The sequence below is a fragment of the Cibotium barometz genome, chromosome 11 (assembly GCF_041138505.1).
Source record: "Cibotium barometz isolate CiBa-2024 chromosome 11, ASM4113850v1, whole genome shotgun sequence".
Lineage (NCBI taxonomy): Eukaryota > Viridiplantae > Streptophyta > Polypodiopsida > Cyatheales > Cibotiaceae > Cibotium > Cibotium barometz.
The window spans coordinates 9,089,174-9,227,416 of NC_141056.1; the positions used below are offsets into that span (position 1 = coordinate 9,089,174).

General features: G+C 41.6%; 3 protein-coding genes across 4 annotated transcripts; all 3 read right to left on the reverse strand.

Moving 5' to 3' along the window:
- Positions 1-7,136: 7,136 nt before the first annotated feature.
- LOC147633723 (ADP/ATP translocase 1, mitochondrial-like) lies at positions 7,137-12,349 on the reverse strand. 2 transcript variants are annotated; one of them, XM_086804738.1, is made up of 4 exons: positions 12,197-12,349; positions 10,205-10,709; positions 9,637-10,008; positions 7,137-8,054 (listed from the first exon to the last, which is right to left on the reverse strand). In XM_086804738.1, exons 2-4 carry the CDS (start codon positions 10,697-10,699, stop codon positions 7,755-7,757), a joined length of 1,167 nt encoding a protein of 388 aa, XP_086660864.1. In that variant the 5' UTR covers positions 10,700-10,709; positions 12,197-12,349; the 3' UTR covers positions 7,137-7,754. The 2 variants fall into 2 exon arrangements, with proteins under 2 accessions (XP_086660864.1, XP_086660865.1); XM_086804739.1 differs by lacking the exon at positions 12,197-12,349 and adding an exon at positions 12,153-12,174.
- Positions 12,350-30,156: 17,807 nt separating this feature from the next.
- TIC110 (translocon at the inner envelope membrane of chloroplasts 110) lies at positions 30,157-104,965 on the reverse strand. Its single transcript, XM_086804740.1, has 15 exons — positions 104,262-104,965; positions 103,262-103,321; positions 48,981-49,104; positions 48,758-48,826; positions 48,502-48,600; positions 48,282-48,348; positions 48,095-48,159; positions 33,722-33,816; positions 33,415-33,539; positions 33,193-33,293; positions 32,758-32,977; positions 32,488-32,642; positions 32,269-32,394; positions 31,177-32,163; positions 30,157-30,891 (listed from the first exon to the last, which is right to left on the reverse strand). Exons 1-15 carry the CDS (start codon positions 104,759-104,761, stop codon positions 30,646-30,648), a joined length of 3,039 nt encoding a protein of 1,012 aa, XP_086660866.1. The 5' UTR covers positions 104,762-104,965; the 3' UTR covers positions 30,157-30,645.
- Positions 104,966-117,691: 12,726 nt separating this feature from the next.
- Positions 117,692-120,826, reverse strand: LOC147633725 (uncharacterized). The gene is made up of 4 exons (XM_086804741.1): positions 119,194-120,826; positions 118,734-119,079; positions 118,466-118,627; positions 117,692-118,342 (listed from the first exon to the last, which is right to left on the reverse strand). Exons 1-4 carry the CDS (start codon positions 120,705-120,707, stop codon positions 117,896-117,898), a joined length of 2,469 nt encoding a protein of 822 aa, XP_086660867.1. The 5' UTR covers positions 120,708-120,826; the 3' UTR covers positions 117,692-117,895.
- Between the last annotated feature and the right edge of the window lie 17,417 nt (positions 120,827-138,243).

The window sequence follows — 138,243 nt, forward strand, 5'->3', positions numbered from 1 at the left end:
TGATTTTCTTCCTCCACAATTCCACCTTAATACTCGTCGAGCATGGAATCTTCTCTGCATGACAGATCGTGATACTGTTTCTCAATACACGGAGAGATTTTGGCAATCACTTCTTATGCTTCATATGCTCGCGGATGTTCCTGAAGAGTCACTCCAAGAAAAGTATGAAGATGGTCTTGAGACAACTATTCAAGCGAATGTGAACATATTCAAGCCAACTTCTCTTGATGATGCAATCTCTCTTGCTCATGATTTTGAGTGCAAGAAAGATTTGCTCATGATCTCGAGCGCAAGAAAGGTTTGCCTCATCAATTACCTTACAATGGTCAGTATGCTTCTCCACCCAATCGACAATCTTCTTTTGTAAGGAATCAAGGTTTCATATCTTCTTTTCAACGCCCTCAATTTTATCAATCTCCTTCACAACAACAACGTCCATAGAAAGGTAATAATGGTAATGGTAGTAGCAATGCACGTACTTTTTCCGATTCAAATGTAAAGAACAATTTTAATACTACCAACCCAAGCAATGTACACCCCAAACCCAATTCTAGTCACAATAGTAATGCACCCACTCCTCGCCCTACCCAACCTCGTCAAGGAAATAATGTGCCTACATGCTTCAAGTGTCATCAAGTGCAATGTCGAGCCAACAAGTGTACTTTTCGTCCTACTCAAGTAGCACAACTTCACAATATCGAAGACGACACATACTACGATGGTGATGGTGATACAGCCGGATGAGACCGAGATCAACTCAACAATGAAGAAGTGGGTATGCAAAGTGAATCAACTGGTACTTCAATCACTCCTCATTCTTTACTTCGTCTGAATGGAAACGATATTACTATTTTGCATGATTATAGTAGTACACGTGATTTTATTTCTGAAAAGGCACTTCGTAGGTTGCATTTGGAGACTCGTCCTTCGTGTTATAAGGTTAAATCTGTATTTCAAGGCACACACGATACACGAGAACTCGTGAAGTACATGACCTTGAGATACAAATTGGACCTTATAAACAAAAATGAAACTTTCTCATTGCACCTTTGCATTCTAGTGACATCATACTTGGTATGCCATTTAGACATGAATTCAATCCACATATTGATTATTCCATGCATACTATGGATTTCACACATAATGGTACTCTCATGCAATTAGTTGGTGATCATTCTCTTGAGATGTATCCATTATTATCCCATACCCAATCTAAACGTGCACTTCGGAAGCAATCACGTGCATACATGATTTTAGTTCATAAAGTGCAAGCATATGAAAATAATCTCACTCCTTCTCAGCAAGCATTCATGGCTAAGTTTCACGATTGTTTTGTAGACGATTTACCTCCTACCTTACCTCTTTCACGTCCTGAAGACCATACTATAGAGATTATTCCGGGTAGCCAACCACCTCATAGAGCTCCTTATCATACAAATCCTCTTTAACAAAAAGAAATAGAGCGCAAAATTAGAGAATTAATAGACAAGAAACTTATTCGACCTAGTAGTTCTCCTTTTGGTGCACCTGTTCTTCTTGTTGAAAAGAAAAATAAGACTAACCGCATGTGTATTGATTATAGAGCTCTCAATAAGGTCACAATTAAGAATCGATATCCCATCCCTCGTGTTGATGATTTGCTAGACAAGTTTAAAGGTGCATCCTTAGTAAAATTGATTTGAAATCTAGATATCATCAAGTTTGAATGACTAGTTCTGACATTTATAAAATTGCTTTTCGTACTCAAACTGGTCATTATGAATTTTTGGTTATGCCTTTCGGTCTAACCAATGCACCTATTACCTTTGCATGCATGATGAATTGTATATTTCTTGACCATCAGAATTGCGTCATTGTTTTCTTTGATGATTTGCTTGTCTTTAGTAAGAATCATGTCGAACATAAATAGCATCTTGCATTAGTGTTTAATCTTCTTAAAGAAAATCAACTTTATGCTAATCCGGATAAAAGTCTCTTTTTCCAAGATGAAATTAAGTACTTAGGCAACATTGTTTCACGTGAAGGTATCAAAGTTGATCCAAAAAAGGTAAAGTCATCGAGACTTGGCCTACGTCAACATATGTTAAAGAAGTTAGATCTTCTCTTGGTTTGGCTGGTTATTATAGAAAGTTTGTTCATAATTTCTCATTGATATCACTTCCTTTGACAATGTTGCTTAAGAAAGGTCTAGTTTTTTGATGGAGTGAAAGCCAACAAAAATTTGTTAGACTCAAATATTTGTTGACTCATGCCCCTATCCTCCAACTTCCAAACTTTACTCAACCGTTCTTCCTCATAGTCACACTGATGCTAGTGGCTCAGGAATCGGTGTTATCCTCATGCAGGATGGGCATCTTTTGGCTTATGAGAGTAGAAAATTGACACCTTCTAAACTTTTGTATAGTACATATAACAAGGAGTTATTAGCCGTTGTGCATGCCTTACGCATGTGAAAACATTATCTTATGTGTTCTGAGTTTATGATTAAGACTGACCAGCAAAGTATTAGATATCTTCTTAATCAATCTCTTATCTCAGACCGCCATATTAAATGGGCATCTTTTATTCAGAGCTTTCATCCTCTTATCCAATATCAACCTAGTAAAGAGAATGTAGTGGCTGATGCACTTAGTCGACGATCTTCTATTTCTAATATTTCAGTGCTTGACATTTATTCTTTGCATGATATGCGCGACTCATATGTTACATATCCTTATTTTTTTGATGTTTGGCACAAGTTAGAAACTAATAATTGGTTGTTGCACTTCATGATTATGCATATAATGATGGTTTCATTTTCTTTCAAAAGCATTTATACACTTCCTTATAGATCTTTTATTGTTGAAGAGATGCATCGTCCCCCATATGTTGGTCATCGTGGCATTCTCACTACTCTTCGCACCATAGAAGAATATTTTTACTGGCCACAATTAAAACATGATGTTGCTTCTTTTGTGTTGGAATGTATGACATGTCAACGAGTTAAAAGATGCCAAGGAAAACAGTATGGACCTTTACCTATTCCCGTGGCACCATGGAAAGAAATTTCTATGGACTTTATAACTAGTTTACCTACCACATCTTCTTGAAATGATATGATATGGACAATTATGGATAGGTTTAGTAGCAAGCTTATTTCATTGCATGTCGTAAAACATTGAATGCTTCACATGCTACATAATTGTTTATCAAAACTGTCTTCACAAATCATTGTTTACCTAAAGTCATTATTTCATATCGTGATTCTCATTTTTGTAATCATTTTTGGATGGCATTATTTTCAAACTTAGACACAAAGATTGATTTTAGTTCTACATATCATCCAGAAAGTAATGGACAAACTGAGGCCACAAAAATCACTATTTTAGATCTTTTAAGGTCTTACACTATCTTATCTCCTGCAAATTGGGATCCGTATTTGCATCTTTTGCAATTTGCATATAATAACACACCGCATACAACCACTTGGTTGCAAAGCTCCTTTTGAAATTGTCTATGGTAAGAAACTTCCAACTCCAATTACTAGACTTTCTCATGAAGTTCCAGCCGGTTGATGGTTTTTCCGTGACTCATAATTGTATTTTGGCCGAAGCTCATGAGTCTATTCTTAAGACTCAACAAGCTTACACTAGAGAGGCTAACAAGCATAGAAGACCAAAGACTTTTGAAGAAAATGATTTAATTTGGCTTCGCATAGAAAAGCGCAGACTAAAGTCTGTTGAGAAATATCCAGCAATTAAATTATCTCCACGATTTTATGGGCCTTTTAGAATAATTGCTAAGATCAATGATAATGCTTATCGTTTGTTCCTTCCTGACCATTGGAATATTCATAATTCTTTTTACAGTAGTCTTCTTAGACCTTTTAAAGGTACACCACCTTCTACCCCTGTTTATGAGATGACCCACCTCTCCTAGAGGTTGATATAGAAATTTTAGTTCCTGAAGCAATTCTTAATCGTGAGCAAACTACAACTCGCAATGGCAATGTTTATGTCAGATATTTGGTTAAGTACAAGAACCATCCTGTAGAAGAATATCACACTCTACCTTGATCGACTTCTTTCACAGATAGTTGCAGTGAATTTTACACTTGGTATTGAGACCGGTGTCGTCGTGTAAAGGTCACCAATTTGAGGTATCACACGATTGGCAGTTTCTTTTAGTATTTCATATTGATATGTGTGAAGGTCACCGATTTGAGATATTACACATGGTTATTTTCCGTGCAAAGGTCACCAAATTGAGGTATTGCACGAGGTTTTCATATTATGGATTTCTGTGGTGGATATTTTGAATTTGCTATTTTCTTTCATGCAAAGGTCACCAAATTGAATTATTCCACGTAGTTGTTTAAATATGCAAAGGTACCGACTTTGAGGTATTGCATGTTTAGCAATACTGAGGACAGTTGCTTTTCACCAGGAAGGAATGCTGGAATTATTTAAATTATTTGGCATTTATGGATTTATTTGATGGATATTTATTTTATGTGCAAGTGAGACTGATCACCTCTAACTTGTTACATATTTTGAGCTTATATTGTGAATGTCAGTGCAGGTCAATGGTGGCAGGGTTAGTGTGTAGGATGTGCATGGATCCATTGGGCTTGCTTCGATGGAAATCTATTAACGCATGGTGCATGGCGATTATTTATTCGGCAGTGGGCAGTGATATTTTATGTGCACATTAGTGTGCAACATTTTGATTAATTCTATTTCATGAGTGAACCTTAGAATGTTCACATTTTTGTAATTAGGCTTATGCAAGCCCAATGTGGAGATCCATATTTTTGGCTACATGTAATTTTGGCTCTTGCTTTTTGTACAAGGAAATATATTTAAATACACCATGAAGAGGACGTGAGCCACTCTCATGGTGGGAGAGATTTAACCCATTCTTGTGTTGCCTTCATAAGCTTTTCTTCTATTTTGAGCTTGAGTATTACTTTCAAGTTGATTTTTATAGAGGACCAACCGTGAGCTTCTAATAAAGCATCTTTTTGTATTTTTGGAGGCTATGGCCTATTTAAAAATGAAGAATTACATAAATACATGTGTGGGGAGAGGCCATACACATGAGGGAGGATGATTGCACCCAATGCCTGAGCTGTTATCTTGAGCTAAGTATTTTATTTGTTATTCATTCAATTCTTAAATATGTTTACTATGTGGATTTGAAGAGTTATTTGGGTTGAATAATCTATTTTCTTGCAAGTTTCTATTTTCTCTATTTTCCTAGAAATGGATCCGTGTCATTGGATGGAGACAAGATTTAAAAGCTCAAAAGCTTAAATCAAAGGTACCACGCAACCACCCTTTTTCTTAGAAAATGGTTTTTCCAAATTCTTGGCCTCTCCATGATCTGACCGTATGGATAAATTCAGCTATAGAAGGAGTCAATTATGAAAAGAGTAAATTATTTCAAGAAGAAATTTAATATTTAGAATATGTTATTTCTATTGATAGTATTCGAGTAGACCCCAAAAAGATCGAAAGCATTGCAAGCCTAGACCGTGTGATATTAATTTTGATCTTTTCTTGGATTGTGTAACTACTATAGAAAGTTCATTCGAAATTTTACATGTATTGAACATCCTTTAACAACCGAACTCCTTAAGAAAGATAGACATTTTGATAGGAATAGCAGACAAGACCATTTTTTCGCTAATTGGAATAGTAGGTAAGACCATTTTGATTGGAATAGTAGACAAGACCATTTTTTATTAGAATAGCAAACAGGACCATTTTTTCGCTAATTGGAATAGTAGGTAAGACCATTTTGATTGGAATAGTAGACAAGACCATTTCTTCTTTGAGCTTAAGAAAGAATTGTCTAATGCACTAGTTCTTACACTACCAGATTTTCAACGATCATTCTTTGTGTAGTTACTGAAGCGGACATGGTTTTGGTACTGTTCTCACGTAAGATGGATATCCCATTTCTTTGTGTAGTTACTGATGCAAGCGGACATGGTTTTGGTACTGTTCTCACGTAAGATGGACATCCCATTTCTTATGAAAATCAAAAGCTTATGGTTTTGGTACTGTTCTCACGTAAGATGGACATCCCATTTCTTATGAAAATCAAAAGCTTAAACCAATAAAAAAATATAGTATATACAATAAAAAATTAGCTACTATTGTACATGCTTTAAGACTTTGGAAACATTATTTAATAGAATCTGAATTCTTAATCAAGACAGATCAACAAAGCATTCGTCATTTATTGATCCAACCATTGATTTTTGATCAACATATCAAATGGACTTCATTTATTCAACATATGATTCAATATCAACCAAACAAAGAAAACATTTGAAAAGAGCTAAAGATATTTGAAAAGTGACCAAAGCCCTTACACTCAATCTCCTTCTATAGAGGATTATCTTTTAGAAGCTTCTGCACACAACAAATAATGCAAATGAAAAGGTCTCCTCTCTTTTCCCTATATGCATAAAGAAAAAGGCCACCTATCACTTATTATTAGATATCCTCTAGCTAGAAGACTCTAGAGAACGGTTGGCCTACTGGCTACAACAAGTTAGAACTTAAGACATGTTCTAGTGGAAGAACACATCGTTGGGTGACATGAGGAAGCTTAACCTTAGGCTAGCACTGGATTAGAGCAACAATGATCTAAGAAAATGTGTAACAAAGTAGCGGTCTTTGCAAGGACCAGATGTGCTCACGTTGATAAGGTATATGTATCACAATTCGAGCCAAGTTTGGGCTCTTCACACAACCTTTCATGCCCTGGATGGTGTTCAACGTGTAAAAACATATTTTATGTGGAAAGAGACCAAATGTGAGACTAAAAAATGTCAATATCGTGCAATCATATTGGAATGAACGGTCGGTCAACTTTGATTTAGAGAAACACATTATTTGGATATTTTTAGTTCCATACGCTTCTAGCAACGCCTTGTTTCTTCCCTAGATTAACATAATACATTTTTTAAATTTTGATGTATAGTGTGGAGGTCATTTACAATCCTGATTGGTATTACACAACCTTAGTTTCTCTCTCCAACGCAAAAAAAAGGCGGCCAAATACAGCAGTGGCCTTCCACAGAAGGAAGATACAGTAATGACAAGTGAAGAACTACAACGAAAACAATAAGGGTGACATGACACAAGTAATTAAGAGGAAAGAAAGAAATAAGGCAAAGTAGATTCAAGAGAAGATCCTCAACAATAGAGAAACGTGCAAGCAAGCTTGCTTCACCTCACTTGTGCACTGTTCTCGTGACTTGCAGTGTCAACTGGGAGCCCTCTGTCATCAAGCTCAGGAATAATCAAGACGGGCAACGTGAAAATTCATGACCATTACAAACCTCCCTCCCAAAAAAACAAGAATATACCCATTGTCCCACATAACGATGCAACGCAAATCCATTCTCTAGGCTGCAAATTATATCCTCATAAGATACTGATTATCTTGGTAAGTTTGCATGATGAAACATACCAAAAATAAAATGACAAATGTTATTAAGTTGACAAAGTTTGCAGTACTCTTTCATTAGATCCCTTACATGCAATGCAACTCACAGGAACTTTCATAAACCTAGCATACATCACGCAAGCACAAATATTGATGACTCTCCTTGTGGACATAAAACCATTATTGCACTAACTCAAGTGCAGTAAAAATGTCAACCTTTCAAAATTGTAGATGTCCAAAAAAAAAAACAGCCTTTACCCTTTTGCTGTCTGCTCTCAAATTTCGTCATCATCTTCCTACAACGGCTCCAGTTAACCACCCCCACCAGAGCCATAGGTCTTGCCAAAGAAAATTAACTGCAGGCGATCATATCCGGCAAGCACACCGGCACCTGCTACGGCTCGAAGAATATTGGCACCGGCACCTTTGAACAGCGATTTGACTCCCTCCTTCTTGATGATCTGGTTGAAACAATCCATGGAGCCAGAGTACTTCACAGCTTCACCCGACGTCATCATCATGCGACGTCTAACAGTGTCAATAGGATATGAAGCCAGACCAGCACCAGTAGTAATGCTCCAACCAAGTAAGAAGCTGGCCAAAAAGTTGTCCTGCATGCATTCAAATGAAATGCTAAGCTTAAATAATAACATAAAAAACTAACCAGCTATGACCAACAATTGACAAATTGCCCATGTCTGCTACAGGGAGTGTTCAGGCATCCACATGGTACATAAAAGCTTAAATAATCCACAATTGACATGTAATCAAACACACAATTCACTGAGTTGCAATAATAAGAGATGCCTAGGTACTTCACAGTTCCCAGACTACACATCAGAGGGAAAGTGATTTCTGCCTTGGATGGTGCTTGGGCCGGCAATCTTGCCTGTCCAAGAGCCACATATCCACGTTTTTGGCACAGAAGTTCAAAAAGCCTTACGTGGTTTGAAAAACAAGGCCACCTCAGCAGGACCCATCTTGCCTGTGCCCGTTCGGGATGGAAAGGCGATCTCCATCCCATGTTGGGGAGGGGGGGGGATGTTCTACAACAAGCCTTGGAACCATAGTTGTCACGGTACGAAAATACAATACCGTACAAGGATTTTTGGTATGATATGAAATTTTCGGATACCGTATGATAAAATACGGGTTTTTTTTTTCACTTACAACCTATGGAGCTTCAAGCTTGAATGTGAGGGAAAGTTGGGAGGGGAGGAGTCTACAGTGCTTGAGGAACCAGAACATGGATAGGTCTCTCCATGTTGGATCTTCCCGATTGTCTCCAAAAAAGAACCTGGATGGGTAATGCAATACCAAAGGTCTCCCAGTGTAGCGTTTATGACTAAGGGACTGTCCTTGCACAAATACGAGCAGTGCATCTAGGGTGATAGGTTTAGGGACTCCTCTTTAGATCAAAATGGCCATGTCCAAATCTTCTCCCTTATACATAACTTGAGAATCTAAATGTCTAGCCTACCTATACCAAAGATCTTCAAGTGATGTAGCAAGATTCTCTCATCCTACCAAAGTGTACACTACCAGTCTACCTTGCCAGATTTTTTAGGTCTCCCAATCCCATATGGAATTCTGAGTGGACACGAAAGTTACAGAGTATTGCGAGCATTTGGGATCTTCGTTAAGCAGGGTTTCTATATTTTTTTAAAGCATTTGGAATTTTTTTTCCAAAAAAAAACATTCGGGGAGGGGTGAACTCGTACCGTACGAACCGTACGGTACGAATGGGTTCGTACCGATACAAACAACTATGCTTAGAACAAAGGCCTAAAAATAGACAATGGCTGGCAATCATGGACTCACAAACAGTGCAAGAACAAGCAGAAGAGATAAGTGAAAGACCATCCTCTTCAAACACAAATATCTCCCATTTTGCACCGCAGCCCATTGACAACGTATGGAGCCTCCAAGACAAAAATATGTGAGCAGGGAATCCCATCCATATCCTGCCCACAGCTACCATGGGCCATCATAACATAAGCAAGACATCCCACACATATCCTGCCCACAGGCTACCATGGGTGTCCCCTGAGATGGGCAGGAATGAGATGTGTGCCGGATAGCAAACTTCAATAAACCAAAATGCCCTAAGCAAACATTTGCATTGCAGACATGAAAACACATGAAACACTAGCAGACCAGACAAAATATATCTCAAGGCCATTGATAGCTTACCTGGAGGCTACCAATCAAAACTACTGGCTTCAAAGAGTCATACATTCCAAAATACAATCCTCTGTATACAATAATCCCAACGCAAGAAATGGTGAAGCCTCGATATAGTCCAGCAATGCCATCAGATGCCATGGTCTTCTTGTAAACATCCAAGAGTCCATTGAACTGGCGTTCTCCTCCTTTCTTTGCAGCTTTGGCATCATTGGCAAGACGAGTTCTGGCATAATCAAGTGAGTAAACAAACAGAAGAGAGGAAGCCCCAGCTGCACCACCAGAAGCTAAATTGCCAGCAAACCAAGCCCAATAGCCATCCTTGTCTTTCTTACGGTTGAAGAGTTTCTTGAAATAATCCTTAAAGGCAAAATTGAGAGCCTACAAGAGAGCAAGAACGAAGTATCACAATGCTGTTATGACAGAAGAAGAAAAACAGAAAACCACTATTCAGGCTGCATTTCAAACCGAATCTCAACAGCAGATACATAACTAATCTCCACCATAACATGGCAACAAGCCACAGTTCTAGATGCACATAGACAAGCATGATCTTATAAAAATGAGGCTGTCTAACCTGGGTAGGGAAATATCTGATGACATTTGCCGTGTTGCCACGCCACAAAGACATAACCCCCTCCTCCTGAATAGTGCGAGAGAAGCAGTTCCCAATGCCTTTGTAAGGCTCCTGGAGCCTTCCTGCCTTGATCATCTCATCCTGATTTTGGATGAGCAATTTCACACGCTCAATAGGTGCAGCTGCGGTTTTGGAGACAGCTGCAGACACTCCACCCATAAGAAAATCAACTGCGAATGCATATGGGCCTTTCTTCTCCATTGGAGCAGCCACAAAAACTGGGTTAGCCAAGACAGAGTCCTTGGAGAATCCTCCAAGGTCCATAGCGCCTATGGCGGATGGCCAGGGACTTGCTGCTCTCCTGAACTGGTTGGGATAGCAAGTTGCTGGCAAGGCTTGGTATTGGATTGTCTGATTGTCATACAGTCTTGCTCCAATTCCTGCATAGCCTGACAGCTTCTGCATCACTGTTGGTGCCAGAGGTTTCTCAGCCATTGTGACCTCACTGCAAAAGCACACACAAATATGAATGATGATAAGCCACATAACTTAACAAGGACAGAAGCTCCGTCTTTACAAAGGACACAAAACACCTACCTACAATGCATGCAACCTGCACTTCTATCATGCATACCTACTCATAACATCAGCAGACATGAATTGGGCTATAATCATGTTCGAAAGGCACCCTTTATCCATACTTAAAGCACCCTTTGTCACACAATCATCTCTACTAGAAAGTGTCAGACCATCAAAGGCAACCTCAATACATACACAATCCATCATTCATCACATAACCATCTTGCATAACATAGACTACCAGCTATAAATCACATTTTTTGAGCCTAAGAGTAAACTTAGGTTTACATAATAGACATAAATTCACATTTTTCATACAATTCAGAAGCATTTTGTATGCTTCACACCTTTTACAAAAAATTTCGTGAAAGGGCCGTAGAAACACAGCAGGACACTTGCAACATGTTAAAACTTAAAACTATGCCCATTCTCTCATTCAAAGCGTTGAAAGATTTTAAACATGGCAAATCCCCCAGAAAGCAGCAATATTTCAGCTCAGCTGCTCATGCAAGACTCTGTACAAAATTTGAAGAGGCAAGGATGTGATGTGGAGGAACGTTGTGTCGAAATCAGCATGTCAGGCACATACAGAGGGGGGCACAATGCATACATGTGATTGGCTCCAAAAATGCACCAAAAAAATGGGTATGGAATATTCCGATGAAGCTATGCACCAGCACACAAGGAATAAAAACACCCAATAAAGATCGTTGCCACCAAGAAGATTCCAGATATTAGACTTCCACAATTCAATACAGTCACAAATGCAAGTTGCAATGCCATGCCTAACATCGGCGATCTTACTGAGGAGTTGCAATGCAATTCATTACAGACTTCACAAATGCAAGTTGCAATGCCGTGGAACTTGTAAATAATTACAAGTTCCACGGCATACATAGGCAGCCAGGCTTGGACAAGCATCTAGAATGCAAACTGAACGGATCTAGCTAGAATACAACTCAAAACTGAAAATAGCAGAACGCAAATGCAGCCTTGCAAACCTGCTCCCAAGAAAGTGCTTGAAATGCTATCTTGGTGCCAAATGCAAAGCTAACCGAGCATGAGTGCACTGATCTCAGAAGCCATATTCCAGGATCTCGTAAGATCCTTCGACATCAGACATCGAAAACTCTGATTGACCTAAAGCTGAACCTAACATAGCTCTAATCCTACCTTTAGCATAGCCTAAATCTAATCGAGCCTTAACCCTAACCAAGCAGTACCTTGAATCTACCTTTCCTGGCCTAATCTGATCCAACCATAACCCTGATCCTAACCCTACAGCATCTAACCCTGACCCTAACGTTCCTCATGCATTAAAACAATCAAATAGCTTCAAGATCTGCAATAACTACAGCACGCAGGTTACCTTCTTACACTTCGAAGAACAGAGATGGAGAATAGGAGGAGTACCTGGCTGAGAATGCGAAAAGAAGATGAGCTGCGAAACGAAAATCTTGCAGTGAAAATAAGTTGATTCGTAGGCTTTTTTTAAGTGTTTAGTTTAGGGCCAAGCCGTTAATTTTGATTTGAAATATTCCCCCAAAATATGGAGAGGCATTACATCAATGATGACCTATGTATGGTGGAAAACGTCCTTCAGCATTCACACCTGCTCTTGGAAAGGAGACCATGGTCAATTTACACATGCTTCTAGATCTGCCTCAAGGGGACCAATGCTAGAAAAACCATTTTCCCAAAAGGTCACGACTAGGTGGACACCTCCGGTAGTGAAGGCTCCAGAGCTCCCAATCAATGACAAATACGTGACCAAAATCTAATCTTTTCTCATTAATTAATTAATTGTTGCCACTCTGTGATCAAAATGAAGGTTTTTTTAAACACTCATTGACCTTAGCACTAAGGTTGTTGGACTTGTCTTTTTTAGCAAAAGATCGTGTGAATCTACCCCTCCTACACGGCATGTCTGACATATAATACCTCTCTTTAACATAAATCGATTAAAATATCTTTTTTATATGGCTAATGGCACTTCTCTCTCAGTGTTTCAGAGATCTCCTAGGGCCGCGCCCCAAGCAACTCTTCCTTCGATGTGCACACATGCAAGCGACTAATCTCTCTCTCTCTCTCTCTCTCTCTCTCTCTCTCTCTCTCTCTCTATTAAGCAAAAGTCCTTGCCAAATCATAAACTTTGCAGCACACGCTTGGGTTTGAATTCATGGCTATTTGAAGAAATCTTAAATAGTGTAGGAAAAGTGAAGGCTCAAAGAGAAATCTAAAATCTATTGGTTTGGATTCATCTAAGTGTTCCATTACTCGACCCCACTCCCTTTTCTCTTCTTCTATTTCCCTTTCATCCAACACAACATAGCCTCCTCCTTTCAAACTTTCGATTACCTACTAAAGGATTATCCTTGTAAAAATACATGTATGAGAAGGATGTGCCTCTTCATTTCTAACTTTTCAAGCCCTATTTAAGAAGGCCTCGTGTCTCAATGCAACACAACACAACTTACAAAGATTCATCTATGTGGTCCATTACTCTACCCCACTCCCTTTTCTCTTCTCCTCTTTCCCTTTCATCCAACAGAACACAACCTCCTCCTTTCAGACTTTTGATTGCCTAAAGCATTATCATTTGTGACAATACATGTATAAGAAACCTAGCATGAAGATTAAAGTGTGGAATTGAGGAAAACATAGTAGCTTTAGATAGGGCTTCTCCTCTCTCTTAGCGCTATTTTAATAGCCTTGAGAGTGCTATATTTAGGGACCATCATGCTATTATTTAGGCCTTCTTTTTTCAAAGAAAGAGACAATAATTCTAAATAGCCACACCTTTGATTACCATCATTGGCTTTAACTAACCACGTAGTTGCTTTCATTATCTTCTAGTTTTTATCCATTTCCTTGCCTTTTATTAGCACTTATTACAACCTTTGAACAAAAAACCCCAAAATAGTTGCTTTTCTTCATTCTTCTTATTTTGTTGCTAAGTTGTAAGAGGTAGACACTGCCAGTACTCGGTAAGATCCCTCATTAAGCATGTAGCATGTAGAAGTTGTCACTAAATTTAATGGGGATGGGTTTTTTACATGGCAAATCACTACCATGTACTTGCTTATGTATAAGGAGCTTTGGAACCTAAATGAGGATGAAAAAGCAATGGTTGAGTCACTAGGCATTGGGACTTATCACTTAAAACCTCAATGACGATGAGATTAGTCACATTGTTGGCATCAAGGATGCCAAATTTGCATGGCAGGAGCTTAACAAGTTTATCGACACCGATTTAAAGAGCTCCAAGATTAACCTCCTCATAAAATTCTACAAGCTTGAGGGGAAGGACACCGAGAGCATGGCGTAACACATCAGCAAGTTCAAAGGTATCAACCAACAACAAAGTGCCTTAAAGAAGATGAGTCTATTGTTATATTGTTAAAGAGTGTTGAGAAAGAACCATATGAATCAATTATGTGGCTACACTTAAAAATGTGCCTAACACTAAGCTTCAAGACATAGAATCATCTTTGCTTGAGCATGAATCAAAATTCAAGGACAAAGAACCATTCACCTCATAGTCAAGTGCACAAGCACTCTATGCAAAGGGTGAGGAATTTCAAAAGGAACAATCAATCAACCTCTTCACTTCCATGATGCTATCATTGTGGGAAACTTGGTCACACAAAGAAGGAATGTAACAACAAACACAAACCAAAGCTTATGTGTGTTTTTTGTAGAAAAGTTGGTTACCTAGAAGAAGATTGCTACCATGAATAGAATTAAGCAAACTACGTTGAGGCTAAAGGTGTTACAGATGAGGACAACATACACAAAGAAAGACTCTTCTAGAGAAAGAACCATTGTATTCTTCACCCCTCTTATCTCTACAAAAAGTGTTGTAATGAGCCTCTAAGGCCATATGATGCAATCAAGCTGAAATTTATAGCCAAAGTGGCACAAGGGCGAAAGTAGCCTAGCACAAGGGAAGAGAGAGAAAGCCTAAAAATTATACCCAATACGGCACCAAGGGGGGGTGTTGAGAAATGTGGTTCCATGAAAGGAAAGGAGCGAGTAGAAGAGCAAGCCGAGCATCAAGCCATGTGGCAAAGCCTAGAATTATCTCATATGCATGTAAATCAAGAGCTCAAAAGTTGTATCTAACTCTTATATAATGAGAGCCATTTGAAGCAAATGAATCAAGCGTATTCCTCATGCTTCTCTATGAGTGCAAGCTAATCTATCTTGTAACCTAATTAACTTGAGTCAAGATAATTAGCATCATCTTGGTGTGACAAATGCCACTCACACACACTCACCATATCTATGCATAATAAGCTAGCACTACATCTATGCTCAACTTTGACATGGGTCATACCATGGAACATTTAGTTTTCGCCCACCATGGGCCCCCCATCTAGAGATGTTCTTGCATGGCTATTAATGATGAGGCTTGGTGCAGGTGCTAGATACTATGAGCACCTATGTATGGAATATGTACTCATGAAGTGTAAAGTCCTTTGTGAGTGATGCAGATGTCATGCATATGGGCTATGAAGTTGTGCCCATGTGTGTGTTCTGCATGTGAAAACTCAATCCTCTATATTTTTAAACCCTTATTTTCACTTTTTGACATTCACCTTTTATCTTGGTTTTGGGGAATCGAGGTCATGAAGCTTTTGAGGGAATCGAGGTCATGAAGCTTTTGAGGGTTAAAGTTATGCCCATGTGTGTGTTCTACTGCATGTGAAAACTCAACTCTCTATATTTTTCTCTTATTTTCACTTTCTTTGACGTTTACCTTTAGCTCAGTTTTGGGGAATCAAGGTCATGAAACTTTTGCGGTACCCCTCTTTAAGTTGATGAGGGACTTTTACTAGCTCCATGCCTATAAAAAAAAGGGAAGTGGTAGACTAGGTCATGAGACTTATTAAACCCCATTAGTGCCAAAGATACTGGCGATCTCCTTGAAGGAAGTAATGAAGGTGGGAAAGCCATCAACTTGACTATCACACATGTATTAGCTTTGATGGAAGCAAAGCTACAAACACTCACTCACTTAATGTTCACAAATTAAAGAAAACAAAAGGGGGAGAGAGTGTAGAAGGTTAGTTCACTCGGAGAGAGAGAGAGTGTGTGTGTGTAGAAGGCTAGTTTACTTGGAGCAATAGCTCAAGGTACAATAAAGTACAAAAAATGAATCGACAACCCTAAATTAATGATGAGGTCGCATATATACTAGCTAACACTAAGGTGCCCGTTCACACCTGGATGGCCATGGGAAAAAACCCAGTGGGATAAAAGTACCCATGGCAAAAATGCATGTACTCACAGTGTAGTACTACCAAATATCTAACAAACCCCCCTATAGTACAAATGTAAGGTTCACAGAGTTTACAGATTAGTATTTGAAAAAGGAAAGATGCCCAAAGCTTTGTGGAAGGCGCCTTAAATTTATCACGTGATAAGACTTTAGTAAAAAGATCTGCCACAATATCATGTGTACTAAAATGGATCAAATTGATCTCTTCTACATGGAGTCTCGCTCTGACATAGTGGTAATGCACTTTAATGTGCTTAGTCCTGGCATGAAAGATCTGATTCTTAGCAACTGTAATTATGCTCTAACTATTATTAGTGACACAAAGATCCTCCATTAATCTTCTCAACCATACACATTCAACCGTCACACTAAATGCTGCTTTGTATTTAACTTGACAGGATAATGTTGCCACAGTTGGTTATTGTATAAATTTCAAAGAAAGAAATAGTTTCCATATGTGGACTATCGTGTATCATAATCTGTATTCACTTCACATGATGATGTTGCCATGGTTAGTTATTTCTTGCTTAGCCAAGATATGCATGAATTACCAAGAACAAAACCCAGATGTAGACTGTCGTGTATCATAATCGCCTACCCAATAGAAATCATTGAAGGCATATAGTTGTAAATCACCCCAATTGGCATAGAATAATCCAAGATCTTGAGTACCAAGATACGTTTAACTACCTACTAATGCTTAGTGCCTCGACAATGCATGAACTTTGAAAGTTGTGACACTATATTGGATGTATGGCTGTTTAGGCATCCAATAGCTTGATCATAGTGGTTATGTCAAATGATTCACTGGCATCCTGCAAACTAAGTGTTACACCAAGTTCCATTGGTGTAGGAGTCAGTTTGCAACTTTCCCCTTGAGCAGTGCCTTGATGTACTTTGATTGCTTAATGACTGCTTGATGTACTCTAACTACTTAATGACTATACCATCATCTTGCTGTATAAATTGAATACCCAAATAGTAGTGCAAAAGACCGAGATCTGACATCTCAAAATTAAAGACAAAATCAACCTTGAAGGCTGTAATGAAATCCTAATTGGTACCTATCACTAGCATGTCAATCTATATAGAGAATGATAAAATAAGCAAATCTTGTTTGTCCTTATTCACATATAAAGTGCTTTCTATAGGATTGTTTTGAACTCCCTATCCAGTCAAATAGACATGAATTTTATGGTACCAAGCTCTGGGAGCTTGTTTTAAATCATTTAAAGCTTTATTAAGCCTACATAACTTCTGTTCTTGACCAGGTTGGGCATAACTAACTCACATAAACTTCTTCTTGCAAGTCACCAGGCATAACCTTTTGTAATAAGTCTAGCCTTGAATATGCCAATAGATCCATCTACCTTTCTCTTGACTTTGAAAATACACTTAGTACCAATAGCTTTCTTGCCAAGTGGTAGATCCACTAAATCCTAAGTACCATTTTTTTAATGGAATAACTTTTATCTTGCATGGCTTTCATCCAATTTGGATCTTCTTTAACCTCTTCAAAAGATTTAGGGTCATGTAGAGAATGAAGAAATGTAAACTCGGCAATATCTACTGAAGAAGTGGTTTGAGCATCGGATTTGGTTCTACTTTATAAAGGAGAAGATAATTTGTTATCATGTAAGGTTCTTCTTGCCCATCTAGGCATAACACCGTATTGATTGCTAATCTTTCAGCATTTAATACATATTCTAGCGATCTAAAGTTAGTGCATCAATTCCTTAAGCATTTCCCCCTTATGCAACAGACAAGGATCAGAAAGCAAAATCTATTGGGAATTAGTAGATATTGGCATGGTTAATAAATCATCAAACATCTCCAAAGAATTTGCATAGGCATGCTTATTGAATTCCATCAATGGCGGATTGCAAAATCCTTTGCAAGAATAACAATCCTATTGACCATAATCTTCTTAGTGAGAGGATTGTAGAACCTTTGCTTTCCGCACTATAGCCAATAAAACACATTTTATTGCCTTGTTATCAAGCTTAGTTTGAGTTTGTGCTAGCATATACGTGCTTTTCATTGTTTGCACAGGTCCATTTGTCGAACAACCAAAAACATGTATGTGTTCAACCTTAGGTTTCCGATTGAACCAAGCCTCATAAAGAGTTAGAGTCTTCAAAGCTTTAGTGGGCAGCACTTAAAACTATTTCTATCCAAAACTTATGTGCAATTTGTTACCCTTGAACCATGTATCTAACCATATCCATGAGAGTCATGTTGTGTCTCACCAACATCATTTTGCTATGGTGTATAAAGAGTTGTACACTTATGCTTAATGTCTTTTTATACCAAAAAATCTTTGAGTGCATTAGACATGTATTCACCTCTTTGTTAGAATGGAGAGTTTGATTTTTAAAGCCAGTTTCATTTTCAACCATAGCAACAAAATGTTAAAAAAATGAGAAAAAACCTAACTTTTCTTTCATGGGGTAAGACCAATCGAATTTGCTATAATCATCAATGAATGTAACACGATATAAATTTCCTCCCAACAAAGTAATCTTCAATGGACCACACACATCAGTGTGCATGAGCTACAATTTGTGATCAACTCAATCTGTTACATTCTTTGGGAAAGGTTGGCGAGTAAATTTGCCAAGGATGCATCCTTCACAAACATACTTGGTGGTGGATCAAGGTAAGGAAGATTCTCTAACATCCCATGTTGTAAAAGCATCAAACCACCAATAGAAATGTGGCCAAACCTAGCATGCCACAATTGGGCATCTTTCATTGCATTAGAAGTGTCTGCCAAGTAAGCAACATCACACTTGTCATACATGTCCAATCTCTACAAACTACATGTGGTTAACGATCTAGTAATGTTCTCTATTAGAGATAATGTATTTATCACTTGTAAATTCAACAGTAAGAACCCCCCCTACTAGAGCGGGTGTAGAAAGCATATTTTTGTGAATTCCTGGAACAAAAAGTATATTTTCAATATAAAGGTCCTCACCACTTATAGTAGTGAGAACTATTTCACCAATAACTTTGATCGGATAAGAGGTATTATTGGCACACGTGACAGTATTAGCCCCCACAAGTGAGAAGTCTCAATGGACAATGACATTAAGTGAGTCCTTTTTCTTAGAAATCTTATCATTGGAGGTAGAACTGCTAGAACCCTTATTAGATTCCTTCTCCTTCTTTTCTTTGTTTTGAAGTTTTAAAGCAATTTTCAATTATGTGGGTAGGTTTTTTGCAATATCGGTAAGTCACCTTCTTTGGCTTTTCAGAATCACCCTTAGTCTCAGAATTTTTGTTAAAATTGGTCCTTTGGCTGAAATTTCTTACCCTTATCCTTGGTTGTTACTAATGCTTGATCACTTCTAGAAATCCGTCTACCCACATACAAGTGTCACTTTGTGGGGGGGCCTACATAAACTAACTCACAAGTCTAACAACATAGCTTGAGTCATCTTAGAAACATCTTTTCTCGACTGTTTCTCCTCTTGTAGTAGTAAACTTACAAGCTTAAGTGATAGGTAAGAGGGGCTGTAGTAATGACTCCTTTGAGGGGTAGTAGGAGTAATGACACCAAGGTGGGGGTCCGCCCACTGACATGTCCCCATAGCCCTTTTTTAACTTGGTCATTTTTTGTAATTTTCCTATTCAATTTATCTTCTTTGGAAAGAATACCAAATAAATCATTTGTAAAGTTGTTGGCCATACTTGAGTGCAAAGTTACAACACAACTGATGATGAACTCTTTGAAAAGTTGTTGAAAAATCTTAGTCAAACTGCCAATTGGATTCTCTGATCAGATGATTAGAGATGAAGAATTGCCAATTGGAGAATGTGAAATCATACATTTGGATCAAACAATTGAACAAGGGAATCCCAATCAAACTATACAATTGGACAATCGATGGAGGGGTGAGATTGGGTGATTAAAAATCACTAATTGGACGATTGGAGAATATTGAGAGACGATTGAAAAATACCACTGTTAACTTTGATGGAAGCAAAGCTCCAAACACGAACTCACTCAATGTTTACAGATTAAAGAGAACACAAGGGGGAGAGAGAGTGTAGAAGGTTAGTTCACTTGGAGCAATAGCTTAAGGTTCAATGAAATACAAAAATGAATAGTAACCCTAAACTAAGGATGAGGTTGCTTATATACTAGCTAACCCTAAGGGGCCCATTCATACCTTGATGTGCCATGGGAAAAAACCCTATAGAACAAAAGTGTCCATTGCATAAGTGCATGTCTTTATAATGTAGTACTACCAAATATCTAAGAACATGACGTCAAAGCCTAGTATCTAGCATATCCTCAAAGGTGCTTGTGGTTGTGAAAGTATTTAACCATGCTATAGAGGTCTAGCTATTGGCAAAAATTTGGGCCTTTATTGAGGTTGAAGACCAAGCATTCTTTACTCATCCATTGGTCCTTTGGCACCTCCTTGAGGATAAGGATAATGAGCTTAAAGAAGCGACATGTTGCAATTATGACTAGATTAGAGGCAAACCTTTGAGTAGTAAAGATCATTAAATTTTTTCATGCGGAGCTGCATCTCCATGGTGGTGAGTGGCATGGGTCCATCAATGTGAGGAAAGTTATAGGTGACTAGGATGGGTCAATCAGTGTGATGAAAGTATGGACGGTAGGCCTTTTACCTTCCATTTTCAAGAACTTATGCTAGGAAAACCTTCTTTTTATTGGCATGAACCTTGAATCGATGTAGACTTCTCTTGTCATGGACATGTATATAGATGGTGATTGTTTAGATAATAGGGCTTGCACCACCCAAGTTGTAGCCCTAAATGATGTAGGGGGAAGCGGTTGTGTAGTAATGTGGATCAATAAATTGCCATTCTCTTGTTGCATGTCAGGGGAGGTCAAACTTCTCCTAATTGGGTAATCGGGTCGTCTATTTATTGGTTTACCATGCCAAACTTAATGATATCAAAGCTTCTCCTTGCTTTCTCTTCTTCCTTTACTCCTCCCTACCTTCTCTTCTTCTCCTTCCCTTCCTCTCCTTCTCTTCTTCCTCCCCACCTTCTCTTCTTCCTCCCACATTCTCTTCTTCCTCCTCGCCTTCTTTTCTTCTCCTTCCCTTTATTTCCTTCTCTACGTGCTCCTTCTCCCCTCTTCTTCACCCTCTGCTTTCCCATGCTCTTCTTCCTTGGTTTTCCCCTACTCGTGCTACTTTGTCATGCCGCCTACCACATGCTCCAGCTCTTCCCACACCTACTCGATGATTCATGCCTATGCACGCCTTTTACTACCTCGTGAAGCTCTACGTGCATTGGCTTAAGTCATGCTTGTTGTGCGACCCTACATGTTGGAGCCATTTGTCGCCTAAGCTGCATGCGACGTGGGTGCCTAAGCCGCTTGCACCACGGGAGCCTAAGCCCACTGCTTATTAGTAGCCTTGTGCCCCCTAGCCTTACATGTGTAAGGCCACAGTGAGGCTTGCATGGCCATGTGGGTAGCCTAGTCTCGTGACTATGTGACACACCATGTTTTAGGAGGGATCTATGGTTGGAAAGAGGCATCACGATCGCGAAAATTTTGGACCGTTGATTTGTTGTGGGAAGTGAACTAGGGGAAGCGATCTTGTGTGGTGGGCGGGTGAACTAGGGGAAGCGATCTTGTGGTAGGCAGGTGAACTAGGGGTGAACTAGGGAAGAAGCAGGATGGGTTCAGGACTTAGAATTTTTTTTGAGAAAGATCAAAAGAGGATTTGAACTCAGAACTTGCATTTTGGAAGTGAAATGTCTAGCCACTATGCTATAATTTCTAGCAAGAACTTAGGATTGCCAAAAAAATCTTATTCTGATAAGAAATTAATCTTTCAATCCCCTAGTTCACCCCCCCTAGTTCACCTCAAGTTTATTCCTCTAGTTCACTCTAAGTTCATTCCTAGTTCATTTTTTTTTGGTAATTTTCGTCTTAGTTCACTTTAGAATTGGATGGTTTAGATTCAATATCGATCGCGACACCTCTTTCCAACCATAGATCCCTCCTGAAACATGGTGTGTCACATAGTCACAAGGCCTAGCCTCGTGATGACTATGGCTCATATTGTTTAATTAAACTTTTCAATTTATTTTTTAATTAGTATTTTTAAAACCTCCCAATAAAAAGGTAAAAAATAAGAAATAAAACTAAAATTAAAATTAAAAGAGAAAAACCAAAATTAAAAAATAAATTAAAAAAGAAATAGAACCAAGGGGGGGGGGGTTGGATCTCTATAATGGTTTGAGGGGTTGAGATCTACGTTGCTAAGTAAGAGAAGTGTTAGGGGTTACCTAAGGTGATGATTTGTAATTATAATAAGACGAGGTCTGGCATGTTGAAAGATTTAGGGTTTTCTCAATTACCAAGGGTACCATAACCATTCCTTGGGGAAGCTTGAGGGTTGTGTTCTTCTTTGCTAACTAACTATGCAATTAGTGGCTACAATCTATCCCCATGGTGAAGAAAAAAAGCCTTTAAATATCCAAAAGGATAATCAAGAAGAGCACGAGAAGATGGATAGTGTGCCAAAGCAAATGAAGTACCATTTCTCATGCATGATAGCACATGTAACAATGTGGTGAGGCAATGTCTCTTACCCAGTAGTATACCCACAGGAAGAACCCTAACCACGCATCTCCATAGAAAGACTCTTTATTTCAAAGGGAGTTTATTTTTTTAAATTCTATTAAGGCATGTATTCCACCAAGCAATGGTTTAGATATCTGCCAAAGCTGCTTAGCATGCTCGCCAATCCATGGGGGAGAAATAGTCTGCTTATATGCTCTGGCTACATATGTAGCTGCACATCCATAAACTAATCAAATGAGATATAACCTCTTTTGGGACAAAGGTTCACCTTGATGACTATTTATCTAATTTCCAATCCATCGGCCTTTTCTGTGCATTAAGTGGCATAATAGGTTGTATAGATTGTATAATCTCTTGCCATATTAGTTTGTGATGCATGCCCAAATCATATTGACGATTTTGGTTGATGAAAGCTAAGACCCTATCCATTCGTATCTATAACATCCTGTACATATTGAATACATTTGGTGGATAAAAAAATAAACCTTTCAAGGTTCCATTAGTGCTAGTGGTTTCTCAACGACTCTGTCCAATGTATACGTTCCAAAGCTATAGTTTCCAATGTCAACATTCTTGCCAAACCAATGCAAGTGTGAGAGGATCTATTTCCAATCCTACACCTAGTGGAATATGGATAACTAGGTATTTTACCATCAAAAAGTCCAAGAACAATGTCCCAATGTGTGGGGATGCAATTGCCAAATGCCAAGGTTTTCATATTTGCACATAAGGTGGCTAGCATAATTGCCCATGGCTATTTTTATGATAGGAAATCAGCAATCATAATGGCTTTTTTGGTTAACACATGATAATGTATGTTGAGAATATTCAAACCACCATGCCTCTTAGGCATAAAAACAAGTTCATATTTCAATAGCTTGAGCGCCTTTTTATCAATTATGGTTCTCCATAGATATTCCAAAGCTCTTAACATGAAACTGTCAATACCTTTTTTGGTCCAAACTAACAGAGGCAAGTAGAACTGAACATAGGCCATAAGAATGGATTGAACAATCCAAATTTGAACATAAAGAGGCCATGTGGAAAGCTTCCAATAATCCAAGTTGTGTTTCATTTTTTGTAAAACCCAGCATGTCTTGGCCTTAAGGGAAACCGACATGTCTTAGCTTCTAATAATCCAATTTGTGTTTCATTTTTTGTAAAACCCAGCATGTCTTAGCCTTGAGGTAGGGATGCCCCTTAGCTCCACTACTTTATCTCATATTAGCAGAGGCTATGAGTAGGTTTCTCATGGTTACCCTAGGGGTTTTGGGCCTTAAGCTGCCTCTTCATACAGAGTAAAAGTTACTAGACTCAGAGTTAGCAGATAATACTGCCTATGAGTCTAGTAAAAGTTACTAGACTTAAGAGTTAGCAGATAATACTGCCTGTGAGTCTAGTAAAAGTTAATAGACTCAGAGTTAGCAGATAATACTGCTATGTTTTTTGGAGGCCTCACACAGGCAGGCCTCTGTGCTTTCCACACTGCCTTGGAGATGTTTTTTTTGGTAGCATGCGTCCCCATCAATTGATACAAATCAATAGAATTCTAGATAAGTTACTATCCACAGACAGGTTTGGATGTGGGGTTTACTTGGGTTACGAGAGGATGCATTGCCAGATACCTTAGCTATCAAGTTGGCATTGATATCTCACCTACACAATAGTTTGCTCTTGCTCATGAGCATTAAAACAAGCTTCAGCATTAGACTAGCAGGAAGCTTGATTTGGCCTATAGAGCCTTGGAAGCTAACCAAAAGTTGCTAGCGAGCTACTTGGTTTGTCACATAATGCTTGGTTTTCCATAAGGGATACATTGGTCAAATTTGTTAGCTTATTCAAAACTTCCTTTGTTCATGATTAGATGTCACTGTAGACACCAGGGGGAAAGTAGGTTGGGATACCATTATTATGCCTAAGAAAAAGGGAGGATTAAACATCAATTACCTTGAGGTGTAGTGTAAGGCTTTACTTTGTAAGCTGGTAGTCAAAGGATTTCTTCCTACTAGCACTGAGCCTTGTAAGGACTTTCTTTTTGTAGTAAATCACGAGGTGCAGTCCAATTAGGGAAGGTGATTGGATTTACAGCCCATGTTTTATCTTCTCAAATACAGAGCATTGACCACCTTCTTCGCCCTTCGTGAGATCTTTTCTGTGAGCCTGGGATTGCATGAGGAACTTCTTGGTCATATTCCTCCGTGTGGTCAGTTGGGAAGGCTAATAGTTAGCTCATTGTGTGGAATGACCTGATCTTGGATGAATATGGTAGACCTCTTGCATCAGCCATGCATATCCAATGGGTTTCCTGGGCGACTCTTCTCCCCTCAGAGTTAGATTGGAAGAGGCTCATGTGAATCTCATGGAGGATGGGAGAATGCTTTGCACCTAGCACTTGAGAGGCACTAGTCAGAGGATTATGCAGATGAACGTAGCCATACCTAACCACTGGATCATACGAAACTTCATGGAAGGACCTCATCACTTATGGTTTGGGGTATTTTTAGGGATAAGCGTACCTCTTCAAGTCATGTGCCTTCCTAATACAGATGAGGATGATGTCTCGGTTTTTTTCATCAATGAGGATAAAAGGTTCTTGGAGAGAAGCCTTGGGTAGGATCATTGAGGAGAGATTGCTCTTGGAGAGAAGTCTTGGATTGAGGGTCCAATGGTTTGGCTAGTGAGGAGTGGTGGGCAGGGTAGGAGGGAAGCACATTTATATTTATTCCCCTCAAGGGATGATTATGGACCCTTGGAGCCTCTGGTTATATGATGTGTTTCCTATCAAATACCTGCACTAGGACCCCTGTGATGAGTGGGAGTGGAGGGATGCTTTTAACCCCATGAAAATTTTAAGTTGCACTCTGTGTGGAATGTGAGACACGGTTCTAGGATAAATCCAAAGAGTCCCTACTTTTAGACCACATTGTGAGAATCATGGGATCACCCTTGACATTTAGAGAGATTTTTGGCGGAGGTTGTGGCACTCATACAAGGAAACAAATATTTGCTCTTTTATTTGGCTTTCTCTACATGGTGGCATTGGCACCAACCAAAGGAGGTCGGTCATTGGTGCTAGCCTAGCTTGTCGGAGATGTGCAAGAGCTTTAAAGACATTCTCCCATTTCTTATGGGAGTGCAAGGAGGCACAAAGGATTTTGATTACAATAGCATACCTTTTTGGAAGGATGAGGAGGGATGCCTACATCTATTTTGGTGTGCTATTGTTTGGTTGACACAATCGGGCCCGCAAATTAGGTTTGAAGGGAAAAACAAAGATATGGTCATGTGGGTTACCTAGGGAGTGGGTCGGAGGTGCCGTCTTCAAGACATGCCAAAGTCAAGCTACGTACCTTGTAACATAGAGATTGAACACTGCATGGGGGATCATTGCTAGCACCATAGCCTAGCACATCTAGAAGGCTAGATGCATTGAGGCCATGGAGGGGACTTTGGTTTATGATACACATTGCATTTGCAGGATCCGGTGTGATATTATCTACATGCTCATGGCCATGCGGGCTAGGATTCAAGGATCTTCGAGGGCTGCACAGAGAGAAAACATGGCAATTCATGAGAGAACGGGATCATGGCATCTTTTTCACTCTCTCTCATATAGGACCTTCCTGGGCAGCACAAGGAACCAGATTGGTTGAGATTTCCCCCTTGCGTGGTTTGAAATCTCTGTCATAAAACTTTTTCATATTGAATAGAAGTCTCCTCTTCGGGGGGGGGGGGGGAGAGAGAGAGAGAGAGAGAGAGAGAGAGAGAGAGAGAGAGAGAGAGAGAGAGAGTAGATTTGGATTTTCCTTTATTAGGATCTCTTCTTTTATCCACATCCACTCCTTTCAACCAGTTTAGTCCTTTTGCACATAGACTCATCTGACTGATTGTTGTAACACTTCTCTTGATCCCACTATTACTCGAGCTTTCTTCTTTTTATCATCTTAAACTCTATACGATCAACAATAACCCAAAGATTGGTTAATTGAATTTGTAGGTCATGGAAAGAAAAGTAATCCATATACGATAGTGTAAAAGCATTGATAACAAAATCCATTCATACACAGAAGGATCTTCATCAACAATAACCTAATGACCTTAGTATCTTTGTTCCCTATTAAGTGCTCCCAAAATGAAATCCCCACATTCCAAGGAATGCTTGATCTTAAGTTTGATTTGATAAAAGATATGATCAATTGTATCATCCTAGGTGGGATGACCTTTTCATTGCTTGCCAATGTAATACAAATCCCTCACTTCAAGTTTGACCCTTTTGCTGATAAGAACACCATGAGAAAATGGTCACATTTGTGGGGCTTAGGGTTTGTAGACCAACAACTATGGAGGATCATGGACCTCCATGGTGCATGTACATAAGAGAGAGTGAGTGTAAGATGTAACGAATTGAAATGAGATGATTGCACAATATAATGCAATGCTTGTATTGATAATTTTGAAGTTCACAAGATACAATGCTTTTATAAGTTAAATGCCTTATCTTTCTCGACGCTTTGCAGTAACACTTGGCTAAACAAATGATATCACTGCTTACACACACACACACACACTCTAATGGCTATAAGTCCCTATTCACACACACTTACATACTTTCACCTCTAAGAGGTGTTTACACACACTAACACTCAGAGTGTTCACACACAAGAAACTACGAATACCCAACAATCCCCTCTAATGGCTATAAGCCCCTATTCACACACACTTACATACTTTCACCTCTAAGAGGTGTTTACACACACTAACACTCATAGGGAGTGTTCACACACAAGAAACTACGAATACCCAACAATCCCCTCTTAGGAGTTAGGGTGGTGTTATGAGGAATAGCCTTCATACTTCAGGTGATTTAGGATCATTGATACTACATGATGCAAAGGAATACAACGGCCATACCTGACATGATACAACAAATCATAGTCAAACTTGCAAATGGATCTTGTTCACACATACGCTTCTTGAACTTCCAAAACTATCCCCCCAATAACATAGGAATGGAGCCTTTTATAAAATCAAGTGTTACAAACATATAGGAGAGAGCACACACAAGGTTTATTTAATTCAAATTTCAGGAAACACCCTGAGCAAAGAATCCTTGACTCAAAACATAAAGATTCTTAAAAAATCCCATCCGTCATCTACCTCTGAGAGAGAAATTAGAGAATGTCACAATGAAAGCTTTTTCAAGTAGAGGTTTTTGGAGCATCTCCAAACTCTTCCATCTTCCTCTTTTGACATAATTTTGTTGTTCTTGCTCTTTTTCCATCCGCTTGTAGCATCTTTCTTTGATGTGTCGTCCCAAATTCTTGTAGAGTGTGCACTTAATTGCTTTCCCCTTAGATCTACCCTTCATTTTGGACATGTAGCCCCTTAGATCTACCCTTCATTACTAACAAAAGCTTGCTCTCAAAGTCAACGATCTTCATCAATGAGGATAACCACCATGTCTTCATATGGCACCTCTCTAGACACCCGAAGTGAAGACAACACCTCCTTGTATCTCTCCATCTCTTCCAAGCTCTGGAGAAAAGTACTGCTTTCTTATTATCATCATCAATGTTGGCTTTTAAAGTATCTAGTTGTTGGAGGAGAGAACGTATGGAGTTAAGGTGCTCTTGCAATGTGTGATGTTCTTTCATTTTTAAAACATAATACTTCTTGAGGAACACTTTTGAATTGTTGATCTCATTCTTTAACAGATTTTCAAAGTTATCCCATACATGATTAGCGATTTTGTTAAAGTCAACATGGTGAATGAGATTATCAACGAGTCCTAGACCAATGTGAGCCAATGCTCGATCATTCCTCTTTAACCACACACTTGCAATTGCACCTTCAAGATTCTCTTTTGTGCCATCGACAACACTCCAGACTCCCACCTTGCATGAGCAAGAACCTTATTTTTGTCCACCATGCCGAGAAGTTCGTGCCAAAGAACCTTTCAAAATAGGTATTGCTTCTATGGAGATCCATGGTATATGCGAAGGCTAGTGACAGCTCTGAATGCTACCTATATGCTACATAGTAGCAATAAGCAAGATAAGCTAGAGGATGACCATTTGTTAGAAAGCAAGGGAATTGACTTGCTCTGTGCAAGCAGCAACAAGCTCGAGAAGTGCCGTAGTGACCGTGGAGGAGGAGGCCACAAAGAGGAGCAACAAGAGGAGACTTAGTTCAAAGTATTATGGGCGACAACAATAAGGAGCAATACAAGCATTACATTGTACAATGCAAGCATTTGCTTTCAGTTTGTTACAACTTACACTCCCTCTCTCTTTTGTACATATACCATGGAGACCCATGATAGCTACTGGTTTACTAACTCGAAGTCCCACAAATGATATCAAAGTAGGGTCGCCTAGAGCCGGTTATCGTCAATTTTATCGCCTTTTTGGGTGATAGCAATGTTGGGTGCACCATGGCATCAACATCACCACCATTTTCGGGCGGTGCAAATGCTGAGAGAACTGTTGCCATTGTTGCTGCATCGCCTCGCTTGGTCGTTGCTCATCTCCACTCCTCATTACCCGGCCTGCAGCTACAGTTGCCTCTACTTGCTTCCACATGCCTCAGGTGAATGCTTTGCACCTTGCTAATTTTAAAGTTTATAAGGTATAATGCTTTTATAGACTGAATGCTTTATCTTTCTCAACACTCTACTCATGGGGCAAAAACACTTGGCTAAACTAATGACATCACTGCTTACACACACTCTAGTGGCTATAGTATAAGGCCCTGTTCACACACACATACTTCCATGTCTAGGAGGGGTTCTTACACACAACACTCATAGGGAGTGTTCAGATACAAGAAACTCTGAAAGCCCAACATCATCATCTCAAGATAGCAAATCTTCATAATACAGGGGAGAGTAAAACTAGAGGAAAATGAACTTTTTGGGTTAGTAGATATACAGGGGTAAGCCATAGCACCATTAGCAGCAAACCAACGTTAATGTCTCAGCTTCCTGGACATGCTTTAACTATCACAAGCTATAGGAATCCACTGCATTGTCCAGCATACCAAAGGTGCTAATCTTTATGAAAGTGTCCAGAGCCACAAGGTATACATGTTTGGCCAGTGGAAAATACACAACTCCCACTTACACTTCATCAGACAAAACTCAGAAATCAGTAAGCTATTTAAAAAAAAACCCCAACAAATTGCACTGGATAGGTCATTTACAAAATCACAATCACTTTGCTGCAAAGGCATTGCCGATCATTAAGGTGATGAGTCCTTGTGGTAGAGTTCCCCACATGCTCTATCAGAGAAACTCAAGGATCTATGAGAAAAAAATAATGTGGAGGAATCCACTTCATTGTCCAGCATACCAAAGGTGCTAATCTTTATGAAAGTGTCCAGAGCTACAAGGTATACATGTTTGGCCAATGGAAAATACACGACTCCCACTTACACTTCATCAAACAAAACTCAGAAACCAGTAAGCTATATAAAAAAAAAACCCAACAAATTGCACTGGATAGGTCATTTACAAAATCACAATCACTTTGCTGCAAAGGCATTGCCGATCATAAGGTGATGAGTCCTTGTGGTAAAGTTCCCCACATGCTCTATCAGAGAAACTCACGGATCTATGAAAAAAAAATAATGTGGCGCAATGGTGCACTTCACATGTCACCTACAATCCTTCGAATTAATTTTGCTTTACACTCCACAGGTCATTGCTTGCCTATAAATGACATGCAATACCTACAGTGGAAACTGTGAAGCTGCTTTTTAAACCCCTCTCAAATGCTGAACTATGTGTGCCATCTCAACACAAATATGACATCTGCATATTAGATATAGGCAGATGTCCAGAACTACAATACCATAACCTAAAATAAAAGCCGCCTCTCATGCAACCCTTGCCTCTTCTCTTGCCTAAGTGATATCTGGGTCCAAATAAGGTGTCCTTCGAGTACAGCTTTATAAGGTGGGCTTTATAAATTTTGAAAAACAAAAGCTCCTTTCCTCCTAAAACTCAAACTCATCGCGTTCTTCTTCCAAGGAGAACTTTCCAGAACCTACTAACTCCGACAATGAAGATATGGTGCTATCATTCAGTCCAAGGAGATACTGCAGACGAGAGAGCTTTTCTGGTGTCGGGGAGCTTTTATAGAACAGGCAGAAAAGGTCAGAAAGCTCTTCTTGCACAGACCAAGACAAAGGCTCTGATGGAGAAGCTTTGTCACAAGCTATCAGGTCATTGAGGGACGACACCTGTTTAACACAACATACTCGGCTATTAGTTGAATCTTCAACAACATAAACTCGATGCATTACGAGCATTAGAAATAAATGCAAAGGACTCTTTTCGAAGCACTATTGGAGCTTATTTCAGTGGTAGGGATGCAAGATGTGTTAGTATACGGAGTAGATCCCCACTCGGCTAACCTAAAGACATCAAAATGGTATGTGTGGCTGCAGCCTTTCAATGTATGAAAATATAAAGAAAATCATTTTTTGATTGAAAAAAAAACACCAATTGCAATTTGTAGAGCTTACCACTCCATCCTGATTTTTCTGTCTTAAAAGTGACACCGCCTGCACCAATGTACTGCCCAGCCTCTCTTTTGCCACCTGTTGGACCAAAGCTTTTGCTTTACTCGCATCTAGGCCAAGTTCTGAGGGAAACTTCTCGTAGACGTCTTCTTCAGTGAAGTCACCAGTGCCAGAGGAGAATACACCATCAAGAATCTTCTTAAACAGCCTTTGTCGGACATCAATTGATATCATGGTATCGATATCTACACCTGCTTCTCTGAGCTCTCTGACTTCCTCAACGCTCAACTTCCCTGAGTTAATTGCAGTCTCTATAGCACCCCGCATCTTTGTGTTCACAATGTTGCTGATGACCTTTTGAGCAGATTCTGATGGTAGGCCAAGCTGTTTCTGTAGTTCATTCAGCTGCTGGACTCTAGCTTTAGAAAGTTGACCATCAGCAAGAATCACCTGGGCTTGCTGGCGGAAAGCTTGCTCTGCAAGGCCTTTATGTACATCTGCAACCTCTTTTGAAGTGAGACCTAAGAGATTGCCAAGCTGTCCAAGCCTAACAAACTCATTGGTGTCCTTCTTGACCACAATCTGAGTACCCATGGGCATGCCACTGCTCTCACCAGATATACAGAAGAGCAGGTAAATACGATACAAATCCATTCTTTCTCGAAGCTCCAGATCATCTCTGAGTGTGACATCAGTCTGTGGCTTTCTTCCTGGAAGATCAAGGTCACTTTTTGGCCTTGTTTTCCTTAGTGTTTGCAGCTCCTGCCACTCATCATCTTCCTCTTCCTCCTTTCTCTCTGGTTCTTCCACCTTTGGAGCATCATCTGTTTTTTCAATGGTAGTTTCACCAAATGCACCCTTGATGTCTGCTAGTAACTCTGTTACTACAAGAACATTAAAGATCACCATTTTCCTCAGTTCCTTCGCAGACTCCACACGACTTCCAGCACCTCTAGCCCTCTTAATATAAGTTAAAAACACTGCCCTTACCTGCAAAACAGAATGGTCTCACCATAAATCACAAAATGAGCTATAGTACTTCCCACTCGTCCCTTACAAGTGGATAACTACATAAAACCCATGAAGGAAACCTACAGCTTTGCCAGCAATGGCCATGGCTGACTCTTTGCTCAACCTCAAGCCTTTGACACTCCTTTGTACAGCAGCTTTCATATCCGCATCGTAACCATCAACACCAGCTGCGATAGCATCATCAACAGTCTGCAATTGGAACATCACCATCAGAGTATTAGATGCCGCCACACAGAAATATACAATGAAAGTAAAATGTTACTAGAATAAGTGCATCCCCACCTTTTCAAAGAGTCTACCACAAATGGTTGCATGTGCAGCATCCACTGTCGATTGAGGAAGGCACAACAACACATGTAACCGTCTAAGCGCCTTTACATCATCCTCACCTAGGTCTCCGTCTGAGAGGCATTGCTGGAGTTTTTGCCTATAGATATCTGTCAAAGCATAAGGATGGTTAAACTACATTTCATACAACCAGTGGACCAACACTAATCTTCAAATTCTCGTGCAACCATGAAGATCACTTGTCATATCATGCCATGCACCAACCTTCATGGACCTCCTTGGCCTTTTCAGGATCAAAATGGAGGCTATCACAAAGGCTCTGTAGAAAAGAGGCCTTGCTGGGTGCCTGGTCCAAGTCACCTCCAACAGCTGCAGCCTGAGCAAGCCTTTTCCGATAAACCTTGACAGTTATGTCTTGCATAATGTCTTCAGCCTCACGATTTCCCAATGCAAACACATTTTTGAGCTTCCCAAGAGCAGTAACCTGTAGTGGGTATGGGCAAAGACAACTTGTATTTCACTTGGTAGGACAAGATGAAGGGCTTACAAAAGCATAGATTAGGCAAGCATAGATTAGACAACTTGTATTTCACTTGGTAGGACAAGATGAAGGGCTTACAAAAGCATAGATTAGACAACTTTCTCACTGAACATAGGGGTATAATATGTGATTCCTTAGTTGAAGAGCACAGAAATCACCTTATTTTCTTCCAGCTGACCACTGGCAAAGGCTTCGGACAGATAAGTGCGATAAAGTTGCTTCAACTCATCCATCTTTCTCTCTTCATCAAATTGCCCGCCTGTTCACACACAAGCGAACTGATGACTCCAGCATACTTACCCTAACAACAGGTAGTGCATCTAAGCATAGCACCATGCTGCAACTTTGATGGCTCTTGCTGTTTGACAGTAAACAGTTACCTAGGACAGATACAGGTCCAATTCCACAAGGAAGACTTGACACATCTGCCTTCGTAGCAACCGCAGCAAGGGAATCATTGTAAGCAAGCACCTTCTCAAGCTCCTCCACCACTTTCCTAGCATCCCTGGCAGTCCCACAATGCACATAAAAAAGCCAACTCAAGACATCACATCAAAGGGATAGCATGTTCTCTCCCCAGATGTTTATCAATTTCAATAAAGGCTAATTCAGACGCTTCTTGAAACCAGGCATACTATTTGAAGCAAAGGGTCTTAAAAAACGAGAGAATCTCTTTAGAAAACTAACCGCGTCCTTGTACGAGACTTGAGTGTCTCCACCGCAGATGAAAGACGCTCTTCTATCTGCTCCCGCAAATAAGACCTTAGCAAGTCTGCTGCAATCTGCTTCGACAGCAAAGATTATTACTTTGACACACCCACATAAAAAAGACTATTTGTTGATAATGATGGTCAAGTTCAAGCTCCAATCTGTGTGTTTTTTAAACAGCTTTTCGGACTTGATTCACAGTAACATTAGCAAGGACAAAATTCACAATAGCATAGTATTATGCAGTACAACCCTGATATATAAGGCCTTGCCAGTGATGGTGGAGTTGGCTTTGCATCCTTAAAGAGCCTCACACCCTGACAAGAACTCCATTTAGTCCTTTTACTTATTAAGATCCTCTACAGGCCATGCAAGTAGGCCAAGACGCACAAAAGATAGGAATAGACACAGCAGCTTTGAGGGCTGGATATGCTTACTCTCTTTGGACTGAAATTCAAATTTGGTTCGCTACTTGAAGATTGTGTGGAATGGAGAGAGACAAGAAATCTAGCTTTAGGCCTCAAAAAAGCTGGAAAATGTGCCTAATTGCAACCAAATCAATATTGGGAAAGGTTACTGTTGGCATACCCCGGTAGTTTGTTAGTTGCATGGGTACCTTTCGTGGCTATGGACTAGCACATGAAGAGTTTTTAAAAGCCCAATTGGTGAGCCTTTATGTTAGGCAGGGAGGAGGCTATGTGAGTAATGTAAAAAGTGACAAGGGTACTCGTAGGATGGAATATGCACAAACGCTCCTCTACAGCTTCCATGCGTTGTCAACACACTCCCACTTGTACTTGCAAATTTTGACGACAACAAAAAAGGGAAAGGTTACTGTTGGCATACCCCGGTAGTTTGTTAGTTGCATGGGTACCTTTCGTGGCTATGGACTAGCACATGAAGAGGTTTTAAAAGCCCAATTGGTGAGCCTTTATGTTAGGCAGGGAGGAGGCTATGTGAGTAATGTAAAAAGTGACAAGGGTACTTGTAGGATGGAATATGCACAAACGCTCCTCTACAGCTTCCATGCGTTGTCAACACACTCCCACTTGTACTTGCAAATTTTGACGACAGCAAAAAAATATAGGACTTTTTTCAAAAATCAAGTAAAAAAGGTCCAATTAATGCTTTTGCAATCGTAACAATTTAGGGGCTTTTCTTAAATTTGGGAAAAATCATCTAATTGAAGCCCCTGCAACTACAAAAAATTGGGGCATTTTTTATTTTCAACAAAATCAATAAAATTGGTAAAAATCTAAGCTCCTACAAAATTGGGGGTCTCTCTAAAAATCAACCCTCTGTAACAACATTGAAGCCCCTGCAACAACATAAATTTGGGGATTTTACCCAAATCAGCCAAAATTGAGAAAATCATATCTACATTCAACAAATTGAAGTTCACATAAGGTCATGGAAGGGGTTGTGCCATGGAAGAGATGTCGGAAAAGGTAACATCACCGGCATCCTGCGGGGGAGGGGGCGATCTCCTAAAATCATTTTCATGTTTATATATGTGTTGAGAGTCCCCCGAAATTGATTTGTAATAAATGTTCGTCATGTGTGCCAGTGTTTGTCTGTGTTTTGTGCTGCCTTATTTTATAGAAGGCTTCATCTCTCCAGTTTATCCGAGTTAGGAGCCAAAGGGGTGACTGAAGTACTAGCCTTGTTGTTGCATTGTGTGATTGGTGGACTATCATGACACGAGAGGTGTGCATTATGAGACGGCTTTGATACAGCATAAGTTGGGGTTAGAAGGTAGTATCCTTATTTTGCGTTCCGGTCTCACCAACTTCACTCCAAAGGGGGGATTGTTGGGATAAGTCGGAGCTTGTAAACCATGTGTGAACAGCCCCGGAAAAGGCTGTTAGTGTGTTTGTGTGTAGTTGTGTCTGAACCACCTCTTAGAGAGTGGATAAGCATGCATTAAATACAGTCAAATGGTTTGGTACTGGGAAAGGCCTCTATAACTAAAGGCTTGTACTTCATTTTATCATCAATTAATCAAATCAAGCATTATGTGAGCTTGTATACACCTAGGTGAATCCAAGAACATGTCCAAATTCACCTTATAAGAAAGTACAATTTATAACCTCATGGTAGTCATCCACAAGGCGACAAACCATCAACTCCATCATGCATAGAATGGACTAGATATGACAACATCCCCACTAACATCATCAATATGCCCAATAGTGGGTGTAGAACTTGGTATCAATGTATACTCCCACACACACACACACAACCATGCACACACACACATAAGAGCATACATTCATACAAAGGTCCGTGTACTGAGTTTCTGTCAAAGCTCTGGAGATGCAGGGCAAACTCAGCCATAATGAAGCCTAGCACTAAGGGATCATAACAAATAGAAAGAATTATTAGTAGTTGATAGGACATATGCACCACTAAAGATAGAAAGAATTAACACAATATCAACTGGCCGCAACTTGGACGAAAACTTCACAATGTGAAATTTGCATGTCCACTAATACAACATAAAGATATACCTACAAATTCACCTTATAAGAAAGTGCAATTTATAACCTCATGGTAGTCATCCACAAGACAATAAACCATCAACTCCATCATGCATAGTATGGACTAGATACTACAACATCCCCACTAACGTCATCAGTGCCCAATAGTTTGTGCCCAACACTCGTCTCTCTCTCTCTCTCTCTCTCCACGCTATGGAGTTTCAGCCCCCATAGCTGCTGAAGCCATTGCCTAACCCTAGAACTTCCTGGTCCTTCAAGGAATAGGAGGTGCGAAGGTAGTATACACATCAGCCAGTTATCAGAAAGGGCAACCAGCAAAAGAATGTCAAAGCATTATGTGAGTTTGTGCCCAACACTCGTCTCTCTCTCGCTCTCCACACTATAGAGTTTCAGCCCCCATAGCTTCTGAAGCCACTGCCTAACCCTAGGACCTGCTGGTCCTTCAGGGAATAGGAGGGGCGAAGGTAGCATACACATCAGCCAGTTATCGGAAAGGGCAACCAGCAAAAGAATGTCAAAGTCATGGGAAATGGACTGTCTGAGGAAGACCAACATAGCAATGTAGATGGCACTGAGTTTTAGCAAAAAGAAACAGTCCAAACAAGCCATCCAAGCATAGTCCCATTATACGTGGGAATCGAGCAAGCAAAGGTAGTAAATAAAGAGCAGGCAGGTATTGAAAAGAGCAACCAGCAGAAAAACATAGGTGGTTTACTGCAGATTAGAAGACTAAGGTATATAGCATCAAGTTTCAGCAAATGAATGTTCAATCAAGCTGCCCGAAATAGGGCAATTTAAGATGGATCATGGAACCACCCAGAATGATGCAGTGTGAGTTCGGAACCCTTTCTCAATATTTGGTACATAAGAAACAATTATTTCTATAATTACAAATCAGAGTCATGAATAAACATTACATAACAAAGAATTCTAATATTACACTGATGTATAGGCTTGATGCATGCATGCATGCAAGCATACATACATGCAAGTACAGAACTTATGCATGTCAATCAATTAGACTCATACTACATCTCGAATGTGAATCTGGAAAATACATGTGTTGGTTATACCATTTTGTACTATCTATAATCTTATGATCTTCACATTGCATAACACCCAATGCATGAAAGATGCTATATATGCAAAAAAATTAAACGACTACACTGTGCAGTATTGCAATGATTTTTGTTATATTATATGTGCAACATACTAAGAGAACATATGATGAAGCAACTCCAGCATTGAAAATGTAATGCCATGGATTAATGAGCCCTAATCTTGTGATTAAATAACCGTTAATGAGAATAACTTTAGACAACAAATCAACTCTCTCAACACATAAATGACACGGTACTCCACACTAGGACCGGAATTGGGCCTCAAGCAGTGGCCAGTGCCCAGCTTTAATGAATGTGAATTGCAAAGGTTATAAAACCTTTCTAATAATACTTACCATCTGTTCACATGCCACAAACCATGTGGGCGTCCCCTGCTTGTGAACTGGACACATCATAGCGGACAGTCAGACGAAAAGTCGCATGAAACCAATTTCAAGCAAGGAGAGATGGTGCACGTGCATTATGCAATGGATATACCTCAGTTCCTAGATCCTGTAAATAGCAAGTCTTCCTGAGCATGAAATTGGCCCAGTGGGAAGCCTAAATTGGGATCCTTAATAGTGGGTTCCATGTCCTGGCCTCCTGTAGGTGATGTGAATCTTGACCCCAGTACGGATGACACGAAGCTCCCTGGCCTCCCATACCTGACATGAAACAGAGAAAGTCCACTTGCGTAGCCAAATGGTAACCCCCCCCCCCCCCCCCACCTCCCCCATGAATAACTACCTCCCCTTTAGAAGTAACTATATTCCAAAAGTGTGATACAAGGTACAAGCTAGCAGTGCCACCGCCAAAGCCCAAGGCAAGGGAAGATTGTAGCTTCACACTAGGATTACAGCAACATGGCTCTACAGGGTTAGACGCTCACAAGGCTTTTGGCCAAGCCAAACACTTGTGAAACGTGCTCTAAACCCTTCTAGCTATGCTCATAACCCTAGATGCACCCATGGAACTATCCATGGTCTTCAAATAGAACAATTTTATGCATGAAAATCTGAAATTTCAGCAAAAGAGTTGTTTGTCAGGTATACTGCTGGCAATGAAGGAGTGGTTTATTTGGGTGATAACCATGCATGCAAGATACTTGGCAGAGGTGATGTGAGGCTTGTGTTTTCAGATGGCTCACAGCTTATGCTCCATGATGTCAGGCATGTGCCTGAGATCAAGAAGAATCTGCTTTCTACTGGACAGCTTGATGATGCTGATTATGTTACCACATTTGGTAGTGGAAAGTGGAAAATTAGTAAGGGCTCACTGGTTGTTGCCAGAGGCTCTAAGGTGGACACTCTTTATTTCATGCATGCAGGTGTTTGTCACCATGCTAATGTAAATGCAACCGAGCTGCCGGAAATTTCTATGTGGCATAGCCGGTTGGGACACATGAGTGTCAAGGGAATGGAGCAATTGTCTCGTTTGGGTTACTTGCCTTCTCTAAAGTTTTCAAGTTTTCAGTTTTGTGAGCATTGTATATATGGTAGGCAACTACAGTGCCCCCACAAGAAAGCTCTTGGACAGAAAGATGCTCAGTTAGAGCTTGTGCATACAGATGTATGTGAGATGCCTCAGCTTTCTTTGGGAGGGGCAAAATACTTTGTGTCTTTTATTGATGATGCCACACGCAAGGTGTGGGTTTATCCTCTTCGCTTGAAGAGTGATACATTCTCAGTGTTTCAGAAGTTTGTTGCTCATGTTGAGAATCAAACTCGCAAAACACTGAAGGCTTTGCGTTCCGACAATGGTGGAGAGTACATGTCCAAACAGTTTCAGGACTTTTGTGATGCTAAAGGCATCAAGAGGGAGCTCTCTACTCCTTATGATCCTCCACAAAACGGGACAGCAGAGAGGATGAACAGGACCATTCAGGAGAAGGTCCGTTCTATGTTGTCACATGCTGCACTACCTCATGGTTTTTGGGCTGAAGCTGTTATGACAGCCGTTCACCTTATAAACAGGTCACCTAACACGAGGCTTGGTGGGAAAGTGCCAGAAGAAGTATGGACAGGGAAGCCTCCGTCATACAAGCACTTGAGAGTGTTTGGTTGCGTTGCGTACGTGCACATACGCAGGGAAATGCGCACCAAACTTGATCCTAAGTCTCACAAATGCATATTCCTAGGATATGGTGACAGAGGTGAAATGGGGTATAGACTTTGGGATCCCATGAATAGAAAGATTATACGCAGCAATGATGTCATTTTTGATGAAACATGCATGTACAAGGAGCCTGCAAGGCAACAGGAGCCTGGCAGAGTCATCTTTGATGATGATGGACATCATGGACAACAACAAAGGGCTGTAAATCAGCCATTACAGCAGGAAAACCAGCCCTTAAATGGTGCTGAAAATGGTCCAAATGAACAGCCAGAGATGGCAGAAGATATCCCTATGGATATACCACAGTTAGAGGAGATACCGGGCATGATTTTTCAGCCTTATGGCATGGAACAGGAGCCACCAATGGGTGATATGCAGGCTGGACAGCAACCTGCAAATGATGGTCATTGGGTACGGAGGTCCACTAGACCCTCCAGAGCCCCTGACAGGTTTGTTCCAGGGGTTGACTACTTGATGCTTACTGACTGTGGGGAGCCCTCATGTTATAAGGAGGCTTTACAGAGGGCAGACAAAGCTCTATGGGAGCGTGCCATGAAGTCAGAGATGGATTCTCTGCATAAAAATGAAACATGGAAGTTGGTGCATTTGCCTGCAGGCAAGAAGGTTTGGCCATGCAAGTGGGTATACAGGCTCAAAGTTGCACCAGATGCAAAGCCAAGATACAAAGCCAGGTTAGTGGCTAAGGGCTTCAAGCAAGAATATGGTATGGACTTTGAGGAGATCTTCTCTCCAGTGGTCAAAATGACCACACTTAGAGCTGTGTTGGCTTTGGTTGCGCATGATGGAGAAGCTTGTATGCAAGCTGAAAAAGAGTCTTTATGGGCTCAAACAGGCACCAAGAGAATGGTATCATAAATTTGATACATTCATGAAATCACAGAAATTCAGGAGAAGTGACATAGATCACTGCTTGTACACCAAGAAAGCTTTGGATGGTAGTCTATTGATTCTCATTTTCTATGTTGATGATATGTTGATTGCCGGAAAATCTCGTAAGGAGATGGATGCCTTGAAGCAGTGGCTGCATCAAACCTTTGATATGAAGGATTTGAATGATGCAAATCACATTTTGGGTATGCGGATACTTCGGGACAGAAATTAGCATGTGTTGTATTTGTCTCAGAAGGAATACATTGGCAAAGTCTTGCAGAGGTTCAATATGGACGGGGGGAAGAAGACTAGTACTCCTTTGCCTCCATATGTGAAACTCAGTGCTATGGACAGCCCACAGTCAGATAGAGACAGGGCTGATATGGCCAAGATTCCGTATGCTTCAGCTTGTGGCAGTCTCATGTATGCCATGGTTGCTACTAGGCCGGACATTGCATTTGCAGTGGGAGTGGTTTCTAGATACATGGCCAACCCTGGCACGAAGCATTGGGAAGCAGTGAAAGGTGTCATGAGATACCTGAAGGGCACACAGGATATGTGCATTTGCTTTGGCAAACAGGATGCATTAGTGCATGGTTACACGGATTCGGATTATGCCGGTCATCCAGATAACCGGAAGTCTACTACCGGTTATGTGTTTACATTCACAGGAGGTGCTGTGTCATATTGCAGCCACAGAGGCTTGCAAGGAGGCATTATGGCTATCTCGGTTAGTGGTTGATTTGGGTTATACAGGGGATATTCCATTGTTGCATTGTGACAGTCAGAGTGCCATTCAGTTGGCAAAGAACCCTGTTTTTCATGCAAAGACGAAGCATGTGGATGTGAAGTATCACTTCATCAGAGAGGTGATAGAGAACAAGCAAATTCACCTTGTTAAGATTCACACGGATGACAACCCGGCTGATCTGTTGACAAAGAGTTTGCCTCCGGAGCGGTTTGCTCATTGCAGACACTTGATGGGCATTGGATGAGGCCAGTTTCAGCCTTGATATGGCCTTGTATATTATCATGTACATGCTGATTTTTTCTTTTCCTTCATTTAAGGGCACTTTGCCTTTAAGTGGGAGGTTGTTGGGGTAAAGGCACTATGCCCACCGTTATAGTGTGTACAAGTCCATAAGTTATAGTACATAGTACACTTAGTACTTTTAATGTACTAAGTGCACTATGTGTACTAGTGCAATATACATGTGTGATAGGGGAGTCACACACTCATGCCTCATGAGTTGACTTATCCCCACAACTCTCTCTCTCTCTCTCTCTTGCTTCTCTGTGTATGTCTCCCACATAACCTAACCCTAATTCCTCATACTCCCACACAACAGAGCCATCAACTGGAGCACACAGTCGAGCTAGCAATCGTGAAGGCAAGCTTGTAGCGAAGACCAGGAGCAGAGGCTGTGGTGGCAAAATTTGGAGCGAGTAAGAAGCTCCTGTGAGCGTTCGTAGAAAGCTTGTTGCGCTTTGTGGCCACCAGCGGCTGCTGCTGTAGGCGGGTGGCGCTCATAAGCGAGCGAACATAGCCAAGGCAGCATAAGCGGGCAATTCTAGGCCAGCTTGGCGCTAGGCGAAACAGTCTCATCCACAAGGCGAGCGAAGAAGTAAGTCGTCGGCTGGCGTTAGACAAGTAAGCGAAGGCGGCGCTGGCTACTATAGCGCTACACGGTCGTCGGCTGGTCCACAAAGCTCTGCTGGCGGAGACGGCGAAGTGATCGTTGGCGAACAAATGCCAGTCGTAAAGTAGGCGAAGGCGTGCGTTGAATCAAGCGCACAGGCGGACGTCAACAGCGCGAATAGTTCCAGGCTGCGTACAAGAAAGCTCTCATACGCGTGTGGGTTTCGCTCATCTCCTTTGCGCTCTTTTTTTGCTCGCTTTTAACAGTAGCGAAGCTGGGGTTTTGGAATCTCTCGCGGCTCTTTGCAGCACAGAAGGCAGAAGAAGCCTTTAATCAGGTTCTCGAGCTCAAGTGAAGCACTGTCTTGGCAGGCAGTGAAGCAGCATCTCTCTTTGCCCATGTCTTGGGCTGCTCTCTTTGAGGATACTCATGCCTGAGGAGTCCCTCATCTGCATCAGATTTCTGTAGCAGCACCAAAAATGCAACAACAAAATTTAGCCTGCAAATTGAAGAAAAAATCAAAAATTACAAGGTATTTTTCTCATTTTTTTTGGGATTTGCAATTGAGCAAGTACAATCAACAATTGAGCAGATACAGGTGCCCAATTGCTCAATTTTTGAGCAAAATTGGCAAAATTGGGTGACATTGGTCACAATCAGGATCAATTTGCAAGAAATTGGTCACAATCAGGATCAATTTGCAGGAAATTGAATGTCGAAATTTGGGGCTTTTGATGTAATTGTGCAATTAAGCACTCATACATGCTGTATGATGTGAGAAATCGCACATTTGGGCAAAATTGCAGCAAATTGCAGTGCAAATCAAGGGGCTTTTGTGCCGATTTGGTTGATTTGCATGCAGGCAATCGCATTTGATGCTGTGGATAATGTGCTGATGCCTTACAAGCACTCAATGTGCCTTAAATCAAAGGGGTTTCATGTATTTGATGTATATGTGGCCAGGGGAAAGCATCGTGAACACTCTGGATGCCTTCATGTGCGTCAATGTACCATGTATGATCAGAAATTGATCTCAAATCAAGGGGCTTTTCAAGTTTGTATGCTTGTTGAGCTTGGCAAAGCAGCAGGCTTTGCCCAATTTCTGTTCGGGACTGTTTTATGCAGTGTACGGGACTGTAAAAGTCTGATTTTCACTCATTTGGACAGCCAGGAGAGCATTTATTGCTATTGTACCTGCTGGTACAGATTTGGCACAGCTTTGTGCATGTTTTGGCATGGCTGTACACTGTTTTGAGTGACCAAAAGGTTCAATTTCAGCTGTTGTACTTGCCGGTACAGGTTTGGTACATCATTGGTGAGCACTTGGTACTGCTGTACAGTACTTTGGAAGGGCAACAGAGCACATTTAAGGTGCTGTCCAAAATCTGCAGCAACCAGATTTTGGTGATTTCATCACATAAAGTGGGAGGAAAGTTGCATTCTTGCTTCCGCAGTGGGAGATAAAGCTTGGGAGAATAACTGTGAGCACTGTGTGTGCTTTTGGTGCAGTGTTTGCACATTTTGCAGGGAGTCAGGCATTGACAGGTTGCATTTTGCTATGGCAACCACAGGTGAGAGCTCTTCATTGCTTCACATCAAGAAGCTTGAAGGCTCGCATAATTATGATATTTGGCAAACCCAGTGCTACAATGTGTTGCTCCAGAAAAAGCAGCACAAGCCTATCAAAGAAAGGGGTGTGATGCCCGCTTCTCTTACTGCTGAAGAGTGGGAAGATATGGATGAGCTGGCAAGATCTACTATCATGTTGTCTGTGTTAGACTCATTACTTTTCAGCATTCGTGAAGAGAAGACAGCTTGGGAAATGTGGCAAAGATTGCAGGACTTGTATGCCCAACAAAGTGCCTCAAGCAAAGTGTATTGGTTGAAGAGACTCATAGGCCTTCAGATGAAGGAAGGGGCTTCTATGACAGCCCATCTCAATGAGTTTAATGGTATTGTCAGCCAGGTCATTACCACGACCGTGCACAAACGCCATACTAACGCAGGCAACAGTGTACATTGCAGAGGGAACGTTTCCCGGTTCTCCCAATTAAGCTTTATACTTGGTTTTTCCTCATACCCTCTTGACCTTCACTGGCTCCTCTATAAATGAGGGCACGGTCAGGGCCGTCATGGGAGAAACCTCTTTCCAATGATTCTCCAGAGTGTATGCAACTGGAGAAGAACTTAGCTACACAAAGCTTGGAATAACAGCATTTAACTTGAATTATTATCTGAATTTGAGATAAAATATTGAAATAAATACTTGGCATGGATTTTAATTCAAATCTCAGTAGTGAAGACCATTTCCCTTGTAATGTACTCCAAAATGGAAGCTTCCACAAAACAACCAGCAGGTACACAAGACAGGTACAACAGGTACTGTCAAGTACACGTGGGCAGCCAACAGGTGGTACTGTCAGGTATACGTGGACAGCCAGTAGGTACTAGGTACTGAAGATGGTACAGCAAGTACACACAAGGCAGAAACAATACATGGGCTGTAGCAATCTGTAGGTGGTACAACAGGTACACGTGGGCAGCCAGCAGTTGCAGGTACTGCAGGTCCTTGTCAGATACAGCCAGATACAGCAAGGAAAGCAAGTACAGCCAGTACTGTAGGCAGGTTCAGCCAGGTACAACTGGGCAGTAGGTACAACCAGGCGTGGAGAAGATAGGTACAGCCAGGCGTGGCTGGGCAACAGGTACACCAAGCGTGGAGATGATAGGTACAGCCAGGCGTGGAGAGAAAACGAGTGAAAAAAACCAAGCGTGGAGAGGCAGGCGGGTACAACAAGTGATGAAGATGGCAAGTTAATCCACCAACCCACACGTCGGAATCTCCATGCAAGCTAAGGTTATAAACCTTAGTTCATCTTATTACTTTGGGCCCTTCTCACATAAACAAGAGTCCAGCCCTTATTTAAATTGAGTGTGAACACAATACCTTATAAATATTAAGGTTCACTCTAGTTTATGAATTTTACCATTTTAAAAGGCCAAAACAAAAATACTTACCACCTATTCACATGCCACACCACCAAGTCAGCAAACAGCACTCTACGGTACACTGGGGGTGTCCCCGTCCAGTGTACTGGCACGGCATAACAGGTGCAAAAACAAATTTATGCATGCACGCATAAATGCATGTGCACAAATAATGGACGAAATCTCCCTTTCATGAAACTTGTATAAGAGGTTCCTGTCGGGCACAAAACTGGCGCGACAGATATAAATAAATATGTCTTGGTCTTCCTATGGAGTGACAATCCCATAGGTAAGACACCATCCTAGCCATACACGGGTGGCACCAACAGGCTCCTATCCATCCAGCACGAAACAAATCACACAGGGGTGGCACGAAACTGGTTCCCGTCCATGTGACGCAGCATTGGTCGCTCACGGGTGGCACTGATCTGGCTCCCGTCCATGTGACACCATAAAACTGGCCCTTTCACATGGGACACTGGCCTGGCCCCATGTGAACATGGCACAAATCTGGCTGCTCTATGGAGTGACAGTCCCATAGAAGTGGCTCCAGAAATGGAGATGGACCAAATGGTGACACGATACGTTTCCCATATGCTTTTCTACTCCGCCACATAGCACTTAAGCAAATCGAACACGGCTGAATTTGCAACCTCACTTTGACCATCTATCTCGGGGTGATATGAGGACAAAAAGCTGAGTTGTGTGTCCATATTCTCAAACAATGCCCTCCAGGACAAGCTAGTGGTCTGAGGGTCCCTACCCCCCACGATAGATGTGGGCATTCCATGATGTTTGAACACTTGAAACAAAACGATTTTCACCATATGATCTAGCTTTATGGTCTTCCTCATCGGCAAGGAATGAGCATGTTTGCTAAATCTATCCACGATAGTCCATATGGCATCATGGCCATTCTACGTGCGATGCAAATTCATTCTACGTGCCATTCTACGTGGAGGCAAATCCATGGTAATGCTCTCCCAAGGTTCATGAGGCACGGGCAATGGTTGCAACAAGCCCGGTTGTCTTCTATTTGTTAAACTTCACCTTTTGACAGCCCAGCAAAGGCATCAATATCCTTTTGCATGGAACGCCAATAGAAGTATTTCTCAATCATTTGTGAGGTAGGTATAATCGCTCTATGGCCTGCATACGGTGGTGCATGGGATTCTTCCATAACTTTGTCCCTTTACCATACATAGCTTGTTATGATACATAAGGAGCCCATCTGTACATGTGACAAGCACTCGTGGAGTTTCCACCTGCAAATCAGCCCATATGGTTGCAAAATCATCATCGGTAGCATACTTCTCTTGCATCATAGACAAGTCTAATAGAGTGTGCATACATCGGAAACAAAGAAAGCACTAGATTGTGCTGAACTGAGAGTGCGAGACACAAAGAGAGAGATATGAAGCCAAAAGGATGAATAGATTGCAAGAAATACAATCCCGAGCAAAGAAAGCACTAGATTGTGCTGAACTGAGAGTGCAAGACACAAAGAGAGAGAGATGAAGCCAAAAGGATCAATATATTGCAAGAAATACAATCCCGAGCAAGAGACCTAATAGGCTCATAAGTGAAGGATACAAAAGGGGGCAAGTGTGTCAACACATGAACCACACACAACAACTAATGAACATGTGAATGAGAGAGGCCAGCCCAACTTTATATAGGCATGGCCTGGCTGACTGGTCATGGAGGACCCAACCTGGGAAAAATGCCAAAAAATAGGGGTGGCCAGCCCACAATCAAGGGCCATGAAAAGGGAACAAATATGGGTAGAGCATAGGATGAAATGCTAACAAAGTCCTCCTATGAGGCCACTATCACGGCACCAACATAAGGCCTATGGGAAAGGGCATCGGCCACGACATTCTTCTTTCTAGCATATGCAAAATCTGAAAATGAAATAAGGGTAGAAAATTTGCCATTCGCATATGATTTTCCAAAAGGTTTATCTGCGTGAGAAAAAATTGCAAACTTTGATGATCCATCTTAACTATAAATTCAGCCCTTAAAAGATAGTGTTACCACATTGTTAAACCGTGAATTACGGCCATGAGTTCTTTCTCATAAATGCCCAAGTGCATGTCCCTCTTGATTTAGGATGGCACTTGTACAATCCCCGGATGCATCACATTCTACGGAGAATGGCTTGTAAAAGTCAGGCAACGGACACAATGGGCACGGGCCTCCCAAGAACGCATCATTTTCAACTTTAGACCATTTATACATGGCCCTCTTCTTTGTCAAAGCATGTAAAGGCGATGCCACATGAGCAAAATGCCACATTAACCTCCTTTAGTATAAGCATAGACCCACGAAGTTGCGTATCTCATGCACATTCTTAGGTTGTGGCCAATCTTTCACCACATGCACCTTTGCGAGTTCCATGCATACCCCATCTTTGGAGACAATATGTCCAAGGTAATGAATTTTGGATAAGAGCAATTCACTTTCCTTGCCATTGATGAGCAGTATATTTCTGAACTCTTCAAACACTATGGCAAGGTGTTTTTGAGTTCTTCCTCATTCTTGGAGAACACAAGAATATCATTCAAAGAAAGTTCTTGTGAGCCTCTAGTGTTCTCTAAAGATCCTATCCATTGACCTATTAAAAAAGGTGGGGGCATTTGTCAATCCGAAAGGCATCACAAGATACTCATACAATCCGAAAGATGTGCAAAAAGCTGTCTTATGTACATCATGCGGTGGTACCCTAACTTGATGGTATGTCACAACTGTAGCTAGAAATGCATGCAACCATCAAGATCACAAAGCCAATGTAGTGTGATCTCGTGCCTCAAGCTAGGGCTTCATGCCAACCAAACTGGACTTCGTTCCAGCTAAGCCGGACTTTCTGTGCCAGCCAAGCTGGACTTTAATGTTAACCCGTCCATAGGCAAACTGAATACACATCATGTGACCACCTCTGTGCCTGCCTGTACATAAGCAAACTAGATATACATCTTGTGATCATCTCTGTGCTGAAACATGCATTTCATTATGCACCAGGGGAAAAGTTATAACAGAAAGGTCCTTTTGATCCAAAAGAATCCCAAAGAAAAAGCATGCACTCAAGACAAGAAAATGCTTCAGAAGTCACCATACCTCATCAGACAGCTTCAACTTCAGCTGTACCTTCCTTAAGCTCATCAGCTTATCCAAATCAACATCTGCATCGATGTTAAAAAACATCAGCGGAAGCTAACGTTTGATGAAACATGTGAAGCTGCAAACACACCAATAGAAGAGACTGCATTGATCAAAACGCAACTCAACACTCCAGTGCACTCACCAGCACCAATAGTCCTTAATTGAGCTTGAAACAGCCTCTGGGCATTGTCCCGCATTGCTATTTCCACCTTGAAACATGACATAAACACAAAACCCACACAAGAATCAGCTTAATCTATGACAGCGAAAGATGAAAACAAAACCGATTAGAATCACAAGTACAAGTTACAAGTGTAACCACATACAGCCATCAACAGGTCCAACAGACTCAGGCACCTTACCTGAGCATCTGTCAACTGGAATACACGCTTCCACGGCAGCAAAAACTTTGACGCATTGCCAAAAACAAGATTTGACACATAGACCAATTTTTGGAAAGCCTGCACCAGAACACCAAGAACAGTTCACAATGCGGGTGCAAGAAAAACCAACACCATGCAGCTGAGACAAGAGGGTACAAATGCACGCAGATGACAAGAGAAGGTGCCCAGGAACTTGGCCACATTCTATAGATTCCAGAAAAGAAACCTTTCATACCCGGCGCTCTTGAACTGCAGTATCCTTATCCCCAGTCTCCAAGCGTTGTCTGAATATCCGCCTTCCAATCTGCAATCACAGTCATGAAATTAAGACACCTGGGAGATTGCAGTTACACATACACTCCTATTGATGGACTCAGAAACCCCATACTTCAATGTGCACAGCTCTGCAATACAGGGATCTTCACACTTCTAGAAAGAGACTGCAAAAAAGATCATACTTCAATGTGTACAGCTGCAGCATCCGGATCCTCAAGCCCCAGCGCATTTTTGAACATGAGGATTGTATCAGCTTCGTCTCCCTTCAAATCATCATTGCCTGAAGGTATCACACCAGTTACAAACCTGTAAAAAATCAACACGTGCAGTATCAGAACACAAAGTATGCTCCATGGGAGGAAGAGACGTACCTAGCCTAAAAAAGAGAGGAGGATAGGCATAGCTTGTTTACAAGCTAATATGTCACCCTTTCTGAATGCACTAGTGACTACACAGAATCCAATCTCCAAGTTTCTTTGACAAGATTTTCCATGTGGCATGCCTTTCAAATGTCCAAGGTGGTTGACCTCCAGAAGAATCACCTCTAAAATTAAGACATGTGGTATCTAGAATGAGACAAGTGTCCCCACATGGAATGTCATGTGCGCAGTGTGTATCTACCGTGTGCTACACGCACGCAAGACTAGTTTCGAGGCTTGGGGAAGCTTGGAGCTAGGCAGGCTAATTGACGAGCTGAGTTAGGGATAGACTAACGGGCGGGCACCCAAGTATGGACGGGCGGGCGTCCAAGTGTGGACGCCCGATGACCAGCCAAGAGCCTATAAAAGGGTGGCCAAGGTTAGTTATTGGGATATAGAGAGTCTCGTGAGTTTGTGAGAGCTCTATGGTCTTGGAGCCTGGATCTAGTGCAGACTTGCACCTGCTTTACGCAGCCGAGGCCGGCAGCAATCTCGAGGCTCGTGAGGGCAACTTTGTGGTGGTATGGGACGTCGCGAGGAGGAGATTGGTCGGTACGTCAACCTAGTTAGCTCAGCTCGTGGCTCGGTGGGGACAGCCAAGACTGTGGGCTTGCCCATGGCTATCATGGTTGGGAGGTGAGTCAGGCCTGCACCCCCTTGTTTGTTTGTTTGTTTGTTTGCTTGCAGGATTCGAGTCTCGTACCAGGATCGATCACGAGGAGATCCGTGGGGATTTGATAGTGGTATAAGAGCATACCTCATGAACGAGCAAGTCGGTAGGTAGAGAAGATGAGGTCGAAGAAAGGTATGTGTTAAAAAGCTTGCTGTTTTTCTGTGCATACTGTTGTTTTCAGAAATAGTATGTGTTTTTCTTCATCAAAGAAACCCATGTTGATGGGAGGTGGTAGTCTAAGTAGGGTCGTTTGCTTTGCAAAGAAGAGAAGAGATTCGTTTGTGCAGTCACATGAACTACAGAGAGAAAACAGAAAAAGCACGTTGCTTTTGGCCCGAACGAGAGAGAGCGAGAGAAAGCGAGCCAAGCGCACGCTGCAGTGTTGATCGTGAGGAGCTGCTGGTCGTAAAGAGCTGTACGTGTAGGCAAAGGCGGCAGCTACAGGCAGCCAGGCGCCTAAGGCTCATGTAGCCAGGCGGCCAGGCCTGCATAGCCAGTCCAGGCAGCGCCCAAGCCAGGCCAAGCCAGGCGGGCGCCCAGGCCCACGTGGCCTTGTGGCCACGCCTACACGGGCTGGTGCAGGCGCAGGCTGGCGCAAAGGTACCGGCGACACACAGCTGACGACAGCAGCCGACGCAGCAGGCACTCGGGCGCCGGCCGGAAACCATGCACCGGCAGTAGTGGACGACGGCAACGCAGGTTGACGTCAGTAGACAGCAGCACGCCGGCGGCTCTAATCCAGGAGGAAAGAGAGAAAAAAAAACAAGGAAAGCATACGTCTTTTTTGGGGCTTTCGTTTTTTTTAAGTTTATTTTTTTTTTAAAGTTTACAAATCCCTTCTCCAAGGTTTAAAAGTGTTTTTTTTAAGAATATATATATATATATATATATATATATATATATATAAAACACAAAACAAAAGCCAAAGATAGCTTTTGGGAGCTTTTAGTTTTTGTGGAAACCTTTATAAACCCCCTTAAGTGGGCTTCTTGCCACACATCTCTCAAGTTTTCAAGCTCTCAAGTTCCCTCGCACTTTTATTGTGCAAAGATCGAATTTTCTCTCCCCTTACCCTCTTCACGATGTCGACCCAAGAATCGGAGTTGGAGCCCCTTGTGGAACGCGAAGGCTTGCCGGCTACAGAAGGTACCGATGCCGATCTTTTTGACAATTTTGTGTCAAAATCAGCTTTCCAAGAGTTCAAAGTAGCTCTTGAAGCTTCTTCATCGGAACGTCTGGCACAAATCGCAGCCCAGATGCAAGCTTTGCAGAACTCCATCGCTCTATTGACCACTACCCTCTCTACTTTCTCGGGTATGGATACCGTGGTTTCAGCTTTAGGCCCCAACATTACTCCGGAACCGTTCGGGGGCAAGTAAAAGCAGCGCACCAAGGAGATCGTGGACACTTGGCTACATAAGTGGCAAGTTCACTTTCAGTTTCATCCATATGATGGCAAAGCTTTGCTTTGGTGGAAGGAACTCAACCCTACGCCAACGACTGGGGCACAATTCGAAGACGTCTTCAAGAAAGAATTCCTCACGAAAGAGGATGATTATGATGTTGTTGCTCCGTTTTCAGCTTTGACCATGACCTCACAGCACCTCACTTATGAGGTCTACTTCCAGAAGTTTAGGGACTTGCAGATGAAAGCTACAAAGATGGATCCCACTACTCTTTTGGGGTTCTTTGTAGCTGGTTTACCAGACTCATAGTTAAAAATAACAAATGCAAAACATTGGACGAAGTCATTCATTCAGCTCGTATCTATGATGATACAATGGTCTCTTCCAAGTCGAAACCCGTTACCGAGCAAGGGAACAAGCATAAACGAAAGTTCTCCGCACATATGGCTAACACGACAGAAGGAAAGTCTTCGGACCAACCTTCGAAGAATTCCAGTTCGACACCAGCGAAGAAGAAACGACTCCTTAGGGCTTTAAAGCTCAAGAAGGAAGGACGTTGTTTTATCTGCGAAGAAAAAGGACACATGCGTAACGAGTGCCCAAAGCAAAAGGGTGCCAAGACGAACGCAAGACCCAAGCCAAAGGCAGCTAATCAGTTGTCTTTGACAGGTACGTCAATTACTGTACTTTCTCGCCCTAGTACTTGTTCTGATTGTCTGTTCAATTCTAAAGTATTTGGCTTGAATGATCTTCTCCCAGTTTATGGAGAAGTGAATGGCCATAAGATTCACATTCTTTTAGACCCTGGCAGCTCACACAATTTTGTTAACTACAAACTTGTGCAGAAATTGAGTCTTGATACGACACCCAGCGATCATACCTATGAGGTACGCCTACCTGCGGGAAGGCAAGTTTGGGACCGAAAGGTGGAGATGCTTCCAATCCAGATTCAGGACTACAAAGACACTCTGGAATGCTATGTAATGCATCTAGAAAATGTAGACTTGTTATTAGGGATTGAGTGGTTTAAGACTCTTCAAGTCCAGATAGATTGGTCTAGTCATATTTTTTCTTTTCAACATAGGAACACCAAGTATAGTATTTTAGGTGATTGTATTCATCCCTCTCAGGGACCTCTTGTAAATACAATTGCTTTTGGAAATATAATGAATTCTTCTTTGTATACCGCTTTCCATTGTGTATTGATTCCACTTTCTTCATTTCTCATATCTTCCATAGATGTCAATGAATTAAGTGTGTTTGAAAGCAAAGAATTACAGAAGATACTTGATTCATTTCAAGATGTATTTCCTAAGGAACTGCCATCGGGTTTACCACCTGAACGGGCAGTAGATCATCGTATTGACTTGATCCCTGGTGCTCATCCTGTCAGTATTCCACCTTACAGGATGAGCCAAGCTGAGGAAGATGAGTTGGCTAAACAACTCGAAGATTATTTGAGGATGGGCCAGATCCGTCCAAGTAAATCACCTTGGGGTGCACATGTGTTGCTTTGGAGAAAGAAGGACAATACCTGGAGAATGTGTATAGATTACAAGAGATTGAACAAGCTGACCATTAAGAACCGTTATCCTCTCCCTAGATCAGATGACCTGATTGACCGGTTAGCAGGAGCGAAATATTTCACGAAGATAGATTTACGTACTGGCTACCACCAAATACGTATTCATGAAAGACATGTCGAAAGAACTGCCTTTCGGACTAGGTATGGCCATTACGAGTTTCTCGTACTATCTTTTGGGTTAACCAATGCTCCAGCCACTTTCCAGGAAATGATGAACAATCTTTTTCGTGAACATTTGGAAAAATTTGTGGTGGTGTTCCTGGATGATATTTTGATATATAGTCGTACTCTTGAGGATCATGTCAGACACCTTACGATTGTCTTATCTATTTTAAGACAGAATCGACTATATGCTAAGTTAAGTAAATGTGAGTTCTTTATGACCGCCATCATTTACTTGGGACACAAGATCACTCGAGATGGATTGAGCATTGACTATGACCGAGTTCAGAAGGTTCTGGACTGGCCTATACCGCGAACAGTGAAACAACTTCGTTCTTTTCTCGGTTTTGTTGTTTCTCTTCGAAAATCTGTACGGAGTACTCTCAGCTCACACTACCGATGACCGACTTATTGAAAGGTCGTGGACGTAAGTCAAATCAACCTATCGCTTGGAATAACGATTTGGAAATGGCCTTCAGACTTTTGAAAGATAAAGTCAAGGAAGCACCCATCTTAGCATTGCCTGATCCTAGTAAGCCTTATGTTCTTGAAACTGATGCTAGTGACTGCTATCGGGGCTGCTCTATTTCAAGATGGTAGACCGGTTGCTTTTGAAAGTAAAAAGCTAGACGACACTCAATCTCGTTGGCCAATCCTTGAGAAGGAGCTTTATGCTGTGATTCATGCTCTCAAGGTTTGGAGACATTATTTATATGGCTCCAAGTTTGTGGTATTGACTGATCAGTCAATCAAGTATGTATGTGATGCGGATGATTTGAGAGGAAGGAAAGCTCGTTGGACTGAGTTAATGTAAGATTTTGATTTTGAGATCCGTTATCAGAAAGGGTCCATGAATAGTGTTGCAGATGCGCTTAGTCGAATTCGAGAGGTGAATACTTTGTGGTTCACCGAGATTTCTACTGACTTATTTCAGTCATTGAGAGGGCTTTGCAGGACTGATAGAGCTGCAGAAGGACAGTGGATGATTTGGAATGGTTTACTATTCCGTAATGACAAAATTTGTGTACCACTTATCCCGGACATTAGGTCCAAGATTCTTAAGGAGTGTCACGACGCCCCTTCTGCTGGACACCCTAGGGTACACAGGACACTATCGTTAGTGAAACACACTTTTTATTGGCCAAAGATGAAAGTGTCAAATTTGTCAAGCAAATAAAGCTGAACGCTTTGGGTTGTTGCATCCTTTGCAAATCCCAGGTAATAAATGGGAGAGTATTTCCATGGATTTTATTACCGGATTGCCAAGAACGCATCAAGGCCACGATTCTATTTGGGTTGTGGTAGATCGCTTGACAAAAATGGCTAGATTTTTACCGACCCGGAAGACTATTACAGCTACGCAATTAGCACGGCAGTTTATCGAGCAATTGTTTAGACGGTACGGGTTACCGCAAGACATAGTCAGTGATAGGGACTCTAGGTTTACGAGTGATTTTTGGAAACTTGTTTTTGAGAAGTTGGAAACAACTTTCAATTTGAGTTCCTCTGATCATCCTCAATCCGATGGCCAGACTGAAGAGTGAATCAGATTTTGGAGGATATGCTTCGAGCATATGTATCCAAAAGACAGAGTTCATGGAAGGATTATCTTCCTATGTTAGAATTTGCATATAACAGTACTAAGCATACGAGTACAGGGTTTAGTCCTTTCATGCTTATGTATGGTTTTCAACCTAGATCACCTGTTACAGTAGGATTCTCAGGACTTCAGCATGATGCAGTACGCAATTTTTTGCAAGATATGTAGGAAATGTTACAAGTTGCGAAGGAATCTATTAGAATTGCTCAAGACCGAGACAGGTTTTATTCTAATAGACATCGTTCACCCAGAGAGTTCTCTGAAGGAACGATGGTGTATTTGCGAGTTCCAAAAGATTCCGAGACTTTATGGACAAGTCGATCTCCGAAATTATCCCCTAGATACTATGGCCCATTTCGTGTTACATGACAGATTGGTTCAGTTGCATATGAATTGGATTTGCCTTCTCATGTGAAAGTTCATCCTGTATTTCATGTTAGTAGACTTAAGGAAGTACTGGGTGGAGCACATCAGTTAGTTACTCCTCAAGAAATTATAGATATCGAGGACATGACATTTGTTCCGCATGAACCTGAAAGGATTCTTGGATTTCGTGAAAGAAGATTGCGTAATACGCTTATCACGGAATACAAGATCAAGTGGAAGGATCGTGTTGAGGAGGACGCTACATGGGAGACATTGACTACTCTTCAGATCTACCGTGTGCTACACGCACGCAAGACTAGTTTCAAGGCTTGGGGAAGCTTGGAGCTAGGCAGGCTGATTGACGAGCTGAGTTAGGGATAGACTAACGGGCGGGCACCCAAGTATGGACGGGCGGTCGCCCAAGTGTGGACGCCCGATGACCGACCAAGAGCCTATAAAAGGGTGGCCAAGGTTAGTTATTGAGATATAGAGAGTCTCGCGAGTTTGTGAGAGCTCTATGGTCTTGGTGCCTAGATCTAGTGCAGACGTACACCTACTTTACGCAACCGAGACAGGCAGCAATCTCGAGGCTCGCGAGGGCAACTTCGTGGCGGTATGGGACGTCGCGAGGAGGAGATTGGTCGGTACGTCAACCTAGTTAGCTCAGCTCGTGGCTCAGTGGGGACAGCCAAGACTGTGGGCTTGCCCACGGCTGTCATGGTTGGGAGGTGAGTCAGGCCTGCACCCCCTTGTTGTTTGTTTGTTTGTTTGTTTGCTTGCAGGATTCGAGTCTTGTACCAAGATCGATCACATGGAAGGACTTCATGGAGATGCTAGTAAGCCAAAGAAGCAAAATCAGCCGCAAAAATCACCTGAGGTGAATGCTCTCCCTGAAGAACTCACGCAACTGGATGATACTCCTTCAGAGAAGAGGAAGCTGTTTATGGCTTGGGGCAAAGGTTCCCACCCAGCCTATTCTTATCCACTTTGATATTGGTGCGCTATTTACCATTATATCCATTCTTGGATCATTAAAGCTCTCAAACTACGTAAGGAGAGGTTTGGCACTCCGGAAATGTCAAGTGTTGCCTTTGAAGGGATGCAATCTCAAATCACCCCAATCCTTGGGAAACTTAGGATTGAGATAGGGGAATATGTAGATCATGAGAATTTTGTTATGGGAAAACTAAGCCATTGTGATGTTGTACTTGGTATGCCTTGGCATAGGAGAGTTGATCTAGCCATTTATAGGGACCGAAGCAAGTTTAGGTTCCCTTTCAAAGGCAAGAATGTATCTTTTGATGTGGGAGTTGAAACTCTATTCCCATAATATCCCATGTACAAGTTTCCAAAGCAATGAAATCGTCTATTTCCTCGTACTTGCTTTTTGTAAAAGACTATAAAATAAAGAGTCTAAGCCTGAAGAGTCCCTCTCTAGTTTCGATACAGAGAGGATTGATTTCTTAAAGAGGTATAATGAAACTCGCGCCAGGTGCCCGGGGGACTAGGGTCTTTGACACACTTGTTGATACCATCAATGCATATTAAAACACTTAAACATGGCCATAGCCTTAACACATCCATCATCACTTTGCATAAAACATAAACGCTGGACAAAAGATCCACAAATGCTGAAAATGGATCTTGCACATGTGACACCACACAGAGGCCGGAATGGGCCGACCCCCCCTTGGAGTATTTTATTACCCAAGGAGAATAATATCATGTACAAGCTTTGAGGGCCTTACTCTCCCCACGGGAGATGCCGGATTATCCATATACAAATGCCATAACACGGCCCAACACGAGGCAACCAAGCCGGAACATAGGCTGTAGAAATGCCGAGCCAACAACATAATCCATATACCTCCGTGTGGGTACTGATTCTTTCCCAAAAACCACGGGTCTTCATGCAATAGAGCTGGTACAACAAGTACAACTCTCCATTCAGCCGGTACAGTAGGTACAATGGCTGGTACAGCTCTTACAGTGGCTGGTACAGCTCGTACTGTGGCTGGTACAACCGATACAATGGTTGGTACAACCGGTACAATGGTTGGTATAGCAGGTACAACAAGTACAAATGCTGGTACATATACAGTGACTAGTACAGTAAGTACAATGGTTGGTACAGCAAGTATAGAAGCTGGTACAATCGGTACAATGGGTGGTGCAGCAAGTACAACAAGTACAAGGACTGGTATAGCCAGTACAATGGCTGGTACAGCAGGTACAAAGGTTGGTACAACAAGTACAATGGCTAGAAATCATAATAAATGATTAAATACCCTTGCCTTCAATATTTCTTCGCGATGGAAGCCTCCAAAACAGTCCCCAACAGTCGGTATTCTTCATGGGCACCCTTCAAGTGAGAGAGAAAGAGAGTAGCCATCAATAGGGCAGCCTGTAGCGGTGATAGAGGCTAGTGTGCAGCAAGAGAGCCTCTCTTAATAAAGAGAGAGGGCTCCAATTTATAGATTTGGGCCTCCCATGAGCTAAAATGGCAAGAGAAGGCTACAATGACAAGTGGAGAGATAGCTGAAGTGACAAGTGTGAGGCCACTTGTCTCACTTTGATCCACTTTCTAACAAGTGTCAGGCCACTTGTCTCACTTTGGTCCACTTTCTTGCCACATGTCCCAATCTAAGAGATGGGTCCTTCCACAAACTTTATCCCTAAAAATATCCCAACTGGTAGACATTCTGTCATAGGCACTTTGCCAACTCTTGGTATCTGCTCATTTCCAGATGTAATGACGCGAACAAAATTTCCATCGGAATTGGGCCAAAAATAGCAACTCTCCTAAATTTCAGGAGTGTGGTCCTTTGTATTCTAGGATAATCCCCCATTCCCAAAGCTTGTACTTTCCAAATATTTAGACATCTTGGAGTCCACCAGACTCCTTTCATACTGGGGAAATGTCCAGGCTGGTGACATATAAGATTGTTTTGCACATTCTTTACCAGATGAACTACCACCAAAGAGGCCAGAAGATCATCAAATCGACCTCATTCCTGAGAGTTCACCTCCAGACCAGCCACCCTACCACGTAAGCCTAACCCAGAAAGAGGAGATTATGAAGCAAGTAAATGAGTTATTGGAAAAGGGTTTGGATAGGCCTAGTTCTTCACCCTTTGGTCTCTAGTATTGTTAGGCCAGAAGGAGGATGGATCTTGGCACCATAGTAGCAACAGAACGGGAACAAGAACAAGCCACAAGGGGAACGAGAACGAGGGGAATTGGTAAGGGGGAACGAGAGAGAAAGAGAGAGGGGAAAGTAAGTAGCCTTGCTGCCTTGCCTTGGAAAGTAGGAGTCGAAGTCTAAAGAGACTCGAGAGAGGAGCCCACTCGTGACTCACAGCTATCACGTACGCACGCCGCACGGGCCTAAGAAGTATGCGGGTAGGCAACAATAGGGTACGTCTTTCAAGGATATCCACAAGCGGCTCGCAACAACAGGTACACTTTTTCTCCTTTTTTTTTTCTTGGCCAAACATAAAAAACGTTCCCGAAAGGGGGAACGACAACCAAACATTCCATGTAACCGTTCCCCCACGTTCCCCTGGCCGTTCCCATGCCAAATCGTTCCCCCATGCACGCTACATCCGGTTTAGGCATCTCAACCTTGGGGGAACGCATTCCACTCTTCCCAAGGGGTGGAAACGGCATTCCCGTGCTACTGTGCTTGGCACATGAGCGTCGATTATAGAGCCCTCAACAAGATTACTATAAAGATTAGGTTCCCCATACCTAGGACTAATGATACCCTAGACAGGTTGGATGGATCCAAAGTGTTCAGCAGGATATACTTGAAGAGTGGCTATCATCAAATAAGGATTGCTCCTGAGGATGTGCACAAAACAATGTTCAAGACTACCTTTGGGCTATACAAATTTCTTATGTTACCCTTTGGTCTACCTGTTGCCCCTGCCACATTTCACTGGATGATAGAGAATCTTCAGGGCCCATCGAAAATTCACACGTACTTTCTTTGATGATATTTTAGTACACTCTAATAATGAGAAAGAGCATAAAAAGCATTTGGATATTGTTTTCCAAGAATTGAGAAAGCACAAGCTTTATGCAAATGGCAAGAAGAGTGAGTTCTTCTTGTCAGAAATTCACTATTTGGGCCATGTAGTGTTTAGAGATGGGAAATAGATGGATCTAGACAAGGTCAAGGCTATTATGAAATGGCCAAAGTTGACCAGTGTGCATGAAGTTAGAAGCTTTTTGGGACTATGCTCTTACTACAAAAGGTTCATCAAGTGGTTTGCAATGGTTGCCGGACCATTGCATGATCCGGACAAAGAAAACAGTCGAGTTTAGGTGGGCCAAGATGGAGAAAGAAGCTTTTGAGTGTTATGCCAGTAAAGCACCAGTATTGATGTTAGGTTAGGGTTGCACAGAAAACAGACACGCACAGAGATTAATGCTCAAAGAAGATAGGATACAAAAAGTGTGGACCAAGGGGGTTGACTCCACAATATCAAAATACATAATAAATGTGGTCCTTTCACACCTAATATCCAAGAGGAAAACCCCAAAGGGACAAAAGTGCCCTTGGTTAGTCCATGTTCACATGTGGCACTACTCAATAGTATATGTGGCATAACTCATAGGATATATGCCAATAAATCCCCCCTATAGTGGCAATGTGAACCTGTACAAGGTCTGAGCACCTCACTCTCTGTAGGAGAGTAAGCCTAAAGCTTTGCGAAAAGCTTCAAACTTCTCTCGAGGCAACATCTTCGTGAACAGATCTTGCAACATTGTCCTGTGTAGAGCAATAAGATAATGAGATCTCCCCTCCATGAATCCTCTCCCTGACATAGTGATAATGAATCTCTATGTGCTTAGTACGTGCATGAAACACTAGGTTTCGTGCCATAGTTATAGCACTCTGACTGTCAGTGAGTATGGTGGTGAGTGTATGCTAACTCTCACGAATATCAGTCATCAATCTCCTCGGCCGTACACAATCTATCGTGGCAGTAAAGGCTGCCCTGTACTCAGCCTCACAAATAGATGTGGCAACAATGGGCTGCTTTTTGCTCAGCCATGATATGCATGAATGCCCAAAAAAAAAATTTCCCGCTGGTGGATTACCGTGTATCATAGTCACCAGTCCAATCGAAATCACTGTAAGCATGTAACTGCAAGCTGCCCCCAGGGATATACCAACACAAGATCCGAGGAGCCCTAAAGATAATGGAAGATCCACTTCACTGCTTGCCAATGCTTTTTACTTGGGTTGTGCATAAATTTGCTATACTGGAAAACCCCAAACTGAATATCCGAGCATGTGTTGCATAAGTATATAAGGCAACCCACTGCTTGGCTGTAAACACTCATATCAAAAGGCTCTCCAAAATCATACATGCTCAATTTCAGCCCTAGCTCCATAGAAGTAGAGATGGGCTTATAATCTTGAAACCCAAATTTGTGCAACAGCTTTTGAATGTACTTTGATTGGTGTACATAAATGCCAACATCTGTCTGCACAAATTGTATGCCCAAATAATAATGCAACAATCCCAATCTGTCATCTCAAATGACGTTTGAAATTCGGCTTTGAATGCTGAAATTTTATCCATATCATTCTCAGTTAGCAACATGTCATCCACATAAAGAATGAGCATAATCAAAGTGCCATAATCCTCTTTGTTGGGGTAAAGGCATTATGCCCACCCTTATAGTGTGTACTAGCCCATAAGTTTTATAGTACATAGTACACTTAGTACTTTTAATGTACTAAGTGCACTATGTGTACTAGAGCAAATATACATGTGTGATAGGGGAGTCACACACTCATACTTGGTGAGTTGACTTATCTCCACATGTCTCTCTCTCTCTCTCTCCCTTCTTCTCTGTGTGTGTCTCCCACATGAAACCCTAACTCTCTCCCTTCAACTGATATCAGAGCAGGCTGTGTTTTAGGGTTTCAGGATTCCTCTAATTTGAGTGTGCGCTGCTGTCCAGTGCTGCCCTTGTGACAACCGCCCAGTTGCGCCTAGGACAAGAACTCTGCAACTAGCGCTCACCTGGCCGCCCTAATCTGAGCAACGTCGCCATTGTGCACGCACGAGCCACCTGTCTACAGCGGCGATGACACGAGATTGTTGACGTCAGTCGCCGCTTCAATGTTGTACCTGCCATGCCCAGTTGAGCGCTGTTGAGCTGCCTCCTGTTGAGCGCTGTTGAGCCATAGTAGCCTACGAGCGAGCCGTCGAGCTAGGCAGGTGGGCGGATATGTGCATGCAGGCAGGCGGGTATGCACACTCAGGCGGACACGTAAAAGCAGCTCCAGTTTGTGATCGCCGTTTTCAAAGAAAGCGTGGCAGCAGTATCCGTCGCTACTATAGTCAACATCACCTGCACAAATACACTGTACGCTGAGAAGCGAGCAAGTCCAGCAGCAGCTCCCTTCAACATCCGCACAGCAGCAGCACGCAAGTCAGCAAATACGACGCCCCCCCCCCCCCTTTTCTGCAACAGAAATCAGAAATTTCAGAGGTATTTGCTTCAATTTTTTTGGGATTTGCATGTCCATTTTCATCAATTGAGCAAGTATAGGTCCTAATGGCTCAGATTTGAGCACAATTGGCAACAATTGGGTGACATTGGTCACATTCCGGGTCAATTGGCAGGATATTGAGTGTCATTATTTGGGGCTTTTGATGTAATTGTGCCATTGGGCATTCATACATGCTGTATGATGTGAGCAATCTCACATTCGGGGCAAAATTGCAGGAAATTGGAGTGCAAATCAAAGGGCTTTTGTGCCAATTGGGTTGTTTTGCATGCAGGCACTGGCATTTGATGCTTTGGGCAATGTGTTGATGTCCGTCAAGTACTCAATGTGCCAGTAAAACAAGGGGCTTTTATGTATTGGATGTATATGTGGCCAGGGGGAAGCATTGTGAAGACTCTGGATGCCTTCATGTGCATTAATGTACCATTCATGATCAGAAATTGATCCTGAATCAAGGGGCTTTTCAAGATTTTGTGCTTGTTGAGCTTGGCAAAGCAGCAGGGAAGACTTTTATGCCTTGAACCCTCAGTAATCCACTTGCAATCAAGGGGCTTTTGCACAATTTCTGTCCGGGACTGTTGTATGCAGTGGTGAGGACTGTCAAGGTCTGATTTTCACTCATTTGGACAGCCAGGAGAGCATTTATTGCTGCTGTACTTGCTGGTACAGATTTGGTACAACTTTGTACAAGTTTTGGCATGGCTGTACATTGATTTGAGTGAGGAAAAGGCTCATTTTCAGCTGCTGTACTTGCCGGTACAGATTTGGTACATCATTGGTGAGCACTTAGTACTGTTGTACAGTATTTTGGAAGGGGAACAGAGCACATCTAAGGTGCTGTCATAAATCTGTAGTAACCAGATTTTGGTGATTTTATCACATTCAGTGGGTGGAGAGTTGCATTCGTGCTTCCGCAGTGGGAGATAAACTTTGGGAGAACAACTGTGAGCATTTTGTGTGCTTTGGTGCAGTGTTTGCACATCTTGCAGGGAGTCAGGCATTGACTGTGTCAAAGGTTGCATATTGCTATGGCAACCACAGGTGAGAGCTCTTCATTGCTTCATATCAAAAAGCTTGAAGGCTCACATAATTATGACATTTGGCAAACCCTGCTCCAGAAGAAGCAGCACAAGCCCATCAAAGAAAGGGGTGTAATGCCCACTTCTCTTACTGCTGAAGAATGGGAAGATATGGATGAGCTGGCAAGATCCACCATCATGTTGTCTGTGTCAGACTCTTTAATTTTCAGCATACGTGAAGAGAAGACAACTTGGGGAATGTGGCAAAGATTGCAGGACTTGTATGCCCAGCAAAGTGCCTCAAGCAAAGTGTATTGCTTGAAGAAACTCATAGGTCTTCAAATGAAGGAAGTGGCGTCTATGACAGCCCATCTAAATGAGTTTAATGGTGTTGTCAGCCAGGTCATCAATCAAAAGTTGGCAATGGACGATAAGCCACCTTTCTCTTATGCACTTTGCCAGAGAGTTGGGACACATTCAGGACAGCCACTAGCAATTCAAATGCTATGCTGTCATATGCAGATGTGGAGGGTGCTCTCCTTCAAGAGGAGATGAACAGGAAGAACAACTCTGTTGGAAAGTCCAATGCAATGAATGCACGTGGGAGATCCCAGCAAAGGGGTAAAAGCCAAAAACGGGGAAGGAGCAAGTCCCGCTCCAAAAAAGACTTGGAATGCCATTATTGTGGCAAGAAGGGACATTTCAAAAAGCAATGCTACAAATGGAAGAATGATCAAAAGGAAAAGGGCAAAGGAAAAGACAAAGACAAAGATGAAGCCAAAGATGCAAAGCCAAAGGGCAAAAGTGGAGTCAAAATTGAAGAAGTCAATGTGTCACATGCAGGTGACAGTGAGGATGAAGTCCTATTCATGTCTTCACTTGATGCCCATTCACTCCATGCAGGAGATGGTCATGGTATGCACTCATGGATCATTGATTCAGGTGCCTCCTTTCATGTCACAGGTTACAGAGACTTGTTTGTCAGGTATACTGCTGGCAATGAAGGAGTAGTTTATTTGGGTGACAACCATGCATGCCAGATTCTTGGCAGAGGTGATGTGAGGCTTGTGTTTTCAGATGGCTCACAGCTTATGCTCCATGATGTCAAGTATGTGCCTGAGATCAAGAAGAACCTATTTTCTACTGGACAGCTTGATGATGCTGGTTATGTTACCACATTTGGTAATGGAAAGTGGAAGATTAGTAAGGGCTCACTGGTTGTTGCCAGAGGCTCTAAGGTGGACACTCTTTACTTCATGCATGCTGGTGTTTGTTACCATGCTAATGTAAATACAACCGAACTGTCGGAAATCTCTGTGGCATAGCCGGTTGGGACACATGAGTGTCAAAGGAATGGAGCAATTGTCTCGTTTTGGTTACTTGCCTTCTCTAAAGTTCTCAAGTTTTCAATTTCGTGAGCATTGTATATATGGCACGCAACCCCAGTGCCCCCACAAGAAAGCTCTTGGACAGAAAGATGCTCAGTTAGAGCTTGTGCATACAGATGTATGTGAGATGCCTCAGCTTTCTTTGGGAGAGGCAAAATATTTTGTGTCTTTTATTGATGATGCCACACGCAAGGTGTGGGTTTATCCTCTTCGTTTGAAGAGTGATACATTCTCAGTGTTTGAGAAGTTTGTTGCTCATGTTGAGAATCGAACTCGCAAAACACTGAAGGCTTTGCGTTCCGACAATGGTGGAGAGTATATGTCCAAACAGTTTCAGGACTTTTGTGATGCTAAAGGCATCAAGAGGGAGATCTCTGCTCCTTATGATCCTCCACAAAACGGGACAGCAGGGAGGATGAACAGGACCATTCAGGAGAAGGTCCGTTCTATGTTGTCACATGCTGCATTACCTCATGGTTTTTGGGCTGAAGCTGTTATGACAGCTGTTCATCTTATAAACAGGTCACCTAACACGAGGCTTGGTGGAAAAGTGCCAGAGGAAGTATGGACAGGGAAGCCTCCGTCCTACAAGCACTTGAGAGTGTTTGGTTGCATTGCGTACGTGCACATACGCAGGGAAATACGCAGCAAACTTGATCCTAAGTCTCACAAATGCATATTCCTAGGATATGGTGACAGAGGTGAAATGGGGTATAGACTTTGGGATCCAGTGAATAGAAAGATTATACGCAGCAATGATGTCATTTTTGATGAAACATGCATGTATAAGGAGCCTGCAAGGCAACAGGAGCCTGGCAGAGTCATCTTTGATGATGATGGACATCATGGACAACAACCGAGGGCTGTAAATCAGCCATTACAGCAACAAAACCAACCCTTAAATGGCGCTGAAAATGCTCCAAATGGACAGCCAGAGATGGCAGAAGATATCCCTATGGATATCCCATAGTTAGAGGAGATACCGGGCATGATCTTTCAACCTTATGGCATGGAACAGGAGCCACCAATAGGTGATATGCAGGCTGGACAGCAACCTGCAAATGATGATCATTGGGTACGGAGGTCCACAAGACCCTCCAGACCCCCTGACAGGTTTGTTCCAGGGGTTGACTACTTGATGCTCATTGACTGTGGGGAGCCCTCTTGTTATAAGGAGGCTTTACAGAGGGCAGACAAGGCTCTTTGGGAGCGTGCTATGAAGTCAGAGATGGATTCTCTGCACAAAAATGGAACATGGAAGTTGGTGCATTTGCCTACAGGCAAGAAGGTTTTGCCATGCAAGTGGGTTTACAGGCTCAAAGTTGCACCTGATGCAAAGCCAAGATACAAAGCCAGGTTAGTGGCTAAGGGCTTCAAGCAGGAATATGGTGTGGACTTTGATGAGATCTTCTCTCCAGTGGTCAAAATGACCACACTTAGAGCTGTATTAGCTTTGGTTGCTCATGATGATCTAGATTTGATTCAGATGGATGTGAAGACTGCTTTTCTTCACGGTGATCTCCATGAGGAGATATATATGCAACAGCCAGAGGGTTATGCAGTGAATGGAAAGGAGAAGCTTGTATGCAAAGCTGAAAAAGAGTCTTTATGGGCTCAAACAGGCACCAAGGGAATGGTATCATAAATTTGATACATTCATGAAATCCCAGGATTTCAGGAGGAGTGACATAGATCACTGCTTATACACCAAGAAAGCTTTGGATGGCAGTCTATTGATCCTCATCTTGTATGTTGATGATATGTTGATTGCCGGGAAATCTCGTAAAGAGATGGATGCCTTGAAGAATAGGTTGCATCAGACCTTTGATATGAAGGATTTGGGTGATGCAAATCACATTTTGGGTATACGGATACTTCGGGACAGAAATCAGCATGTGTTGTATTTGTCTCGGAAGGAATACATTGGCAAAGTATTGCAGAGGTTCAATATGGAAGGGGGAAAGAAGACTAGTACTCCTTTGCCTCCATATGTGAAACTCAGTGCTATGGACAGTCCACTGTCGGATAGCGACTGTTGGGGTAAAGGCACTATGCCCACCCTTATAGTGTGTACAAGCCCATAAGTTATAGCACATAGGACACTTAGTACTTTTAATGTACTAAGTGCACACTGTGTACTAGTGCAATATACATGTGTGATAGGGGAGTCACACACTCGTATATCATGAGTTGACTTATCCCCACAACTCTCTCTCTCTCCCTTGTTCTTCTCTGTGTATGTCTCCCACATGAATTAACCTAACCCTAATTCCATCTCTCCCACACAACTGGTATCAGAGCAAGAAGCGCCTCCCTCCCCTTTTCTGTATCAGATTTCTGTAAGGCGTGGAGTGAGTGAGTGAGGCCGATCTTGTGAGAAACGGAGACAGCACTTACTGCTGAGGCAGAATGAGGTAGTGGGCGCCCAATTTGCTTGCGCAGATGCTGTAGCGCTGCTACTCGGCGAAGGCGAGAACCTACCATAAGGCAGCGAAGTGCAGGCGAAGGCGACACACCATGGTACGGTGAGCGTGGAGCGAAGAAGCAGGCGGGCGTCAATATAACAGGCCAGCCCAAGTCGCGTGTAGCGCCAGCGCTAGGCGAAGGCAGGCGGACACGCCCAGCAGGCGCACTTCAGCGCACCAACAACTGGGCGTGAGTGAGCGTAAGCGAAGGCAGCTAGGCGAAGTCGTCCATCGAACACGCCTACGAGCGATTGTGAAGAGCGAAAGGCAGGACACGTTCTCTGGCGAGCAGCCCACATGCACTTCACTCATCACTTGCAAGGCGTAACAAAGCTTACGCGTGGAGCAACTCGTCACCCAACGTCTTCTGCGCCCGTGGAGGTCCTGTCGCCCACTAGGAAAGCTACGCGTGTCACAGCTTGTGGTCGTCTACTGTGTTGAACACAACCAGGAGAGCTACGCACCAACAGTTCCCCGTTCATTGCTTCTCCCCCGATTGCATCAGCTACAGCTGCAGAAGCATCAGCATCAGCATCAATAGCAGCACCAAATTCATCAACCTTTTTTTCCCCTGCAACAAAAAGAAAAATCAGAAATTACAAGGTATTCTGCTTCATTTTTTTTTGGGATTTGCAATTGAGCAGGTACAATAATCAATTGAGCAGGTACAGGTGCCCAATTGCTCAATTTTGAGCAAAATTGGCAAAATCGGGTGACATTGGTCACAATCAGGATTAATTTGCAGGAAATTGGATGTCGAAATTTGGGGCTTTTGATGTAATTGTACAATTAAGCACTCATACATGCTGTATGATGTGAGAAATCGCACATTTGGGCAAAATTGCAGCAAATTGCAGTGCAAATCAAGGGGCTTTTGTGCCGATTGTATTGATTTTCAAAATTTGCAGCAAATTGCAGTGCAAATCAAGGGGCTTTTGTGCCGATTGGATTGATTTGCATGCAGGCAATCGCATTTGATGCTGTGGATAATGTGTTGATGCCTTACAAGCACTCAATGTGCCTGTAAATCAAGGGGCTTTCATTATTTGGATGTATATGTGGCCAGGGGGAAGCATCGTGAACACTCTGGATGCCTTCATGTGCGTCAATGTACCATGTATGATCAGAAATTGATCTTAAATCAAGGGGCTTTTCAAGTTCGTATGCTTGTTGAGCTTGGCAAAGCAGCAGGCAAGACTTTTATGCCTTGAATCCTCAGAAATCAGCTTGCAGTCAAGGGGCTTTTGCCCAATTTTTGTTCGGAACTGTTATATGCAGTGTTCGGGACTGTAAAAGTCTGATTTTCACTCATTTGGACAGCCAGGAGAGCATTTATTGCTACTGTACCTGCTGGTACAGATTTGGCACAGCTTTGTGCAAGTTTTGGCATGGCTGTACACTGAATTGAGTGAGGAAAAGGTTCAATTTCAGCTGCTGTACTTGCCGGTACAGGTTTGGTACATCATTGGTGAGCACTTAGTACTGCTGTACAGTACTTTGGAAGGGCAACAGAGCACATTTAAGGTGCTGTCCTAAATCTGCAGCAACCAGATTTTGGTGTTTTCATCACATAAAGTGGGAGAAAAGTTGCATTCTTGCTTCCGCAGTGGGAGATAAAGCTTGGGAGAACAACTGTGAGCACTTTGTGCGCTTTTGGTGCAGTGTTTGCACATTTTGCAGGGAGTCAAGCATTGACAGGTTGCATATTGCTATGGCAACCACAGGTGAGAGCTCTTCATTGCTTCACATCAAGAAGCTTGAAGGCTCACATAACTATGATATTTGGCAAACCCAGTGCTATAATGTGTTGCTCCAGAAGAAGCAGCACAAGCCTATCAAAGAAAGGGGTGTAATGCCCGCTTCTCTTACTGCTGAAGAGTGGGAAGATATGGATGAGCTGGCAAGATCTACTATCATGTTGTCTGTGTCAGACTCTTTACTTTTCAGCATTCGTGACGAGAAGACAGCTTGGGGAATGTGGCAGAGATTGCAGGACTTGTATGCCCAGCAAAGTGCCTCAAGCAAAGTGTATTGGTTGAAGAAACTCATAGGTCTTCAGATGAAGGAAGGGGCGTCTATGACAGCCCATCTAAATGAGTTTAATGGTATTGTCAGCCATGTTATAAATCAAAAGTTGGCAATGGACGATGAGTTCAAAGCCACTTTTCTGTTATGCACTTTGCCAGAGAGTTGAGACACATTCAGGACAGCCACTAGCAATTCGCATGCTATGCTGTCATATGCAGATGTTGAGGGTGCTCTTCTTCAAGAAGAGATGAACAGGAAAAACAACTCTGTTGGAAAGTCCAATGCAATGAATGCACGTGGGAGATCCCAGCAAAGGGGAAAAAGCCAAGAACGGGGAAGGAGCAAGTCTCGCTCCAAAAAGGATTTGGAATGCCATTATTGTGGCAAGAAGGGACACATTAAAAAGCAATGCTACAAATGGAAAAATGATCAAAAGGAAAAGGGAAAAGGCAAAGACAAAGAGAAAGATGAAGCCAAAGATGTAAAGCCAAAGGGCAAAAGTGGAGTCAAGATTGAAGAAATCAATGTGTCACATGCAGGTGGCAGTGAGGATGAGGTCCTATTCACGTCTTCACTTGATGCCCATTCACTTCTTGCAGGAGATGGTCATGGTATGCACTCCTGGATCATTGATTCAGGTGCCTCCTTTCATGTCACAGGTTGCAGAGACTTGTTTGTCAGGTATACTGCTGGCAATGAAGGAGTGGTTTATTTGGGTGATAACCATGCATGCAAGATTCTTGGCAGAGGTGATGTGAGGCTTGTGTTTTCAGATGGCTCACAGCTTATGCTCCATGATGTCAGGCATGTGCCTGAGATCAAAAAGAACCTGCTTTCTACTGGACAGCTTGATGATGCTGATTATGTTACCACATTTGGTCGTGGAAAGTGGAAGATTAGTAAGGGCTCACTGGTTGTTGCCAGAGGCTCTAAGGTGGACACTCTTTATTTCATGCATGCAGGTGTTTGTCACCATGCTAATGTAAATGTAACCGAGCTGCCGAAAATCTCTATGTGGCATAGCCGGTTGGGACACATGAGTGTCAAAGGAATGGAGCAATTGTCTCGTTTGGGTTACTTGCCTTCTCTAAAGTTTTCAAGTTTTCAGTTTTGTGAGCATTGTATATATGGTAGGCAGCTACAGTGCCCCCACAAGAAAGCTCTTGGACAGAAAGATGCTCAATTAGAGCTTGTGCATACAGATGTATGTGAGATGCCTCAGCTTTCTTTGGGAGGGGCAAAATATTTTGTGTCTTTTATTGATGATGCCACACACAAGGTGTGGGTTTATCCTCTTCGTTTGAAGAGTGATACATTCTCAGTGTTTGAGAAGTTTGTTGCTCTTGTTGAGAATCAAACTGGCAAAACACTGAAAGCTTTGCGTTCCGACAATGGTGGAGAGTATATGTCCAAACAGTTTCAGGACTTTTGTGATGCTAAAGGCATCAAGAGGGAGCTCTCTACCCCTTATGATCCTCCACAAAACGGGACAGCAGAGAGGATGAACAGGACCATACAGGAGAAGGTCCGTTCTATGTTGCCACATGCTGCATTACCTCATGGTTTTTGGGTTGAAGCTGTTATGACAGCCGTTCACCTTATAAACAGGTCACCTAACACGAGGCTTGGTGGGAAAGTGCCAGAGGAAGTATGGACAGGGAAGCCTCCGTCATACAAGCACTTGAGAGTGTTTGGTTGCGTTGCGTACGTGCACATACGCAGGGAAATGCGCACCAAACTTGATCCTAAGTCGCACAAATGCATATTCCTAGGATATGGTGACAAAGGTGAAATGGGGTATAGACTTTGGGATCCCGTGAATAGAAAGATTATACGCAGCAATGATGTCATTTTTGATGAAACATGCATGTATAAGGAGCCTGCAAGGCAACAGGAGCCTAGCAGAGTCATCTTTGATGATGATGGACATCATGGACAACAACAAAGGGCTGTAAATCAGCCATTACAGCAAGAAAACCAGCCCTTAAATGGTGCTGAAAATGGTCCAAATGGACAGCCAGAGATGGCAGAAGATATCCCTATGGATATACCACAGTTAGAGGAGATACCGGGCATGATTTTTCAGCCTTATGGCATGGAACAGGAGCCACCAATGGGTGATATGCAGGCTGGACAGCAACCTGCAAATGATGGTCATTGGGTACGGAGGTCCACAAGACCCTCCAGAGCCCCTGACAGGTTTGTTCCAGGGGTTGACTACTTGATGCTTACTGACTGTGGGGAGCCCTCATGTTACAAGGAGGCTTTACAGAGGGCAGACAAAGCTCTATGGGAGCGTGCCATGAAGTCAGAGATGGATTCTCTGCACAAAAATGGAACATGGAAGTTGGTGCATTTGCCTGCAGGCAAGAAGGTTTTGCCATGCAAGTGGGTATACAGGCTCAAAGTTGCACCTGATGCAAAGCCAAGATACAAAGCCAGGTTAGTGGCTAAGGGCTTCAAGCAGGAATATGGTGTGGACTTTGAGGAGATCTTCTCTCCAGTGGTCAAAATGACCACACTTACAGCTGTGTTAGCTTTGGTTGCACATGATGATCTGAACTTGATTCAGATGGATGTGAAGACTGCTTTTCTTCACGGTGATCTCCATGAGGAGATATATATGCAGCAGCCAGAGGGTTATGCAGTGAGTGGAAAGGAGAAGCTTGTATGCAAGCTGAAAAAGAGTCTTTATGGGCTCAAACAGGCACCAAGGGAATGGTATCATAAATTTGATACATTCATGAAATCCCAGAAATTCAGGAGAAGTGACATAGATCACTGCTTGTACACCAAGAAAGCTTTGGATGGCAGTCTATTGATCCTCATCTTGTATGTTGATGATATGTTGATTGCCGGGAAATCTCGTAAAGAGATGGATGCCTTGAAGAAGAGGCTGCATGAAACCTTTGATATGAAGGATTTGGGTGATGCAAATCACATTTTGGGTATGCGGATACTTCGGGACAGAAATCAGCATGTGTTGTATTTGTCTCAGAAGGAATATATTGGCAAAGTTTTGCAGAGGTTCAATATGGACGGGGGGAAGAAGACTAGTACTCCTTTGCCTCCATATGTGAAACTCAGTGCTATGGACAGCCCACAGTCAGATAGTGGCAGGGCTAATATGGCCAAGATTCCGTATGCTTCAGCTTGTGGCAGTCTCATGTATGCCATGGTTGCTACTAGGCCGGACATTGCATTTGCAGTGGGAGTGGTTTCTAGATACATGGCCAACCCTGGCAAGAAGCATTGGGAAGCAGTGAAAGGTGTCATGAGATACCTGAAGGGCACACAGGATATGTGCATTTGCTTTGGCAAACACTATGCATTAGTGCATGGTTACACGGATTCGGATTATGCCGGTCATCCAGATAACCGGAAGTCTACTACCGGTTATGTGTTTACATTCACAGGAGGTGCTGTGTCATGGATATCCAGGATGCAGAAGTGCACTGCCTTATCTACTACAGAGGCCGAGTATATTGCAGCCACAGAGGCTTGCAAGGAGGCATTATGGCTATCTCGGTTAGTGGTTGATTTGGGTTATACAGGGGATATTCCATTGTTGCATTGTGACAGTCAGAGTACTATCCAGTTGGCAAAGAACCCTGTCTTTCATGCAAAGACGAAGCATGTGGATGTGAAGTATCATTTCATCAGAGAGGTGATAGAGAACAAGCAAATTCAGCTTGTTAAGATTCACACGGATGACAACCCGACTGATCTGTTGACAAAGAGTTTGCCTCCGGAGCGGTTTGCTCATTGCAGACACTTGATGGGCATTGGATGAGGCCATTTTCAGCCTTGATATGGCCTTGTATATTATCATGTACATGCTGATTTTTCTTTTCCTTCATTTAAGGGCACTTTGCCTTTAAGTGGGAGGTTGTTGGGATAAAGGCACTATGCCCACCCTTATAGTGTGTACAAGCCCATAAGTTATAGTACATAGGACACTTAGTACTTTTAATGTACTAAGTGCACTATGTGTACTAGTGCAATATACATGTGTGATAGGGGAGTCACACACTCATATATCATGAGTTGACTTATCCCCACAACTCTCTCTCTCTCCCTTGTTCTTCTCTGTGTATGTCTCCCACATGAATTAACCTAACCCTAATTCCATCTCTCCCACACAGTGACAAGGCTGATATGGCCAAGATTCCGTATGCTTCAGCTTGTGGCAGTCTCATGTATGCCATGGTTGCTACCAGGCCGGACATTGCATTTGCAATGGGAGTGGTTACTAGATACATGGCCAAACCTGGCAAGAAGCATTGGGAAGCAGTGAAAGGTGCCATGAGATACCTGAAGGGCACACAGGATATGTGCATGTGCTTTGGCAAACAGGATGCATTAGTGCATGGTTACACGGATTCGGATTATGCCGGTCATCCAGATAACCGGAAGTCTACTACCGCTTATGTGTTTACATTCACAGGAGGTGCTGTGTCATGGATATCCAGGATGCAGAAGTGCACTGTCTTATCTACTACAGAGGCCGAGTATATTGCAACCACAGAGGCTTGCAAGGAGGCATTATGGCTATCTCGGTTAGTGGTTGATTTGGGTTATACAGGGGATATTCCATTGTTGCATTGTGACAGTCAAAGTGCCATCCAGTTGGCAAAGAACCCTGCCTTTCATGCAAAGACGAAGCATGTGGATGTGAAGTATCACTTCATCAGAGAGGTGATAGAGAACAAGCTGATTCAGCTTGTCAAGGTTCATACGGATGACAACCCGGCTGATCTGTTGACAAAGAGTTTGCCTCCAGAGCGGTTTGCTCATTGCAGACACTTGATGGGCATTGGATGAGGCCAGTTTCAGCCTTGATATGGCCTTGTATATTATCACGTACATGCTGATTTTTTTCTTTTCCTTCACTTAAGGGCACTTTGCCTTTAAGTGGGAGGTTGTTGGGGTAAAGGCATTATGCCCACCGTTATAGTGTGTACTAGCCCATAAGTTTTATAGTACATAGTACACTTAGTACTTTTAATGTACTAAGTACACTATGTGTACTAGAGCAAATATACATGTGTGATAGGGGAGTCACACACTCATACTTGATGAGTTGACTTATCCCCACATGCCTCTCTCTCTCTCTCTCTCTCCCTTCTTCTCTGTGTGTGTCTCCCACATGAAACCCTAACTCTCTCCCTTCACTCTTTTTCACATAGAGGGTGCTCTCCGTTGGACTATTGTGAAATCCCTGCGTGGTCAAATAAGTATGTATCTGCTCATACCAAGCTCGAGGAGCTTGTTTGAGACCATAAAGTGCTTTTCGAAGCTTGCATACTTTGTTTTCATGACCATGCATCACAAAACCAATAGACTGATTTACATACACTTCTTCTTGCAAATCCCCATTGAGAAAAGCTGATTTTATGTCCAACTGATGCACATCCCATCCACGATGGACAGCCAATGCAACAACACATCTAACTGTGGCCATACGAGAAGTAGGTGCGAAAGTCTCATCATAATCAATGCCTTTTTGTTGGGCATATCCTTTCGCCACTAGCCTGGCCTTGTACCTGTCAATCGTACTATCAGACTTTCTTTTTAACTTGTAAACTTACTTTGTGCCAATGGGCTTCTTGCCAGCAAACAAGTCTACCAAATCCCAAGTGCTGTTTTTATGGATAGAATCCATCTAATTTTGCATGGCTTGCATCAAATGCTCATCCTCATGAGCCTCTTCACATGCGTCTGGCTTATCTGCATCACAAAGTGTATCATGCAAGCAACATCTGCGTGTTTTCTTGCATTACGTGAACCAGCCCTAGTCCTACTACCACGTGGAGCTGAAAGTTTGCTCTCTTGTAAAGTATGGAGCAGCCAATGAGGCAGAGCTCTAGCCTCTTTTATTGCTGTCCGTTCTTGCTCTACTACTTCCTCCACATTTTGAGGTGTAATGAGCTCATTCATGGGCTGATTTTGAGTACCCAAATGCTGTCCATTGGGCAAAGTTGATGGCTGATCTGTTGAGCCATCAATTCCCACCCAGAGAAGTCCTTCAAACATGTTAAGTGGGCCCGTAAGTAGCTATCCAAAAAATTTAACCAAAAGCTGGGCTGAATTTTCAATAAATACATCTCTGCTGTCCAAAATCCTTTGTGTGGAAGAAGAGACGGTAGCCTTTACTGCCACTACTATAACCCACAAATATGCACTCAACTACTTTGTCATCAAGCTTACCTCTCAACTCCTGAGGTACATGTGCATATGCTATGCACATGTACATATGCTATGCATCCAAAAAGTCTAAAGTGATCAACTTTAGGTTTCCTTTCGTGCCATGCCTCATATGGCGTTATGGTTTTCAATGCTTTGGTAGGGCATCTATTCAGCACGTGTAGCACACATTATTGCCTCCATCCAGAATTTGTGAGGCAAGCCTTTGCCTTTAACCATGCATCTAGCCATTCCATCAAAGACATGTTCTTTCTCTCAACAACACCATTTTGCTGAGGAGAATATGGCATCGTGCATTGATGCTTTATGCCTTTTTCTGCCATAAATGCTTTGAAAGCAATGGACATGTATTCCCCCCCTCGATCTTTACAGAGGGTCTGCACTTTGCAACCTGTTTGATTTTCAACTTGTGCCACAAAATGCTGAAAACATGCAAATACATCAGATTTTGCCTTCAAGGGATACACCCAAGCAAATCTGAAGTAGTCATCAATAAAGGTTACAAAGTATAGATACTTTCCAAAAGATGGTGTCTGCATAGGACCACACACATCACTGTGCACAAGCTGTAATTTCCAGACAGCCCTTGTTGATCCATCTTTTGGGAATGCATTTCTGTGCATCTTACCCAATATGCACCCTTCACATACATGTTTTATGAGGCATATCCTATACCATTTTATGCCTTTGCAATAGCATCAAACTGCCATAATTCACATGTCCAAACCTGGCATGCCACAATTCAGCCTCATGTATGGTAGGTGTAAGAGTGGTAACCACATGAGCATCATGTTCTCTCCTGTCAAACCTATCACGCTGATATAACCCATGGTACAATGTAACGGAAGTGACCAATGCATAGCCACCTTCACGGTCTTTCACTGTGCATCTGTCATCTTCAAAGTTCACTACATATCCTCTTTTTGCAAAAGAGGGACAGACGGCAAGTTCTTATCCCCTGGCACATACAATACATCTAGAAGACATAATTCTGCACCATCTACTGTTGTGAGGATCACCGCGCCAACACCCAAACTCGATAAGAAGAATTGTTTGCACATGTTACCAGCTTGCCTTCAAGGGAAGCCATAAGCCTCGTAAACAAATCCCTCCGTGAGGTAATGTGTTAAGAAGCACCACTGTCAAAGTACCATGTGTCATGTCTTTCATTGACACTGAGAGACATATGCTCCAATGATGCATCATAACTGCAAGGAAAGTCCACTCATCCTACACAAGATTTACTGATGCATCATCTTTCCCTGCAGGAGATGAAGAAGAATCTACAGCCATGCCCCTTTCCTTTTTCTTCTCTTTTGCAAGCCTCTCTCTGCACTCATTCATGTAATGACCTGGCTTCTTGCAGTAGTGACATTTGCCCTTTTTCTTGGGCTTGCCTACATCATTTTTAGCCTTTTGTGAAGACTGTCCCGAATCATCCTTTAGCTAAAAATTTTCTTTGCCCTTATCTTGGGCAACAAAAGCCCCATCACTACCACGCATGCTGGAAGATTTGTTCTTCCGATTCTGCTCCTCCTTTAGTAACAAACCAACTAACTCTTCAAACAAGATTGGTTAAGGGTTTCCCCGCACAGATAGAGTGAGCGATGCGTGGAAGTTCAAGTAGGTTTCTGGCAAAGAGGATAGTGTCCTGGAAACCAACTCCTTTTCGGAAATGACCTCATCGATATTAAGCAGCTGTTCCCAAAGATCCTCGATCTTCGTAAGATGATCGGCCATACTATCACCTTCATTCATGTCCAAGTTCTCAAGATCTTTCTTGAGAAATGCAACCCTAGTCTCATTCTTTGCCTGATACATGGTTTCAAGTACATCCCAAGCTCGCCGTGAGGTCCTCCAAGCATAGTCACAAGAAACAACCGTTTCAACCCCTAGAAACATGTTTCTCCGTTTCAGGACCCCATCCGTTTCCATGGCAATTTCTCATTTCGCAATTGATATTGTCACAAGAAACGGCCGTTTCTACCCCTAAAAACTCATTTTCCCGTTTCCATTCCACGAACGTTTCCGTACGCATTTCTCGTTTCTAGTGACCATGCCTCCAAGACTGAATATGCGGTATGATTGATTGCTTTACTAACAAAGCAATCAAAGCCATCGCTTGGGCATCTCGAGTATCCCATCTCTTCTACTCCTATGAGGGAGGAGTGGGTACTGCTACTTGTTGAGCACCACGGCCAAGCGTGTTAGGTGCTATGTCAACAGGGCGCACATCTTCACCTCACACATAACCCCATAATCCTTTGGCCACAAGTAGATTTCGGACCATGAAACTCCATAGGAAGTAATTACTGCCATCCAATTTGTCCTCTTGGGACAAAACCCCCAATATATCGGTCGTATTTCCAGCCATGTGATCTTGCAAGAGGGATGCAAACACGTGCAACCAAACATGCTATTAAAAGCACCTGCAGGCAAAATCCCAAATGCACCGGAGTGGAATGCCAAGCAACCACAAAGTCCTGTGCAAATGTTTTGCTCCGAATACCAAGTTCCAGATAAGCAATGCTAAAAATCTCCAAATTTATGAGCATAAATTGTCACCAGCCTGGACATTTCCCAGTATGAAAGGGGTCTGGTGGACTCCAGGATGTCTAAATATTTAGAAAGTACAAGCTTTGGGAATGGGGGATTATCCTAGAATACAAAGGACCACACTCCTAAACTTTAGGAGAGTTGCTATTTTTAGCCCGACTCCGATGGAAATTCTGTTCGCATCATTACATCTGGAATTGAGCAGATACCAAGAGTTGGCAAAGTGCCTATGACAGAATGTCTACCAGTTGGGATATTTTTAGAGATAAAATTTATGGAAGGACCCATCTCTTAGATTGGGACGTGTGGCAAGAAAGTGGACCAAAGTGAGACAAGTGGCCTGACACTTGTTAGAAAGTGGGATCAAAGTGAGACATGTGGCCTCACACTTGTCACTTCAGCTATTGTGTGGCTCTCCACTCGTCATTGTAGCCTTCTCTTGTCATTTTAGCTCATGGGAGGCCCAAATCTATAAATTGGAGCCCTCTCTCTTCATTAATAGAGGCTCTCTTGCTGCACACTAGCCTCTACCACTGTTACAGACTGTCCTAATGATGGCTACTCTCTCTTCATTAATAGAGGCTCTCTTGCTGCACACTAGCCTCTACCACCGTTACAGGCTACCCTAATGATGGCTACTCTCTTTCTCTCCCTCTTGAAGGCTATTGGGGACTGTTTTGGAGGCTTCCATCGTGAAGAAATACTGAAGGCAAGGGTATTTAATCATTTATTATGATTTCCAGCTTTTGTACTTGTTGTACCAGCCATTGTACTGGCTGTACAAGCCCTTGTACCTGCTTTACCAGACACTGTAAAGGCTGTACCAACCCTTGTACTTGTTGTACTTACTATACCACCCATTGTACCGACTGTACCAGCTTCTATACTTGTTGTGCCAGCCACTATACCTGCTGTACTAGTCACTGTACATGCTGTACCAGCATTTGTACTTGTTAAACTTGTTGTACCAACAACCACCGTACCTACTGTACCAACCACCGTACCTGTTGTACCAACCACGGTACCGATTGTACCAACCATTGCACTTGCTGTACCGGCTGAATCGAGAGTTGTACTTGTCGTACTAGCTCTATTGCATGAAAACCCGTGGTTTCTGGGCAAGAATCAATACCCACACGGAGGTATATGGATTATATTAATGGCTCGGCATTTCTACAGCCTATGTTCCGGCTCGGTTGCCTCGTATTGGGCTATGTTATGGCATTTGTAGATGGATAATCCGGCATCTCCCGTGGGGAGAGTAAGGCCCTCAAAGCTTGTACATGATATTATTCTCCTTGGGTAATAAAATACTCCAAGGGGGGATCGGCCCATTCCGGCCTCTATGTGGTGTCACATGTGCAAGCTCCATTTTCAGCATTTGTGGATGTTTTGTCCAGCTTTATGTTTTATGCAAAGTGATGATGGATATGTGTTACGGCTGTGGCCATGTTTAAATGTTTTAATATGCATTGATGATATCAACAAGTGTGTCAGGCCCTAGTCCCCCAGGCACCCGCCGCGAGTTACATTGGTATCAAAGCATAGGCTTTATTGGAAGCGGAGGCTTTCTTCTATCAATAAGGAAGAGAAAAGATCTCAAGTGGGGACAACACTTACCATCATTGCTATTAAGCATGGCCAGCTGCTTCATAGCTTATGAAGCAAGAGCAAGAGCATGAGCAATAGACAGCTTGTTGATCTAATGATTTATGAATTCACAGAATTTATCTTGGAAGTATGGAGTTGGCTTTATGTGCACACGTTTAGCACTCTTTCCATGTGGATATTGTGAATTATATTATCAAGCTTACAAGCAAGCTATATGGAGATATATCTCGGGATATCTTAAGGATATGGTGAGGAGATATTTCTTTTGGATTCATGACCAACCTGGCAAAGAAAAGCTAAGTATACTTTGAGTTTGCAAAGTTGGTGCTTTGGCTATTTACTATGAAGTATTTTTTGTTCACTAACCCTTGTATAGCCATGCAAGGAGAAAGGTGGTGTTGTTTGCCTTGAGAAGGTTTCAGGGAAAAATTGTTTATGGCTCCCTTTATTGGGATGGATTATATCTATGGAGATTTCTTTCTTGGACGAGATTTATATAGATATTGGGCTTCACAAGCAATTTCTATGGACGAATCTGTCCGAGTTTATAGAGAAGAAATCTTTGGATATCTCATGGATATGCTGCTTTTATGGATAAAGTCCACCTCTACTCCAAGGTGTGTGGTTAGTATGGAGTATGTGGTAAGAGGTGTGGTATAAAGGTCTATGGATTCCTGGACTTCTTTTCTAGGGATTTGGATCTATCCTCAGGTTTATGGATTATTCTTTTTGGCTCCCTTTATTTGGGATGCATTGGACTTATGAAACTCATTGTTCACATACCCTGTGTAGTGTTCTCTTGTCCTACGTGCTCTCTTGAAGATTGTTTCTACCATGTGTGGGTGGAACAATAGAGAGTAGATGGAAGGGAACATGGGCACTTTAGAGGGTAGTGTCGAGCACAACATACCGTGTGTAGTGTTCTCTTGTCCTACGTGCTCTCTTGAAGATTGTTTCTACCATATCTGGGTGGAACAATAGAGAGCAGATGGAACGGAACATGGGCACTGGAGAGGGTAGTGTGCGTTGGTGGCCGAAATGCCTACAAACTATTGGTGGCCGAAATGCCTATAAACTATGTGTAGCAGAAATGCTTATGGAACACCAGGTTATTTATACCTGCGAGTGATTATTTTATCGTGTTACTTGAGCCCACCTCTCATCCAAGGTGTGTGGTCAGAGTACCAACATGGAGTGCAAGTGGTAAAGTGGACATGACGCGTGGTTGGCACGAGACTTATGTCTATGCCAAGGGTCATGTGGACCGATGCCTTGTTGGCAGGAGACTTATTCTGTCTCGCTCATTTATTTGGGACATGGATTTTTTTAATTTTTTTTAAAGCCATATTAGAATCACTATCTCCACATACAGAGGCCAAGAGGTTCATTGTTCATCTCACCATGCATGTGGATTCATGTTGGGATTGTGAGAGGGCATTTCAATGAACACTCCACCATACACGTGGATTCGTGTTGCGATTGTGGAGTGAGTGTTTCATTGTTCCAACACCATGCTTATTGATCAGAGTTGGGATTGTATGGGAGAACATGGGAACTATTGGGATTGGGAGAAAGGATTGCCAAAACTATGGAGAACCAGCTTTTCTGTCACCATGGTTTGTGCTCTTGAATGGCACCAGTTTGTGTGCATAGCACATGTTTCTGTGCGAGGCACTACTTTCTTGTGCATGGCACTTATTTAAGTGTCTTAGCACCTGGTTGGTGATTAAGACACAATTGGCTCTTGTGCCTGTGTCTAGTATATCTTCCATGGAATTCTCGCCCATATTTTTTGGGACATGATTTTGATATTGGTATTATGGAGACTTATTTAGTCTCATCCATTTCTTTGGGACATGGATTCTTCAGTTATATTGGATTTTTGAGACTGTCTCGTCTCGCAAACTCGATGGGACATGATTATATCTTGAATATATGGCTTGAAGCTTAAAGTTACGGAGAACTTTTAAGAAGTTGGGGAGGACGTCACTAGCCTGGACATTTCCCAGTATGAAAGGGGTCTGGTGGACTCTAGGATGTCTAAATATTTGGAAAGTACAAGCTTTGGGAATGGAAGATGATCCTAGAATACAAAGGACCACACTACTAAAATTTAGGAGAGTTGCTATTTTTGGCCCGACTCCGATGGAAATTCTGTTTGCGTCATTACATCTAGAATTGAGCAGATACCAAGAGTTGGCAAAGTGCCTATGACAGAATGTCTACCAGTTGGGATATTTCTAGAGATAAAGTTTATAGAAGGAAACATCTCTTAGATTGGGACATGTGGCAAGAAAGTGGACCAAAGTGAGACAAGTGGCCTGACACTTGTTAGAAAGTACAAGCTTTGGGAATGGGAGATGATCCTAGAATACAAAGGACCACACTCCAAGCTATATGGAGATATATCTCGGGATATCTTAAAGATATGGTGAGAAGATATTTCTTTTGGCTTCATGACCAACCTGGCAAAGAAAAGCTAAGTATACTTTGAGTTTGCAAAGTTGGTGCTTTGGCAATTTACTATGAAGTATTTTTTGTTCACTAACCCTTGTATAGCCATGCAAGGAGAAAGGTGGTGTTGTTTGCCTTGAGAAGGTTTCAGGGAAACATTGTTTATGGCTCCCTTTATTGGGATGGATTATATCTATGGAGATTTCTTTCTTGGACGAGATTTATATAGATATTGGGCTTCACAAGCAATTTCTATGGACGAATCTGTCCGAGTTTATAGAGAAGAAATCTTTGGATATCTCATGGATATGATGCTTTTATGGATAAAGTCCACCTCTACTCCAAGGTGTGTGGTTAGCACGGAGTATGTGGTAAGAGGTATGGTATACAGGTCTATGAATTCCTGAACTTCTTTTCTAGGTATTTGGATCTATCCTCAGGTTTATGGATTATTCTTTTTGGCTCCCTTTATTTGGGATGCATTGGACTTATGAAACTCATTGTTCACATACCCTGTGTAGTGTTCTCTTGTCCTACATGCTCTCTTGAAGATTGTTTCTCCCATGTGTGGATGGAACAATAGAGTGCAGATGGAAGGGAACATGGGCACTTTAGAGGGTAGTGTCGAGCACAACATACCGTGTGTAGTGTTCTCTTGTTCTACGTGCTCTCTTGAAGATTGTTTCTACCATACCTAGGTGGAAGAATAGAGAGCAAATGGAACGGAACATGGACACTTGAGAGGGTAGCGCGAGTTGGTGGCCGAAATGCCTACAAACTATTGGTGGCCGAAATGCCTATAAACTATGTGTAGCAGAAATGCTTATGGAACACCAAGTTATCTGTGCCTGCGAGTGATTGTTTTATCTTGTTACTTGAGCCCACCTCTCATCCAAGGTGTGTGGTCAGAGTACCAACACGGAGTGCAAGTGGTAAAGTGGACATGATGCCTGGTTGGCACGAGACTTATGTCTATGCCAAAGGTCATGTGGACCCATGCCTTGTTGGCAAGAGACTTATTTTGTCTCGCCCATTTATTTGGGACATGGTTTATTTATTTTTTTTAAAGCCATATTAGAATCACCATCTCCCCATACAGAGGCCAATAGGTTCATTGTTCATCTCACCATGCATGTGGATTCATGTTGGGATTGTGAGAGGGCAATTCAATGAACACTCCACCATACACATGGATTCGTGTTGCAATTGTGGAGTGAGTGTTTCATTGTTTCCACACCATGTTTATTGATCAGAGTTGGGATTGTATGGGAGAACATGGGAACTACTGGGATTGGGAGAAAGGATTGCCAAAACTATGGAGAACCAGCTTTTCTGTCACCATGGTTTGTGCTCTTGAATGGCACTAGTTTGTGTGCATAGCACATGTTTCTATGCAAGGCACTAGTTTCTTGTGCATGGCACTTATTTAAGTGTCTTAGCACCTGGTTGGTGATTGAGACACAATTGGCTCTTGTGCCTGTGTCTAGCATATCTTCCATGGAATTCTCGCCCATTTATTTTGGGACATGATTTTGATATTGGTATTATGGAGACTTATTTAGTCTCATCCATTTCTTTGGGACATGGATTCTTCAGTTATATTGGATTTTTAAGACTGTCTCGTCTCGCAAACTCGATGGGACATGATTATATCTTGAATATATGGCTTGAAGCTTAAAGTTCCAGACAAGCTTTGGGAATGGGGGATTATCCTAGAATACAAAGGACCACACTCCTAAAATTTAGGAGAGTTGCTATTTTTGACCCGACTCCGATGGAAATTCTGTTCGTGTCATTACATCTGGAATTGAGCAGATACCAAGAGTTGGCAAAGTGACTATGACAAAATGTCTACCAGTTGGAATATTTTTAGAGATAAAGTTTATGGAAGGACCCATCTCTTAGATTGGGACATGTGGCAAGAAAGTGGACCAAAGTGAGACAAGTGGCCTGACACTTGTCAGAAAGTGAATCAAAGTGAATACATGTGGCCTCACACTTGTCACTTCAGCTATCGTGTGGCTCTCCACTTGTCATTGTAGCCTTCTCTTGCCATTTTAGCTCATGGGAAACCCAAATCTATAAATTGGAGCCCTCTCTTTATTAAAAGAGGCTCTCTTGCTGCACAGTAGCCTCTACCACGGTTACAAGCTGCCCTAATGATGGCTACTCTCTTTCTCTCCCTCTTGAAGGCTGCCCATGAAGAATACCGGCTATTGGGGACTGTTTTGGAGGCTTCCATTGCGAAGAAATATTGAAGGCAAGGGTATTTAATCATTTATTATGATTTCCAGCTTTTGTACTTGTTGTACCAGCCCTTGTACTTGGTGTACCAACCATTGTACTGGCTGTACAAGCCCTTGTACCTGCTGTACCAAACACTGTGCTGGCTGTACCAGCCCTTGTAGTTGCTGTACCACCCATTGTACTGGCTTCTGTACTTGCTGTACCAGCCATTGTACCTGCTGTACTAGTCAGTGTACATGTACCAGCATTTGTACTTGTTGTACTTGCTGTACCAACCACCGTACCAGCTGTACCAACCATTGTACCTGCTGTACCGGCTGAATGGAGAGTTGTACTTGCTGTACCAGCTCTATTGCATGAAGACCCGTGGTTTTTGGGGAAGAATCAGTACCCACACGGAGGTATATGGATTATATTGTTGGCTCGGCATTTCTACAGCCTATGTTCCGGCTTGGTTGCCTCGTATTGGGCTGTGTTATGGCATTTGCAGATGGATAATCCGGCATCTCCCGTGGGGAGAGTAAGGCCCTCAAAGCTTGTACATGATATAATTCTCCTTGGGTAATAAAATACTCCAAGGGGGGGGGTCGGCCCATTCCGGCCTCTGTGGTGTCACATGTGCAAGCTCCATTTTCAGCATTTGTGGATGTTTTGTCCAACTTTATGTTTTATGCAAAGTGATGATAGATATGTGTTAAGGCTGTGGCCATGTTTTAATGTTTTAATACGCACTGATGGTATCAACAAGTGTGTCAAAGGCCCTAGTCCCCCGGGCACCCGCCGCGAGTTACACCAATGGGCTGATTTATGTGTCAATTGCACATAATTTACAAAATCCCCAAAAATCTCTGTACCAATGAGCTTTAATTGTTAAGCACTAATTTTTAAAAAGTCCCAAAATTATGTCTTGTAACTGCAATTGTGCAATTAACCATAAATTTTGAAAAATCCCCAAATTTTCTCTGTGTCTTGCACCCTAATGTTGCCCTGCACCTGATTTTTTGCAATAAAGTAAGAAATGAACAAAAGCCCTTTGAATTGAACCAAAAAATCAATACCTCGTGAAACCCCGATTTTTTGCAAAGATGCATGTTGAAGAAGTGTGCAAACCGTAGACTCTGGCGAAGACCTCTGGCCAACAGATGGCACGATGAAGACTATGTAGACGGCTGTGCAAAGACTCTAGCCCACAGTGCTCCTCCGTGCCTCCCGTCAACAACCCGTCCTGTCAGCACTGGCTCCTGTAGTCACCCACGCCGCCTGCAGCAACAAGAGCTGATTGTACAGTCTCCGGCACTGTGGCCTAGAGAATGGCGCTATTGATGGAAGAGGAATGTGATGGGAGGCAATGGCAACATGCAGGAGCCGACGACGACAGGTAGGCCGGCGGGAGACGAGACGCAAGGCGACGACGACAAGGCAACATGACGGTAACCGAGCGTTGAATGGAAAGGCAACCGAACGGGGACGGTGTCGGAGAGCACACGACAACGGAAACAAGGGCACAAAAAAACTCACAAGTTCGTCAATTGCCACATAAGCCTCAAGTGGGGATGAGCGCCACCCGGGGCCGCCTCCTCTAGTGCGAGCACCACTAGTGGGCAAGCCGATAGCGGAGCCCTCCTGACTACTGCCACCCGAGATGGTGGCTGGAATGGGCACCAGCCGGGTGGAGGACATGCGGCAAGGAGCACAGCCGAAAATGTCAAGGCGACGGACAGACGGGCTGGGCACAGCAACGAAAAATCACAGTCGATGACGGACGGAAGGTCGCCAGAAGCTGGGAACTTCAACCCAGCTCTGATACCACTATTAGGTTAGGGTTGCACACAAAACAGACACACAGAGAAGTACACAGCAGCAAGCACTCTCAAGAGAGAGAGAGGGATGGTGATTGATGCTCAAAGAAGATAGGATACAAAAGTGTGGAGCAAGGGTTGACTCCACAATATCAAAATATATAATAAATGCGATGTACTTTCACACCTAATATACAAGTGGGAAAACCTTTAAAGGGAGAAAAGTGTCCTTGGTTAGCCCATGTTCACATGTGGCACTACCATAGCATATGTGGCATAACTCAGGATATATGCCAATAATTGATTGTTTTGCTATTTATTTGTAGAATGTGATGCTACAAGAGAGTGTATTGATAGTCTTAAACCAAGGACATGTAGTTGCTTATGAAAGCAGAAGATTACAAAATTTGGAAAAGAATGCTCCCACCTATGAAAAGGAATTAATGGCTGTCATCCATGCTTTGAAGATTTGGAAGCATTACCTCTTTGGTGGTGAGTTTATCATCAAAACATACCATCAAAGCCTCAGGTATTTTCTATCTTAGCCTAAGATCTCTGAAAAGCATCTTAGATGGGCCAACTATTTGGCACAATTTCATTTTAAGATTATGCACACCTCTTTATGAAGAAGACCGCAGATACATGCTGTCTCCATAATCTATCATTCAAATTTCACTGTTATGAGGGATGTGTATGCTTTTGATGAAGATTTTCAGCTACTGTGGGACAAATTGTAGCATGGTGAAATAGTGACTTCTTATGCCATCAAGGATCGATTTCTCTTAATGCACGACAAGTTATGTCACATGTGTGACAAAGGACTGTAAGTCTAAAGTGATGGAGGAATATCATGCTCCTCCTTACATGGCTCATCATGGTATTTTAGCCACAACTCAAGCCTTGGAGATGTATTTCTTTTGGCCAAGTATGAGAGGAGATCTTCGGCAATATATTAGGAAATGCTTGATCTATTAAAGGATCAAGTTTGATCGACGAAAACTAGCTTGACTTCTACAGCCCCACTGCCAATTCCCAACCAACCTTGGGAGAGTATTGAAATGGATTTCATTTTTTATTTGCCAAAATCAACCAATGGAAATGATGGGATATGAACCATCATTGTCCGGCTCATCACGCGAGCCATTTTATTCCAGTGAAGAAAACTATCAAGGCAAAGCATATGGCTAAGTTATTCATCCACCAAATCTTGAAGCATCATGGATTGTCACAATCCATTGTGGGAGACAGAGATCCGAGAACTACCAGTCTTTTCTGGAGGGCTCTCTTTGATAACATGGGTACGAAGCTAACTTTTTCTTCTTATCATCCCTAGACAGAAGACAGATGGACATAGTGAGATAGCAAATCTCATCATCTTGGATATGTTGAAGTGCTATTGCTATGAAGCCAAAGTACAATGGGAGAAGTACCTACCATTGGTAAAATATGCTTACAATAATACAATACAAGCCACTCTTGTTACATGTACTTAGAACCAAAGAAGAAATTTTCCACGCTGAAGAGTTCGTGTGAGATATGGATACAGCTTTTGCTCAAATCACCAAAGCAATATAAAGGTCTCAAGCTAAACAGAAGAAAGCAACTGATAAGCATAGAAGAACTCTTACTTTCAAGAAAGGAGATTGGATTTAGTTAAAGTTTGATAAAACCAGACTCAGTAAATACAAAGAAAAGAGCACCAAATTCCTAAATTAGCCGCTAGAAACTATGGACCTTTTCAAGCCAACAAAAAGATTAGTGATGTTTGTTACAGGTTGCAACTTCCAGATCGTTGGAGGATTCATAATGCATTTCATGTTAACCTTTTAAAATCCTATGCAAGACCACCTCCAAAGGAGCCTGTTACGGAGGAACCACTAGAAGTGGATGAATAGGAAGAGAGATTGCAACCAGAGATTTGTTGGGTTTTATGCTGTGTATGCACCCAGAGGAGTGCTAGTGATCCACCAGTAGTTTACTGGGACACTTTTTACTTCAGTTAGTGGAGGTTTTTTCCCCCAGTTTAGCTCAGTTTCACTTATATGCAGTTTATAAGTGTTTTGGTCCACCCGGCACATTTATGGCCGGACATGTGAACACTTATCTTTAGGGTCACTATCATGTGGCTATTGTACTTCACTTTTTGATCATTGAAGCATACTGAAGTCGTGTTCTCTCTTCTCTTGGTTTCCACGCCTGTTTTGTACCTTCAGTAAACCCTAACCCTAACACCCAATCCCTTCAAGATTATGTTTCACATGATTAGGAAGAAAAGAAGAAACATCACCACAAAATTATCATATGGACACTAAATGGATGCCATAGGAGTATTTTAAGGATTATCTTGAAATACTCAACTTACGAAGAAGCTGTCGGGCCAGAAGTACTTCATTCATTGTCTTGAGGCCAAGACAGATTCTAATGGATGTAACCAGCCTCCTACTTTGTTCTTCAAATTGATCATTGTCTTGCTCAAATATATCCCATATGTGAGTTGGAAATTATCAAATAGCTTATGGAGCATGAATTGTGATTTGTATATCTTTTGAGTAGCTAATTAAGCTAGAATGCTCATTTCTATTTACAGGTGGCCATTGGCCAGAACGCCCAAAGTTTTCGGTCTCACAAACCAGATGCCTAGATGACTGGTTTAGCACTCAAGTGGTCAAATTGACCAAAAAGCCCAGATGAGTGATGAGTGGTTTCGAAGGTGAAACCAGATGCTCAAATCATTTGAACAAACCATACACAAGTGAATCTTCACAACGAAGCCTTCCTGGACCTACAGCATGCAACTCCTAGAATCTAGAAGAGTTGCTATTTTTGGCAAACTCTGATGGAAATTTTGTTCACGTCAAAACCTCCAGATTTTCGCAAGGATCAAGAGTTACTAAAGCACCTTTGTCAATTTTTTTATGAGTTGGGATATTTTTAGCATGAAAGAACCACCTCTTAAATTAAGACATGTGGCATCTAGAATGAGACAAGCATCCCTACACTTGTCATTTCACCTTACACTTGTCACTTTAGCTTAACACTTGTCAATTAAAGTAGCCACTTGCCATTTGGAGCTCACTCTTTCCATTCTAGTGCATTGAAGCCTCAAATCTATAAATTGGAGCACTCCCTCTTCATTTGGATAACGCATTTCTCATCTATTGAGAAGACTCAAGCACTTTGTGCTTGCCCTTTGTGCTTGCCCTTTGTGCTTGCCCTGCGTTACAATGAGAAGCATCGAGAGGCTTTTCTACAGATTTGGAACAGCGGTCCTTTCCTCATGGTCAGAGATAGCACAGTTACTTGACTTTATAGGCCACCTATTTGGTTGTTCCTCCCTCCCCCCATTGTATGAGATTGCCTTCCTACAAGAGCGGCCAACAAGAAAGAGCACCTTTTTGTCCCCTATTGATTGAGACAAGGTCATGTACTTAGCCGTTTCGACTATATTTTTGGTAACTAATGGAAGGATCTAAAAGTGTAGTTTAGAAGAATTAGTCACAAACATTACACTACAAACAGATGACCCAGCCCGCTCAATCAAGTATTCTAAGCCTTATCTCTTCAACAAGCATCATTCAGGCGAATGGAAGAGCTAGATCTACAGCCAGCATTTGCATCTGGAAAAGAGAGTCTACTGCAACTTGGACTGAGATCAAAAGTGACATTCAATTGTACACATTGTTTGCTATGATAAAAGTTTAACGTAGGATACTTGTGCTTGTGTAACTATTTGGTCCTCCTAGCTCTGTTTCACATGATGAAATCCATGCCCGAACACCAGACAAGTGGAAGAAGACATGGAGACAAGGTCCATAAGGTTTGATTAAGAAAAAGCACCATTCTTGGTCAAAAAGCAAGAAAAAGCAAAAAGTCAAACAAGGTTGACAACGAGCCAAGGACACCATTGGAAAGAGGAGATTGAGCCGGACCAAAAAGCTAAAAGGCGCTTTCTCAAAAAGCAACTCTAAGGCCAAAAAGCAAGGTCTTAAAGCCAGAAAAGCAAAGCACCAAAAGTTGAGTAATATTTTATTAATAAAAGTAAAAAGAGCAAAAGCAAAGGCAAAAAGACAAAAGCAAAGCATAAAAAGACAAAGCAAAAGCATGAAGGCCTTTTGGCAAAAAGGAAGGGTCTCTTACAAGTATAAAAAGAATTGGACTTCTCTTGTAGTACCATGAACAAGATAATTGAAAATTAAAGAAGATCGTGGAGAGCTTCTTCTTCGCCATCAACACCTTCTGCAACTTGCTTTTCAGATGTACGGTCAACCCTAGACTTGATGGGCATATGCATGGACGATACGGACGCGAGTACGGAGCTGTACAGGCAGAAATTTTAGATTGGACATAGAGCTTGGGCATGGAACTTGGACATGAACATGGAATTTAGACTAGGATCTCGACTTGGATCTGAACTTGGATCTGGACTTGGATTTGGTACTAGCACGGTGAGAGATACTTGTGGGTCATCCCCATGGTGTGCTCGGCATCAGAGATCTCATGCCTCAATATCGACATCGACATCACTTGGATATCCTACATTGGCATATCTGTTTGTTTTGTATTCATTAATTGTATTGATCCTGGCCAGCGTGCTTGTAGATTGTTCCTAAATAAGGGGGCAGGACATGTTCCCCGCTCAATGTGGTGTATTGTGCAAGATCCCTATTCCCTCCTCTCCCCCCCCTCTCTCTCTATATATATACCTAGATGAATCCAGGCACGTGCCCAAATTCACCTTTTGGGAACGTGCATGTTATATACTCATGGTAGTCAATCCATAAGACTATATAACTATCAACTCCATTATGCATCGTATGGACTAGATACTACGGCATCCCTACTAAAGTCATCAGTGCCCAATAGTGGGTGTAGAACTCTGTATCAAGATATGCTCTCACACATGCACTCCACACACACACACACACATAATCTCATGTATATTTCACAATGTAATCTCATGTGATCATGATGTAAATGCTTTACTTAATGAAATTTTTTTTAAAATCCTTGCCAAGTGTCTACTTGTATTGTGATTTCAATTTCAAATTAATGATTAAATATTATTTGTTGATTTTAATTTCAAATTAATGATTAAATATTATTTATTGATCGACAAATACAACAAAACTTCAAAAATATATTTTTATTAATATAGAAACTGTTACATCATGACATAGAAGCAAGTACAAAAATCCTAAACTCTGCACCTCTTAGAACTAGGCTTAGCAGAGTCAGTAGGAGGTTTAAGCGAAGGAATTACAACAAAATTTCCTTCGAGCTCGAGCTAGATAGCATGAAGATCAATCTTCCTAGTGGCAAGGCCTAGGCCAACTAGTGAATGAATCTTCCCTCCACGCTGAGCTTCGAACAAGTATCAGAGCATAGCCTTCCTTGGAAGCGGAGGCTTCCTTCTATCAATAAGGAAGAGAAAAGATCTCAAGTGGGGACCACACTTACCATCATTGCTATTAAGCATGGCCAGCCACTTCATAGCCTATGAAGCAAGAGCATGAGCATGAGCAGTAGACAGCTTGTTGATCTAAGGATTTATGAATTCACAAAATTTTATCTTGGAAGTGTGAAGTTGGCTTCATGTGCACACGTTTAGCACTCTTTCCATATGGATATTGTGGATTATATTATCAACCTTACAAGCAAGCTATATGGAGATATATCTCGGGATATCTTAAGGATATGGTGAGGAGATATTTCTTTTGGCTTCATGACCAACCTGGCAAAGAAAAGCTGAGTATACTTTTGAGTTTGCAAAGTTGGTGCTTTGGCTATTTACTATGAAGTATTTTTGAATTTCACTAACCCTTGTATAGCCATGCAAGGAGAAAGGTGTTGTTTGCCTTGAGATGGTTTCAGGGAAACATTGTTTATGGCTCCTTCATTGGGATGGATTATATCTATGGAGATTTCTTTCTTGGACGAGATTTATATAGATATTGGGCTTCACAAGCAATTTCTATGGACGAATCTGTTCGAGTTTATAGAGAAGAAATCTTTGGATATCTCATGGATATGATGCTTTTATGGAAAAAGTCCACCTCTACTCCAAGGTGTGTGGTTAGCACGGAGTATGTGCCATGTGGTAAGAGTTATGGTATACAAGGATTATGGTATACAGGTCTATGGATTCCTGGACTTCTTTTCTAGGGATTTGGATCTATCCTCAGATTTATGGATTATTATTTTTGGCTCCCTTTATTTGGGATGCATTGGACTTATGAAACTCAGGGTTCACATACCCTGTGTAGTGTTCTCTTGTCCTACGTGCTCTCTTGAAGATTGTTTCTACCATGTGGGTGGAACAATAGAGAGCAGATGGAAGGGAACATGGGCACTTCAGAGGGTAGTGTCGAGCACAACATGCCGTGTGTAGTGTTCTCTTGTCCTACGTGCTCTCTTGAAGATTGTTTCTACCATATCTGGGTGGAACAATACAGAGCAGATGGAAGGGAACATGGCACTTCAGAGGGTAGTGTGAGTTGGTGGCCGAACTGCCTATAAACTATGTGTAGCAGAAAAGCTTATGGAACACCAAGTTATCTATGCCTGCGAGTGATTGTTTTATCTTGTTACTTGAGCCCACCTCTCATCCAAGGTGTGTGGTCAGAGTACCAACACGGAGTGCAAGTGGTAAAGTGGACATGACGCCTGGTTGGCACAGGACTTATGTCTATGCCAAGGGTCATGTGGACCGATGTCTTGTTGGCAAGAGACTTATTTTGTCTCGCCCATTTACTTGGGACATGATTATGATATCTGGACTTATGGGACTGTTTTGTCTCGCCCATTTATTTGGGACATGGTTTATTTATTTTTTTAAAAGCCATATTAGAATCACCATCTCCCCATACAGAGGCCAATAGGTTCATTGTTCATCTCACCATGCATGTGGATTCATGTTGGGATTGTGAGAGGGCAATTCAATGAACACTCCACCATACACGTGGATTCGTGTTGCGATTGTGGAGTGAGTGTTTCATTGTTTCCACACCATGCTTGTTGATCAGAGTTGGGATTGTATGGGAGAACATGGGAACTGTTGGGATTGGGAGAAAGGATTGCCAGAACTATGGAGAACCAGCTTTTCTGTCATCATGGTTTGTGCTCTTGAATGGCACGAGTTTGTGTGCATAGCACATGTTTCTGTGCGAGGCACTAGTTTCTTGTGCATGGCACTTATTTAAGTGTCTTAGCACCTGGTTGGTGATTTTCATTGGTATATGATTATCTCATTGATATTGGTGATTGAGACACAATTGGCTCTTGTGCCTGTGTCTAGCATAACTTCCATGGAATTCTCGTCCATTTCTTTGGGACATGGGTTCTTCAGTTATATTGGATTTTTGCGACTGTCTCGTTTCGCCCACTTGATGGGACATGATTATATCTTGAATGTATGGCTTGAAGCTTAAAGTTATGGACAACTTTTAAGAAGCTAGGAACGATGTCACCAATCTGGACATTTTCCAGTATGAAAGGGGTCTGGTGGACTCCAGGATGTCTGAATATTTGGAAAGTACAAGCTTTGGGAATGGGGAATTATCCTAGAATACAAAGGACCACACTCCTAAAATTTAGGAGAGTTGCTATTTTTGGTCCGACTCCGATGAAAATTCTGTTCGATCACTACACCTGGAACTGAGCAGATACCAAGAGTTGGCAAAGTGCCTATGACAGAATGTCTACTAGTTGGGATATTTTTAGAGGTAAAGATTATGGGAGAACCCATCTCTTAGATTGGGACATGTGGCAAGAAAGTGGATCAAAGTGAGACAAGTGGCCTCACACTTGTCAGAAAGTGGATCAAAGTGCGACAAGTGGCCTCACACTTGTCAGTCTAGCTATTGTGTGGCTCTCCACTTGTCATTGTAGCCTTCTCTTGCCATTTTAGCTCATGGGAGGCCCAAATCTATAAATTGGAGCCCTCTCTCTTCATTAATGGAGGCTCTCTTGCTGCACACTAGCCTCTACCACCGTTGAAGGCTTCCCTAATGATGGCTACTCTCTTTCTCTCTCTCTCTTGAAGGCTGCCCATGAAGAATACCGGCTGTTGGGGACTGTTTTGGAGGCTTCCATCGCGAAGAAATACTGAAGGCAAGGGTATTTAATCATTTATTATGATTTCTAGCCATTGTACTTTGTTGTACCAACCTTTGTACCTGCTGTACCAACCATTGTACTAGATATATCAGTCCTTGTACTTGTTGTACTTGCTGTACCATCCATTGTATCAACTGTACCAGCTTCTGTACTTGTTGTACCAGCCACTGTACTTGCTGTACTAGTCACTGTATATGTTGTACCAACATTTGTACTTGTACTTGCTGTACCAGCCACCGTACCAATTGTACCAACCACTGTACCGACTGTACCAACCATTGTACCTGCTATACCGGCTGAATGGAGAGTTGTACTTGCTATACCAGCTCTATTGCATGAAGACCCGTGGTTTTTGGGGAAGAATCAGTACCCACACGGAGGTATATGGATTATGTTGTTGGCTTGGCATTTCTATAGCCTATGTTACGGCTTGGTAGCCTCTTGTTGGGCTGTGTTATGGCATTTGTATATGGATAATCTGGCATCTCCCGTGGTGGGGAGAGTAAGGCCCTCAAAGCTTGTACATGATATTATTCTCCTTGGGTAATAAAATACTCCAAGGGGGGGGGGGGGGGGGGGGGGGGGGGGGGCGGGCCATTGCGCCCTCTATGCGGTGTCACACGTGCAAGCTCCATTTTCAGCATTTGTGGATGTTTTGTCTAGCTTTATGTTTTATGCAAAGTGATGATGGATATATGTTAAGGTTGTGGCCATGTTTAAATGTTTTAATATGCATTGATGGTATCAACGAGTGTGTCAAAGGCCCTAGTCCCCCGGGCACCCGCTGCGAGTTACAAAAGAAGTCACCATTGCATAAGGATTTAGAGCTACCCGCTTTATTAATCATGAGGAGACAAGGAAGCTACTCCTAGGCCTACTCTTTCAGATGCAGATTCCTCAGGACAGCTAAGGGAAAGGAAGGCAAAGAAGCCAGAGAGATTGGAAGATCATCAGATTGACATTATGCCAGGAAGTTCGACAAATGGTTTGCATTGGTGCTTAACCCATTGCATGTTTTGACAAATAAAGCCATAGGATCTTTGTGGACCAAAGTTGAAACAGAATCGTTTTGAAGCATTGAGACTTTATGCTAGCAAAGAACCAACGTTGGATATTCTATACCTTTTTTGTGGTTGAACGTGATGAGCTTGCATTGGAGCAGTCTTGTTGAACCAAAAGGGCCATGCTGTGACCTATGAACATCAAAGACAACAAGGTAGTAGATGCATTATCTTGGAGAGCCTTGCGCCATGAGGTTTCTACGGGTTACCATATGGATTTCACTTTGATAAAGGATCCTTATGCTACCAAAGAGGATTTCGAAGATGTTTTGAAACAGATTGTAGAATATAGATTTGGTGACTTTTTATGTCATCAAGAAGCGCTTTCTTATGATACAAGCCCAGGTCATGTGTAAGTTGTAACACAAGGAATTGAGGCCAAAGTAATGGAAGAGTGTCATGCTCCTCCATACATGGGGCATAGACACTTTGACTACACTCCAAGCTTTGGAGAGCTATTTCTATTGGTCTACTATCAGGAAAGACATTGAACTTTATGATTCGAGAATGTTTGTTTTGTCAGAAGGTCAAGTTTGATCGACAAACACCAACAGGATTATTGCACCCATTGAATGATTTATGGGAGAATATCGCTATGGGTTTTATCTTTGGATTGCCAAAGTCAGGGAATGATGGTACATAGACCTTTCAGGATACCAAGAAGATCAACCATGTATGTCATCACTTGGACCTTTCAGATTATTGGAAGATATATAATGTTTTCCGTGATAGTTTATTGAAACCATGTACAGGTTATCCCTTGAGGAACCATGTACAGGTTATCCCTTGAGGAAGATATATAATGTTTTCCGTGACAGTTTATTGAAACCATGTACAGGTTATCCCTTGAGGAACTTGTTTTCAAGGATCCACTAAGGATAGAAGAGCCAGAACAGATTGTGTTTCATTCTGTGAGAAAAGAGGAAAGACAGTGGTCAAAAAGTTCCTCTTGGAATTCAAGAGTTATTCGTTGTTGGAGGTGAAATGGATGCCGGAGAAGTACTTCTAAGACTATATCCAAATATACTTCGAGCTTATGAGCATTTAGGAAGTGGTTGGTCGAGACGTATTTAAAGTACAAATATGGACGTCTTGCGATCAAGATAGATTCAAGAGGGAGGGATCATACCTCTAGCCCTCTTCACTGTATATATATTTGATTGGAATTGATCATTATTCTGCTTATAATGGTTATTTGGGCATGATCTAGTTTGGGTGGCAACGATGCCTGATAGCCCAAGGAGCCAGATTTGTATATGGGAGGCAACGATGCCAGATGACCCATTGGACGGCAACGATGCCAGATATCTTGGACTTCACAGTCGAGCGGTCATTGCAACCAGATGGCCTAGATGATTGTATTGGATTTCACAGTTGGGCGGTCATTGCGATCAGATGGCCCAAATGACTATTGGATTTTGCAGTCGGGCGGTCATTGCGACCAGATAGCCCAGATGACAGATGACTGTATTGGATTTCCCAGTCGGGCGGTCATTGCGACCAGACCAGATGGCCCAGATGACTGTATTGGATTTCGCAGTCAGGCAGTCATTGTGACCAAACAGCCCAGATGACTGTATTGGATTTCATAGTCGGGCGGCCAATGCGACCAGATCGCCCAGATGACTTGATGAATTCTCGGGCAGTCCTAATGACCACATGGCCTAGAGGATAGTCTGAGTGGTCCTAGTGGCCAAATGGCTCAGCACGGTTTCGATGAAACTAGACAAGACAATCCATGAACAAGAGGATCATTACTTGTGCATTGCATACTGATGTATGTTTGAATTTCTTTGACTGTGTGCTGTTTTTTATAGACAATGCTTGGATTTATGACATGTGATAGTCTCCTGGGCTCCAAATTACCTAGCAAGTACCTGAAGTACCCAGTAGACGCGAATGATGCATACTTGTTTGTTGACTAGCTTGTGTCTAGTTTTTGCAAAAGGTGAGTATGCATTTATTTTACCTAACTCATGTGACAAGCCATGAAGATGTACTATCAAGAACAAGAACATCGGTCAAAGAAAAGGCGTTGAGATGTTGCTAGATAAGCAAATGACACCACAGATATGGGGAAAGACCAGATGCACAAGCTCACCAGATGGGGCTAGTATCTTCAAACATATGAAAGTACTTCATGTACTTGGAACACACAGATATACATGGAACATATGGATGTGCTTGGAACACTTGCGGTCCGTAGTTGAGGATAACTGCGATGTAAGAGGGAGCGAATGTAACTATTTGGCCCTCCTAGCTCTATTTCACATGATGAAATCCATTCCCAAACACCAGACAGGTGGAAGAAGACATGGGTACAGGGTCCATCAACACCTTCTCCAACTTGCTTTTCAGATGTATGGTCAGCCCTAGACTTGTATGGGCATATGCATGGGCGATACGGACGCGTGTACGGAGCTGTACGGGTAGAAAATTCAAAAACCCTAAAAATTTCAGAAACCCTAAAACTATTCCAACAACTTCTTTTTTTAGGTTTTTATCGCCAAAAACCATTAAAACAAGTTTATATCAATTTTCTTGCCAGAAAAAGCTTTTCCATGATTTTCTTCATCGACAAGGTTGGAGGAGTTGTGGAGATTACTCATGGGAACTTGGATTTGAACTTGGACTTCGATATGAACTTGGACATAGAGCTTGGACATGGAACATAAAACTTGGACATGAACATGGAGCAAGGTGGAAAGGTACGTAGTGTACGGCACGCTATCAGTACGTACGGGACGTACTTCTGTACGGAACAAATTTTAAGGTACGTAAACAGTACGTACCATTTGTAAACAGTCCTAGAAACCTGAATATTTTGTAGACATAGCAACCAAAATACTTAAAATAAAGAGTGAACCTCATTACTTAAAGTTTAAATCAGTTACCAAGCCCACACGATACCTCATGTCATAGTGATATAAGCAAGAACCATGAAAGTCATAGATGATAAAAGAGAGTACAAATATCATGTCTACAGCACATGTCCTGGTCCACAAGTGCAAAAAGCAAAACAATGAAACACTACAGTTGTCTAGACTCTAGACGCAAGAGTCTCAAATCTCATCATCAGATGAAGATGATGATGATGAGTCTTCTGAAGAGAGCATGCCTCCATCATTGATACCATTGCCCTCTTCATCGAACTCTGGCTCAGCAACAACAAGCTCCAGTGCATCCTCGTCATGTGCCTCGGGAATCTGAGTGTGAATGAGTTGGACAGCCTCATTTGCACGCCTTGACTGGGTGCGAGGAACTGGAAGCTTTCCCCTGCGAATGCTCTCGTGTCTCGCAGAGCCTGGATCTGGAGCTACCTGGCGTAGAGGAATGCTGAGAGATCGTGCACGTGAGCGGGTCACACAACGATCCACACTCTGAAGCTCTCTATGTAAAGCTCTCAAAATCTCATCTTGCTCATCTCTAATCTGCCGATCCACAAGCTCCGGGCTGGGTTCATCTACCAATTTGAGTTTTAAGGTAACATGTGAAGTCAGAGGAATGTTGGAGAGTGATAAGGAGTGGTATATGTCTTCAAGAAGCTGCATTTCAGAAAACAGGATTCCAATTACATCAATTGTTTGTCACTATTACTAGTTTTTTGTGAGTCTATATACCTTGGATAGCTTTGGAAAAAATTATTTACCAAACTTTCAAATGTTTTTTTTCATTTATTGTAGTAGAGAGGGTGTGCTGATGTTGGTGTTTGTCATTCTATAGCAAAGAATCAAGTGCTATTGCACATGCAATAGTATGGAAAGCGACTACATGATTTTGAAGGGCTGCCTATTCCTGATAGATCGTGTTGCCACTGTCAACAATGGTTTACTGATGGAAGAGATGATGTTTGATTCTGTTTAAACATGCCACAAATTACATATTGGATATTCATTGAACTAGAAATAATTTTCTACTTCTAAGTTCTTCTTGAGTTCAATTTATACCTGCTTCGGTGACCCCAAAGCATGGTAGCTTCGCACGAGCCTCATGTTAGCTCTGCAGTACACCAACTTCTCTAATTGAGAAGTACTAACGCGATTCCGAATCTTGGTGTGTATAAGAGAGTATGAGCTCCAGTTCTGCTCACATGCTCCAGCTGAGCAATCCTGTGCAAAAATGAGTACAATGCGAGCAAATTTGTAAATCTTTTAATGCTAAAACATCAGGCTTCACTTCCGAAGACTTTACTTTAGAGATTAATTACAACTTATGTCACCAAGCTGCTTTCCTTGTATTTACCTACGTAAATACATATATTTTCTTTTTCTTTTTGTTCTTTAGTTGCTGTTGATTTCTACCCTCAGATATCTCTTGGATCAAGCTTCGACATTGCATGACCAAAGAAGGTGGACCATTGGGACTTCGTGCGACTGATGGTTTACTTGAGCCTTGGGACCCTGAAATCCCAGAAGATTGGGCACTGAAGACTTGACGAACAGTGAACCAGGACAGTGTACTTGAGCCTTGGGACCCTGAAATCCCAGAAGATTGGACACTGAAGACTTGACGAACAGTGGACCAGGACAGTGTACTTGGCCACTGAGAATGGTGCAGGACAATGTGCCTGGCCATAAATGTAGATACACATTTGTGAATGTCCATGAAATGAAAAGTCACTGTATCATGACCACATTACGTTTTCTGATGTGGTCACGAAAGAGAATGTTGGTCAGATGACCTGAAGGAATGCTTTCGGCATATCTCCTAAATTTTAGGGAAAACTGCTATTTTTGGCCAGTTGTCCCGATCTGGAATCTGTTCGCATCATTACGTCAAGATTGATGAGAGGAATAATAAGTGCTGAAGAAGTGATGTCAAATTGTGAACGAGCCGAGATATTTTTAGCTGAGAAGGTTCGATGCGAAAAAACAAGGCATGAGCGCCAAGTGTCAAATTTTGACAAAATTTCCTTCTACAGAGAAGCTGGCGCCCAATTTCCACAAAAAGGGAGTTGTGCTCTCATTTTTCAGGGATGGTGGATCACAGGTTGGCCAAGGAATGCAAGCTTTTCCCCTGTTTTATGTAGAGTGGTGCTTTGTCTTGCATAATCACTCTCTTTATCCCTCTTTTATGATATGGTTATGCCTGCAGAAAGGCTATTTCATTTGACATGTACAGCCTATGTGGTCAGATGCTTGGTTGCCGAGGCAAGAGCCTCAATTGAACAGGGACAGGTGTAGCTAACTGCTACACCCAAGCAGGAACAGAAGAGGGTCATAACCTCTTCAAGCAGGTGTCCGATTCAGCCCTGTTTAGGGGCTGTTTTTGGACTGTTTTGCAAGGGACTTGACGCCAGGATTTAGGGCAACTGTGCCCAAAGGTTAGAGGATGGTACAAAAAGTGAACAGGAGCTGGAACAGGACCCAAACCAGTGCTGTGCAAAAAATTACAGTCCGCTGTAATTGACTGTTTTGGGCTTATTTGAGTGGTAGAAGGCCAAGGAAGAGGACCAGGGACTTGGGATTTTGTTCAGGGAAGGTTTATGTACCGAAATGCTGCCGAAATTTCCTTAGAACAGGGGTTTCTTGGCTGTGAATTGCTCTTGTAACTACATATACCATACCCTTGTAATTTCCCTTGAATTAATTGATAAATAAATACCGAAAGGGATGCCGGACTTCGGGGCCAATCTGAGGGAGCGAGGATTCTCTTTGTGTGTGTGTCATAAAGTCCAGGTATTTAATTGACAGAATTACTGCGTTATGTGTCCATAACCCGGTTTCAAGTTACCTGAGAGAGAACACGAAGAGCAAAGCGTGAAAGGTTTGGAAGACCAACCCTTCCATAAGAGTGCCACCATGTCAAAGGGAATTTCAAGGCTTCCTTCCTCAATGACACAGGTCTCGCAAATGAAGCACCAATACCATTCATGTACGTGGTGAACTCTCTATCGATCTGTAAGTTGCTCCTCCTTTGAGAACATCCTTCCAACATACTCTCATTGCTTCATGCTCAAAGCAGTATTATTCCATAGCTCTGGCGACCTGTAGAGAGGATGGAGCATGGCAGCCATCGCATGGATGGGACGGCTCATGAATGTCCACCGTTTGTCTACAATGTCCAAGATCTCACCTCGGCTGAAAATGAGAGATTGAAAATACATGTCTTAGGTTACACATGTCAGTCCTGACATGTCATGAGAATCGAGAATCGAGAAGTCATAAAAATCAAAGAAAGAGGAAGAAATTAGAACTATTGCTTACCGTTGAGCAGTCATCATGGAGCACTGAGCAACATGGTCTTTCATTTGCATAAACAAATGAAAGACCAGCCCCAAAGTTGAGCCCTCCATGTCTGTAAGTCAGAGAAGGACATACACGGGCTTAAGTGCAACTGAAAGGCTATGAACTTGCTGCCAAAAATCATCATCCAGGATCCGCCTCTGCAAGTATTTTGTACGCTCATCCTCTGAATGATGCATCTGTCGCCACCTTGGATCCACAACTGTTGATGATAGTGAATCTCTTATCTTGTAGAGCCTATCCAAGACCAAGAATATGTAGGCAAACCTGGTCTTGGAGGGTCTCACCATATCCAAAGGGCTATGGCTCCGAAAGATGGCAAGAGCCTGATGCTTCTTGCGGAAGAAGGTGGTGATCTTTACAGCATCTGCAACAATGGGCTGCACCCAATCAAGCTTCCAAATGTCTTCCATAAGTAAATCAAGACAATGGACAGCACATGGAGTCCACACTATATGTGGAAACTCTGCCTCGACCATTTGACCCATTGCCTTGCATTAGAGGCGTTGTCGGTCACCATCTGTACAACATTGTCCTCCCCAACCTCAAGGATAGCCTGACGAATGTGGCCATAAATGAACTCCCCTGTGATCCTGTCTCCTGCTCTCCCTGCATCCACGGCACGCAAGAAATAGGTGCCCAAGCAAGATGACACAAGGATATTGATTATGTGCCTCTTGCGAATGTCTGCCCACCCATCTGAAATAATAGTGCATCCGAACTCCTGCCAACCTGCTTTCACAGGAGTGAGCGCCTTGTCTATCAAGGCCTTCTGCTCATCCAACATGGATGTACGCATCTTCGTATACTCAAGACCTGTCCACGTCTCAGTAGGCCCTTCCTGCGCAATTGCTTTCACCATTCTTTTCCATTGGTCTGTCCTTAACACATTGAAGGATATATTACACTCAATAAGAGTACGACGAATCTCCATTTCTGCCACCCTTTGCCGCTCCTTTACCCAAGCTTGTGATGAGATACAAGAAGGCAGAGTGGATTGCTTTGATGCCTCCCATGTACCTCTCGCATCTTGTGGCAGGAGGTCCTCATCATCGGCAATACATGCCCTCTTCCTGCCTGTGGTGGATTAGGCTGAAGCCAAAAGGCTTTCACCCTCATCTAGTGTACCTGAACCTGTAACATCTCCAATAAAAGCATCATGGAGAGCATCTTGCGTACTTTCACCACCTCTAACACTGCTTGCACCACCCATTGCAGGAAAATTCTCCGCAATCAATTGGTCCCTCAAAGCTTGTGGTATTTTATCACATGAACCACATTGATTGGTGCACCCGATACCTGTCATGTGCTTGATGACGCGAGTTATGGTGCTAGTGTACTGCTCACCGCAATACTTGCACGCCCATAGCCGAGTACCTGACCCTTGCTGAGAAGGGGTGTTAACAACCCTCAGGACATTGGTGTGGATTGCCCAGTTCGGGTTAGTCTTGCGCGGCATGATGAAGTCTGGGCGGGAGAGAGAGCGAGGAAAGGACTCGTGGGAGGTCTCCAGAGAAGTGCGCACACTTGAAATTTGCTCTGCAAAACTTTGTAGGTACACACACACAGGACACTTGATTTTGCAAGTACACACAAAATGCCCAAAATAAAGTGCAACATGGTCGCTTATCTACAATCGCTTGAATTTGGGCCTCGCCACACACGCCACATATTTTTTATTTTTTTAAATGACTGCGTACGGATCCGTACAATACGGTACCGTACCGTACGACTGTACCGTGCTATACGGATCCGTACGTACGTACGGCAGCAACCTTGACATGGAGAACTTAGGCATAGAGCTTGGACATGAACATGGGATTTGGACTAACATCTGGACTTGGACTTGGATTTGGTACTAGCCCGGAGAGAGAAACATCCCCGTGGTGTGCTCGGCATCAGAGATCTAGTGCCTCGACATCGACATCGACTTGGATATCCTACATTGGCATATCTATTTGTTTTGTATTCATTGATTGTATTGATCCTGGCCAGCGTGCCCGTGGATTGTTTCCTTAATAAACTCCTGAAAGGGAGCGGGGCTTGTTCCCCACTCAATGTGGTGTATTGTGCAAGATCCCTATTCCCTACTCTCCCCCCCCTCTCTCTCTATATCTCTATCTCTTGGACACATGGTTGAGTCTGTCACGGCACACCCCACTTGGCTTACAGCTTGACCGGGTGTTTTACTATAAGCATCCTTCTCTATTTAAACTTTCATTGCACTAATAGTCTTACAAGTTCCCTCAGCCCCTAACGGTATGTAAAGCCCCCACACATCATAATCCCATGTGTGCAGTGGAATTGTATTGCTGCTGTTAGTCATTTAAATACTATACAGTAACCCTGATGATCAAGGGCCATTAAGCATTAAGAACCTGCATTTCTATGAGATGGTGTTGATTGTGCAAGAGGGTGTGCTGAACCGAATCCCGATATTTTCTTCCGGGTTAGTTTAAAATTGGCTCGTCATATGTCTCAATTCGTTGTTTCTTATAATGAAAAAGGCAAATATTACTAACCTGTCGTACAAATCTCTGAGCTCCGCATTGAGTGGCTCGTCCTGTTTGCTCACACCAAACCTGCACCAGGGAAAAAGCCTAAGTGAGAAAAAAAGGATTTATCTGTCCAAAATCCTGCACAACATAAGAACCTAAACTGAAAACAGTGGGAGCAATTCTAGAATAATGCGCAATGGATTGTACAATCAAGCATACTATGAAATAGCAAAGGAGGGTACAAAAAACTCCTAAACCCAATCAATGGGGTCGATTCCTCACTATGTAAAATGGAGTATGGCTGAGTGTATTCAAGCAAAACTTCTCCACAATGAATGAGTCTAAACAGAATCCTCAGCCGAGATTCACCAGAATCACAATTGGGACCGTTCTAGAGTCCAGAGTGATCTAAATTCATAAGCAATTCTGGCTGCATAAATGTGCAATGGCTGTGTGGCTGTGAGATCAAGCATGCTTTTTCATAGAAAAGGCATCATCCATAATGTAAATAACCTTGTATGATCAAAGACCGTGAACCCTATGATTCATCAAACGCATAATGAGGACATGATGAATTTATCAAAGGCATAATGAGGACATTACTAAGTTCATAACGAGCAATATGCGTTCAAAGTGCTTTTTCATGGCAAGGGTGTGATTTCTGTAGTATGGGACGGTGTTCAATCCAAACCCTACTTTAGCAATGGCACGGTGGGTCTAGATACAGTGGTATATATGGCTATATGATCAAGGATATGGGTTCATAGAAAAGGTGTCATCTGGGCAGTGCACAATTCGAAATTCATGATGTGTGACGGGTGTATGTTCAAGGTAACGGAAATTCCTAGGAGGTAGGATTTATGTACGTGCACAATGGAGGCAATTTGTGCATTCCCTACTAGGTGCGATGGATTGATGTGCCCAACCACGTCAAATCCATATCGTGTATTCATGATTGGAATACATAATGTGCAGGATGGAAGCAATATGCACAATGGATGCATGCATATGTAAGCGAACGTACTTTTTCACAATGGCATCAACCTCCTCACGTTTTAGGGACGTCGGATCGTCAAGATTAACCACAGCATTGTGGAGCTGTACAGCAGCAATGGTGGGAGCGGATGCGTTGAGGATATAAGCTGTGGCGCACCCGGCAGCCCCAAGGGCCAAGGCACCTCCAACGGCAGCAGTCCGGGTACCCTTTGTGCTTGTTCCGAGGGCATAACCTGCAGCGAGGGCACCTGCAACTATGGTGACACAGGTAGCATAGCGGGCCGACGCAGGCAAACCCTGTAAGACCTGGTGTAGCCCCGAAAGCTGCTTCTCTCCGCCGAAGATACTGCTGCTCCTAGCGTTTGTACTGTTCAGAGAGGCGTCGCTGTCTGCTGCAGAGCAAAACACCAAAGGGGAGACTCTGCGTGTCGAAATGGGGAAACGCAGTCGAATAGGAGCAAGAGGAACCAGGCCAGACGAAGGGGGGAGAAGGGGGACCCCTGGCTTGAGAGAAGGGCAGGGAAGCATGACTAAACGATGGAAATGGAGACACGCAGAGTATCAAATTAGGGTTTCCGATCCTGTGCAGGTCGCTACAGCTGCTTATGGCGGAATCCGATGAGCTGAGAACCCAAAATAAATAAGCTCCAAGGACCTTATCCGATTTTTCACCGACTATAAAACTTTGCTGCACTCGTACTGTAAAAGCATGCAAAATAACCTAGGTTAGTCTCTAAACTAGAATGCTTAGGCAGCTACATGGAAGATACATTATAGTATGCATACTAGTATTGGACCTACACGTTGCTGTGGCCAAGTTTCTAGAAAAGAACTGGTTCGCTTCAACATCACCTCCAAGAATAGGAGGAAAAACGTGTCTTGTTCAATCCTCCTTTAGAAGGATTGACATCCAAACCTGGCGCATTCGGAACTCTACTATATCAATCATACAGTCTATAAATAGACACTTTAGGCCATGTTTTAAACAAACACAACAAACAATTTCAAGTGAGTGGAAATTATCATGTATACATATCCCAAAATTGCATCCATGTCTCATAGAATCTCAAAAAAAAAAATACATCCATGTCTCTTAGAATGCCATCATAATAATGTAGCATACAAAGATGCAAAAAAGGACCAGTGTTAGGGAATCTCAAACTTCATCACACGAAATAATGTAAGTTAGCAATATATATATATATATATATGTAAGTCACCAACAATGTCATAATTTTCCTAATGTCTATACTCTAATCAGCAAACTAGGAAAGAAAAAACATTCCACTATCTCAAAATACACTAGGTAGTGATCCGTCTCTCCCCACTTGCTCTATTGTCAATGAATGAAAAGGGCCTACACACAAACGATACAATGAATGAAAAGGACCTACACAAATGATACAATAATGAAAAAAATCTTCTAAAAAATAACTAACATATAATAGAAAAAGATAATCAAGATTACCTCGTACAATAGAACATTGAGTTGATGATACATGAGCAGCTTTAATATAGAACTCATAATGAATACCCAAGTTAATGGTGGTGGATATAAGAAACACCTAATTGTTGAGTACGGAATATCCCTCTCACAAAAGATGCAACAGCATCTCTCCATCTCTCTTCGAAATAAATAAACGCCCCACTCTTCAGTTGAAACACTAATTCCATACATCACCAGCCCTTCATCAATAACTCTCACAATAAAGGTATCAACATCAGGTAAATTCCTAAATCAAAGTATAACAAATGAGCTATACAATTATTTATATTTTTACATAGGTTCTACATATATTTATATAATGTCTATCTTGCCTAGTAATTGCATTTATACTTACTCATCCTTATGGGCCATCAATCATAATCCTTCTATGTGACCCGCAGAGTAAGAGGAGCAGACCATAAAGGCAGCTCCCTAAAGACATTATATAATATAGAATGTCATGTTTCATATTTTGTAATCAATAAAAGTTATGTAAAAGAGAATAACTAACATGCTATTCCCAAGGAAAGAAATAACCTCATAGATGTCTGGCAAAACACGAACAACAAAAATAAGTACTTTTACCATGATTAAATACATATAAAAAAACAATCATAACAAAATTAATCAAAATGAACAACTTAAATAATAAACTCCAAAACCTTCGAGATCTCCTTATAAACAATGTTACTTGTCATAGGTGTATAACTTTAAAGATCATCAAATGAGGACCTTGCATCGGCATTATTCTCAACTAACACCTTCACAACATAAGGAGACTGCACTAACAATGCAACATACAATTGCCCATGAGCAAACATTAGAGTCAACGAATATAACCCTAAGACATTTAGGGTTTGGCCTTGTGATTTGTTTACTGACATACCAAATGCCAGCCACACAAGAAATTGTCTCTATCTCATGGGGTGAATGGTAGTTGGATCTCTATGCATATAAAGGTAATCTATGGAAGAAATATTGTTTTACCAACTTTAGTACCAGTGATGATTTCCCTCCAAGACTTTGGAGTGAAAGGCCTTTGCATATCATCTATGTACTATTAGAAAGCCCACATCTTGGATCCAAGTTATGAATCAATATAATAGGAGCTTCTAACTTTAAAACCAAGTAGTAAGGTGGATATATGTCCTAAAGGTCGATTACATTCAAAATTTGCAAGTTGTCGATGCACAAGGATTTTACAAACTGAAGAATTGTTTAGCTTGAAAGGTAGCTTGAATCTAGAATGTACAGTATGTCCATTTCTGAAGAGTAGAGAAGCAATACCTAACAATGTAGTGGCCAGAGCAACATGCACTTGTGCACGTAATTGTGCAAGCAAGAATTTATATAAATATGTCTTTCCTGATCCCCTTGGACCATTCGGGAAAAAAATATGCCAACGTTCATCCTTGATCATGAAGAATTTCTTCTAAATATAGTAGCACATGAGTTTATCTAATTGTTCAATATCGACAAATCAAACCATGCTTCTTGATAGTTGATATAGAAAATCTTCTATCATTTCTTCTCAAAATCTCTCCCACAATATTCTTTGAGAGAAAGGCTCACAAAATAGTAATATAGTTTTGCATGGATGATATTGTAACCCATTCAGAATCATCTTCCAATATCTCTCTGGAAATGTAAGGTGCCTTAAAGGATACACATAACCATTGAATGAACGCAAATCTTTAAAGACTTAAAGATCCTTTGTATATATTGTAAGAAGTAGGCGAACATAGTATGGCTCACCTACTGAAGGTGTTACAAAGTACATGCACCCTATAGTGTAAGAAGTAGGTGAACATAGTATGGCTCACCTACTGAAGGTGGTACAAAGTACATGCACCCTATAGTGTTTCCAAACTTTCTTTTGGTCCATTACTTCAACCTAGAGTTCTAAATCCATTCTTGAGGGAAATCAATATACAATGTGTCATTTGCTTCACAAGATGTTGTTGATTATAAGTAAACCATTCACTCAAAGTAGTCCTGCCCACATCTTCCCTCTAAATAACATCTATAATGTTAACATCTTTGAAGTTAACATTATGACCCCATCTAAGTGTACTTACAACCGTTGCACATCAAGCTTCTCATTGTGCAAATCATACTCAAAGAGTCTCCACATGCCTCTGATGCAAAGACACAACGTGCATCTAAATACTTCTCAATCTCATCGACTATGCACGTAGCATCAACATTACCACCTTGTACGATGATAAATCTTATTATTACTCTATCATGTCCCTTGTATATGTACTTGTAAAGATATTTGATTACTGCTGATATTGTTGAGCATATTTTCATATTTATACGAGCATTATATGTGATTGAAAGATAAGGATTATATGGCTTAATCCATGTGTTATCAACATTAGACCTTTTCATTGCTCTACAGTTCTTCCATCATTCCACTACATATAAACACATATATATAGGGTAACCACTATTATCCACAGTAGTCTCTTTGTGCAAAAGTATGTGGATAGTTCTTTGTGCATTTCCCTTCAGTCATACAAACTACTTGTGGATTGATGGTCCACAAGGCCCATTGTTATAGCTCACCCTAATCCCCTTGAAACACATCCAACAAGAGATTACCTGGTGAACCGCACAACTGTCGTGAGGATCTTTTCAATCGTCGAGCTTGTAACCCTCAAGGTCTCCAAGCTCTACAACTTCTTGAGAAGCAATTCCACCGTGTCTCCCACAAGCGTTGTCACGCCGCCACATTGCACTACGTCTACTCGTCCCTCCTTTCACCTCTCATCACTCACGCACACTTGCATGCATTATAGAGAGATATTAGCAAGAGGATTAGGAAGAGCAAGAATCTATCGCACAATGGGAGAGTATATTGTATTATGAGAGAAATTCACTTATATACATGGCCATAAGTGTTCACACTCACTTAAACTTTGGCCGGTCGGGCACTTTAGGCTCATAAGAGGCCTAATGCTATTACAATGACTACTCTCATAATATATCCATGAAGTACATCACTTGGGACTTCATCCTAACTTGTTACCACATGCTCTTAAAGCGGGAATCGCCATAAATACTGTCACACCGTTTACGGGCACCCGTCCAAGTTATAGATTTGGACACCATTGCTTCATATCTTGAATGTATGACCTTTTGGTGTATCTACCTTGACTCCTTGATGTAAGATAATGGCGGTAGCTCTTGTTAACCCTAGGAATGGGTTAACATTCCCCCCTTCTTGATGCCGATTACATCCTCGTGATCGCGTTGAAGAGCTTTATGTGTGGAGAATTGATAAGCTTTGTTGATGGCTTTGATGTTGAGTGGCCTTCAATGGTCTTTGTTCCTCCGGAAGGAATAAGAAAAGCTACTTAGTGAATGAAAAGGTTAGTGGTTTATTGTGAATTAATAATGAGGTTGGGGGGGTGGGGTTTTTTGCGAGTGATTCTATTTATATATTTTTGTGAGATTTTTTTTTGGCTCACTTTGTTTTTGGCAATCATAAGCAAGGTTACATGTGATTATGTTAGTGGGGACACTAAGAGATGTTAATAATGGGAGAGAAGAGAGGGAAAGATCCGGAGAAACGTAGGCATAATCATCAGAACGAGATGGTGATTCTTAGTTCCTCATTTGATTAATTGAAGCGACATTCATTATTTGAGGAAATTAGCCTTTGATGATGTCCCTTTGTGTGGCAGGATTCTTGTTAAATGTTGTTGAGTAGGACCTGTTCTTGCATGCTTCTTCCCATGTTCTTTTTATGTTTTTATGTATATTTAAGTACTCTTATGAAGCAGATATACATGAAGTACAAGAAGTAAGTCATATAGACTCTTATTGAACTGCTCTATTTAAGAGAATAGGTTCTTATGTCTGCCGCGTAGCTTTTGCACTTATACATCACATCTAGAGAAGTGAAAAGAGCATTGTGAGTTTGTCTTTGATGCCCTCATAAGTCTCCGTTTGCAGACATGGGAATTGATTCTTGATTTTTTAGCTCAAATGTTGTCGAGGCGGTAGGTAAGACTGCTGGTTGGTTACCATTGGGATATTCTTGATTTTTTAGCTCAAATGTTGTCGAGGCGGCAGGTAAGACTGCTGGTTGGTTACCATTGGGATTGCTTGAACACACAAACTCTTGTGTAGATGCTGAATGTACGAGAGTGGTTGAGTGACTTGCTTGGTGTTACTTGGGCCTCTATTCTTGTCCATCTTTAGGTGAATCTGTTGGGGTTAAAGTCGATAGCGAGGCTATCTTCACTTTGCTTGATTTTGGCAACAATATGATGGGATTACCATCAGAGTATCCTTGCTGTTGAAGCACATGCACATGCACCCATCTTTGATGAACATTATAAAATGGTGGCTAATGCCTTTGGTGCTGAGGTTTGTTTCTTTGAATAGACTTAGGAAAATTTTTGATGTGCTTGGAAATCCAAGCTTCAGTATTATCTTGGTAGTACCCTTGTGCTTTTTTAGTAATCTTTTTGGTTCCCACACTTGTTGCTGACTAGGTGGAGTTATTTGAGGAACTCGCATAGGCTTTTGTGGACGGTGTTGTGGAGTACTTTTATTTTTTCTTGGCCTCTAAGTGCTACATTGAGGAATTGGCTTTGACTGCCGAGGCACCCATATTGGATTGGCACCTTTGTAGTAGCCTTGAGCTACAAGTAACTGCTTCTCCACCCACATTTTGATACCATTAAGATATCTTAATTTTGGTTGACTTAGTGGAGTTTTATTTTTTGTTGATATGGAAGGTTTGGGACCCTCCATCAAATTGTTTTGCGTTGAGGTTATGGGTTTGAAACTCATGGGTGTTGTTGAACGACAAGGAGGCTAGAGTCTCTTGTGGAGTGGCTTTCGATGATGAGGCTTTTGAGCATATTTTCGTCTCTTTTGGTGAGGTTTGTCGATGAATAGGTGTTGGTTTTAGGGCTTTCCCTTTGAGTTCCTTGTTAGAGATAGATGGTTGCGTGTGGGAAACTTTTTCAGGAATAGCTCTAGATTGCGAGGTTTTGGCATCGAACTTTGTTGGTGAGGATGGAGTTAAAGGAGTAGATGCTTTATCAGAGTCGGTCATTGATACAGATGGCAGGTCATTGTGTAGAGGGAAGAGGCTTGTAACTTTATGCGTTCAGCATCATAGAAATCCATTAGGGTTGGATCCTCTTCTGTGCAGTATGATATTGTCAACTTTGTGTCATTGACCATCATGATGACCCTATCGCTAGCAAAGCACAGTGGTGCTTTGGGAAGTAATAGTCCATTTATGCCCCAAGGTCAAATCTGCTTCCACCATATACTAAATCACAAAAAAACTTGTAAAAGTAAGCGGGTTAGTTTCAATATACATTGTATGTTCAAAGTACTCCAGACATGGCGTGTTCAAGTCTTGTGTAAATGGAATTCTTTCAGGATGAGCCATGAGTGTTGGATGATCTAACAAATCCCATAACTCAAGGATCATGATATTGTGTTCTTGAGTTGGATGAAGCTCTGCGTGGATTGTGGTGATTTTATTAGAAATTTCCAATCCAACCATAATTCTTGGAATATTCTCAGTACGGTATGTTGAAAGTTCTAGCTCCTCCAAGGTGTCTTCCTCCCATAAGAGCAATTGCACAATGCCCTGCAGGAGTGTTCAAGGTGACTGTTTGCATGGATTCATAAAGTGAAAACGAGCCATGTATCCAAGTTTCACCAAGGATGACATCATACTTAAGGAGAACAGTGTGGTAACATGGAGTCTAAATTCCACATCTTCACCTATTGTTTGAGTAGCATAGCTAAAGTAACTTGGAACTTCAATGTTTTGTCCATTGGCTCCTCTTGCAAGACCATTGTCTTTAGGGGTGATTTTAGGTTGTCCCAATGACACCCAAGTGTCTATTGTCAAGATGTTATGACTAGCTCGGACTAATCAATGCACGTTTGCGTTTAACATCATTGCCTGCTGTAGGAAAATCCAACCATATCATGATAGAATCTTCAAGAGGAACCATGGATGTTCCAGTTTGTGTTTCAGCTTCATATTCCCATTCACTTTCATCCTCATTTTGGCTCTCAGCTTTTTCAAGAGTCCCCAATGTGTACAATGGTACACTCGGTCCTCTGAAAATTCTAACTAAGGTTTGTTTGGAAACTTGTGAATCCTCACAGTCCTATCCTATGTAGCTCTTTATGTTTTGGTATAACTCATGTTTAACCTTTAAATGTGCAAGTGTTGATGCTATGCTGGCTTCACCACCACCATGAGAGAAGAGCACTCCTCTAAATGAGGTTTTGAGAGACTACTTTAATTTTGTAAGGGATTCATCGAATTCCTCACGTGCTTTTTCAGCTGCATAATTCGTGCAATATGCCTCTAATGGCTCTTCCATAGAGAGTACGTCTTCCTCTTGAAAGGGAAAGCGACACTCCTCAGGTTCTTGTATTTTGGTTGCTTTTTTAAGATTGGCTTTATGAGGTTCAATCACAACCGGTGATCCTATATAATACTTAACAATACTAAGCATGCTCTCTTGAGCTTGCTTTTTGCGTTCCACATATGTCATGTAGTCATGATTTTCACTTTAGGGAGGTTCGAGTTTCTTGATTAGTCTGTGAGGTACACCTAGTGTTAAATCAAAACTTGTTTCATCCTCACTAAGTAACGTACTAGAACTTGTTTTATCTTCTGACTTTCTTTGGATCGTCAAGTTTTCATTATGTTTTCCCATATGCGACAAGATCGAATTTGGGCTTTTGTATTCTATGTCGCACATGTGGGTGTTGTTGTTTAAGTGGTGGCCTTTGAGGTGGATGCTTTTGCATCATGTGTAGCTTCTGGCTCTTTTGGGTTTATGTTTTCCATAGGTTCCTTTTCCATGTCCTCTCTTTCAACCTTGTTTGTTATCTCTTATTTTTCTTGGGTTTAGAAGGTTTTGTTTTCTCTTTTAGTTTCTACTTTAAGGCATGTTCTTTTATCCATTTCGAAGTGTTATCTTTTGCGTTCTTTCTGACCGTTTCCCGTGACTTAGCTTGCAATCATGTAAGCACATTCAAGGGTACCGTGGACAATTGCCCATTTTGTACAATTAAGGTGTTTAGAGTTTTATTTTGTGAGACAGGCTGCAGTGAAGTGACTCACCTCCTTAAGCAATCTTGGAACATGTGGTTGATGCCACATTGTTCACACATGGGTTGCAAAGTGTCAGTGATTGTGGGTATGAAAGTATTCCAAAGTGTGCAATCTGCCACCTTGTGCGGTCCACAACAACAGAAACACTGAAGTGTTCGATTAATTGCTTCCTGAGCAGTTTCTACCCTTTAGACTGTTTCTGTTTGGTGCACATGAGATGGAGGTTTTGAGTCAATTGTTGTTGAATTGGGACACTGGGTAGTATCATGATCAAAGGTTTTGCAATATATGTAGTGCAGAAAAATAGGTGCCTTGTACACACAATGGGGATTGGGATGGTCGTAGTGAGACTGCACTTAACACAAGGCATTTTGCTCATCACTTGGAGAGGAATTAAGGATGTTTGGTTTTGAAGGATTGCATCCTCTCTCAGAGATATCGGTTGTAAGCTTTTAAGTAAGACTGCATAGAATTCAGGGAATGATAATTCTGTAATCGACCGTTCTTTAGCTATCGCTTCACTTGATTTAGATGAGGAACATCTCGCATCATGATCATCTGCCATCATGTTGTCATCTAACTATATTACCTCTTTACAACATTGATCGAATGTTTTTAGATTGAATACAATGATCAAGTTGTGTAAGCTGTTATTCTTAAAGCCCATCATGAAACAGAATCGTTTAATTTTTCCCATGACTCACATCGTGAGTCCAATAGTTTTATCCGAAGGATAAAATCTCGAATGGTTTTGTTCTGTTTCTGCTTAACTGAATATAGTTCGCTTGCTGCACTCCACAGATCACATTGTCTCGAAAAATCGTGGATAAAGGCTGCTTTCAAGGTTTTAAAGTTTGTCTTGATCGCGCAGGCATCAATGTGATGAACCATCAGCTAGCTTTTCCTATTAAGTATAGATTCGACACATGTACCTTGGTGAGGCAGTTGGGATTTCCAAAGGCTTCACATCTATATTCAAACATTTGAATGAATTGAACAGGATTAGTTGTCCTATCATATTTGCCCATAATTTTGGAAATCTGTATGGTTTTTTTATGAGTCACTGAGGCTATGTGAGTGATTTTCACTTAGTCCTTGGGCAACCCCCCTTCCTAGACTAGTCAAATTGTCCAAGGTGTAGGCATTCAGGGGTTGAAAGGGTTGGTACCTATAGAATTTGTGGAAATGTTAGATAAAGGACCAAAGCCCGGTGGGATTGAAGTGACAGGGGGTGCAAAACTCGATGACAGTCTTCTTGTTGGCATGGTGAATGGTATTGGGGAGGTGCATTTGTGGCATGGATCTCAATGGCTCGAAGATGTCAGCCATTAGGTTCCATGAGAGTGTCAGCCCACGTAGTCTATCTATCGTTGCCATGTCTGACGCTGTCAATGGCTCCTTAATGAGCAAGCACACATGTTTTTTTTTTGCTTTTTATATTTTCTCATAGCCCATTACATCATCAGGAGGTCTGGCATACTCTTCGTTGGGTCAAATGAGTGTGTGCTTGCCCTAATTAGCTTAGACACTACACGTGTAGTGTCTAATTAGCTTAGACACTACACGTGAATGATCTCTTATATTTTTCCAAAAAAAGTGTATATTAGTATCATCCCAAATGGAAGAGAGGGTCCTAAAACCTATTTTTCATCATTGTCTTAAGATGAATTTTTTTTTTCCTGTTTCGCAGCCCATTTTTAAAGGCGTTTTAAAAGGAATTTGGAAAAACTCTGTATGAGAGAGTTGTAGTATTTTTGGAGTAGTACAATTTTGTCTCTCTCAGTCTTTCATGATTTTGTCGTTTAGACCCTTAAAAAGTAGCCCGAATATGGTTCGTAGTTGTTTTTGCGTTGTTTTGGGTAATTTTTAGTGCTTTAAGGACCATTTTTTTGCCTCAATTTTCGGGTCAATTTTTGAGGCTGCTGGTTAGAGGCCAAAACAATCGATTTTCAACTTTTCGATGAGCACTGGAGCACGTTCATCGAACTCACGGTTTAGGAGATACAAGCCTCCAAATAGCAGAGTGTAGTTCACAACTGACCCCTTTCACGCGACTGACCCCTTTCACAACAAACCCCTTTCACAACAATGGACCCTGATTAATCACCCTTAATGACAAAAACCATTCGATTAAGAAAGATTAGTCATTTTCAAGAGTTTTTTTATGTTTTTGAGAATTTTTTTCAATGATTAAGCTACTTCTAATGCTTTCTAACACTCTAGTGCATACAATTTCAACAAAAAACACACAATTTTAGCTAAAATTAATGATTCTAATTCTATGTTTAACCCTAAAGACAGCTAACATTCACTAAAAATTGCATTCTATTACATTGCTTGATGCAATGGATGCAAACTAAGCCTAATACACTTTATGTGCACGCTCTAATAACATTAAAAACCACCATTAACAATAACAATAACAATAAATTAAGCAAAAAAGCATTCCTTATAAAATAAAAAAGAGAGCTAATTCTTACAAAATCACACACAAATCTCCATCAAAAATACATCTTTTATATGGAAAACTATTAATCAAGACAATGGGCAATGGGTAATGCGTAAATTAGCGAAAAACGATGAAAAAAACCAAGGGATGGTTCCCCAATGGTACCAAAAATGTTATGGCTCACCCTAACCCCCCTTGAAACAAATCCAACAAGAGATTACCTGGTGAACCGTAACTGCTCATCATGAGGATCTTTCCAATTGCCGAGCTCATAACCCTCGAGGTCTCCAAGCTCTACAAATCCTTGAGAAGTAATTCCATCGTGTCTCCTGTAATAAGCGTTGTCACATCACTGCGTTGCACTACATGTACTCATCCCTCCTTTCAACTCACATCACTCACACATACTCACTAGCATGCATTAGAGAGAGAGATTAGCAAGAGTAAGAATCTATTGCACAATGGGAGAGTATATTGTATTATGAGAGAAATTCACTTATATACATGGCCATAAGTGTTCACACTCGCTTAAACTGTGACCCGCTGAGCACTTTAGGCTCATAAGAGGCCTAATGCTATGACAATGACTACTCACGTAATATATCCATGAAGTACATCACTTGGGACTTCATCCTAACTTACTACCACATGATCTTGAAGCGAGAATCACCATAAATACTCTGTCACACCATTACGGGCGCCCGTCCAAGTTGTAGAGTTGGACACCATCGCTTCATATCTTGAATGTATGACCTTTTGGTGTATCTACCTTGAATCCTTGATGTAAGATAATGGCGGTATCTCTTGTTAACCCTAGGAATGGGTTAACACACATGGATATTTCAATGTAACACAACATTATACAGAGCATGAAACATTGGGTCATTTAGCACACATTAATCTAGCAGAGTCTTGCACAATCTTTGGTTTATGGGCACTATCAAAGATCAATAACATGTGTGAAAGAGACATACTTGTAGTCTCTTGTGCAAAAGTACGTGGATAGTTCCTTGTGCATTTCCCTTTAGGCATACAAACTACCTATGGATTGAATGATCCACAGAGCCCATGGATATTACACTATAACACATCATGCAGAGCAGGAAACATCGAGCCATTCAACACACAATAATCTATCATAGTCTTGCATAGTCTTTGATTTATGGGCACTATCAAAAGATCATACTTGTAACATTGAGGTCTCTTTTTACTTGTACACTACCAATCAAAAGAGACCTCAATGGTGGCTTAGGTGGTTTGGCAAGTGAAGGAAGAGACACACACCCATGTTTGTAACAATATTTGCAAGAACTTATCTATAACTCATCTTCTTTCCACTCTCCCATAATTGTGCTCCATAAAACCCACACTCATGTGTCATCTCTCCTAATGAGTGGCTTAAAGTGCATAAATATGCCAAAGGCCAATGAGTTGTATGTATACCTTGTAAAGCGAGGAGTTCATGGAGGATTAACAAAATCCCTCCCTTTCTTTTATCAAATACATAAGAGGGATTTTTTCTAACGCTTTCCCCTTCTTATTGTATTAGCAAATGGTACTTCTCTCTTCATGGGTAGAAAAGGAAGACATTGAGTTACATTATCCTTATTTGCAAATTCTAATATTCTCTCATCATCTGTCACTACACTTTGATCATCTATCAAACACTCTCATCCTCTTTCACTACTCCCCAACCATCTACCAATACACTCTCATCCCTTGTCATACTCTCTCACCATCTGTGGGGTAGATAGAGTGGATGGTTGGTTAGGGAGGGTGGGGACTTGCCTTAGCATGCTAGAGTCTTTGTAAGTCAATGTAGATAGATGTGTGTGCTTCCAGGGGTGCTAGAAACTCTAGAAAACACACTAGGCATATGTGTTGGCTAATCATCTATCTATTCGTGGAGTGGTATCATGTCACATCATTGGGTGGTGTGGCAACTCTTGGTTTCCAAGAAGGTATCAAAGCCCTGGATCATGGTCTCAAGTAACTTCCCTCCTTGCTAGATTGGAGGAGGGTGTTGGAGGTGCAAATCTCACATGGGGGATTGTAAGATGGGAAAAAGGAGGCCAAGTAATCCCACATGCAAAGGTAGTGTGGAAGATAAGTACTCTCTCATGATCTGTCAAAGGAGAAAATAACACCATTGGATCATTCACTACAACCCAAGGTGGTTCCAAACGTTATGTACTGTACGGATCCGTACGTACTGTACGTTGTTTGGTACGGAAAAAATTTTTAAGGTACGTAAAAATACGTACTATTGGTAAAAATACATAAAATGTCAAAAATTTCAGCCACTTACATTAAATTTCAGTCCATGTCCACATTGACATATAAAACTTTTGAAATAGAGACACAACAAGGTCAAAAACCTACTAATTCAAAAGTGAGAAATTAGAATCACAAAGTCGTCAATCATACTTAATAAGTTAATCGTACTTAATACTTAATACTTATTACTTAAGACAAGTCACATTGTCACAAGTGAGTCGTGACAACTCACAATTCACATCAAGAAATGATGAAATTTGAAAATGAGTCTATGAATAATGACAAAATGTGCCATGTCCATACAACACCAAATCAAAACTAAGGTAATCCAAATCAAAACTCATCATCCGATGAGGATGATGACCCTGGAGAATCAAGCATATAACCCTCCGTGATGACATTGCCCTCGTCATCATACTCAGGCCCTGTCATCATGGGCACAGGTGGGTGGGCTGCCTCAGATGTCCCTGTCCCTGTCTCTGCATCATCCTGCTGGGTAGTGTGAATGAGGCGAACGGCCTCATTCGCACGTGCTCGAGGAGTCTGAATAGGCAGCTTCCCTCTCCGGGCGCCTCTCCAGCCAGAACTCTCTGCATCTGCAGGTCCCTCATGTAGCTGAATTTTATAAGCTCGGGCTCTCGATCTCGTCACCCGCCTGTCTACACTCTCCAGCTCTCTATGCAGGAGGCAAAGAATCTCGGCCTGCTCATCTCTCAACCGTTGCTCTGCCTCATCAATGGTGGTAGGATCTGGGACCAGCTTGACACGTGTTGGATCCACCTATTCAACGTAAAACCAAAGAGAATGCGGAGTGTCAACGACTCAACTTTTTGTATACTATAGTATAAAAGCTATGTAAATGGGAGGCCAATCCCCACAAGCGAATGAATAGGATAAACTCACCTGTTTTGGGGTGCCCAAAGCATGATAAGCTCGTACGAGCTTCATGTTGGCCCTACAATAGACCAGTCTCTCTAGTTGAGAGGTGCTCAAACGATTGCGTATCTTTGTATGTATGAGCGAGTAAGCGCTCCAGTTGCGCTCACAAGCACCTGCTGAACAATCCTGCACTCCAATTCAAAAAAAGTGCTTCATTCATGTGAGCTCAGCAATTCCCAATAAGCTTCACAAGACTAGTTCATAGTCCATAGTACATACATGATATACATACCTGAGATAGCACTCGCAGAGCTATATCTGTAAGCTGTGGAAGACCCTGTCTTCCATAGTTTTGCCACCAAGTAAGAGGAAGCTTGGTGGCCTCTGGTCTAAGAGCAACAACTCTGGCAAATGAGGGTCCCAAGTTGTTGACCCAACTGCAAAGCTCCGCATCAATCTCCAATTGCTGCTCCACATCATACATACTATTAATGTATCTATCTCGTAAGGTGAGCAGCTCCCTATCATGAAAGAGAAGTGGCGTCTTGTAGAAAGGATGGAGGAATGCAGCCATCCCATGAATGGGGCGACTCATATACTCCCATCGATAATCCACAATAGCCAATATATCATCTCGGCTGCAAGAGTAAAATAAACAGAGAAGTAGAGCAATTAGTAAGTCAAGACTCAAGACTCAAGAATCAAGAATCAAGATTCTGTAATCGGCCATCAAGAATCAAGATTTTACTTACCAATTCTGTGTCAGGGACGTACAGGCTGCAATATGACTCTTCATCTGCATGAAGAGGTGGTACACTAAGCCCAAAGTGGAGCCCTCCATGTCTGTGACTCGCAGAAGTACAAATACTGGCTGCAAAGCCACCAAGAGAGTTTGCACATCCGTCCAGAGGGTCTCATCCAGTATCCGTCTCTGTATGTATTTGGTGGGCTCTGTCTGTGAATGATACATATCTCTCCACTTTGGATCCACAACTGTCTGTAATAGTGGATCTCTCAATTTGAAAAGCCTGTGTAGCACCAAATACATATAGGCAAATCTTGTCTTGGATGGCCGCACCATATCTAGGTTGCTGTGGCTCCTAAAGATAGCCAATGCCTGCTGCTTCTTTCTGAAGAATGTAGTGATCTTCGTGGCATCAGAAACTGTGGGTTGCACCCAACTCAGCTTGCCTATGTCCTCCATAAGCAAATCAAGGCAATGGGCTGCACAGGGAGTCCACACAATGCGAGGAAACTCCGCCTCCACCATGTCTCCCATTGCCTTGCAATTAGCAGCATTGTCTGTTACAACCTGCACCACATTCTCTGGACCAACTTCAACAATTGCCTGGCGAATGTGCTGATAGATACTCTCAGCAGTGATGCGTTCGCCTGCCTTCCCAGCATCCACAGCGCGTAAGAAATACGTACCAAGACATGAAGAGACAAGAATATTGATGATGTGTCGTCGCCGTGTGTCACTCCAGCCATCTGAAATGATAGTGCAACCAATTTGTTGCCAACCTGCTTTCACTGGCACCAATGCCTTGTCTATCAAGGCCTTTTGCTCATCAAGCATCGTGGTGCGCATCTTTTTGTACTCAAGCCCTGACCATGACTCCGTGTGTCCAACCTGGGCTATAGCTCTGACCATCCTCTTCCATTGGTCAGTCCTCAAAACATTGAAGGAGATATTGCACTCTATGAGAGTGCGAGCAATCTCCATCTCAGCCACCTTTTGCCTTTCTTTGACCCAAGACTGTGCATGCACACGAGAAGGCAAGGTGGTTTGCCTTTCCGTATATGTATCACCCTCATTCTCATCTTGCATGACAGAAGGCCTCTTTCTCGCACACGATTGCTGCTCAGAAGAGGCAGGCTGAGATTCATCAACCTGCGTGGATGGACCAGCCAAGTCCCCAAGAAGAGCATCATGAAGTGCATCCTGTGTCTCTTGTGTGCCTCTTCCTCTTCCAGCTGCCCCCATTGCAGGGAAATTTTCAGCAATCAACTGATCTCTCAATGCTTGTGGCACTCTCTTGCACCCTGCACAATTGTTGGTGGTGCCAATGCCTGTGAGGTGCTTGATGACACGAGTAATTGTACTCGTGAGGGTGAAATTGCAGTACTTGCACTGCCATTGTCGAGTGCCACTACCTGCCTGCCCTGGAGTAGTCACAATGCGAATGACGTTTGTGTGCTCCTTCCAGTATGGGTTCTCTCGCTTCGGCATGATTGCTCTGACAAATTCAATGCACAATGCCATACAATTTCAATCAGGATTCAGCAATCGTGCAATGCATAATATTTAGTGGGCAGCTCAGGTAAGAGTGAGAGTGAGAGTGAGAGGGAGAGGGAGAGAGAGACTGAGAGCTAAGTGCATGGTCCACAGATGGTGGCCTAAGGTTCTGAGAGAGAGAGAGAGAGAGAGAGAGAGAGAGAGAGAGAGAGAGAGAGAGAGAGAGAGAGAGAGAGAGTTATGTTGCTGCCTTGGGGGCCTGAGCAAGGGTGGGTGGGAAAAGGGGGCCGACGGCAGATTCGCAGAAGAACACAGAAGATACAGCACCATAGAACATGGCTGAGCAAGGGGACTCGGGAGGGCGGTGGCAACAAAGGGGGGCGAGAGCAGAAGAACACAGAAGCAAATGGGAAGGCCTGGGGAGAGAGAGAGAGACTGTACCGGAAGGTGAAGCAAACGGAAGGCCTGGAGACTCGGACGGAGAGAGAGAGAGAGAGAGAGAGAGAGAGAGAGAGAGAGAGAGAGAGAGAGAGAGAGAGAGAGAGAGAGAGACTGTACCGGAAGGTGTGCGAGCGCTGGCGACTGTACGAAGCGACGAGTCCAGGTGCTATCGTCGGCTGGCGGCAGTACGGATCGGCGAAACCCAAAAGAATGCGAAACCCCAAAAAAAAAAACCTATCGCAGGCGATCAACGAAAACCCCACCCAAAAAAAAAAACCACACGTACGGATCGATCCGTACGTACGGATCCCCGTACTGTACGGATGTACGGTACGGAATGCATCCGTACGTACGTTTTGATCCAACCTTGCTACAACCCTTATGAGTGCACCCTTATTATCTACATTAAGGCATGCCACTAGTGCATCATTATTTGTAACACCCTCATATTTACCCTCATTCATATCTAATTCCATAGATATTGTGGGATCCTTGTTAGCTCCATTAATAGTTACTCTTCTAGTCATATAATAAGAGGCCTTGTTTTTAGTAATGAAGCAATGATACCTTCTCATAAGTCTCAAACTTTCAGTGGCATCCCTGAATAAACTCCACTTGCTATTTCCCCTGCTATTTCTTTAAAAAGAGTCCTAATCTCACGATTAACACTTTTAGTACTCTTGTTAGTAGATATCCTTTGATCTCCAACCAAGGCAATTCGAGAGCTAACGTTGTTTCTTCTTATTGTATTAGCAAATAGTACTCTCTCTTCATGGGGATAGAAAAGAAAGACATTGCATTACCCTCATTGGAAAATTCTAAGATTCTCTCATCATCTCTCCCACTACACTTTGATCATCTACCAATATACTCTCATACTTTGCTACTACTCTATGACTATACTCTATGACCATCTGCCAATACACTCTCATCCTCTGTTAATACTCTATGCTGACCATTTGCTATTATTCTTAGACAATCTGCCACATATCTCATGTCAAATGTATTGGCATCCTTGTTAGCTCCATTCCATGGTTCAAGTACTCTCCCACAATCTGCCAAAGAAGAAGACAACATCCTTGGATCATTCACTATAACCCTTTTGACTAGATCCTCCATTACCTGCATCATTAAGGCATGCCAATGAAGAAGATAACATCCTTGGATCATTCACTATAACCCTTCTGACCAAACCCTCATTACTTGCATTGAGGCATGCCACTACTGCCTCATTATCTACCATAACACCATGATTAGCTATTGTAGGACCTTTGGCAAAAGAAATTATGTTCGTAGCCAATGCCATAGATATTGGCCGGACCCTCGTAGGACCTTTGGCAAAAGAAATCATGTTCGTAGCCAATGCCAGCCTCATAGCTTCATTACCTATTACTCTTCTAATTGCATCATAAGAGGCCTTCTTTCTAGCAATGAAATGATGATACCTTCTTGTAAGTCTCAAACTTTTAGCCAGTGACATCCCTAAATAAACTCCACTTGCCATTTTAGTCCTTGTTATTTCTTTCAAAAGAGTACTATTCCTAGCAGTCTCGTGGTGTAGTTCTAGTACTCTTGTTAGAAATCCTTTTATCTCCACCACAAGACCTCTTAGTCTAGATTGGGGCAAACGTGTCGAAGTTCCTTTTGCTGCTTTTATGCATGCAGAAAAAGAGGTATCTTTTTCGGCAAGAATCCTATGAGTCTCTTGCATCAATACATCACCAATATTACATGTAACATTATGCCCCCTATGTCATAATAATGAGAATCACTATCTCTTGCATTAATACATCACCAATATTACATGTAACATTTTTCCCTCTTGCACCATAACAATGAGGTTCACTATCTCTTGCATCATAAAAAGGTATCTTTTTCAGTAAGAATCCTATGAGTCTCTTGCATCAATGCATCACTAATATTACACGTAACATTATGCCCCCCTATATCATAACAATGAGGTTCACTATCTCTTGCATCAATACATCACCAATATTACATGTAACATTATTCCCTCCTCCATCATAACAATGAGGTTCACTATCCCTTGACTCCTCTACACTTGCTATTTTTCCATTTCATCTTGGAGCATTCAAGGAAATGGTTCGGAGAGGAGACCTCAAAGACTCCTTTGCACTTACTATTTTTTTATTTCTTCTCCTTTTCCTTGGAGCACTCTAGGAAATGGTCTAGATAGGATGCCCTCAAAGACTCCTTTGCACTTGCTATTTTTCCATTTCATCTTGGAGCATTCAAGGAAATGGTTCGGAGAGGACACCTCAAAGACTCCTTTGCACCTACTATTTTTTTATTTCTTCTCCTTTTCCTTGGAGCACTCTAGGAAATGGTCTAGATAGGATGCCCTAAACTACATGTCTCTACTACCATTCTCGCTATAAACCTAATTCCATCGAGCACTCAATTCAATTCATACTCTAAAAAAAATTAGTATACCAAAATCTCTCTCTCTCTCTCTCTCTCTCTCTCTCTCTCTCTCTCTCTCTCCAAATGTGCGTGTTTATGTGTAGTGAGTGTATCTATTACTCACTGATTTTTCCTTCACATGGACGTCAGAGTCCGAAGGGAAAATATCTTGCATATAGGAGGTGTTCATGTATGTATCTATCTGTATATATCCATCCATATATCTATTGGGTCCAAGATTAACATTACAGCTTCAAATTAGATTAATAAATCGACAAAGAGAGAGGTGTGCATGTATCTATGCGACATAATTAAGCAATATGGACACAATAACCCCTATTCCTTATATCCATTTAGCATATAGACATAATAGAATAATTAAAAATATCTTCATCAAAGTGTACATTTAAAGGCAATATATATAGATATATATATATTCATAATAACATACATAAATTATTCTATTATGTATGTGTTGATCATGTACGAATGTGTGTATGCATGTGAAAAATATGTGTGTTGGTTTTATGCATGTGTGTGCACCTATATGTGTGTTCATTTATCTTTCTATGTGTGTCTACACGTGTGTATATGTGTGCATGTGTGTCCATATGCATCTACGTGTGTGTGTGTGCACCTATGCTTGTGTGTGCATATATCTGCAACATGTGTATGTATGTATGTTGTACATGCTTAAGTGTGTGCACATGTATGCATGTATGTGTGTGTGCATGCACATACATGTGCGTGATTATGTGTGTGTGTGCATGCATGTGTGTGATTGTGTGTGTATATATATGCACACACATAGATATAGATATCTATCACACACACACACATATAGGTATCTATATGATAGAACAATTAAAAATATCTTTTTCAAAGTATACATTCAAGAGCGATATATATAGATATATATTTCTTCACAATAACAAACATAAATTACATTAAAAGGAGTGGCACATCGAGTATAAATTCATTTCCCTTATAATAAAATAGTAAATATTAAATAAAAAATATTATTTTTTATATGATATCTGTGTATACACATGACATATAAACTCATTTCCTTTATAATCAAATAAAAAGTATGATACTACTTTTCTATGATATATGTGTATACAATATAGAAAGTATATATCATATACCTCTGTCTATACATGCCTATGTGTGTGTGTGTGTGTGAAGATCTAATCACTTAGATTATTGATTATAAAAAATAAGTTGCATAACATAACATAACGTGTATAACATACATAAGTCGCATAACATAACGTAACATGCATGACATACATACATATACATAAGTTGCATCATATATTTGCACATATTTATAATTATGTGTTTATGCTTGTATGTATGTAGGTACATGTCATAAGCCTATTTGATCTTTGCCAAGTTTCATCTTTCCCCATGAGATTTTCTATAATCTTCACATACACACTAAGAGATTACAAAGCTCTCTCTCTCTCTCTCTCTCTCTCTCTCTCTCTCTCTCTCTCTCTCTCTCTCGATTATATATACATAATAATAAACTTAAAACAAAAATCCTTGTGTTCTTATCAAACTATAACAAATTATTAAGAGACAAAAAAAAGAGAAATTTCTATGAAAAACATTAAAAGAGAAATTTTCTATATAATCGCAATATAATTACTAAGAGATTATCTCCACATATCAATCTCTCTCCACATACTATCTGAGAGATAAAAAACCATCATTATTAATTCAATACTTAGAGACCAAAGTTACAAAAAGATGATAGTGTCATAAGTATTACAAAAGGATCATAAGATTAACTGCCAATTAGCAACCAAACCAACAATTACATTTGACGTTTTTGGCATTCATTTTGGTAAGTAAAGCACCAAACCTATTTAAAGTTACTCTAAGACTTGATACTTCCATTCCAAGCCTATCTACATGGGCACTTAGCAGCTATTCATGTTACTCTTTTATAATATCAATTGTCTTAAAGGTGTGAAGATAAAGGTGTAAGCACCACATGTACCCATTACATGGAGGTAGATATCTTTGACAATATCATTGATCTTGTGATTGCCACTTACGATGGCACGAACTAATTCTCAAGTTGAACTACTTTTCCCACTTTCATGATTTCTTATACACTGACTAAGATAAGCAATCAAGTTCTCCACATTTAACATAAAATTCATGATGCTGACCAAATGGAATATCTTCTCTGATGTTAAGTTTACTGTCTTCTTCCCATTCCAAGTCTTGTCACCATCACTATGTTGCACCCACTTAACTGAGGTTTTTAGTTTCCTTTTACATCGCTTCTTCAAAGTATGTGCAAATCTTGCATTGGTAGTGGGGATTGTAAGTTGGGAAAAGGGAGGACAAGTAATCCCACATGCAAAGGTAGTGTGGAAGATGAAAGGGTATATAAGTCCAAAGAGACCCCCTACTATCTTTGACTCCCCTAAGCTTGTCTTTTGTGGAAGAGTGGAGGGTTGGATAGATAGAGTGGATGGTTGGTTAGGGAGGGTGGGGACTTGCCTTAGCATGCTAGAGACTTTGTAAGTCAATGTAGATAGATGTGTGTGCCTCCAGGGGTGCTAGAAACTCTAGAAAACACACTAGGCATATGTGTTGGCTAATCATCTATCCATTCGTGGAGTCGTATCATGTCACATCATTGGGTGGTGTGGCAACTCTTGGTTTCCAAGAAGGTATCAGAGCCCTGGATCATGGTCTCAAGTAACTTCCCTCCTTGCTAGATTGGAGGGGGGTGTTAGAGGTGCAAATCTCGCATGGGGGATTGTAAGATAGGAAAAAGGAGGCTAAGTAATCCCACATGCAAAGGTAGTGTGGAAGATAAAAGGGTATATAAATCCAAAGGGAATCCTCCTATCCTCAACTCCCCTAAGATTGTCTTTTATGGAAGAGTGGAGGGTTGGCTAGGCATGATGGGGACTTGCCTTAGCATGCTAGAGCCTCCATAACTCCATGCAAATGTGTGTGCCTCTAGGGGTGTTAATGGCTCTAGAAAGCACACTGGGTATATATGTTGGCCAACCCTCTATATGTTCATGGTGTGGTATCATGACACATCATTGGGAAATGTGGAAACTCTAGAGAGCCTTCTCATTATCTATTCTTGACTCAGATCATTGAGGTTTTGAACACTCAGCATGATGGCTTCTATCCTCAACATCCATGAAACACCTCATAAGCACTTCCTTGCTATATCCATACTGTCCATCATTAAGAAGTATTAATGAAACATTTAATTTTATTTAATCTATTTATGGATTACAAAAATAATCCAAATGGTGAATCACAAACTATACCACACATATGTACATAGAATAGATTAAGACCCAACTACACTCGGGTGAAATAATTATTTGTTTAATCTAGCATTCTTTTATATCCTGAGTGGTAATCTAAGAAGTAGACTTAAAAGTTCAAGTGGGTCTATGTCAAAGGATAAGCGGAATGGCCACAACAAAGCTAACTATCTTAGCAAGAAATCTCTTGTGAGTGCAACATTGGCACACAACAAGAGCTATCATCCTCATACTCCATTGTGATATGGCTTCATTTGAGACCGAATCATAAGTATTTTGGTATATTCATGTGGGAATGGAAGTACAAATAAATGGAAGCTTTATGCGCACGCGCGCGCGCGCGCACACACACACACACACACACACACACACACACACACACACACACACAGAATTAGATATTGGATTTTAGACCACATGGTCTATGTAATGTTCATCCATTTTTCCCATTGTAATTTTTATGAGAATGATAACTATTTTTTAATGATGATGATTTCTTTACTTCAATGGCACTTGTGATGAGAACTACATGTCCTAGTTGGTGAATTCGTGCGTTGATACAAATAAATTCATGAGATAGGTTAATTTTGTAATACATGTTAATCCATGTTAATGTGGAGAGACTAGAAATGCAAAGCTTAACAAATGGATCCACATGAGAATGAGCATGTGGCCATAAAAATGTACAACTTATAAATAAGAGCATGTCATCTCACAAAACAAGAAAGAGAGGCATTTACAAATAAAGAGCTTCAAATAGAGAGGGTGATGCCATTATTTAATTCCATATGTGTGACATATGTTTATTGAGGATATTTTATGTGTGGGATGTGCATTTTATTAATATCATTTTTCAAGATTAATGTGTTTAATCGACTGTGTATGCTGGTATGATATAGTTGGGATTAATGTGTTCAATTGACTTTGTGCGCTAACTAATATTATTTTGACATAGGCAACGTGGACTATTTGGTAGTCATGGGTGGAACATTTATTGAACCTTTACGTAGGCCTTTGTACATACCAATTAGTATTTATACTTTTAGTAGGCACACGACTTGATATTTTTAGCTTGTTATATTTTTGGACTAGCTTGTACGCTCAAGAACTCAAAAAGCTCTTAAGCTTTATTTTTGGAGTTGTCTTATTGAAAAAACAAGCTTTAATATATTTAAATATGGATAGGTGGTACGATGGGGCCACACTTATCCAGGGGAGATTGAACCCAATCTTGTGTCGATCATGGCCTCTCTTATTTTTAAGCTTTCTTGTTTATTTACTTTGGTAGAAATCTATCTACACAAGGTTCATGATTCAATTTATTCCAAGTCTGTTTTTTGTGTTTGAGAAAAAGAATTCTTGTCCAAGTGTCATAAAGGTCATGATAGTGGTATCAGAGCTTTTGGGACCACTTAAGGAGAATAGTTTTTGGAGAAAAATACAAAATAAAATTTGTATGCAAGCTTTTGTAGCAAAGGATTCCATGGAAATTATTTTTGGAAACTCTTAAGACTTCAACAAATCAAGAAATCATTGCACGGGAAGAGGAAAAAGGCTGCAAGGCATTGCCAAAGGTACATCTGAATTATAAAGGTTAAATTATACGATTTTGGGGACCTTTGGTGGACAAAGACAAAGTGGTTTTGGACCATTGGTAAAGCCTTCTTCACCACCTTTATCAAAACCACCTTCCAAAACCATTCTCAAGCTCAAAACCACCTTTCTCATCTCTATCCTATATTAGAAGAACCTAGATGTCAATACATTTAAGTTGGAGCTACTCTCTCAAATTGGCATATCCATAATTCTTATCACATTAGTCTTTTGAGACCTTTTATGTTCAAATCATGGATCGAGATCTCCTCAACAATCAACTATCTAATTAGATCCTAATCCTACACTACTGACAACAATAATCTAAGGCAGATAAAAATGAATAATACTCATGGTGTGAGTGTGTGCTAATTAAGTTTAGACTCAAGTTCAGTTAGGTTACAAGATGGAAACTTGTACTCATAAAAAACTTGAGATGTTGTGCTTGTATTCCAATGCTTCAAATGTCCTCCTTTTATATGAGGAAAGTACAACAAAGCTATGATAGCTCATGTGTGGGATAAATTGGCTAGGTGACTCGGCACTCTAGCGTCACTCATTTCAACACCCCCCCTTGATGCTAGATTAGGTACAATTTTAAGGCTTTCACTCTTCCTCTCTTCCCCCTTGTGCTAGGCTGCTTTGGCCTTTATGCTATTTTGGCATTTATAGCTACTTTGGCTATGAATTTCAGCTTGAGTGTATCATATGGCCTCAGAGGCTGATTACATCACACTTTTTATAGAGACAAGAGGGGTGAAAAGTACAATGGTTGTTTCTCTAGAAGAGCACGTCTTTAGTTGGGACAACTTTGGCCTCGATATAGTTTTCCTGCTTCTTTTTTTGATAGCAATCTTCTTTTAGGTGACCAAATTTTCCACAATAGTCACAAACAAGCTTTGGTTTATCTTTATTGCGACATTCATTCTTGGTATGACCAAGTTTTCTACAGTGATAGCATCTTGGAAGTTAAGATGTTGATTGATTTGTCCTTTGAAATCTCCCACCCTTTGTATACAGTGCTTGCTCACTTTGAATGTGATTTGAATGTTTCTTTATCTTTGAATTTGGATTCTTGTTCAAGTAGAGACGATTCTACATCTTGAAGTTTAGTGTTGGGTACATTATTAAGTGTAGCAACAATTGATTCATAAGATTCTTTGTCAACACTTTTTAGCAATATAGCAATAGATTCATCTTCCTCAATGACTTTCTTTAATGCACTAAGTTGTTGTTTGATACCTTTGAATTTACTGATGTGTTGTGCCATGGTCTCGGTCTCCTTTTTGTCGAGCTTGTAGAATTGAATGAGAAGGTTGATCTTTGAGCTCTTTAAGTAGGTGCCGAAAATCATGTTAAGTTCTTGCCATGCCAACTTGGCATCCTTGATGCCAGCAATGTGACTAATCACATCATCACCAAGATTTTGAGCAATGAGGCCCAATGCTTTATTGTTTTGAAGTGGCTCAACCTCCACTTTTTCACCCTCAATAAGGTGTCAGAGCCCCTTACGCATAAGCAAGTACATGGTGTTGCTTTGCCATGTAAAAAAACCATCACCATTAAATCTTAAGACGGCTTCTACATGCTCCATGATTGGAAGGGGGTATTACCTTGAGCCTTGATTTTAGTGCTTCGGCAGTGTCTTACCCTTTTACAAGTGGTTTGCAAACTAGAGATAAACCCAATGCGATAAAAATTCACTTAAGTTTGATCAATGCAAGTGGTTGAGATGAATTTTGTTGCAACAAAGGTTTCCCACAATGGAATAGCACTCTAATTTTTCAATTTTGCCTTTGGTTCATCTCAACTTCTGGTAATACAACATTAATGATGGTAATTAGTGCTTAATCATGATGATTAACAGCTCGATTTTTTGGAGGCTTGAATTGAGCTTGTGGAAGCTACCATTGAAGGGGATTTTTAGTAAGGCTTTTTTCCCTTGGCTAGGAGCAAAGATTTGACTAGGCCAATGAGCTCAAAAACCATGAACAGCGACGGATTTATGCAATTAGGTAGCGATTGGTTATTGGGCTCTCCCGTGTCGTATACTGCATCAATGCTCACAAGATTCAAGATGTGGGATGCTTATACTATTCTCTAAGCTTGGCTAAGGGCATTTTCTTCAATTCGAAGTGTAGAGGCGGAATGGCGCAAAAGACCAGTTTGCAGATATGTGCCGTTTTCTGCTTGTAGAGAGGAGGATATTTGCTAATTCCTCTTAGCTCTGTATTAGCCTAGGGTTGAGCAAGATTATCCTAAAAGATCTTGGCTAATGGTTGAGAGGACAAGAAATGCTAAGGATTTGAAATTTGGGCCACAAAGAGGAAGAAGGGATAAGATGAGATTAGTAGCTAATTAATTGATTAATAAAAGGTTAGACTAATATGAGACTAATATGAGTTAAAACTAAGCTAAGAGAGCTAGACCTAAGCTCTGATACCATGTTGAAATCATGGATCGAGCTCTCCTCAAAAATCAACTATCTAATTAGATCCTAATTCTAATCTAATCCTACACTAATGTGACAACACTAATCTAATCCTACACTATCTAATTAGATCCTAATTCTAATCTAATCCTACACTAATGTGACAACACTAATCTAAGGTGGATAAAAATGAACAATACTCATGGTGATGAGTGTGTGCTAGTTAAGTTTAGACTCAAGTTCAGTTAGGTTACAAGATGGAAACTTGTACTCATAAAAAGACTTGAGATGTTGTGCTTGTATTCCAATGCTTCAAATGTCCTCCTTTTATATGAGGAAAGTACAACAAAGCTATGATAGCTCATGTGGGATAAATTGGCTAGGTGACTTGGCACTCTAGCATCACTCATTTCAACATTTTAGAGGACCTTGACCTTCTTACCCTATATTAGAAGAACCTCATCCTTCTGTTGTGTTGCTTCTCCTAATGTGTGACGACTCTCTGTGTGTCCAGTTCTAATGTGCCACTTTTGAGTAGCTATGGGCCCAAGCCACCTTACACAGCTATTACTGCTCATTGTTGCCAAGCACACCCATCTCTACTTTTGCCGCCCATTGCTCATCAACAACCGCTTCTGCTTTGCCATAACCTAGTTGCCATGTGCACTAGCTGGTCGCACTGGCTAGCCGTCGCCCCACGTGTCCATGTTGCTATAGTCTCCACTTCTCCTACTTGTCACCCATTTACTTCTACCAATTGTGCTTTAAACATACTAGTTGATGTCATCTACTTGAGCTCTTCACCGTGGAACTTGCACTGGCCACCATACTTTGACCAGTCACACTACTCACCTATGCATCTCTCATTCTTCCACTTGTGAGCTACTTACTACCTTTAGTTACGTGGTCCTGTATTACCCTCAACGTTACTGTTTACATCCAATGCACTTGTTATACTTGCACTCACGTCAGCATCAAAATTAGTTTTTTTAAAAGAAATTGGGTACACAATACTCTGACCAAAGCTCTATATTTAATACAAATTTTGATGCAGCATCAAAATTAGTTTTTTTTAAAAGAAATTGGGTACACAATACTCTGACCAAAGCTCTATATTTAATACAAATTTGGGGCTTTCCTCAAAATCGGGTAAAATCAACAAATTTAAGCTCTGCATTGCCCATAAATTGGACCTTGGAAGACTCCATGATGCCATGGAAGGGATGGTAGCCTAGAAGCGGTGCCAAAAGTGACCCTGTTTCTTCCACACACGCCTAGAAAGCACCTAAAGTTCCAAAAATAATTTGAAATTTTTGGTGTTGTACTTTTTTGCATGTGTTCTTACCTTTATTATTTTCTATTTATTTGTGTGTCATGGTTTTTTTGCCCAAAATGTTCCCCAAGGAGATGTAATAATCTCTATGTGTATCTTTTTGCCTTAATGTTAGCCTAGTTGTTTCTATCATACCTTACCTAGATCAAGGGGGTTTTCTCCTTGGGTAAACTGATGTATGTTGCTAGGGGTGGAGCTCCCACAAATCAGGCCTGGAAGGGAATTTCAAGATGTTAGTGCCTTGGTCCTCTAGATTGTTGAGTTTCTATGCACCCTTGCTTAGATTTGGAGCCTCTTATCATGCTTATATGTGAGCCTTGTGTGCTTGAATAAGCCTCATGCTCAGTTTGGCATAGAGAACATGTTTAGTTCTCAATATGGTGCAGTCCGACATAGGCCATCATAAAGCATGATGAAGGTTATATTAGGTCACTCCACCTTTAATCTGAAAAGGGGTTATTGGGATTTGGAGTCATATGTATGCATGTCCATATCCTGTGTGCACCATGTGCATTAGAGCAATATGGAAAGGTTGGGCTATTGAATCTGACTGAATGGCAGTAGAGCAACATGGAGCTAATTGAGAGATAAAACATGCTCAGTTGAATTAGTAAGAAACAATTAATGTGAGCACTATGAACAACAACAAGGGATAAGCTGTCAATGTCCACTGAATGCTAATACATCTGAAAAATAACTTGTGTCAATTGTCAAGCTGACAAGGTGGGATTAGCAACAATGGAAATGGGCTGATAGAATGAATGTGACAAGTGGGTGCAACAAGGCATGCATCCAACTAGACCATGGGAGTATAAGGCAACCTCTTAGCATGGCAATGTGAAAGATTTGTAGTCCCACATGGATTGAGGTAGAGGAACCCTGAATTATACAGTGACAAGGCAACCAAGCTGAATAATGTAATAGTGTGACTCCATTAGCATCCGTGCTAATGAAATGCAAAGGTGAGGTGACTCAAACAAGGAGTTGATTCAGCATAAGTAATACATATCAGCAAAAGTAAAACATCACTACATACATGTATGTCTCTAAGACATATCACAAATGAGGGATTAAATGCATAAGTGACCACAAACATCACCATCAGTAATACACATTATGTGTCCCCTATCAAATGCAAAATCCATAAAGATAATTCTATTGACAACTGTTATAAAGCATAATCAGCTGGCTGAGGACAGATCACCACTGGTGGCTGAGGACAGATCACCACTAGGATCAGTGATGATCTGGCTGAGGACAGATCATCACTAGGATCAATGTCAGGCATAGCACCAACAACTATTAACAATCCTGATTCAGAGTACGGATCATCTCCAAGATCAACGTCAGGCATAGTTGCATCATGCATTTCTACATCACATGAACCACCAACTGACAATCCTACTTGTGACTAGTATTCCCTCCTTAATCGATTTGCAATGTCAAGAGCTTATATACATAGGTGGCAACTCTTGAATCATAAACTGACACTATAATCACATAAGAGAGGTGAAGTTAGGGTGACCAAAACGAGTGTTGCATAAACAAATCAGCAATCTACAGGTCAGAAGATGTAGGTAGAATTGAAAGTTTCAAAATCTTTAGGTCGGAATCTATTGATGTGGAGTCAGTAGAGATCAGCAGCTAACGTGGCATTAGAAGGTCGAAAGCTGACGTGGAATCAACAAGTCAGCAGGTCAAAAATTAACATGGCATCAGTAGGTCAGTGATGATCGGTTGACTGACAAACGCAGAACCAGTTGGAGGACGAAATCTAAATCGGCACGATCGAACGCTAAATTGGCTAACTGAATTAATTGATGGAAGCTGAAAGTTAAATGCCAATGAATCGATTGACTTAATCAATTGATGGAAGTTGAAAGTCAAACGCCAAATGTTGAAGGTAGAAGTTTAAAATTTGGATGCCGAAAGCAGAGTGTTTTAACAAAAAGGCACCTGCTCTGATGGGCAAACCTGGCAAAGAAAGTAAACCCAACCAATTGTTGAATACTGATAGTAACTGAAGGTCAAAAGTTGTCTGATACTGACATAGAAGCCATAATCAAATGTCGAATGCCAAGCGCTAAAAATTGATTTGTTGAATGCAAAGAGCTAAAAGCTAAAAGCCAAGCTATTGACTTAGAGGCCGTAATCAAATCAAATGATGAACACTCTGATGGTTGGAAGCTGAATGCGGAAGCCAATGATCGTGCAAAGTGTGGCCGAACACTGAAAGTGAAAAGCTGAGCACCGAATGGCTAAATGTGGAGACCGAACACTGAATGCCATAAGACAAGCATCGCATGCTCAAAGCTGAAGTAAAAATAGTTGAATAGCTGAATGCTGAAGTCGAACGTTTTAATGCATAATACCTACAGAATGGCTAAATTAGGGAATCCAAATGCTAAAAGGTTGACCTAGCAAAGTCGACTGATATAGTTGATGGACAATGAAGTCTAATGCTGTGAGTTGAAAGTTAAAGGTTTAATTGCTAACTAGCTGAATGGCTGATCAATGATCAAGAACAACTTAACTTGAATACTGAATTTGCAAATGCTAACTAAGGAAAGCCAAAGGCTAATCTGTTAACCAGGCCAAGCTAACGGACAGAGTAAGTGTATGGGTGTAACACCTATCTAGGTGCAAACACCCCTTGTATGTGTAAGTGTGCTTGTATATGTGTGAACCCCTTATATGTGTGCGTGTGACCTAAGCAATGATGTCATTGTAGGTGACATGTGCTACACTAACTTATGGTTTACGAGAGTCAAAAGATAAGGCTACTTAGCTACAAAAGCATGTGCTTGGTGTAAGCTATCACATCAATCAAATCAACAATCATTAAGTCATACAATGTAATCTCTCATTGAGCTTTGTTCTCTCTCTCTCTCTCTCTCTCTCTCTCTCTCTCTCTCTCTCCTAATTCCCTTTGCACACACAGTGACACACCCATAGACATGTTTGATCCACCATAGCTCTGCCTATGCCTAACCCTAGATACCTATAATAATACATGGTAAGAAGAAGATATTTAAAGATCCGAATTTCATATTTTTTTTAAAAAAAATCTACCCTAAAGGTAACCTCACCTATGTAAAAAAAAATGATGTAGACCATATCATTTGATGGTGTTCAAAGTATTTCACTATTCTCTTTTAGAGTGGTTACAAGGAGATAAAAATTGAAGAAGTAATGTCTCATTGCTTCCATAATCTTTGGAAAGGCACAACTACATTAACAAATTGGTATAATCAAGTTTGGTGTAAGAGAAATAAAGCTAGTCAGGAAATCAGATATTCTTAGAACAACAAGTTGTGTAGTTTTCTACCAGAGGGAAGTTGGTCAGCTACCTGGGTGTAGGGAACTGTTGGAATTAGGGTTAGGGTTGCAACAATTCACACACACAAGATAGAGAAGCTTGAGAGCACACAAACTCACTAGATTAGAATCAACAAATATGTGCCAGAGATACAAAAGATAAGTACACACCCCAAAATGAGTAGATAAGAGGGTGTACATACGCACGGGGGAAAAAACCTCCTAGTGAGGGAAAAAGTACCCTGGCGGTCCTAAGTGTGTTCACACACATCACTACTATATAATGCTACAAATCCCCTCTGGAGTGATAATGTGAACATGTACAGGGTATGGCCGATCAATCCTGAAAAGACAGTAAGCCCAAAGCTTTACGAAAAGCTTTGAAATTTTTACGAGGAAGAGCTTTCGTGAATAAATCTGCCATGTTGTCATGTGTAGGCACATAGACCAAGTTGATCTTTGCTATAGAGAGTCTTTCCCTGACAAAGTGGTATGCATCTCAATGTGTTTAGTGCAAGCATGAAACAATGGGTTTCTCACAACTGCTAATGCACTCTGGCTATCAGTGAAAATCATAGTGTGCTAGACGATTGTTCAACACCCAAATCAGCCATAAGACGTCTGAGCCACACACTCAAGTGTACCTGTAAAAGCTGCCCTGTACTCAGCTTCACAACTAGAAGTGGCCACTATAGGCTACTTCTTGCTGAGCCATGATATACATGAATCACCAAGGCGAAAGCAAAACCCACTAGTGGACATTCGTGTGTCATAACATCCAGGCCAATCTGAATCACTAAAAGCATGCAACTGTGACTCATCCCCATTTGGATAAAACAATCCAAAATACTGAGTGCCCTGCAAATAGCGAAAAACCCACTTGACAGCTTGCCAATGCTTCGTACCTAGGCTATGCATGAATTTGCTCAACTGTGAGACCACATACTATATATCTAGCCTCGTGTTGCATACATAAAGAAGGGATCCAACAGCCTGTTGATATAAACTAGCATCAAAAGAGTCTCCTGCATCTTGAAGACTAAGTTGAGTACCTCTCCATAGGTGTAGCCACAGGTTTACAATCCTCAAGAATAAACCTCTTTAATAGCTCTTGTATATATTTAGACTATAGCATAATAATGCCATCATTGCGTGCTGCATAAACTGAATCCCCAAATAATAATGCAAGGGTTCCAAATCTGACATCTCAAATGATGACTACAAATAAACCTTAAAGGCTGAAATCTGATCTATATCGGGTCCGTGAGTAGCATGTCATCAACTTATAGAACGATGACCAATGTAGTCTTAATGTCCAACTGATGTACATTCCACCCATGATGTGCTGCCAAAGCAATGAGACACCTAATGGTAGTCATACGACGAGATGTGGGTGCAAAGGTCTCATTATAATCAATGCCCTTTTGCTGGGCATACCCCTTTGCAACAAGTCTAGCCTTGTAGTGATCAATGCTACCATCTACTTTGCGTTTTAACTTATAAACCCACTTAGTACTAATGGCCTTCTTGCCCCATGAGGTAGATCTGTCAAATACCAGGTGTCATTCTTAAGTATAGAGTTATACTTATCCTACATAGCATGCAACCAATGATCATCATCCTATGCTTCCTCAAAGGAAACAGGTTTCCTTCTCAGTACATAAAGTAGAAATGAGAACATGATCCACATGAGAATAATCTGCATGATGAGAACTTGCACGAGTTCTGCTAGGTAAAGGAGCTGCCAACTTGCTATTTCTCAATGTCTGCCACCACAAGCCATTTTGACATACACCTAGATTCTTCTATGGGGGCTGATCTCTCATCATCCACTATATTCTTAATAATTGCCTCATCAAAAGGCCGATTTTGCACTTGTAAAGGCTAAATTTCAGCACTTGGTTGAGCATTCAATTGCTCGACATATGGCTGCCCTCCATTAAACAAAGGTTGGAGTGAATTAAACATGTCCTGTGAGCATACATTCTATTGTTTTTTGCATGAAAGCATAGGCTGAACTGAGTTTTCGATAAAAACAACGTCTCTACTTACCAAAATCCGCTTTGAGGCCGGATGGTAGAGTCTATATCCCTTGCTTTTTGAACTGTATCCCATAAATATGCATTTAACTGCCTTATCATCAAGCTTACTGTGTTGTTGCTCAGGCACAAGAGCATAAGCAAGAAAACCAAAAACACGCAAATGAGCCATAGAAGGTTTCCTAACATGCTAAGTTTCATAAGGAGTTTTAGACCTCAAGGCCTTGGTAGGGCATTTGTTTAACACATAGTTTGCGCACATAGTTGCCTCTAACCAAAAACTATGAGGTAAATCTTGGGCTTTCACCATATATTATGCCATCTCCATGAGAGACATGTTCTTCCTCTCAGCCACACCATTTTGCTGAGTGTGTAGGGCACTGTACATTGATGCCTTATGCCTTTTTTAGCCATATATGCATGAAATTCCTTGGACATATACTCCCCCCCTCGATCTGAACGAACGGTGCCAACTTTACATTCACATGCATTTTCAGCCGTGGATACGAAGTGCCTAAAACACATAAAAAACTCTAAATTCTAGTTTAATGGATACACCTAGCTATATCTGGAGTAATCATCAATAAAAGTGACGAAGTAGAGATATCTCCCAATAGATGGTGTCCTCATAGGACCACATACATCACTATGTATAAGCTGTAATTTC

Bases quoted from the DNA above. Each gene is read 5' to 3' on its own strand.
- LOC147633723 (XM_086804738.1), bottom strand. From the start codon at position 10,699: ATGGCTGAGAAACCTCTGGCACCAACAGTGATGCAGAAGCTGTCAGGC. The intron at 10,009-10,204 runs GTTAGACAGCCT...GCTCTCTTGTAG, and splicing joins TCAGATATTTCCCTACCCAG to GCTCTCAATTTTGCCTTTAA. The intron at 8,055-9,636 runs GTAAGCTATCAA...GAATGCATGCAG, and splicing joins TTTTGATTGGTAGCCTCCAG to GACAACTTTTTGGCCAGCTT.
- TIC110 (XM_086804740.1), bottom strand. From the start codon at position 104,761: ATGCTTCCCTGCCCTTCTCTCAAGCCAGGGGTCCCCCTTCTCCCCCCT. The intron at 103,322-104,261 runs GTACGTTCGCTT...TCCCTGGTGCAG, and splicing joins GTTGATGCCATTGTGAAAAA to GTTTGGTGTGAGCAAACAGG. The intron at 33,540-33,721 runs GTTAGTTTTCTA...TGGGACTGCCAG, and splicing joins AAGTCTCGTACAAGGACGCG to GGATGCTAGGAAAGTGGTGG.
- LOC147633725 (XM_086804741.1), bottom strand. From the start codon at position 120,707: ATGGCATTGTGCATTGAATTTGTCAGAGCAATCATGCCGAAGCGAGAG. The intron at 118,628-118,733 runs GTATGTATATCA...ATTGGAGTGCAG, and splicing joins CTCTGCGAGTGCTATCTCAG to GATTGTTCAGCAGGTGCTTG. The intron at 118,343-118,465 runs GTGAGTTTATCC...TACGTTGAATAG, and splicing joins CTTTGGGCACCCCAAAACAG to GTGGATCCAACACGTGTCAA.